Below are 144,179 nucleotides of genomic sequence, written 5' to 3' on the forward strand. Positions count from 1 at the left end.
TGTAGGAATATCAGGTTCCAGGATTGCGTTGGGGCAAACCAGGAATCAGGTCAAGCTAGTGTACAAGTTCAAAGAAATGAGTTGTCAGTGAAGACAGACAGCTTAAGCTTTTGTTTAAACTCTTCTGGAATGATCAGTGGGCAGAACACACAGATGTGATACAACTGGTAAATATTAACTCTCATTTAGTGTCCTTATTTTACCTTGGTGATCCAAGACAATTAGTTAGCTTGCCAAAAAAAAAAAAACAAACCAATTCCACACACACATGAAAAAGGCGAAAAAGTAAATGTTCTTTTTATTTAATGATTTATATTTCAAAACAGTTGGACATTTGTACACCAGCTAATTTTTTTTAGGGACGATTCTTTTACTTTCTGAAAGGCACTTACTCTTTGCAAACAAACAAAGGCCATGAAAAATACTCAAAATCAAAAGAAACAAATGTGAAGCCATGTCGATTGGTCTTTTCTTGAGATGAGACTGACAGAACTAATAAGCTCAGTTCATTTCAACAGGTAATAACCATGAAGTTAAAATCTGGTTTTAATGTTAATATTATCTTGTTACTGATCTTCATAGTGAATTTGTCACAAAAATCTCTCTTCCCTTGAAAACTCAAATCTTTATATTTACCTGCTACTCCCTCTCTTCTGCCTGCACTACAGCAATCGCCAGATGTATTGTTTGCTTTCTGTTCCATTTCTAAAGGGAAAGTGGTGTCTCTCTGATACTTATTTGCATACATTTTTTGAAGAATTGTTACTATTTTGTGACAATAGATATGCATATTTTATACCACAACATTCACAAGTGAAATAAAAAGACCCCTATTTACCTCCTGTAGTCGAAGCATTGCCAAGAGCATTGTTTTTATTTATTATTATTTTTTATTTAAGAGCAGCTTTTATGCTGTGTTCCAAAATAAGCTTTCCAACATGTGCATTAACTGCTGGTAGGGGATCATCCAACAAATAAATATCTCTTCTGGCATAAACAACAAGCACAAAGATGATTCCTTGTTGCTGATCACTAGACCTCTTTCATCTTTGCAGGGGGAAGAGCGAAGGACACAAATTAGAGGATGGATACCTAGACAAAACACTGTTACAGTGTTACAATAATTACAGCTGATCCATGATTATAAGGCTGTGCTCATAATCAGATGAGGCTTTGCTTACCTGATATAGTTTTAGCATTCCATGGAGCATAACCATTAAATCCCACACAAATTTTGTGAAGCTTTATTCTGTGCCTTTGTTTCTTTGTTTTTTGCTGTTAGTGTTGCAGTTACTGATTTTCATGTTTCACATCTTCATAAAAGAGCATTGGCACCTGTCTCCTGATCTTTGCTGATTTTGCTAATAATATAGGAAATTATTCCCTCACAGAGCTAGGCATAACCTCATAGACATAATCCCAAAACTTAGGGAAATTGGCAGCAAATTTAGATTTCAATTTTATGTCATTTGCTACTTCAGCTGTTCCATCTCCAGTCCAAGAGTCACTAAAATTACAATTTTTAACAGAAAAAGACATATCAGTGCAGGGAATTCTGAAAAAAATGGATTATGGCTGTTTAAAGCTGCTAAAGGGAAGGAAAAAAGAAAAGATAGCATTCAATCTTGTGGGCATTAGTAACTTGCATTCAAAATTACTTCATAGCATTCTACAAAATGGCTATTGCTCAGGCAAAGTGCTGCATATTCACTAAAATTCTGCAAATTGTTCTTTATCTGATGAATCACATGAGATTTCTCTTGGTTTTCAGATTGGTTTAGCTAATCAGTACTTTTCAGAGATGATCAGCAGGTAGTAAAAGGGGCAGATGGAAAATGGGGAGAAAGGTCCTTTATGATTTCAGCTGCCCCCCAGGTTTAACAATTTTTTTGGGCTACAGCATTTGATCCTAAATCTTTCTGAAGGCTGCAATCCCATCTTTCCTAAACCTGAAATAAAAGTTGCAGTAATGAACTGTTTAGCCAGAATGTACACTTGGAGAAATTAATATATGAGCTTCAGGGTGAGTTGAGAGGAATATAAATATAGAAAACTTCTGTTTAAATGTATCCTTCTGACAGCTACTTCTCCAGCCAAAGAAAAGACCTTTCTCAGCACAGGTCAGGTCAGGGAATAACTGATCTATTATGAACTGTTATATAGAGGTCTCCTCTTGTGCAGTTTGGAAGTGGGTCATTCTCATTCCAAGTTTTTTGCCAGAGAAGGATGAAATCTTAAGGGGAACAAAGTAGCTGTGTACCAAGCTGCTCTGATTGTATCACTTTTGTGACTGATCACATTAGCATTTGCTCTGATTATTAGCAGCAACTATATAATTTGAAATGCATGCCTCTGGAGTAGTTTAATCAGTCATAGCATAATTTTTCATTTGCATTTTGAATCCCTTAATGCAGATCATGGATCAGTCATTTAAAAAAATATGCCTCATTTCAAAACATTTCAGAATGTTTGCTCTTAAATGCCTGATCAGAGAAAAAACAGGCAAAATTCTGCACTTAATTCACCATTTGGAAACTGACTGTAACATTGAGTAACAGATGCTGAGCAGCTATAATATAATAGAGCTTCATTCACTTCAGTCCACCCCAGCTGAGACACTGGCCCTTGTTAATGGACTATAAATGACTCTCAGGCAGTGACCACACTGAAATGGCAGAAGGGAACACAATCATTCTCCTGAGCCTGTTAATGAGAATTTCTTTATGAAGATGCTCAGTGGACCTCTCTCTATTTCATTGTTTCACCAGCTTGGTTGCTAAATCTGACAGGATGTGATGTAATTTTATTAGCAGTAGAAGAAAACTGTTAAAAGATGGTAAAACAGAGAACTATTTATAAGTAGTAGTACTTCCATGAGGAGTACATATTGCACAGTTTATTTGAGGTTATGAGAGGCAAATCCAGCAGGAGAAGGAAAATATATCCCAAAGATGATTGTGCTTAGGAGAGCACATGGATACAACCAAGGGCATGTTGGATCCTCAGGCCTCCACCTATGACAGGATTCTGACAGACTACAAACTCACATCTGAAACAGACTTGACTGCAACTAAACATGGGCTGCTCTGCAGAATTTTTAAGAAACACAAGTGGGTGAAAGAAATCCTGAGACACAAAGTAGGCTATGTTTGAAGACTTTTCTTCTTAGGGTTAATTTTATTAATAAATTTGCTACAATAAGATTGTTCCTACAACATAGTTTTGGTTCTCTTCACTTAAAAAAATTATAAGCAATTTCAAATCTAGTCTTTCTCTTTTATTTTTTCTCCCTTTTTCTTAAATGGCAGTATAATTGGATGCATTTTAGTATGAATTGTAGTATTTCAGTTGTAGCTCCATGAGGAAGAATTTCCATACCTAACTCTAGGTTGTATATAGACCACATAATTGTATCTGAAAGTATTTCTTATTTTTCCCCATCTGAATAAAATTTAGTGCATTTTTAATTGTAGTATGTATGCTCTGGACCCTACAGCTCCATGACTACGGTTCAGTCCTTCATCTTGCTTTTATGTGTTCTTTGTAAAATTGCAGCTCTTTCCTACTGTGAGACCTGTGGTATTCTTGTTAGTTCTAAAATTACAAGATTGTTTGAGAAGAGATAAATTGTTACACTTTCTAGCTTCCATTTTGGACAAGCAGCACTCTTTGAAATTTTGAAGACTTACAAACCAACAAGTTACTGACTTGACATAAGCTTTTACTTAGTATATACAATGGACAGGATTTTTTTTCCTGTATTAAACCAGTTTGCCCTAATAGTGGGGTTACAGATTTATCTGGTGGATTATTTGCCTTTTTCATCCCATTTTCACAGACACTGTTGCCTTTAATAGTTATCTTCAGCCAACATGGGCATGGTAGCCAGTTCTATATGTCCCATAAGACTGTTTCTCCTTATCTATCTTTCTATCAGCATTTCAAGATTGATGCTTATTAGGGAAATTGGAATGAGTTTAAAAAACTGCATGAAAAGTTACTTGGAGAGTAAGGGAATAATTTATGAGAAAAGATTGAGTTAAATATGTGTGACTTAAAGAAACATCTGACTTTTTCATAAAGGTCTACATATCTTTAATAGCAAAGAGATTGTGAGTAGAATTATTAAGGGACTATCAGTCACTTGAATAAGGAAAAGGAGCAGGTTTGGGGTTTTTGTAAGTATCTGAAAATCAGAGAGAAAACAATGTTACAAATAAAGTCTTTAGAGGCTTTAAAGGTCAGCACATGTGACCTTTAGCATGCTCCAAGATCAGTTACAAAATTCAAAGTCTCTGAAGAACCATGTGATTTTGAGACTACTTATTTTTTAATTGTCTGTCACGGTTGTTAAGACAGAGTCTGGATTTTAAAATGGTTGGAATTATGAATATAATGAGTTTAGGTGCTTGGAACATTTGAACTGGATGTGAATCAGGTACCAGATATCAGGGAAAAGCATGCACTGAGAAAGCATTAGCAAAACTGAGATCAGTGTTTTGGCTTGGTTTTCTTTTTAGGTATTGTTTGGTTTCATTTTGTTACAAAACTGTAACAGATTTTTAAAAGCCCCCAGTGATTTAGGAAAACTAAATTTGGAGGAATAGGACTATGAAAAGAAATCTGAATCTCCAGATCTGTTACAGAGGCCTTCTGTTCCACTGGGATAGAGCAAAAAAATACTACTCTCTTGAGATTGTTTCTGATGTTTTGTTCTCTTTGTCTTTTATTAGGAGAGAGATCTCAGAAGAGGAATATATAAAGATCCTTCTTTATAAAATGTTTCATGAACTACATTAATTCATCTTGTTTCTGTGAACTGGTATTGGAAAAACCCCCACAATTACAGTTGTGTTCGCTATTTGAATCACAGTTTTTTGTGCCTTAGGTGGTTGTTTCAAAAGCTGTTTCCCAATAGTACATTGTAATCAATTTAATGCATGTTAAAATCTCATTCTTTATTTGGGTACACTTAGGAGTTAATGAAATTGCCGCTCATTGAAATTCAGTTGTGAATTTAGCCATCTTCATCTGCAATCAAGCTCTAAAAGCCTTTTTGAAATATTTCCTTATACTAAAATATCTGAGAAAAAATTAACATAAAAAGATAATTGGTCATGAGTGTTACAAAGTGGAAATGTTACAAAGACCTCGTGCCACACTTTGAAAAGTGATATTTGTGATACCTCATTTTACACATATTTTTTGAAGCATATATGCTCCAAATTTAACCACTGAATATTTGTTTGCTACTGTGACTTCTATTACATTTTATTTTTTCTTTCAGGTCACTTTTGCTCACTAAGAAATAGTCAAGTTTCCCTTTTTATAATCATTGCAGTATGCAAGTGAAGGAATGTGGGGAAAAAAGCTTTAGGAATTAGAAGGTCTGGTTTAATGAAAGAGCTGCATGTTAATAACAACTTGATGAGGAATATAAATGTATTTAATATATTTATGAAATATATTACACATTCCTAAGATATATAGATATATAAAAACCTACAGAAGCAGAACTACTGAAATATGAAGGGATTCTTTGCACAAAAAGCTCTGCTGTACGTTCTAGGATTTCCATGGGATTTTATGCTACATCTTATGAGTTGTTAGAGACAGCAGCAATCCAGGCACTAGAAGGTGCCTGCAGGACTCTCAGGTCCATGGATGGCAGGTGCTGTGTGCCCTGCCTGCTGCAGAGCCAGGGCCAATGGCCATGGCCAGGCTGTGCCCTTGGGCTCCATGGCCAGGCTGTGCCGTTGGCTTCCATGGCCAGTGACATCACGGAGGCCAAGCCATGGAAGCGTCCCCGGGAGCTCCAGGACAGCGGCCGGCAGGGCTGACTCTCAGTGCGGCTCGAGGCAGCGGTGAGTGCGGCAGCGGGAGGAGGCTCTGCTGGACAAGGCCTGGGCTGGCAGCAGCGGCTGCCATGGGGGGCTTTGGGGCTGGGCTGAGGGCGCAGGGGCCACCTTGGGCAGAGCGGGTGCCAGCTGCAGTGGGGCCGCAGGGATGTGGCCTGAGCTTTCCCTTGAGCTCCCTCTGCCATCCATTGCCGGGGCCCTGCATGTCCTGCCCCGCTAGCCCAGGAGCCATCTCCCTGGCAGCCCTGCTGAGCCCCTTCTATCCCCCTCCCTGCAGACCATGGCTGGGATCTTCACCGAAATCGTGGCACTGCTGATCGTGTTCCAGTTCCTGGTGCAGATGAATGACCAGAGCGTGCAGGTGACCGAGGAGCTCCTGCAGCAGCACGAGGAGCAGCATGGCCAGGAGATGGCCCTGGTGCTGGAGATGCTGCAGCGCGAGGAGCAGCGCAGCCGGGAGATGGCCCTGGTGCTGGAGATGCTGCAGCGCGAGGAGCAGCGCAGCCAGGAGATGGCCCTGGTGCTGGAGATGCTGCAGCGCGAGGAGCAGCGCAGCCGGGAGATGGCCCTGGTGCTGGAGATGCTGCAGCGCGAGGAGCAGCGCAGCCGGGAGATGGCCCTGGTGCTGGAGATGCTGCAGCGCGAGGAGCAGCGCAGCCGGGAGATGGCCCTGGTGCTGGAGATGCTGCAGCGCGAGAAGCAGCGCAGCCAGGAGATGGCCCTGGTGCTGGAGATGCTGCAGCGCGAGGAGCAGCGCAGCCGGGAGATGGCCCTGGTGCTGGAGATGCTGCAGCGCGAGGAGCAGCGCAGCCGGGAGATGGCCCTGGTGCTGGAGATGCTGCAGCGCGAGGAGCAGCGCAGCCAGGAGATGGCCCTGGTGCTGGAGATGCTGCAGCGCGAGGAGCAGCGCAGCCAGGAGATGGCCCTGCTGCTGGAGATGCTGCAGCGCGAGGAGCAGCGCAGCCAGGAGATGGCCCTGGTGCTGGAGATGCTGCAGCGCGAGGAGCAGCGCAGCCGGGAGATGGCCCTGGTGCTGGAGATGCTGCAGCGCGAGGAGCAGCGCAGCCGGGAGATGGCCCTGCTGCTGGAGATGCTGCAGCGCAGCCAGGAGGAGCCTGAAAGCGCCCAGGAGAGCCTGTGGCTCTCGGCCTGCCAGCACTGGTGGTTCTAGGCCTCTGCAGAGATGCTCCTTGTGCTCTTTGCCTTCTACTGGCTGCCCAGGCACGGCGGCCCTGGCTACGACGATGGCTCAGCCGGCGGAGAAACTCCAGCAGGGCCCGGAAGGAGGAGGAGGAGGAGGAGGAGGAGGAGGAGGAGGAGGAGGAGGAAGAAGAGGATGCAGTCTACAGTGACAGGCTGGGTGACGTCAGGCCTCCGGATCCGTGTCTCGTTCTGAAGGACGCGCAGAATTCAGAGGACAAGGGGATAGAAGGGACGGACAATGCATCTGCCAAGCCCTTCCCCCAGGAAACTTTGGGACAGAACTGCATCCAGGGAATACACTAGTATTCATTCCCAGGCTGTATGTTTTTACCTTCTCAAAACCAGACTGTATTTTAAATGTTTAGGAAGTTTTCATTTTATGTATAGAGAATAGGAATATTTATAGGAAGATAAGTAAAATTAGACAGGAATATAAGTAAAATTGTTCGTAAATAGGAAGTAGTTCTATTAAAGTAGCAAATGTAATGCTGAGTAACTGTGCACAGGGCTGCAGCCAGGGGAATAGAGTAGTATTCATTGTTAGACTAGATATTTTACCTTTCCAAATGCAGATTGTATTTAGATGTTTAAGAAGTTTTCCTTTTAAGTAGTGAATATAAGAATATTGTAAAGAATATCTTCATGAAATAAGAATATTAGTAAAATTGTTCATAAATAGCATGTAGAACTTAGAGCTACGAAAGTAGAATATGTAATGCTAAATGTGCTATGATATCCACTAAAGGTCTTGTTCTTTGTAATCTCCATAGTACTTTACTCAATTAAATTGTTTTTACGCAATTGAACCTTTGTTTTGCTTCAATGTTTGCCAGCTGTACTTTTTAAAGATGCTAGAATCTGTAAGTAAATAAATTTCCCTTGTTTCAAAAGTAACATACTTAATGGACTTTTGTCCAACACCCAAACGGTGTAAGACATTTTTATAGGAAACAAAGGAAGAAATAAAATGCATTTCTTGCACTGTCAACTGGTTTATTGGAAGGCATCTTTAGAAGTAGCATGGGGAGCACATTTTCCCAGAGCCGCATGCTATGCAGTGAATGTTGATGCTCTTGAGGGCCCCGTGCTGCGCCCTCCCACCTTTCCCTGGTGGCGGCAGAGCTGTGGCAGCACGGGGCACGCGCTTCTCTGGCTTCCGCCTGGCAGGGGCTCGCTCTGGGCGTGCTTTATGGATGGCAGCAGCGGCCAGCCGAGCAGCGGCACTGCCGGGGGAATTTCACAAGGCCTGTGGGCAGGACGGGGCCCGAGCTGTCGGGGCACTTGGGGTGCCTGCTGAGAGCGGTTCTTCCCCCCGCAGCCCAAGGGCCCAGGAACGGCCGCAGCGGCAGCGATGGAGCCCGCGCGGGGCTGCAGAGGGCAGCGGGCGGCAGCACCGAGCCCGCACCGACAGCGCCATGGCTCTGCGGGAGCCTCACACTGAGGGGCCGCAGCTCCCAGGCAGCGCCACCGATTCCCACCGGCTGCCAGGGCTGCTCCGCAAGTCCTGCAGCAGCTCCGGCAGCTGCCCGCTTTTGTGTTCGGGCAAAGGTTGGGCCCAGCGGGGGGGGGTTTGTCCGCCATGGTCCCTCTGCCTCCCCACACGCGGGCGCCATCTTGGGAGGGCTTCGCCGCCGCTTTTGTTCCTCTGGGCCCTGGGCAGCCCGGCAGCTTTCAGCAACTGTTGAAACAGATGAGGCTGAAGAGAATACTCCCTGCATTTGCAATAAGACAGTCAGGCTTTTCATCTGTTTCTATGTGGAAACTACTTTTAAAATATTCTAATATAAATTCTAAACGTTTTGTTAAAAAACCCCAACCAACAAAGAAGAGTTTGGTAGCAAACAGAGATATTAATCTATGTCTAAATTTTAATAAACTAGCTAGATGTTCATTATTAGACATTTTTATTTAGGAACTGTGTCTTGGTTCTGAGTGGCAGCTGCAGAGCAGGCAGTGCTGGGTGAGGGTTGTCAGGGCTGTGCCTCTTGCATTGCTGTGGAATGTGCATGGCACAGCCTTGCACCTGCTCTGGACTGGGTGCATGAGAACAAAGCCGCTGCTGCCGTTCATATTCGCATGCCAGAATTGAACATGCTGGTCTTTCTTCAGTGCAGTTGACAGAAATGTGCTCCTCCCTTCCTAAACAGCTTCTAAATGGGCACAAAAAGCTCAGCATTTCTATCTCTCCTCTTTTGCATTTCCATAATACAGGGGAAAATTCCTTAAGTGGAAAGGAACCTGCTTGACATGTTTTCACTCTATCAATATTAATGCTTTCCAGAGGTGACTAGATAAATCAACAGCGATTGTTTGTCTCTCTGGCAAAAGAGGCCATGAAAGCAAATGACTGCAAGAGAAAAGTGGAGTAAAATGTCAAGATTTATGCAGAGGTGTGGGGAAATCAAGGTTTTTTTTTAATCTCTTAATTTGTAGTCCATTTTGAAATGCATTTAGGATTGTGTTTTCTTCTTCCTATCCTGAATAAATAATCCCCAAATAAATGATTGAATTAGAGACCGAAGTCATGTTGGTAACATTTCTTGCTGTCTCGGATGGTACCAGAGAAACTGCTAATTAAATGGAAGACTCTTCACTGAGGCCAGTTCTGAAGTGTGCTTCTGCTTCATCACGAAGCTGCAATATCTGTCCAGTTTAAGAAAATTATGCACATCACAGTGACTCAGTAAATCTCATACTTGTAAATCACAAAACATTCTCAGCTATTTATTATAGACTTTAAAATGTCTAAGAATCCTGTCTTTCTTTTATATGTATTTTTATTTACAGCAGTTTTTGGCAAGACTCCCAGAATTTTTGGAACTGGTTAGTTTTTTAGTTTTTATAATATGTACTGAAAATAAGTTTGTACACATGAAAGTTTTACAAAGAGGCAATAGGCAAAAACAAATGTACCTTTATCTGCCATGTTTTGTATTTTCTCTATCATAATTTTCTACAAGAGGGCCAACAGGGGAAAAATGTAGAACTGTGGATGCTCTTGTGCTTAGCTAATGCAGTAATTTCTATGAAAAATATGATTGGTTTAACTTGATTTATGTACATTAGAGGAATCAGCACAAAGCAGCAATGTTGTTGCCATGTACACATTATATATTTGTGCTGTGGAGATTTCAGAATTTCAGACAATGAGGTCAGTGGCTACCTGACCTGAATTTCCACAACTATATTAGAGAGGAAATTGGTTCTAGTATATAATTTCCTGGAACATCCTCAGGGAGTACACAGTTATGATTACTTAGTGGCTTTAAATCAATGCAGTAGCTGGAACAATATTTATAATATTTGGCAGCTTAAAAATATTTGTGAAGATGAAATGATGGATAGCATTTCGACTAATGACTCCCTTCATTTGTATCGTGGTCAAACTGGCACTGGAGGGTTGGGTGACTGTGTAACACAGCCCTGCCAAAGGGCAGAGTGCAGCTACAACAGCAAAGAATGAGAAGGATTATTTTGCTAATTCAGACATAGGTAATTGCTTCAATTAACTTTAATTTTTAAGGGTTTCACCTCTGAACAATTGAATAACGTTGATAAAATTTGTTTGAGTAACTGAAAGCAGAGTAGGTCGTGGTTCATGTAGAGAATCATTATCCTGCAGATTTGAAAGGGATCAGGTAGGAAAACATTCTTGAATTGATTGACCTACAGTGTGCAGTTAATATCCTCTCAAACTGTTGGACACACAGAAGAGTAACTAAATTCAGACCAGGCAGCCTATTTAGTTGCTAAGGAGAAAAAGCAAAACTCCTGTTCATTCTCAAACTTTACTGTGCTTATGTCTATGGAATAATTCTGGGCTCCATCCCACAGTCTGTGTGGACTTTCTGTAAGGTCAAACCCTAAAATTACTTCAGAACATTTGCATGCATTTTTAGGTGTCAGTCAGCAAATTTCATTTGAACAATGGGAATGAAAATGCTCCCTTGGGTAAGAAAGACATAAAAATGTGATCCTGCAGCTCCTTCAAACTATTGCTTCACTAAAATATTGACTACAAATATGATTGAGTTTGACTTGGAAGAGTATTTATTTCAATAAGCTCTGGCAGTAACTCCACTATTTTCCACATTTCTCTTCTTTGGTGGCAAACTTTTTTCCACTTTATGAGGTTAAAAAAACGGAGGGTTAGGCTTACAAAACCTTACCAAATATATCTAAGCCTCAAATGTAGCCTTTTCAGCTCTTTCATTCAGTTGCATTATACTAAGGGAGCATATTTTTATCTCTTACTAGCAGTTCTCTAAAAAGGCTGATTTGGCAGTATGCAGATTAAAGAGAAAAAAATAAATATATTCCAGGTAGTGTGGTATTGTGTGCAGCAAAACTAAGTGTGAATGAAATTCCTTTTCAATTCCTTCAGCTGTATCCTCAGCAGCACAGCTCTACTGATGGCATTGCTTTAATTTCCCGTGGATATTTTCTGTCCTTTAGAAGTTCCTCTGAATCCTTATTTTTTTGTGGTATGGATAAATCTGGTGTGAAAATCTGGTTAGGCAAGGCAGGTGAGAACTCTCTCTGCCCCATGCTATTCTAGCTCAAATTTCAATTTTTAACAGTAATTTGAATTCCTCTTCCTGTGTACCTCCCCCTGTCCCTTTCTTGGAGTTCACTCATACTTTTGAATAAAAGATTAAGCCTTTAAGTTCAGCTGCTCCAGTGAGGTCTGTTAGCACTTACTCCTAAAACACATTTTACAGTTGCCATAAAGAATCCTCCACAGAGCTTCAGCAATGTCTGAAAGGTCTCTCACTCTGTTAGTCAGTAAAGTGCTGCCAGCAGCTCCTGGTGTGTGCTCCATGTGCTGTTCTTACATAACCAACCGGAGCTTTTTAATCAATCAGGATCTGAAAAAAACCAAATTCTTTTGTGCAAGGGAGGAATGATTGAGGATACAAATAATAACAAAGACTACATTTCAAAAACAGATTTTAAAAATTCCACTTCAACCTTACACTTAGAAAAGTTGGACATTAAAATAAATGCACTTTAAAATGCAGTTCAGTTATATTATTACATCCTTTCAATAGCCTTACATAAACCTCCTTCCTAATTATGTTATTTTAAAGATTTTTGAGGTGTTTGTGATGCAGGCCAAGATGGTAGGAAGCATCTGGGTTGGAGGAAATATTATTGAGGAAAATAATTTAATGAACAGAGAAGTTATGAAGTCTGCCTGTGCACAGACCATGCATCCATATAACCCTCACCTCAGAATTCACAAAATGCATGTTTTATCATAACATGCATTTCAAAATTCTGACAGTAAATTCTTCATCTTGCACCAAGCCTGTATAGTTCTTATTGGATATTTCATATTAACTGATGTATAGAAACAGACCTTGAGTCAATTCAAAGCATATTTTCACAGCATCTTTAAGAAATATTGTTTTGTTGGATTTAGAGCCAGATTATGTAATTGTTAAGAGAGGCTCTTAAGTTTTCATACAGTATAGAGAAAGAATTCAAAAGAAAATGGGAAAACTTTTTTCTCTTTGATTTATAGACATAGCAGTTGAGACTGGAGAGAAATAGTTCCTAAAGAACATCACTGCATCAAACAATCTGTGAGTATGAAATAGAAGCAGTATGAGAAAGGGAAAGTCTGATGACAGACTGAGAATCTTGTTTTATAAAATAGCTGCAGAGGGCTTGAGAGCTTTAAAGAGTGCCAGTGAGGAGGCAGAAGTGTGTGCACATCTTAGGAGAAAATTACTGAGCTTTAATCTCGAACATATTAACCTCAAGTCTTCACTGTGAGGTAGCTTGGTCTTGGTTTTTGGAAATACTGAGCTCTCTCTTCTGTTTGTGTAAACAGAAGAAATAATGCAGAGCTGGGGGGAGAGGAAAATGTCTATGAGTTTTACAGGCATAAAATATAGATATCTGTGAATTGCAATCCTTTTTAAAGAAATAGGTCTTGAGAAGATCATTACTGCAAAATCCTTAGTGTGGTCTCCCAAGGAGCTCGGGAAGAGCATGGCTATGCTGTCAGTCTCTGAAGCACATGAAATGAATGCCACTCCTTACATGCTTACCTGGGACCTAAACCAGTGCCCAGCTGTTCTACCAATGAAAATTCTGTGGGCTCCAGCTGTTGTGTCAGTCCAGCTTCAGAGAGAGGAAGCAGGGGACCCTGCAGGACACAGATTTATGAACTGGGGAGCACAGGTGCCCTACACCATCTGCTAGAGTGATCCCTGTCTCTACCCCATTGCACTGACACCCATCTCCTTCAGCCAGGCTTGTGCTGCACCCAGACCAAAGCAGGACCACCTGAGCTCTGTGAAATGGGGCTGTAGCCAAACAACCTTCACACAGGATTTCACAGGCAGGGAACATTGAATGCAAACACTAAGAGGGTATTATATGACATTTATATAACATTTGCAAGATGATAACTGCAGTTATAGGCTACCCACATTTTAAGGAGGATGAGACTTTATTTAAAAACTGAGAAAGAGAAGCTCGAAGTTAAGCCATGACTCAATCATGGAGCACTGGTTGTGGTCACTGAGGAATGATATTTATTATAGGAGGCAACTCTTCAGTCTGTTGGATACAACAGAAGGCAGTCTCTGGAAGCCAAGAGTACAAGTAAAATTTGCAAGGTGCAAATTTTAACCAGGTAATCAACTACTGAACAGCACACCCATAGAGGTGGCAGGTGCTCTCTTGCAGTCACTCATAACCAAGGCTGAATGCCTTTGAGATACAGTGGAAGTCAAAAACCAGGGACTTGATGCAGAAGTTGCTGGTGAGAGTTAGAGGAGGTCAGACCCTGTGGCAATTGTCCCTTTTAATCTTATATTCCCCAAGCTGAAGGCATATCTTAATACTTACTGCTACACTGCTTCTCCAGGTGTCATGAAATGTTCAGCTAGTCTAGAAAAACGTTCTGAAAGGTTGTTGCTCAAATGTGATCTATTTGTATTTAAGCAAAATACAATTTGGGGGATCCAGTACTATCTCGACATCATAATCAGGATGTGACCCTGTAGTATTGCTTAGTACAGACAGTAAAACACAGCCCTGGGCATTAAGAGTTGCTCAGGAGAAACTGAAAGGAATTTAGGATTAATTATAATAATTGAGAGTTCTTGATATAGCTCCAGAATTAATTAAGAAAGTATTGTTAATGACAACAGATACCAGTCATCTCTGAAGGAAGTAGAAAATGGTAGTCTGCAGAATAAACACGATGCCATTTGTAGATTCTTTTTAATCAAAATACTCAAACTGAGAAAATTACTCAATAAACATGATGAGCAAATATTTAACCTTTAGGTTTAGTTTGTGTTCATATTCCAAACAAATACAGTTAGAGATGCTTAAACATTTGTAAGTGTTGAACATATGTTTACAGAGTAATTATATTTAACATTGGGAAATTCACAAAACACTTTCCACATGTGTTATGTGCCCTTTTATATTAATGTTTTCTAAATGTCATGTTGAATAGTACATTAAATTCCAGCTTCTTTCTAAGGTACCTGAGGTGGTAGCTTTAGAAGATATTTTTCTCAGCTGTAATAACTTCTTGCATTTAAATATACTGGTGGTATTTCCATATATCCTATTACCGTGCATTTTCCAGTAAACCAAAAGATGAAGGTTTTAATAAACCCCATGATTAAGCAAGGTTTTAACTGCAGCAATCCTTTTGCATTTCAAATAGTCAGTTTGCTGCTACTGTGATTTCCCCTCTGTACAGGATTACCTTTGTTCAGCAGGAATCATGCAAGGCAGTGATTAACAAGAGATTGGCCAACCTAGTTCACTGCATTATGCAATTTTGATATTGCACCTCATTTACTAACGGGGGAAAAAAATTAAAAAAGAAAGTTTCTAAACCCCACATTTTTGTCTGAACTCTCCATAGGGCCTCAGTGCTTGGAGCCCTTTCACCTGGGCTGTTTTAGCTCACTGTCCCAGTGAGCTGTGGGCTGGCTGGTGCCTGCAGGGCTGCTGAATTCCACTATGGCAGTGGAATTCCCGGGTGTGAGCGAGGCCTCAGCAGGCAGCCAGGCTGGGAACGGGGAGCACCAGATGGGCTTTACATCTCGCTGCCCTGGGGACCCGCAGGGAGATGTGGGGTCCTGCAGCTCCTACCTCCCATTCGGGGCACTCAGGAACACGTGGAAGGACTCCTGCGCTACCTGCGCCTCCTCAGCAGGAGGAACAGCTGCTTCCCATGGAGGGCAGAGCCAGGGGTGTCCTCCTCTGGAGACATTTCAAACCCACCGGGGGCGTTCCTGTGCCACCTGCGCCAGGTGACCCTGCCTTGGCAGGGGCTGGGACTGGGTGATCTCCAGAGCTCCTTCCAGCCCGAACGATTCTGGGGCTCTGAACCAGGATGCTGAGCCCTTCGACCCGGAGCGCGGATGCAGGAGAGCACAGTTGTGTAAAAACCAACAAAAAAGGGGATTTCAGCTCGTAGCAGTCCCACTTAACAGAGGATTTGTCACACGCTCCCTCTCCAATGTCGGAGCCCCTAGCACTCCTCAGAGCGCTCAGCCCACACCCATTGTCAGTGCCAGCCTGACACCTGCCGGCGGCCCAGCGGCCTCGGCGGGACTGAAGGGCACCTGCTCGGCTCGCTGTTTGCAAGGAGATCGGACCCGAGAGGCCCCGGGAGCGGCAGTAGGAGCAGCGGGAGCGCCTCGGGAGCGGCGGGCCCGATTCAGGACTGATGGGGGCGACTCGGGGCCGGGGTCGGGGCCGGGACCGGGCCGGGAGCAGCGCGGCCGCCGCCACCAGGGGGCGCAGCGGGCGGGGCGCGCGAGGCCGGTCCCTGCCGGCGCCCGTAGGGGGCGGGGCCGCGGCGCGTGAGGGGCCGGGCTGCCATGGCGGCGGGGCCGGCGTGAGGGGCGCGGGCGGGACGAGGGTGGCGAGCAGCCATGGCGGCGGGCAGCGCTATCCAGATCCCGACCCGGCTGCCGCTGCTGCTCACGCACGAGAGCGTGCTCCTGCCCGGCTCCACCATGCGCACCAGCGTGGACTCGCCGCGCAACATGCAGCTGGTGCGCAGCCGGCTGCTGAAGGGCACCTCGCTGCGGAGCACCATCATCGGCGTCATCCCCAACACCAGCGACCCCACGTCCGACTGCGACGACCTGCCCAACCTGCACAGGTGCGGCTCGGCCCGGCTCTCCTGCCGCCCTCGCGGCCTGCGGGCCCCCCGGAGCCCGGCCGGGCCTCCCCGGCTGGGGCTCGCCGTGGGCTCCCCCCGCGGGGCCGCCCCGCTCCGCCGGCCCCGGGAAACGCCTCTGCCCTCCCCGAAACCCGGTCTCACAACCGACCCAGCGGGCCAGGGGCCGGGGACGGGCTGGCCGGAGGGGAAGTTTAAAAAGAGGCTGAGGTGGCCGAGCTAAATAAGACGAAAGAACGCAGCTCTAGGGCTGTCGCAGCTGTTAACCATAGGATTTTTCACCTAATAGGTAACACGGATATTGGCTTAGTTCACATAAAATAAAAACAACTGTATTTCTGTCTGGTGAAACTAACATGATATAACCCTTGCTTTCCGAACTTTATTTCCGAACTTTATCGTATCAGTGGACTTAGTCAGATGTTGCAAGAAAATAACTTCTGTTGTAAATCTGCTTCACTAGGTCCGGTGATCTAAAATATTGATTCAGTTCAAGGCTGGGAAGAACTGTCATTTACAGACACTCCCATTTCCCAGTGCATATTGCTTCAGCAGAAGTGTCAGTGTGCCTGTCCACAGCCAGATCCATTATGAAAAAATGACATATGTTTCTAAATTGCATAACTGATATTACAGTACTTTTCTTAGTTTTTCAGTTAACTCATTTGTGTTCAGGTTTTAGGGGTTTGGTTTTGTAATCTGTGTTACAAAGGGAATTGAATAATTTGATTACATTTCACAATAGGAACTATGACCCATCAGGGTCTTGCAACTTACAGCTGGTAGGGAGCACACAAAATGTTCTGTGGAAAGTGGCAGATAATACAAGATTTGATCTGGTTTTAGGATTGGCACTGCTGCCCTGGCAGTTCAGGTGGTTGGTAGCAACTGGCCCAAGCCCCATTACACGTTGCTGGTGACAGGCCTGTGCCGGTTCCAGATCCTGCAGCTGCTGAAGGAGAAGCCTTATCCCATTGCTGAGGTGCAGCAGTTAGATCGACTGGAGCAGTTCACTAATGGCCATAAATCTGAGGAGGAGCTTGGAGAGCTGTCAGAACAATTCTACAAGTATGCAGTACAGGTAATTTGTTTTATTCTTGTGTGTCACATAACCTGTGGGTATACTTAGGCTCTTTACTTGTTTTCTATCTGCCCTTCTGTTTCTCCAGTTCCTATATTTTTCAGCAACTAGTAGAGTTTCAGTATTTGTGCTACAAAATAAATGTTACTGTTACAGTTTAAGGTTTCTATGCCAAGTTCCAGGGTGTCTACTCAGCTCATTGCAGCTGAATCTTGTGCAACTGCTTGTGCTGGTGCTATAAGTTGGTGTTTCATATATAGCAATACTATAGATACATTCTAGTAAAAGATTTGATCAATTTTTACAGAGATATAAGAACTTATATCCAATAGGATATATTGAAAAACAGTAGATAAGGATGTATTGAAAAACAGTCATGGGGAAGTTTTTAATCTGGGTATGTGGGGGAAAGAGGAGATGAAAATATTGAAAAAATGCTGCAAACAATAATGATACTTTTGAACTTCTGAAACAAGCAGAAAGCTCAAAGTCTTGGTGCTCTGTGCTGACTTAGTGCCTCATCTGTGAACTTATTTCAGTAGCATTTTGGCAAACTACCTGGACATGCTTCAAACTGAAAGACACAATCATGTTCAGATCAGAGAGGCACTGAGCTCATCCCCAAAGGGGCCCAGCAGCTGTCAGTGTTGTTCCTTGTGTGTTGTAGCTGGTTGAGATGCTGGATATGTCCGTGCCTGCGGTGGCAAAGCTCCGGCGCCTCCTGGACAATCTGCCCAGGGAAGCTCTGCCAGATATCCTGACCTCTATCATCCGAACTACCAACCAAGAGAAGCTGCAGGTATCGTCTTCTTCAGCTCTTTCACTGCTGGTTAGGTGTGCTGCCTTTCAGAGTCACTCACTTTGGGTCATTTTGGAGTTGCTTACACTTGTGACTGTACAGTGATAACATTATGCCAGCAGGGATTTGTGTTACAGCTGAGCATGAATGCTTGCAAAATGGTTTGATGGTCTGGTTTAAAGTGTTTATATGCATGTGGCAGAACTCACCCAAGGTAAATAGATCTAGTTGGGAAATCTTGGAAATGGTTCACTTTATTAAACTCAAATAAGTAGAGCATGGGCTTCTCATAGTAAATATGAAAAATCTTTCTTCAGGTTGTGTTGAAACTTTGCATATTTATCCCAGCTGACTGATCATTATACGTGTCTTAATACTAATAACTTCAGAATTAAAATACTTTTAGTATTAGATTTAAGTATTTTTAAAAACATCTTGAAGTCTGGGTTTCTTTAAACTTAGACAGTGGTTAAATTTCTATCAAATGTCAAAGTAAATCTGTGCAAAAATGATCTTTATGGCTTGGTGCTTATTCATCTGATTTCTGTATTTGCTTGCTGTGTTTTGGAAGTTGTTCCTTTTCTTCTCTAACTGCTTATGCTGCACCTGGAATTGAGTGTGTGTTAGGTTCTTTCAAAGCACCACAAGTAGAAATTAATGCAGTATAATGTGAAGGGAAGGTGTGTACTGTAGCTGAATATCCTGCTGGAGGAAGGTACGTTAGGTATTGGTGTGTCACTTTTTCATTTTTAGGAGTTCTAAAGAAAAGAGCAGCTGGTGGAAGCTGTGGAAATACAGAGGAGTAGAATTCTACCCATTTCCACACATTAACTTCATTTAATATGAAAATGAAATTGTGTACAAAATATTAAAAAGACAAAATAAATCTCTGAACGAAAACCTTAAGGCACAAGGTGATTTTTTTTCCCCTGGGTTACCCAAGGAGATGATGCTGTAACTTTTTTAACAGGGCCATCTCTTTGCTGAGGCCCAGTAATTGAAAAATAGAACAGTGATAGATGCTTGCTACAGAAAATGCAACTGAAATATTAAGATGTTTTCAAACGAGACAGAGTAAAAGAATTTTCTCTAGTTTGAAGTGGTTTGTAGTTCAGGCATCCATACCCTTAAGGCCTAGATTTTGTGTACTGCATTCTCCTTGCTTTTTTTGCTACCTGTTTTCCTAAATCCACCTATTCTGTACCTCTGGTCAAAAGACAGTAGCAGTACCTCCATGTTCCCTTCCCCAGAGAGAGGATTCATCACTGTGAACTTGGCTGCTTACAACTCCCTGCTCTCAGATTTTAGATGCTGTTAGGCTGGAAGAACGGTTCAAGATGACCATACCATTGCTTGTTAGACAGATTGAAGGCCTGAAGCTGCTTCAGAAAACAAGAAAGTCCAAACAGGATGATGATAAAAGGGTATGCAGCTTTAAATGTGGAATACTTAAACATTCTAAATAAGATGCACTTTTTAAACAGGCTGATGAATGCATGATTTTAATCTGTGTGTTTTTAATATGTAGCCATAGCTGGCAACTTTGGCTGTGTAGATACACAAAATACAAAATATTTGTTTAAAACTGCCTAGGCTTTATTTTAATGTTTTTTAAATTTAATTTTTATTTCATTCTGAGCACTTTGTGACATTAAATGAATGTGCAGATTCCTGAGTTCATGGTATGCACCCAGTGAGTTCTGGCCTGTGCAGTGAAAGGTGTATTGTTTACTGATGGCATTGCAGATGAGTGCCAGCTTTTGAACTACAGATAAAGAATGGGTGTTGTAAAATGGAGCTTGTTCACTTTTGCTGCATCTAACTGCACTTAAATAGTTTAGTAACTGGAAAGTCATTGAGAAATGAAAAAGATAAGAGAGATTTACCCATTTTTCTGCTTAATATGATGGGCTGCAGTGCTTGAAATATCACAAATAGCTCCTTTCAGTTTTGTTCCTGTTTTGTGTTGTTTTAGAGTTTAGGCTATACAATAAACTTACTTAAAAAATATATAAAGAACTGTAACTTTTTAAAGTAGCACCAATAACACTTATTGAAGTTAATTTCTGGAGTTGAAACTTTCTCGAGTTCTGAATTCTTCTGTGCACCTTACCTGTTTTTGCCATGATTTTCATTCAAAGGCAAAGTCCACAGCTTATTTAAAACCCAAGACCTGGTGCAATTCTGTGGCTCTGTTTCCATTGCACAGGTTGTAGCTATTCGTCCTAATAGAAGAATCAGCCACGGAAGCATTACAGAAGATGAGGAGGAAGAAGAAGATCATGATGATGTTGTCATGCTAGAAAAAAAGATTAGAACATCCAGTATGTCTGAACAAGCTCTTAAAGTTTGTCTTAAAGAAATAAAAAGGTAGGAGGCTTTTAAATGGTGGTTTCTTTTAAAATTTAAACAAATCTTGCAGACCTTCTCCTGTTTAATATGTGTTGGTTGTTTTTTTGAAATGATTTTAAACCTCAGGCAGCGATTGCTGCCTTGCGGTGCAGTAGAGGCTTCCTTTGCATTTAATTTCTTGTTGGCCTTTTGAATTCTGAACTTACATTTCCAGATTAAAGAAGATGCCTCAGTCAATGCCAGAATATGCTTTGACAAGAAATTACTTGGAGCTGATGGTAGAATTGCCGTGGAACAAGAGTACAAAAGGTGAAACCCTCCTCTTAGTGGTGATTCTTGTGCACAAATGTTTTAGGACAAGTAACTATCATGTAAACTGTGAATTGGTTCAGTCTTGTAAAAACATTGTGGGTAAGTTACTGTAAGCCAGGTAAACCATTACACTTCAGTTTTAAGAAGTCTAACTGAATAGCCTGTGTAGCTCAGTTGGATATCTAAGAATGTAGATTTAAGAAGTGTTAAGAATAGTTTCATTAAAAAATGAAGGTGTTTCTAATTACAATTTGTGCCAGTATGTATCAAATAAATGAGCATCTAATTTTTTTTTATATGTCAGACAAAAAACCCCTTTGGGAATTTCTGTAACATTGGTCTTTCTGAAGAAGATTCTGGTTTATCTTAAGCAAGTGTGGTAAGAAACAAAAGGATAAAAAAGCACAACTGTAGTTAATTTTAATAATTACATCTTGGGGTGCAGTAGAAAAACTGAGTCTATATCTGCTTTGTACTGTAGTTTTTGGAGTTGTGGGTAGAGGGTGATACTGTTAATACAGATACAGTGTGCAAAAATGGAGAGTGAGGGAAGAGTAGGAAACCAACTCTCCTGACCAGCACAAGTAGGTTAAATGGGCAAAATTACTTTGCACAAGGTGGACTTAGCCCACTTGCATGTCCGTCTCTACCCTTCTGGTGGCACTTGTAGTGATGAATTGTTGCTGGTTTGAAATAGAGCCCTGGCTGTTTACAAATTTTTAAATATTGTCTTTAATCATGAAATTGTAGAAAGATCTGCCTACATTTACTTTGCAGTATTATTCAAAGAATCCCCAAATGAGTAAAATGTTTGTTGACAGCCATGTCCTAGCAGAATGTTTTTTTGGTGGAAATTGCTCTTTGATCTTTTAAAATTAAGCTGTGTCATGTGAAGTGTGGTGTTTTTACTTTAAGCAAAGTTTGTGAGTGTGACCCATGTGATTGCTGCTTTGAACTCTGTAGCAAGAGTGAATAAAAACACACATGAATACAGAAATAGAAAATCATGATAATGACATCCAAGGCTGAAATAATTATCAGCACTGTGTCATTTTCAGTATATAATCCATCTAGCCAAGAAGGAGATCAAAGAGAACTTTAATACCTTGTTTTAGAGAAGCACTGTCTGTGCTATGTGTGAATGGGGACTGCCCTGCTGAAGGGATCTGTTGCTGCTGTAGGATCAGTTGTTTGCATTTGCAGGGCAGATGTTGTGATTGATCCCTGTCTGTGTCCATCCCAGATCGCCTGGAGATCCGCGCAGCTCGCATCGTTCTGGACAATGACCATTATGCCATGGAGAAGTTGAAGAAGAGAGTGTTGGAGTACTTGGCTGTGCGACAGCTTAAAAACAACCTCAAGGGCCCCATTCTTTGTTTTGTGGGGCCCCCAGGAGTTGGTAAAACCAGTGTTGGAAGATCAATTGCAAAGACTTTGGGTCGAGAATTCCACAGAATTGCTTTAGGAGGAGTCTGTGATCAGTCTGATATTCGAGGCCACAGGTAATTACTTCTTCTTTTCCTAATTGCAGTTTTTTCTTTGCAGAATGTATTGATTGCTTTCACTGTTCAGCCAATACAGAGAAATGGTAAGTTTTTATTGATATTCCTTGGTATTCAGTGGTCTTCCTTGGGAGAGAATTTTAATGGGAATGGATGTTTAGTGCTGTGGTACAGCCTTTAATTCTTTCCTCCTGCTGCTGCCTTCTATTTTCATAGGGAATGGATTTCATCTTCAGTTTTTTTAGCACTTTGAAGTAAAATTCTGTAGAAAGTTTACATTAAACTCTTGATTTTTCTGCTTTTTAAGAGAGATGTAAAGATTTAATTATCCAGTGTAACCTGTGGTAGCAATACATTCTTTCATAACCATGTTTGCTGCTAAAATACAAGAGGAAACTTGGAGTGATACATGAAGGTTGCTAGAGGATAGCAATGGACTTGTTTGAGCACTGTTTCCCTGTTTCAAAAGGGTATTTATGCAAGAACACCTAAGCTGGCAGGTTTCAAAGGAGATTTTTTGGGATGACATTCCTTAGGACTGTTTCTGATGTTGGGCTCTTTATGTATCTACTATTCAGTATTTTAAATCTGTATTAGTCCATTCTCAATCCTTGCACCTGGAAGCATAATGAATGGGCAATAGTGATAGATAACTGCCAAGCATCAGTGCAGCATTTTTGTTTCCATTACACTTACTTTGCTTATTGCATGCAGTGTAGAAAATCTGGAATAATGAATTTTAGTCAGGTTTTCTTTTTTAACTCATGCTATTGAATAAAATTTCTCCTTACAGCAGCAGGTGAATACTGTGAATTAAAACCTGTCAGTTTTTTTTTTTATGCCATCTAACAGTTAATTTTGCCCAGTGGCTATGCAGCTACTCTCAGTAGGGTACACCTAAAATAGAATGTCCTAAAAACAACTTAAAATGTGACTCAACAACATGTGCTATTCGAAGTGAAGCCACTAGAGGCTGTGAAATACTCAGCATTATGGAAAGTAACTTTTCCAGAGCAGAGCAGGACTCAATCCTCTGTAACAGGGAAACCACATCTTGAGCTTGACATTATAAACAAAAGTCAAATTTCCCATCTTGTGCTTAGACCTCATAAAGAGTAAAGACAGGGAGAGTCATATGAGAGAGCCTCTAAAAAGCTTTTTAATTCAGATGTTTGTGGCTGTCACACATTTTTGAGCGCATTATTAAGTTATTAATTCAGAGGCTAATTTCATATTTAAAAGTGTATGAAATTAGCCAATGGGAAATATTTGCTAAGAGATTTTATTTTTCACCAGCAAAGGAAAATGTAATCTAGAATTAGCAAGAATATTGTGTGGTTACTGTCAACAAGCAAGTGTATAGTTTAAAAATGAACTTCAGAGCAGTTGGTACCAGGAGTCCTTTGTAGCCAACTGCTTTTTCCAGTTTTTTGTAGCTAAAATCAAATCCACCTGTTGCATACTGGATTTTAAATTCTGCTTTGGTTAGTTTTCCTCTTTCTCAGAATAAGATTTAATCTGATTAGAACTACAGCTTTTCTGTAGAGCTCTGTAGTGTCCTTTTGTGTGAATAAATCCTTCAAGTTACTCCCAGTCAGGTGAATGCACGTTGGCAGTCTGGTGGCAGTCAGAGGGAGGTGGTCTGGAAGTGCAGGAGACACAGACTGTTGCTTTCTGAGTTTCACTGTCAAGCAGGCTGATTTTCTAATATTACACCTTGGAACACTTGAGATTGTTTTTCTCCTAAAAGCTCTTTATTAGGCTTTGGGGCTTAAGTTAAGGATTCCATTAACATTGCAGGGGAACAGTACTGTATGTGCCTACTGATGTACTGAACGTGTAGAAAAATGTACCAAATGTACTAGAACATTCAAAAGGAACTGTTTCAGCTTGACTTGCAAGCAAACAGTGCCTGAAATAGCTTTCACTTGGCCACTTTGGTGAAAGGTGCAGACTGAGAGATTGAGCAGACCAGGCTCTGGGAGAGCAGCAGGCTGGGCTGTGCTGTCTCAGTAACTGTGCTGTCCCACCTGATGTGTAAATGTGGCAGTTGGAGCTGCCCAGGTTTGGCCATTTCACTGGGCATCCTGTGGGATCCAGCTTGGGAATCCTCCACTGATTTAGTAAAGAGTGGCAGGCATTGCTCTGCATTCCCAAAATGAAATCATCCTCTTGGTACCAAAGCAGAACTCCTTGATCAGACATCTTTCAGCTGTTGTCTGCATTTTCCTCTCATCTATACCATGTGTTAAAGTGTGTTGGGTTACATCTGTCATTTACTTGTATTTAAAAAGAAAGATAAAAAGAAAAAAACTCCACAAACCACTCTGAAGAATGACTTAGAACTTTTTTCCAAGCTGCTTTTCAAATCTCCTCGGTATTGATATTTTGTATCACAGGAAATCACACTCTGTTGTGTGTTTTTCTATTTCTGAAAAGGAAAGATGTAATTGTGCCATTTATTTATAGTGGTGCTGGTGAGGTAAGTGTGAAGCTCTGCTTTCTCACCTTCATGTGAAGCACCCCTCCTGTATTACCCCTGCTTTGCAGTTTCAGAAGCTTGGACAGTTCACTTCTGCCTTAGGCCTTTGCCTTGTTCAGGTGCAGCTGTTGGAGCAGAGGTGGATTCCTCACCAGGACAGCTGTGCTGGCAGAACTTCCTGCACAGGCCTTGTTGCACCAGGGAGAAACAAACTTCAAACAGCTTCACCCAGGAGAGGAAGGAGCTCTGTTAGACAAGTACAAAGCAGAGATTTGTAAAGCCCTTGAGTGGATGCAATCTCTGGCCTTGCACAAAAAAAAAACCCCAAAAAACCAAAAAGGCTGTGACCTTGTGCAAGGACTTTCAGAAACAGTGGTGTTACCTTTGTTATCCTTTTCTAGCCCTGCAGTTAAAATATTTTAAAGTATTTGTCTTGAGATCACTGTGAAGAAAGTGAGTCCAGTTTATTTCTTTCAATAAATCTACCACTGCTTTAAGGGTTCTGTTCCGTAGGCTTTCCCAGTTTACTTTTGAAGAACCAAGAAGGCTGGATTTCCCAGCTGTTTTTCCTGCATTTTCTAGGATACACAGTGCCTGATGACATACTATACCACTCTAGTGTTTTGTTTAAAGGTACTTTTTCACTCTATATAAAAAGATTACTAAGTTGCAGACTTCTGCCTGGAGCTCTCAAGGGGGGGTTGTTTTTTTTAAGTGAGGTAAGTAGGAACCCTGCTCTGTGCTTCCTGTTTTGAGTGGGGAAAGCTGACTGTCCTCTGGGTTTAATGCAGGGAAAGAAACTGCATCAAAAAATGAGCAAAGCAATGTGGGATATTGTTTAACCTCCTTTCAACCCTAGCAAAAAAAATGAAATCAACATCACATTCAGTGAAAGTGTTCCTAAACATTAGCATTTAGTTTCACACCTTACAAGGCAAAGGTTAACAGCCAGACAGGTAGATGGCCATATCTGCTTGTAATTTTAATATATTCTGGCTGGTTTTATATGTAGGGCCTGCTTTACCAAGGATTCTTTTGTTGAGGTGTGCTCCCCTAATAACTTTGGAGATCTCAAGCATTTGATTATTACTATAATAAAATATGTATTGGTCCATGTCTAGTAAATGAAGAGGTACTACAGATTTAGACTATTGCATCTGTTTGCCTTCATTTGGTTTATAAACCAGCCTCTTTCTTAAAACTCAGTGGAACATGGATAGCTCAAATCTTCATGGGATTCAAAAGGACCAAGTAAAACTGTGTATCTAAAATCACAAACATGCATTAAAAAAGTGTAGTGTTTTAAAGCATGCACTTGAGAATAATGTAGCAAGCAAGAGCAAAGAATGTTTGATGTTTACCTAATTGTGTTACCTTAATCAAAATAATGAAACAGTTGGGCTGCATTGTCTCTGAAGCATATAAAATTATTCTCAAGTGCAGGGAGTACTTTGTGGTAACAACAACCCAGAGGAGAACAAAACTACCACCACCAAACAAAAGCCAAAACCACAAAAAGAAAAGAACCCAAACCCGTAACTGAAAAAAACCCAAATCCCCCAAAACCAAAGGAATGCCCAAACTGCTACACTGACACATTTATTTACACTGGTAAGTGATTCACTTGTGTGAACTGCAGCTCTGACTGAGTCTCCTCATTTTCTGAATGCACTCTATGGGCTGCTTTCCCTGTCCTGGCAGGGCTGTGGGTGGGCAGATGGAGGAGGAGGAGGAGGCAGAGCTGCCCGTGCAGAGTGCTGATCTGTAATGAACGTTCCACAGCTCAGGCTCCTGGGAGCAATCCACTCCCTTCTGCACACTGACACTGCACCAAAGCACTGAAGGGAGCAACTGTTGCCTGCCAGCTGCTTCAGTCTTTAGCAGCTGCTTCAGGAAGGTCCTAACAGGCAAACTGAATTTCTCCTGCATTGCTGGCTGTTTAGAAGATCTTAAAACCTTTTCTTTTTTGTCAGATCTAGAATTAAGTTAAAATTAAATTTTATTTACTGCAATTTGTTTCCTCAGTGGTTGAATGTTACATGGAACCGACACCATTGCTGTGTGGTTTGGGTTCTGTTTTGTTGGTTTTTGGGGGCTTTTTATATATTTAAAGTCATCTCTAGTATTTTTTGAAATTAGTCCCATGGTATTTTTGGTTTCATGTTTGTAAATGTCATCCTGTTTATTTTGGACAGTAGTGAACCAGATCCTGTGGCAAAGCAGGCCTGTTCTGCTTGTCTGCTTTGTGGGTCATGAGCTAGATATGTAATTCAGCACTTAGTGTATCTCTTTCTTCTTAGAATTTCATGCTCTTAATTATAGTGCTTTGAGTAGTTATGGCACAAGCAGGAATGAGTGTGATAAATGCAGCAAACAGGGGTTGTATACATCTGTAAAATGTAGTTCTGCTCTGTGTGTGTTATGGAAAAAAGGTTTTACTGATTTGCTAAATAAATTCAAATTCGTCATTTTTTGTTTCATTGCAGTGTTCAGCTTTTCACTTTATATTGAAATGACAGTAAATACTGTTCTTTTTGGTGGGTGTTTATTAAACCATGCTGTCAAGGGGACATTGACAGTTCAGCATAATTGGAATTTTGCTCTCTTTTGTAACCTGCTGTGTGAACTCTGTTGTGATGACAAAATCCCAGCACTGTAATTATGAAAATGTTTTTATTAATGAGGTTTCCAAATCTGCTTCTGCTTGTTCTTACAGTACAAGGATGCTGGTACTGGAAGATGTAAAGATGTCCACAAGCTATAAAGTTTGGATACACTTTAATGTAAATTATTATCTTTGCAGACCAGCTAGTTCACCATGGAACTCAAATTTTCATCTGCTGTTACAATTGCTTGTATTAGCTCGGTTGTATATTCCATATTTTTATCAAGTATTCCACAAATTTTTGCAAAAAAAGCAAGAATTATTGAAGTGCTCTTTGTTCTCCTATTTTGCCTGGAGTTTTATTAGTGATATCTTTGGTGTTGCTGCTCCTGTTGCCTGTGTCACCCCCGTTTCCCCATCCCCTTTCCTTCCCAGGCGCACCTACGTGGGCAGCATGCCTGGCAGGATCATCAATGGGCTGAAGACTGTCGGGGTGAACAATCCTGTTTTCCTCTTGGATGAGGTGGATAAACTGGCAAAGAGCTTGCAGGGGGATCCTGCAGCAGCCTTGCTTGAGGTAAGAGGTGTCAAACTGCAAGCATTGTTTCATTTGAGTTTTAAAAGAATTAAACTGGACTCAGAAGATTCACTGTACAAAAGAAGGTCTGAGAGTGCCAGCTCTGTTCTGATATTCCAATATCAGCTGCTGAGTTCTGACATGGGGGGTTCCTGTCAGTTCCTTGGGCACAGTGCAGATGCTGTTACACAGTGGCTAAGTAACAGAAATCTCAGTGAGCTGTACTTGAACCCAAGGAAAGATTTTGGGGTGTTTTCTGTATTTAAATAGTGTTCAAGTCCTGAACATCACTTATTTGGGGACTTCAAGACATTGGTTTTTAATGATCAATGTTGTTAGCTAAGAACTGTAGAGGATCTAGACAGTAACCAGACCTCCTCAAGTTTTCCCTTTCTTTCTTGGAACAACTTAAATGTATTTTTGAAGCTCTTGATGGTACCAGCTTATATTGGAGCTAAGCAGTTTACCCAGTGCATAATACGGACTAGATGCATGTTCTCTTAGGAGCATTTCTTTAATTTGTGTTGCAGTTAACTTTCTGAACTTGGATTTTTCATGTAAGTCACAGATTCCCACTCCTTGACTGATTATGGTGATGAGTGTTTGGCTGATTATGGTGTGATGAGTGTTAGCTTTCCATGAGAGTCAGGTTTTCCATGAGTGCATTTTTCTGAACTTCTGGCACTCAGATATGAATTGCTCTAATTTTGAAGCAGATATTACAGTTATTTTATCATGAAGGTTTTAGAGTTGTCAAAGTTGATTTGCTTAAAGACACAACATTCTGGAGATTCAGTTGATGACTTTGGTGAATGAGATACTGTTGGAATATTTTGTAAATCTCATCAAGTGTTGAGGTATTATTAATTAGGTTAGTTGGGCTTTCAGGAGGCCAAAACTGGAGTGATCACAAGGAAGATAAATTGAGACCTGTGCCTTGCAAGCTTCATGCATCATTGCAGACAGCAGTAAGGAGTTGTCAGAACCTTCATCCCAATTTCCATTTCTGGAGTGTGACGTGATATCCCATTACAATTCCCTTTTCCACTGATTTGTGCATATTCAGTGCTTTTGTTCTAGCAGTTTGCTAGAATAAAACATTCTCTTTGCTTTGGAGAGAGGCAGGAGCATGTCCTCAGGTGTGGGGGAGAGACAAAGCATTGCCCTTCCCTGGGCAGAAGAAGGCTGTGTCCATGTTCCTGTGCCAGCACGGATGGCACAGGAGAGAATGAGGGAGGTGCTGGCACAGCGGGGCTGGCCCAGGCTGAATTGTTGGGAGTGCCAGGGCAGATGCAGCACTAATGCACAGTGCTGGTTTTAGGATTGTGCATGCTTAGAGATTCCTTGTACTGCTGTAGTTTTACACCCTGCCTTCTCTTTTGTGTTCTCTCTGCCCTAGGGGCTGCCATGTTCCCACTGTTGCAGCTGCACTGCTTCTGGCATGGTGCTGTACCTGTTTCAGTCAAAGGGAGAGGCATTAGTAAAGAATACCCACATTATCTGAGCTAGCCTGGCTGGCTGTCACAGAAGTGACTTAGGGCATAATCCTAGAAGCATCTCAGTTGTCACACCTGAGGTATGGTAGCTTTAGCAGGTGGGGGTGAAAGTGGTTCTGATTGTATTTGCCTACCGAGTCATTCTAATGACTCTCTTGACTGACAGTGCTTAATGCAGTGATTTAAATATGAAAAATGCTACTTAAATTAAGGTGTCATGAGCTCATCTGGATGCTGTATGACATTCTGCAAATGAAGTGTCAATTGACTTCCTACAAACGTCATTATTTTCTTCCTGCTAGATAGTGGAAAATTACTGTTTTGACAAGGCCAACGAGTTCTTTGAAAATCAGTGTATGAACAGGCTGTGGTTTGAGAGCTCTGTTTTGATCTTTGCATGTTAACATGAACTAGTAGTAATTTAAATGTGCTAGCAAATAGCATGGCTTCACTTCTTTAGCTTTGAAAAATGACAGTTATGGTCCTTTACCTGTGCATTTACCAAGAGTGTAGTACACTTTTTTAGGGTGCATGAAGGGCCTCAAAGTGCAAAGAAAACAAGCAGAGAAGTGTAAGAAATACATTATTCCTTGTGCTATTCCTCTGAGGGATTTTATTTACAGTTTGCTGAAAGTGTAATGCTCTCTGTTTCTAAGTTTGCTGATACCTCTCCTGTCATTTGTCTTTTAGGTACTTGAACTAAGCTGTCCTAATTCTAGTCAATGAATGGATAAAAATACCTGAAAATCAATTTTTTCTATTTAGCTGGCTGTTGTTTGCTATGCAGACACAATGATTTGGAATTCCTTGGAAAGAGTGTTCCAATCGTGAATCTAGATCTGTAGATTAATATTGGTAATTTTATTCAACCTTTACTGGGTTTTATAATTTTTTTTCATTCCCTGCCCTTCAGTGGAGAACAATTGTGGTTTTCTATTGTGTCATTTGTGAAGGCAAACAAATTTAATTAATACCTGTTTATTGGTTGTGTTGGAATTCTGGTACTTTGTTGCTGCTTTGAGATGTTCCTGTTTTCCATCTCTTAAAACCACATTCTCAGGGATATTCAGCTCTGCTCCTGTCATGAATTTTTCCAGCTAAGCCTCATAAGATTCACTTCCCACTGCCTGCCTGGGCTGCAGGGTTTATGTAAGCCCTGCTAATTGCCCATTAGTTGCATCTGGAGAAGTAATTGCTCTATTAACCATGGCTGGGCTGCTCCCCTGTGAGATCTTTCTATCTCTCTGCTGCTGGCTAAACATCCCGAAGCAGGTGCTTTACCTCTTCTAATGGACAGATGTCTCATGGCTGGACATTATAGCCTCATTTTCATCTGCTTCTCGTGGTTTCTGTGGTTGGAAGGTCCATCTGGAGGGAGCAGAGGTGGGGGTTATGCTGGAGAGCAAACAGTAGGCAGTGGTCACCTAACTGCTGCATCTGCTGTTCACACTGCTGCTTGTGTGCTAAGTGCCACCATTAAGTATGAAAGGCACATCCTTTATTCCTTAGTGTGTAGGTGTGTTAAATTCTTGCTGTCCACAACAGGGCATATTCAGGAAGAAAACTGCCATCCCTGTGAGCTTGGGAGCAAAGCTTGGTGCTTTCTAATTGCTGGATATGTGTTTAGTTCTAATGCTTCTGCAGAGCTGTTGCTTCAGCAAGACAGAATGTCTTCCTATTTCCAGTTACTGTTCATTAACAAAGGAATATTTTAGTCTAAATTTAGATGACCTCTGTTAAAACCAGAAGAAAACAGAAATGGATCCAAGTGCCTGATAGTGACTATTTGTATGCAGGGAAATTAGACCAGGAGCATAGCCAGGCAATTAAACGCTCATGGAATTTATTCTGGATTTTGTGGTAATAAAAAGCTGTTACAGAGAAGCCTTTGTATGCATGTGAGCTATCTGTCATAAATTAGCCAAGATATTTTGTGCACTGAATGTTCTTTTTGTACTTCATATTTCTGTATTAGTTGAGTATCTTGGAAGACTTTTGAGCTTGAACTTCAGCACAGATACCTAACTGAAGAACAGTTCTATTTGCTTTGGAAAGTCTGTTTGAAATACAGAGGCAGGACATTGCTTTGTATCTTATTCTAAAAAATAGTTACCGTGACAAGGAATTATCAGTCCAGAGGATCTCCAGCCCTTGTAAAAAAATCTCAGATAATTCACATTTTTAGATATAATCCAAGTTGGTTTGGATTACAGTTTTCTTTATCTTTATTGGATAGTATTTTTACGTGTGAGTTCAGCATCAATATTTTGTATTTCTTCATAAATAACATTGTACTCACCAGCTTGGCACTTAGTAGGGTTCATAAGGATTTCTAGTTGCAGACTAGAAGGAGAGAGAAGCATGCATGTAAATAAATGTGTCAAAATGCCAATTTGGTCTTTTAGAATACATTGTTTTTCAGCAGCTTTGGAATTGCAAACACTTCAGCTGATAGACTAGAATTCTGTGGAGATATTAGTATTAAAAAAAAGAAGTTGAATTAGGATTAGCTATTTAAAACAGTTTAGAAAAATTTGCTAGAGTAGACTTTGAGTGGGAAGCTAATATTTGGTATAGACCTGCTTGTTTTGAAGCCAGTTTGTAGCTGCTGTGCTGCATCCCCTGCCTGTTGTTGTGTCTCCCTGTGGTTTAGGGCTGGGCTGGGGGGCTGGCTGAGGTAAGGCACAGCTCTGAATTATGTATCAGTGGACTTGGCTTGTCAGGATTTTTCAAGGCCTTTTGCCTTTGTTTGTAAAGAAGGGAGTAAATGACAGCAGCTTCTTGCTGAAGAGGGTAAGAAAAGCTTTTGAATAGCTTAGAGCCAGTGCACAATGGCATTCACTGAGTTCCAGCTCTAGGTTCAGAATTGGAGCATATGCTTCAGTATGTTTTAAGATTTCACTATTAAGGGGAATGTGTAACTGCTTTTAAATCTTTGCAGCTCTTCCAAATAAAATCCAAACGTATTCTGATTTTTAGGAAAGTCAGCTGTGATTCTGGCATTCTGTAATAGAATAATTTTTTAAGTTGGTTCTCATAATTAATTTTTTGAAAAGATTTTTCACTTTTCAAAGCCTGAGGAGAATTGAAGAGTAATGAAAATTCAGAATTGTTTCTTTATAACCAACAAAGAAGTCCCCAAATTCAGTTGTTGTTTTTTAATTATCAACACTGTTCTTGGCTATAATTCAGGTTGTGTGCATTCATTTGGGTGTAGGCAGACAAGTTATTTTGACAGTGGAGTGCTGTTTCTCAGGAGATGCATGGGCCCCATTATTTGTGACATGAGAATTATTTGTGTGGGTGTAGCATTATCATTCATCCTGTGGCAAGGAAGAGTGTGGCTGCACTTCAAGGGGATGTGAAGCAAAGGTGCTTCTCAGGTGATACAGGAGCCAGGGGTACATTGCTGTGTACAATGACCTTGCCATTTTTGGCACTGTTAAAAAATCTACAAGACAGCATCTCAGTACCCTCATGTTCCATGTATGTATTGAATATTTAGCACCTAATCTTAAATCTAGGCAAGTGTTGTATTAGCACACGTAAGTTGTACTAAAAACAATAGGAAGACAACACAGCTATTGAAGCCCTAGGTCTACTTGCTCAATAGATTTTTGAGGTTGGTCAGACTGTGTTTTTGTTCTGCAGTGCTTGTTCAGTTTTGTCTGCATTGTTTTGGAGCAAAAAGAAAAACAATTGTGTTGGGAAGGCCAGGGCTTGCCAAGGGTCAGAGCTTGCCTGGGATGTCGTGGGCAATAAGAACTTGTACTCCTCCTTTAGTAATAAACCTGGACAAAGCAGAAAGAGCGGGGCAGCTGATTTTGTGACAGCAGCTAAGGCTGGGATTGTGTTTTCCCCTTGGTCTCACAAAAGAGATCTCACAGGCTGGTGTAGGAGTAAGAAGTAAGCTTCTAGTAAGAAGAGCTGCCAGCAGCAGGTGAGGGTTGGAGTCAGGGATCACTTGGGAGAATTCTCCTTGTTCCATGGGACCACGTGGACTGCTTTTCCAAGGTTGCTGGGAGTCCTTGAAGGACCACTCTGCCATGTGTGAAAGGTCATGGAGATGCAGCTTAGGGAAGGTGCTTGATGGCTGGAGAAATGCTGCAGCTCCTCTAGAAAGGGGCAGCAACAAGTCAGGGGAAGTGGCTTTTTGAACTGTACATGTGATGTGACATGTAGTCACAGAGTAATCCAGGCAAGGCCAGGATTTATTGATAGCCATAATGTATTTCATTACTGTAAAGTCAGATGGGACAGATCCAAATGGAATATAATAAAAATGTGCATATTTTATTTACTTCTGAATGAACAATTGTGTGACTTTTTTGTGTTCACTCTTGTTAAGGTCCTGGATCCAGAACAAAATCACAGTTTCACTGATCACTACCTAAATGTAGCCTTTGACCTGTCCCAAGTGCTTTTCATAGCTACAGCCAACACTACAGCCACAATCCCACCTGCCCTGCTGGACAGAATGGAGGTTATCCAGGTGCCAGGTAACACTGCAGTGCCTTCATGACATGGCTGCTGCAGGTCTTTAAACAAGGTTGGGGTGTTCCTGCTGAAATGAAAGGCAGCTCCTTAAGGAAAGCCTGCCAGGAGTCTGGAGTGCATGGCTGGGGTCATCAGAAGGGACAAGGCAGGATGCCTCTCCTGTGGCCTCTGTCACAAGGATAGTATTTACCATTGTATTAGCACTCAAGAAAATGGTTTAAAAGTATTTAGCACTCAGGAAAATGCAGTTCCAGGTCTATGGTGATACATGGATACATTCTGTAATGATATTTTCCTTCACTGATTCGTTTATATTCTAATGGTCACTTGGCTGATGCATCTTTTTAAGATTCCAATGGAGAAAGGGGTCTTTGAAACACTAAAATTCTCTTCTTGTTTGTGTGAAGTTTTGAATAGCCACAAAGGATCATACCAACAGCCTTGTAGATTATAGCTGGGGGAGGCCTTTTCCTAAATTCAATCAGGTAGAATTGTAAAAGATAAGAAATTTGATTATGTTGTAGTATGTAAGCAAAAAGATCATTAATAAATACATAAATGCCTTTTTTTTTTTCTTTTGAAGGATACACACAAGAAGAAAAAATTGAAATTGCACATAGACACTTGATTCCTAAACAGCTTGAACTACATGGTCTGACTCCACAGCAAATACAGATTCCCCAAGTAACCACTCTGGGCATAATTACCAGGTAAATCGGTTCATTGCTTTCAGTGTAAATACCTTCTTTTATAAATCAGTTTATGAAGTGGTAATACAAATATATCTTAATATGTATTGTCCTTAATAGCTTCAGCAGTTCAACAGTTGGTAGCTTATGGAATTGCTCTTTCCCTAGCTCTTACCTTCTCTAGAGAACATCCTTTCTGTAGAGAATCCCTTGCTCCTGCTCCCCAGGTGAGGCTCACAGTCAGTTGTGCTGACACAATTGCCAAGGCCCTGAATAAACAGGAGTACCTGAGGCTGGTGCGGCTGCACTGTGTGAAGCCATGGCCCTGGCAGCAGACAACATGTAGTTTAAAGAACCAAGTTATATTTCTATAATTTTCGTACAAAAAATGGAAACTAGGCTTCCTTTTTTTCCCTTGTGACTTGATGGGTACATTTGTTTAGATCTTGAATTAGGCTTAAAAAATTAAAGTACAGGATTTTTAAATAGCTTCTATTCATTAGAACTGGGGTTTTTGTTAGACATGACAGCAAATGTATTGATCAAAACATCTTTGGAACTTGAAACCAGCTCATTTCCAATGAAAAAGTGTACTGATTCAATGAATTGAAGTATTTTATGACCAGTATTTTGGCTGTTTTGTGTAGTGTTACTGCCTGGTGCTTCTTTTTAGTTCATAGACTAAAACAAAATATTCTTTTATGGCCAGTTCCTCAACTTCCACTGAGTTATATATTTTAAGTTTTAAAATAATTTTTCCTTTTAATTTTAATGCATCCAGGAAGAGCTCAGTGGTATTGGACATTGCTTAGCATTTTATGAAGGTTTGACACCAGCTGTTAGTCATGTCTTCCCACTCAGTAATTAGTCTGCAGTTTTATCAGCAACCACAATTATTTTGATAAAAACAAATTCTTTTTTTCCTAAGTACCAGAGCAGCCCAAGGTTTTGGTCCCTTTGCCATGCCATTTCTGTGGTGTGTGGTCAGTGAGAAGTGTGTTTCCACTGCAGAGAGCTCTGTCCTGCAGAGCCCAGCCCAGCTCTTGTCTCCCCAGGTACACGAGGGAGGCGGGAGTGCGAGCCCTGGATCGGAAGCTGGGAGCCATTTGCAGAGCAGTGGCTGTGAAGGTGGCAGAAGGGCAGCACAAAGAAGCAAAGCCAGATCGTGCTGAGCTGGGGGAAGGAGAAGGTGTGTATCTTTGGCATGTTTTGTTAAAAAGGGAGCTTCTAATGTAGTCACTAGGAAGCTAGTGTAGCAACTTTTCCTCCTGTTTTATTCTGCTTTAAGGACTCTTGTTTTCAAAAGCCTGGCAGATAGTGTGACAATGTTATTATGTGCAGCTTTAGTGCTGAATTATGACTTAGGACATAATTTGAGTCGTTTCAGCCTGCTGAGTTGGTAATTGACAAGTTCAGTGCATCCGTTTTATGTCCTAGAGATGCAGTTATGATTTGTGTATGTCTTCCTAGGTTTTTTAATGCAAATCTTTCACTTCTTCTCTAAGCATGGCTGTAGTTCCTACTAGCTCAGAACTCAATCTGGTTATTTTGTTGTACACTAAAAAAATTGTCTGCTTGAAGGGCTCTGAAATTAGAATTCTTTTTATGTGTCTTTTAAGACCATGCTTGTTCAAAGTCTCTCGAAGCTTTGGTAACTTCTCAGCCTCAGTTAGTCTGCTCTTGTCTCCCATATGTACAGACAGTGTTTTATCATTTCCAGTCATCAAACACACTGAAAGAAAACTAAACACAAAACTCTCAAACAGCAAAAATACCCAGGTAACTGCTTCACCAGTAAAGGCAGGTCTCTTTCTAGTCTGGAAATAGGAGGGGGAAGGATGAAGTGAGTTGAGTGTTCTGGGATAACTGTAATGTCTGTGAAAACTGTAATATAAGAACATTGAATTTGGCAGTGTTTGCTCAAGCAGGTTCAGCTTGGTTTTCTCTGAACGTTTGGCTTAAAGGCAGTGAGCTCTCACAGCAGCAGTGACTGAATCCATGAGCAATCCTGCAGTTTAAATCATCTCATCTCCATTAAAAGGCAGAGCTTTTAAGACATTTACCAATGCTTTCCTTTTCTATTGTGTGTGTGTCCTGTACCTTCTGTGCTCTGATGGACTTTGAAGTCAAACACTGACTTGTTGATGCTTCTGTGGTTGTGAGTGCTGAGCCTTTGGCTGTGCTGGCCCAGCTCAGCAGCACCAGGCAGTACCAGGTGTCCTGGCTACTGCACCTTCTGCATGGTAACTTTGACAAGTCATATTTGCAAAGGAGGTAGCTGTGTCTAAAATGTGGTTCAGAGGTCTAATGCAGCTGCTGAATAAAAAGAGATGTTCTGCTCTTCAAGCATTCTGCTAAAATAGACAAGAGGTAGGTTCAGAGCACAACTCCTGGTACTGTAAGAAGAAACACTTTATTATTAAGGCAGGTAACAAAAAGGAACTGTACTAGACATCTCAATCCAGTGAGAGAGTTATTTACCATGTTAAAATTAGCACTGTGCTTGCAACTGAGGTATTTACACTGTTAAAATTACACACTGTTAAAATTAGTTCTGGACTTGCAACTTACCAAAGCTAAGTGAAAATAGCAGCCCCAGTGCTTCAGAAGGGAGCAAAATGCTGGCATTTTTGGTTGACCCAGTTTGGAGTTAAGAAAAAAATGAGCTGTGAAGAGTTGCCTTGTATTTCTGAAGTGAAAACTGTCCATAAGAAAAAGGTGTATTAATAAAAGGCAGTCTGAGGGACAGGTGTCTCTGCAGTGAAACTCTGTGCAGAACAGTGCAATGTGGAAAGTGGGTTTTATTTTGTACTGACACTGTGCTTACACCCTGGTGTGTTTTTACAGTGTGTCATTTCCTGGGAGTGTGTGAGAGTAGGAGCCTTTTAAAAAATACTTTTATTTTCATTCTGTAGGTTGGAAACAACTAAGTCTTCAAAACAAAGCTTGTAAATATCTCCAAATACTTGCAAGTTGATGCAAATAATGGGACTTGTAGTCTAAATTGATTTCTTTGGCCTTTTTTCCTCCTGTTGATTAGTGGACATTTGTGCAGTTGTGCATCATGATGATGAATTTTTATTTCATATAATGAATGACTCTGGAAGATTAGTTAATCAAGTTCTCATCCCTTAATAGTTTCATTTAGAATAATTTCTGGAATTTTTTTTCTTTATCTCTATAAAAATTCCTGGCAGTCATTTTTGCTTCCTGCATTTGTGTGTTGCTGATGAGAGACTGACACTCTGCAGTTAGTGTGCCTTGAGCTGTGACTAGGAGAGGGCACATGCAGGCTTCCCTTGCTTGCTAAAACAGAATTTCTACCTGATCCAGAGCATAGCAAATCCTGCCACGGTGCTGTTAATTCAACTGAGTGCCTCTGCCTGGGGTTGTAGTAAGAGTTAAGGACACCAGGTGGTAGAATCACAGCCTTCCACCATTCCATCGATTCAGTCAGGTTATTACCTCCAGGGAGAGCAGCTGTTTCCAAGGCTTTGCTCAAGTTGAGGCTTTTGCCCCTGTGTGGCAGTGGCTCTGGGAAGGGAGGGCACTGCCCTGCACAGCTGGAGACTGAGCCTGGGTTCAGCACTTCCAGAAATGCAGCCCTGAAATGCACGGGCAGCTTGGAGTGCCTCCCTGCTCCTGGAACTCCTGAGCTTTCTGGAGAGCTTGGTGAGTGCAGGAATGTTGCTTTGTGTCAGTTGTGGAGTGTGCACAGGGAGCTTTTTCAGCGTTTTCAGAGCTCTCTGGGGAGTCAGCCCTGTGCACAGCCATGCTGGCTGATCTTTCACTGAAACACTAGCTCAGATTTAGGAGACACTCCTCGAGTCTTTTGACTCTACAAGAAATTCTAGAAGTCACAAAAATATGTGAAACTCTCCTTCCTATTTTAGTGCAACTGCCTTGAGAATACAATGCAGCAACTGTGCACTAAGGCATCATGTCATGATACAGCAGTTGAAACCCAGGGTAAAAAACAATTTGTCTAATTCAGACCCAAAGGGAGATTTAGGACAGGTAATATTTCAGAAGCAAAAGTGATGAAATGAGGATTGTGTTTATGTTGAAACTAAGGCTTTAAACATACTTCAATATTTCCATAACCCAGCAATACAGAGCAGTTTGTTACACTCCTTGTGGATGAAACATTTGGTTTTAAATTAAATGCAAATTTGACCAAAGTGGTCAGTGTGAACTGACACATGAAATCTGCTGAGCATCAGTGACTGCAGGTACCCAGGTCTGAGCTCTGCTGACCTTAGAGAGCTTCCAGCTCTGCAATGTGGACCTTTTTCTGAAATTTCTGAAAATTGCTTGGAATGACTTCTCTGCAGGAGGTCAAAAAGACATAAGTGTTCTGAGAAGTTTGGCTTGAATACAAATTAATTTTTAAAGTGTCATTTTTCCATGTTAAGTTATCTAAATATTCCTGCATGAGCACCTCACCTTCAAGTGTTTCCAGTACACATTGTTATTGTAGGTCACTAATGATGGAATGTAATTCTTTTGTGGAAAGAGAACTTTTCTGGTGCTGTGGGGAGAAATGCACATAGCATTAAATTTGAGCATGTAAGTAACTTCAAACAGGATTAGGGCCCCAGGAAATTGTTCCCTTCCTAAAGAAACACTTCCTAAAAGTTTGGTGCATAAGATTTAAGTTTGGCAGTGGAATGTTGCTTTTAGGGAGCAGTTTGATGTTATGGCTGCCTTTGAATGTGAACTGTTGTCAGCAGAAGCAATCCCATCCTTCTTTACCTAAATGCACTTCTGGGGGTTTTTACTTTGAAGGGACCAAAAGAGTTCTGAGTCTGTCTGTTGTGTGCTGAAGCATCTGCTGCTAAGTCAGATGAGAAAGAAAGAAAGAAAGAAAGTAGAATCCTAACATTTTAAAGTAGTTTTTAACATAACACTGATTCGCTGAATTGCTACAGAGATATAAAAAAGAGCATCAGCATGATGGACAAGGTTTCAAGTCTGGTGGCAATTAAAAGATAATAAAATTTTATCTTGGTCAGGAAGTGTGGCTAGAAATCTTTGGGTTTAGACTTGTGTTGCTAGTGTTTAATTTAAATCTGTTCTGTGAGGAGATGAGAATTTGCTACATGTTGAGGAAGTTTTAGACTTTTGTATTCTCTCATTTTCATTAGAAGGCAGCAGTCTAATCTTGGTGCCATGAAATGTCTATTAACATTAAATCTTTAATTACATTTAATAGTTCATTGTCAGTATGTTTTCTCAGGAGTCCATTATCTTACAAATCCATTATTTACATGTGAGATGTAGTTTTATTTTGGGAACTTGCAAAGACAGATTTCTGAAGAACATTGTGATCTTTGAGTAGCTGCAGATTCTGCTTGGAAAATTTTACAAACAGTCTTTTTTTGGTTGGTTGTTTTTTGAACTTATTTTTGGTTACTTGGGGAGGGTTATGTGTTGTTTATTTTTAGTATTACAATTTTTAAATGTTAAAACAACTCAATACCATGCTGCTTTTGTGTAAGCAGACATGTAATAGCAGAGCAGCAGGTGGTTCCTCTCGTGCAGTTTGGAGCTCTGCTGAGGGCACTTTTTGACCTTTTAGTTTATTTTGCCAACTTGTCTCAAAGTGTAAGATGATTAAGCTGCTGTCCTAATGAGAAGTTCTGTTTCTGGAAACCTGAATTTTAGTGTCTTGTTTTAGATAACTATGCCATTTAGCTTGTACTGTGGTTTATGGCTGTTAGTCTGGGGAAGGTAAGGAACACAATTTGTCATTGTTAGTGGAAATCTTAATTACTTTTGTCTGCATAGATTCCTCATAGTCAGCACCTGTTTAAAGATGATAAATAGAGATGGCTTTTTCCTTCAAAGAAAAAGTTAGAGTTTGTAATTACATTTTGGACATCACTGCTTTTACAGAAAATTAGATAGTGACAGAATTTAGTTTAACATTTTTGGAAAAGGTCTGGAGTTTGTTATTGTTACAGATCATAAAACGGGATCTACTCATTAGATCAGATATAGAAGAGAGTTTCTGATTCTTTTAATGGGGCAGGTGGCCTCAAATTCCCTGATTTGTTTATGAGGAGTTTGTCTCTTCTGCTGTATACAGAGCTAGATGAAATAAATACATTTGTGTTTGTTAGGCAGTAAAATCATGGTACAGAACATAAGCAGCTGGTTTAAAACTCAGTTTTGCTTTGAAATATGGATTGCATCTCAGATTATCAAATAGCACTGAAATTGCAGTCTGAATTGCAAGAATAGCATGCAGGGTCAAGCTTCCTAGACTTGCCAGTATTTATGTCTTTGAGTTTGTTATGTACAAAAATAGCAGTTTAACAAAAGCAGAGAGACATGCTGGAACAACAGGAGGCATCTGACTAAGGCAGTGTTTGCAGCAGAGGAATGGGATTTAGCCATGGAGCAGTGGGTTGGACAATGAAAGATTAGTGGCTGTTGGTAAGAACTCTTAGATTGGAGTCCTGAATGAAAGCTGAGGTGCTGCTGTTGTGTTAATGGTGATGTGGAATGTTTTCCTTGATGCTCTCTTAAGGCATTAGTGAGAATTGCACAGTCAAAAAATTATCTGTAAAATGGTCTTTATGTATCAGCACTAGTAACAGGAAAGTTTGTATCTTGTGAAAGGAGACATCCTCCTTCATCCCTTCTGAGAATTGCTTCTGCACCACTGACCACCTCTTCATGTTATAGTGAATAGATTAGATCAGTGATTTGTGGTTTTCTGTGCTTGTTTGTACTCTTGGATCTTCAGTTACTGTGCATGCAGTGATGTGCAGGGGAAGAACCAGAAAGCTCCTTTTCAAACTAAAATTAGAAAGAAGTCAAAGAAAGTAAACAACCCATATTTGGATCCAGAATCTGTGCAGGAGTCCTGAAGCTCAGTGTACACTGCTGTGTCATACAGACTTCAGATGTGTGTTGGGCTGGGGTTGGGAACAAAAGTCCTCACTCTGTGTGTGCAGGACAGCCCCAGGGCAGGGAGCACTGCCTGAGAGGGCCACAGAGCCTCAGGAACAGCTGGATTGTCCAAGCATTCTTCATTTCTCTGAGAGATCCTTCACTAAAACACTGCTTAGGGCTCTTGAGAAATGCTGATAGGCCTCTTGCACCTGGATCAGATCTGTGGGGAAATGATTCCCTGCCTGCATTGTCCCTCTGCTCCCAGTTCCTGGGTACCTGTGCAGTGTCAGGGCCTGCCAGTTCTGGAGCTCAGCCATGCAAACAGCTCCTCTGCAGGCTGGGGTGAACTTGGCATTGCCATGGTTCCCATCACAGTTCACTGGCACCACATTTCTCTTCACAGAGAAAAGCAAGGCACAGTTCTTCCCAAGAATATTTCTGGGTTTCACATTCTCTGAACCTCAGACAAAGAAAACACAATTCTTATCTCATTTGCTGTGCCTGTGTCGTGCAAAAGTAGAATGCAGTGTGGATTGTTTACCCACAGTGATGGTGTCTTGTTTCCTTGGCCTGTCAGGGCCAGCTGTGTGTGTGTGTGTGTGTGTCAGGACTGTGGGCTGACAGTCATGAGTCTCTGTGCAGTGTGTGCAGAGTTGAGTGCTTGGCAGATTCACTTTAGATGTAATATAGTGTAATATAGTATAGAATAATATACTATAATAAAGTCATTAATTAGCCTTCTGATACCAATGGAGTTCTCCTCATCATTTCTCCCTTCGTTGGGGCATTCCCTGTGAATACCATAGTTCACTTCTGTATAAAAAGAGAAAACAGAAATTTGAAGGCAGTTCTGCTAAGGAAGCCACTGTACAGGTAAGAAATCCACTCCTGCTGTGAGTGAAGGAAGGGAAGAGCCCCTTTCTGAACCCATAACTGTTGCTTTAATTGTTGGTCCCTCCTGGGTGACACCTGAGTATATTGCATTCAAAAGTGTCAGGCTGCTGGGGGTTTATAGCCCTTCCTCAAGAGTATATCCTGCCTGTAGGTGGTTCTGAAAATGTCTGGTAATTGGACCTTGGAGGAATTTTTTGCTGCTGCTGGTTATTGAGCATGGCACCATAGCAATATCTCCTTCAACAAAGAGAAGAGCAGAGCCCTCTGTGTGTGTAGTATTTCAAGACAAAGGCCACAGGCTGTTACACCAAAATTGAGATTCTTCCACTGCACAAGGCCTGTATGTGTTCTGTTCTGAGCTGGCTGTTGAACAGACAGGAGATGTCAGTTTTGTGAGTTAAGCAGCCTGAGTAGGTGGAAGGTGTCCCTGTGTGTGGTGGGGACTTGGGCTGGTGATCTTTAGGGTCCCTTCCAACCCAAACCCTTCTATGCCTGACTAAAGCCCTAAAACTCATAGGAGACAAAAACCAACATGAGCAATGTCCCAGCAGAGCCTGTGCTGCAGGGGCTGCCCTGCAGGTGCTCTGTGCTGGGGCACACTTGTAAACACTCAGAAAGGAACAGGAGTTCCTGCAGTGTCAGAGCTGCCCCCAGAATTGTTCAGCTGCACATTCTCTGTTACACCAGCCTGCACATGGCTCCTCCTGCAGGAATTAACCCTTTCCTGTCAGGGTGGGCAGGCCCTGCACAGGCTCCCAGAGAAGCTGTGGCTGCCCCATCCTTTGGAAGTGTCCAAGGCCAGCTTGGACAGGGCTCTGAGCCACCTGGGATGGTGGAAGGTGTCCCTGCAAGACCCCAAAGCAAGATCAGCTTTAAGGTCCTTTACAGCCCAAACTATTCTGATTCTGTGAAATACTGGTTTTCTGCACAAATCTGGTGAAAAATGTAAAGTCTTAAATGAGCCTAATGTGTTTTGCTATTTGAATTAGTTTAAAATGCACTTAAGCTGATGAGTTGCATCTCTGTCAGTGCTCTAGATTAAATTTTATCTTTGATGAACACTTAGAACATATTTAAGCTTAATAATTACATTTCATGCCATATTATCTTTAATTTGACAAGATTTTTGTGAGAGATGGTTTGAGCACATTTTCCTGAACTTACTGAGCATTTCATTGCATGTTTTATTTTTCTGTCACAATTTTTTAAAAATTCCTCTGTCTAGGAAAGACCATTACAAATGCTAAATTAGATTTTCTTCCCTTAGATTGCAAAGAACACGTCACAGAAGATGCCAAACCTGAATCCATCAGTGACACAGCTGACCTGGCTCTGCCACCTGAAATGCCAATTTTAATTGATTTCCACGCTCTGAAAGATATCCTGGGGCCCCCCCATGTATGACATGGAGGTAACATCCTCATTTGTTTCTGTTTGATGCTGTTTCTGGCTGATATGATTATTGCTATTAACTGAGTCTATACAATGCTAATAACTTCAAAATATGTTAATAACAGCACTGTTTATGTTCCACAATGTGTGTTTTCACCTAAAGCTTTTCTTTTCTTTTAATTGAGGGTACATAAATGACATAGTGCCCTGACTTTTCTGTTAGCAAAGATTCCTGCAGCAGTGCTGAAGAATGTGGTGGTGTTTTTTCAGTTTGAAACAATTTTGCTTTTGTTTGGGGGATGTTTGGTGGTCTTGGGAAAGAAGCCAAAAGTAGAGCCCAGGAATGCTGTCTCTGCAGCAGCTGTGCTAAGGACTGCTCCTCATCCCTCCTTAAAGCCAGGCAGCATTTTGGGGTATTCAAACCACTTCAGCTTGCACCAGAAGTTCTCAGACATTCTTTAGGTTAATGTGACTCTTAGCTATTCAAATGTTCTATGATCAGTCAGGCACCTCCAGCTCTGCTCCTCAATAGGCATATTTCAGATTTTTTGCTTTCCCCCATCTGTATTTTGCTCCTTTCTGTAGAAATGCCATCAGTTAAAGTAGTTTGTTAGTTTGGGATTCTCATTTCACCGGTGATAGTGACACTGACAGTTGTTCTCTGGTTCTGAGAACTTTCCTCTTACAATTATTTTCTCCTAAATCAGAGGACCAAACTTCCAGTGGGACTTAAAGAGCAAAAAGGAGGCAAGATGATTGGGATAGCAGGAGAAAATGAATGATTGTTAAGGAATGAATCAGTTTTTAGACCTGAATTGAGCCTTTTGGATATGAGGATTTTGTCATGGAAGAGATTCTTAAAGGAAGAGGCAGAAATGAGGAAACAGCTGGCAGGAGGCAGTGCCATTGCTGTGCCAGAGATTGCTGGGAGCTGGGCCAGTGGCAGGCAGGGAGGATCAGTGACCAGGGGGCCTGGTGGCTCTGGGCTGAGGGCATCCACAAGGGTTCTTTGGTGATCTGGTTTTTAACTTCCAGAAATTAGGAGAATTTACTCTTTAGGCAAATGACTGAACTTGTCAGCAGCTTTTGTTCTTTCCACATCTCAGAAGCCTCTGTACCCAGCAGGAAGATGACACAAATGTAAGAATTCAGTGCTAATATGGGACTTTTCTTAGGTGTCCCACATGGTGTCAGTTTTGTTTCTGGAGTTGATTATTCATTTAAATTTGGTAGTGTGGCTGTGTTGGAAAAGAATTTCTGCTATTTTGTCTTTTTTTCTGTAGGATTAAGTCATTAAAGTGTGGTTCTTAATTTCAAGTGTACAAACACAGGAGTGCTAGCTGGGGCTTATCTTTGGTGGGTTTTTGTTTATTTGTTGTGGGGTCCACTACAGATGCTATAAATTTGCAGATAAGCATTTCATGGATCTGCTGGCCTCTCAACTGAAATAAGAATGATTGAAGCTTGTGACTACTGTTTCAAAAGGTTTTTTTAACATTTCCATATTTAGAAGGCAAATTTAGTGCATAAATAGAAGTAGAGATGAATCCACACAGATCAGTTCCCCAGGCAGCCCAGGATTTCTTTTCATGTGCTATTTGCTGTGTTGATTGAGTGAATATTTTTCAGTACACACTTTGGGTTTTTCCATGTAAATTGCTCAGATAACAACATAACTCCTATTTTAAGGAATTTTCCTAACTCATGTGTTATTCCTTAGAATTTTCTCAAGTGCCCCCAAGGTTCTTTGGAGGAGCAGAGTTTCTGCTCTGAGCTTGGCTGCTGTGGGTTCTGCTCTGTAGGGTCAGCCTGGGTCTCCTCTCTGGGTCTGGCCCGAGAGCTTCACCCTGGGCCTGCATTTTGCCATTTATCAGCAGCTGAAACAAAGACACAAAGAGGCAGCCACGGTGTCAGTGCTTGCATGAGGCTGAGCAAATGGAACTGGAAACATGACATGACTTCATTGATCTGTTGTCCTTCAGGGAATTCCTGAGCCAGGGATTCATCTTTCACCTTTCCAGGGCATTGCCTGGCTATTGTCTGCACAGCTCTCCCAGCAGGAGGGTGGGACAGAATATTCAGCTCCTACTTGCTGGATTAATTCATTTATCACAAATAAATAATCTTACGTGTCTCCCTCCAGAACAAATGTTGGAATTAATCACATAGTGAGGCTTTGAAAGAATAATCTAATCAGTTTAAAGTGCAGATGATTTAATGAAATGTTTCAGCACGGCACACTTTTGGGAGAAAGGGTTTCTAAAATATCCAGTGGGTTTATGACAAACTATTTCTATTTTTGGCTTGGATTTTAGTTGATGTATTGTGGGATTTTTTAGCTTTTTTTTTTCAACCCTTAATTCTGCTTGAGTACCAAAGGTTGTTGGCACCACAGGAAGGCCCATCAGGATTGGTTTCTATCCTCATAACTTGAGTGGAGCTGAAGGGACAGAAGCTGCAGGTCGGGGGAATGGCCTGTTCTAGGAAATGAAAGTGCAGATGCCATAAAAGAATGGCTCTGTTTCCTGTGACATGCACCATTTAATCAGGGAAAAACATCAGGGCGTCTTTCAGAAGCAAAACCCGTCCAAAGTACAGGTTTAGATTGGCATATTTGTCTAAGAACTGTCAGTCTTGTGGTGATATTTCTGGGAAATCCTCCTCCCTCAGAGGGAAGCCACTGTTAAATGTGCTTTGCCAGCACTGATCTGCCAGGGAATGAATCAGAAGAGAAGAAAAAAAGTTGGTACAGTCAGGCTGGGAGAACCTGTGGAAGGAAAACAAATGTGCTCAAGGCCAGCAAGTAACTGGTTCTCATCTCCCATTGGGAATCAGGCACTTGCCAGCTTCTGGTCCATTGCACTGACTTGGTGTAGTTCCAAAACTGCAGCTGATAACCTGAAATACTCTAAAATAAATGACTGTGCTGAATGTTAAGACTTAAATTTTGCAGTATCCAGGCAGCTAAAATGCATCTGACAGTATGTTCATGTACTCAGGGTACAGCTAAATCACAGCTGGTTTGGTCTCATCTACAAAAATTCTCAGATCTCCAGACTCCATTGCTCAGTGGCATCTTCATCACCTGACAGACATCACCAGCCATCAGCTGATTCAAATGGTCATTTTTAATTGAGGCTGTTTAGAAAATGTAAGAAAGGATTTATTCTAATTTAAATTCATCTGACTAGTGGTGAGAAGAAATTATTCAGGGGTGCCAGGAGCGATTCAGTCTTGTGGGGCTCCCTGTAACACTTTGTGGGTCTCTCTTGTGCTCTCCAGGCTGCTTTCCTCTGAGTGTTGGGGGTTCTGTGGCTCTGGCTGTGTGGGGGTTTCCAAGGGGCTTTTCTGCAGCCACGGGTGCCTGTCAGCAAGCTCAGAAAGGCTCAGCCTGCAGCGGGGGTGGTCCAGTCTCTCTCCAGGACAGCAGGAGAGGTTGCTTGGCAAGGAACAATGGTCCAAAGGTGATCAACACCTACTACACAGGCAATTTCTCTTATCAGATCTCAACTGACTTGTGAAAGTAGTAGAGGGACCTGCCTAGTCTGAGGATAGAGGAGGGAGCCTGTGCTGAGTCTGTTAGAACCATTTGGGGTTTGATTTGTTGTCCCATTTGCTGTGCTGTGCCCCAGAGCTCTCAAACGGCCTCTAAACTGTTTCCAGTTGATCCAGAGTACAGTCTAAAAGAACTGAAACAAAAGCCCCGGATCAATAAACCTTGTTGATGGCTGCTTTGGGCTGAGAGGGCGTGGACAGTGAATTGTGTTCATCTCACCTTTGATGGTTTGCCACAATAGCAGTCTCCAGTGCACAGGGGAATGTTCCAGCTTTGTTGGACTTCAGTGTGACCAGGATGAGCTGACTTTGTTAACCTGAGCTACTAAGCAGTGACTAAAATAATCAGAGTAAATCACTGTAACTAATAACACACAGGGAATGGATATAGAAACTGATGTTAGCAGGGATGAAAATGCTTGGTGAGGTATTTTGATACCATAAAAGTGAAACACACAGTTCTAATGCTAGAAAAAGAAAGAGCCTTCTTAGCCAAATGATGCTAATGAAAGCAAAGGGCAGAGTGCTGCTGCCAGTGCCCAGGTAAGGCAGAGCCCCAGCAGAGGCAGGGGGAGGAGGGGCTGTGTGGGCTCCTTGCCCTTGGCTGCCACTGGAGCTGCTGATTGCTTGCTGGCTGCTGTAACTCCTCAAGGGGCTCTGTCAGGTGTCCCCCACCTGGCCTGGGAACACAGGCTGGTCATGCCTCTGCTGTTCCAAAGGTTTGTAAAAGTCTGCAGAGAACAACATCAGGGGCTTGGCTGGCCACAGCTCAGGCAGTGCCACCACCTTTAAAAAGGCTTGTGGGGAACACTGGGGAGCAAAAGTGGCTTTGTCACAGGAGTAACAGGGCAAACACACACCAGCAGATGGGTTAAGTCACATAAACATTCAGTCAGGATTGACTGAATAGTTTGAGTCCTTTGAGGAGAAAGATTCTTAAGGTGTTTTTGGGAGCAGGGAAGGTTTCAAGAATGACACACCTACATGTTTGCCATGGCCTTAAGCTAAGCTGCCACATACAGCTCCTGTTGTGTAATTAGTGTTATCCAGAACTACTGCTGCATTAAATAATAAATTAAAATATAACAGATCAGACACTTGGCTTGACTTTAGTGTTTTGATGGGTACAGTTGTTTCAAAGCCAGCTATTGAATTGTTTTTCCAATTTTTTTTAATGGCTGTTTCCTAAACTGCTTCCTGTGTTTCCCTTCAGGTGTCCGAGCGCCTGAACCAGCCCGGGGTGGCCATAGGGCTGGCCTGGACGCCCCTGGGAGGGGAGATCATGTTTGTGGAAGCCAGCAGGATGGAAGGGGAGGGCCAGCTGACGCTGACCGGGCAGCTGGGGGACGTCATGAAGGAGTCGGCTCACCTGGCCATCAGCTGGCTGCGCAGCAACGCCAAGAGATACCAGCTGACCAACGGTGAGGGCAGGGACCTGCTGGTGCCCCCTGCCGCGTCACCTGGGCTGTGCACACGTACAGAGAAAGGGTTTCGGCCAGCAGTGCTACCCTGGGGATGAGAGCAGCCCCAGAGTGCATTTGTGTTGTTCTTTCCCAGCTGCTGCCAAGCCAAGGTGGCTGTGGCCTGGCAGAACATGAGTTGTGTCTCCCTGCCCCAGCCTGGAAGGTTGTGGGCAGCCTCAGTGCCAAGGTGCTTTCCTTGGTTGTGGCAGACACTGCCTCTGACTCATTTTTACACTCAAGCTTTCCAGCAGTATTGTCATGATGGAGACAGATATGGAAGTCTGTAGCTTTTCTCTGACACGGTTCTGTTAAAAGGTATTTTAGTCTAAGTTTTAGTATTTTGAGAGTGTTGGGTTTGTATGGCAGCTGTGGAACTGCAGTGCAATAGGACAAGAACATTTTAACTATTTTTTTGTCTGAACCTCCCAGGACTTGTAGAAATGTGCTTTCTAGATTGATCATCTGCTGATCAGGCAAATAATTCACCAGTATCTTCTACTATTTGTGTAAGTTTAGATAGGTTAAAAACCAAAATGTAATTAATGTATGAAATGCTGCAGGGATTACCTGTGTCCTCTCTGGTTTACACTCCATGTACTCCATTCCAGGTGAAAGGACATAAATAAGAGTTCCACTTGATTATAATTGTGAGTTTCTGTGAAGTGTTCTCTGAACATTGACGTTGATGGTTTGGGACATAAAAATTCTATGTGGAAATTCCTTGGTTTCCACATTAATCCCTACTCTTCGTTTCCCAATGCATGCAAATGCCAAGCTTATTGGTTATCATGTTACAGTTTTTTCTGGGAATCTGGGTGTAGGAAAGCTCATTGGGATTTCTTTGTTGTTTTTTCCTAGGGCCTCTGCAATATTGTGTTGTTTTTTTCAGCCTACTGTTAGTAAATAGTGCCAAGGCTTTTAGTTCTTGGTGGGCTTTTAGAATAAAGACCAGGAACAAAATGGGTTTAGATTTTTAACATGCAAACCATTCTTTTTTTCCTTAAGCTTCTGGAAGTTTTGATCTCCTTGACAACACTGACATCCATCTGCACTTCCCAGCTGGAGCTGTCACAAAAGATGGACCATCTGCTGGTGTTACCATAGTAACCTGCCTTGCTTCACTCTTCAGTGGGCGGCTGGTGTGCTCAGATGTAGCCATGACAGGAGAAATTACACTAAGAGGCCTTGTTCTTCCAGTAAGCATCATTGGAGAGTTGTATTAATGCTCCCTATTTTGGATATAAAATCTGTTTATAGCCACTCAGAAAAGCGTGGATCCACAGCCTTGCTGGATCATTCCTTAGCAGCAATGTGGTCTCTGCTGGTGCAGTTGGAGGAGGCCAGGCTGCTGCAGGACTGCCCCACTCCTCTGCTTTGCCTCTCAAGCTAAAGCCAGCCTTGATGTGGCTTTTTGGGAAAATACATTCAATGTCTACTTAGAAAGGAAACCTCAAAGTCTTAAAATGCAAGGTGGCTCTGAGTCTGCACTGCAGTTTCTAAATGTGCTTCCTCAGACTGTTGGTTCTGGTGTCTTTGAAAAGTTGTGACTTAAAGCTCTCACAGTAACTGCATACAGGTTACTCCTGAATCCATGGAGCTACTTTTAGGTTTCTCTTAAACGTTGATCCTTGGCTGTAGCTCAGCCAGATGGGGTTTCCATAAAGCTTTGTCTAAGCATGAAGGCAGAGAAGGCGTTCAGACAAACAGTTTAGTTCAAAGTGTCAGTGGGGCCTGGCACGGGGGCTGAAGCCAATATGGGAGTTATCATCTCGTGCCAAATGATGGACAGGAGGAGGATGAAGCTGGAAATCAGGGACAGGATTTTTGTTTCCTGCAGAGGAGACAGAACCAGAGGTGCCATGGCAGGCAGTGGCCTGGGAGGCTGTGGGGGCAGAGTGACAGGACAGGCCCTTGGCCAGGGGTCTGGAGCACCCTGCAGGGACTGGTGGGAGCCGGCTTAGCCCTGCAGTCTGCCTGTCCTGATTGTGCCAGCTGCTAAAGCTGTGTGCAGAGATAAGGGACCTGTAGATATTAACCCACACTTTCCTCCTTCCCCAAGGTAGTCTGGAATCTTGCTGTTCCAGTGCCTGAGTTGCCAGGGCTGTGCCAGGGGCTGCCCTTGCTGCTGAGTGTGCAGCTCTGCCCGGAGCCGTGGGTCACATGAGGATCACGGGTCACCTCTGCCCGTGTCACAGCAGCCAGGCTTTGCCCTTTGTACGGCAGTACAGGCCCTTCCTCTCTCTAAAGCACTGTAAAATTACAAGTTTCTGCTCTAAGATGGTCTGTAGGAATAGAGAGGAGTTTGGGGGAAGAAGCTACAGCTGTAAAAAATCTAATTAAACCCCTGTTTATATCTCATTAGCAACTCAGCCAGGAGGCTCAGTGCCTCTCCACTCCTGAACACGGGTTTGCTTTGCTGAGCATATTTTGTCGTATAGCTCAAGTTATTTTTCATGGGACATTGCTGCCTTAGGACTCTTTTCCCCCTAAATCTAACACTGCCTTTATTTGAAAAATCTTCTGTTCTAATGCAGGTGCAGGATTTCAGTGATATAAAAAAAACAGAGTGAAGGCCATTTTTGTTATAGAAATTCCTGAAAAGCAATGACTTTCCCACTATCGATTCTTTTGTAACTACACTCCTAAATGTATTTTTCTCTGGTTATTAGCTGTTACAGAAAGAATACTGTAGCATATTAACATATTTCCCTCATTAAGCACATGATGAGCTACAACTCTGACTGCATTTTTAATTGCTTTCCTAAATGACTGAGGGAGGCAGAACCTTTCCTCAAAATTTAACTCCTGATGTGATGTTACGATGATCATTTTATTATTAGTTCGTTGTTTTTATACATGTGTCTCTTCTCCTCCTCAGGTTGGGGGAATTAAAGACAAAGTGCTGGCAGCACACCGAGCTGGCCTGAAGAGGATCATCCTTCCCCAGAGGAACGAGAAGGACCTGGAGGAGATCGCGGCGCCCGTGCGGCAGGAGCTGAGCTTCGTGCTGGCCGCCTGCCTGGATGAGGTGCTCAACGCTGCCTTCGACGGCGGCTTCGCGGCCAAGGCCAGCCTGGAGCACCTCAACAGCAAACTGTAGGCAGGCAGCCTGCGCTTGCTTCTCTCTGCAGTCCCATAGTTCTTGATCTCTTTCAGCTACATTTAGGTATCAGGTACCACTATGAGCTAAATGGGTTTGAATGGGGGTGTCAGTGCCATCGAAAGGAAGATGCTGCTGCAGTTACCAACCTGGAACTGCACTTCAGGGGCATTTGCTGCTTTGTATCAGCAAAGCATCTTGAATCTCATTTCCTGATGGATTTGAGCATGAGAAAGAATTCCTTAGCCTGTCTGGCACCTAGGTGTGTACATAGCAGCAGCTGGTCACATCCTTAAAAATGGAATAATGTGCAGTAGGAGGGGGGGTCATAGGTGGGGTTGTTACAAAAAGCAACCGATTTAGTGCAGGTTTACTTATTTACAAAATATCTGTAATAATAATGAATAATAATGTGCTAAGGAGCAGCAGTATCTGGGGAAAATAAGGTTTTTGAAATCTAAAAAAATAAGCTTAAGGCATCCGAAGAGAAGCACTGTGGCCTAATAAATGAAGTTAGGAAGTTCTTTTAGCACTTGGTTCTAGTTTGTTCTATTTTTCAAATGCAGGAAGCAATGCCAGAACTGAAGTGTAGGAACTGTTGTGTAGGAAGGGAGAGAACACATCAGTTCCCATCTGCACAGCTGTCCCTGCAGCAGCAGCAGCAGGGGGGGTGGAGTGTGCATGAGGCCTTAATGAAAAAACCCAGGAATGTTCTGGAGGGGCAGAGTTCATGTCCTTCGTTCCTACCCACTACAAACCCCCTTGGTTCTGGGATGCCGATGCTTGGAGGTTCACCTATGGAAATTAAATCCATTTGAACAATGCCAAGAAAATTCTGAATCTTTGTTCAGTGTGAATAATGTAAGGTCCAAGAAGTCTGGCAGCCTCCCTGTCCTTTGATAGCTTTGTCTCTTATCTCCCCTTGAACCTCAGAGAGGACTGTGCTTCAGTGAGTGTGTGATCCGGGCCCTTGGCATTCTTTATTCCAGGGGCAGCCCCACAAGCAAATCCTGGGTGCTGTTACATCCTTCTCTTGCTCACTGGTTCTGAAACAACCCCCAAAGTGCTTATGAAACACAAGCTGTACCAGTCACAACAGCCTATTCTAGAAGCTGCCTAAAAATCAAAAGTAAAGAGTTTGCTTTGCTTTCATTTTTGTAGATAACAAAGCTGATTTACCTGGAATAGAACAGCACTGATTGAAATCAATTCAGTGGGAATTTCAACACCTATTTTACAAAAGATTTTACAACTTTGACAAAAGACTTAATCTAATAAAATGATAAAAATAAAACCTGCTTCTGTGTCAGTATTTTAAGAGCTGCACTCTTAGTCACTCACAAGGATGTTCTGAGACTACAGATGACAGCCCCAGTCTCAGAACATGTTCTGCCTCATGAGAAATGTGCAGGGAAGAAGTGCAAGGAAACTTTCCCAGGTAAAAACCCCAGCCTGGTAACTCTGTGCTGCTGCTCTGCTTTTGATAAAGCAGTAAGGAAAAATCCTTTACCAAACAGATGGAGAAACAATCCTGCACTGCTCTGCACTGTGAGAGCAATGACATGCTTGGAATTCCAGCACAGTCTGTTTACACATGGACCAAACAAATCTGCATTTTTTAAGATGAGAATAAGGACTACTAAAAAAAAGTTTCCAGCATGGTCAACAGTGAGCTGCTCCCCAGAAAGTTCAAGGATGACTTTCTGTCATCACTCCAGCTCCTAAGTCTTGTTCCCATGGACTCCACCTGAAGGTGAGGGGTTTAATGGCACTCTGAGGATGATGCCAGGCATTCAGTGCCAGCTCTTCCTGTCCCTGCTGCCAGAGCTGAGGAGGTTCTGTTACTGAGCTGAGATTTTTCTGAACCAACATAAGCGTGACCCATTACAGGAGACACTAGAGCCACACTTCGGTGCCCTTTGTTTGGCTTCCACTGAGCACAGTAATCCTGTGCAGCAGTGAGCCAGAGCAGTGCAGAATGAAGGGATGGCAAGAGCCTGGGGAGTATCTGCTTAGGAACAGTTAGACAGAGCAGAGATTCACCTTGTGTCCCTCGGAAAAATACCCCAAAACAGCTGAAGCTTATCAAAAATGAAACAGTGGCAGCTCCTTTCCTCTATCCACACTGTAAACTGCTACAGATAGTAACTATCCCACTGGAACAATTCCTGCTTTAATCACAGCAGCTGGGAAAAGATTCTGGGTAAAACAACAGGACAGGCAGCAATACAAAACCATTCACCTGCTTTAATTTTAAACCACTACTGCAAACAAGAACTAGCAGGAACTGTCACAACAGAATCAAAATATTTACATCCACATTTGTCAAACATTTTAAGGCCTTTTTTCTTCCAAAAGGGCAATGAAAAAACCATGGAGGTAGTGCTAGCAGACAAATGCAAGATCTACTGCATTTCATCTTTTAGAGACAAATTTGAATACTCCTCCCAATACAGCAAAGTAAACCAGCACTTTCTAAAATAAACAGCTAATGTTAAGACAATGCCAGGCTTTAATACACCATTTATTTTAGATAAGGTAGTAAACTGTACAGACTTCTAGTATGGTTTCTTTTTTCATATATAACAGTGTAGTTGACTTACCAGATCCTCACACTCTTTAGGCTTTTAATACTGTTGAGGATCTGGGCCCAAGGGTAATTTCATAATTCCATCCGATGATGGAAATTAAAGGTTTTATACAATTATTTAACACCAAATGGAGCAATACTAATTTACATTACAGTAAGTCAGCATACAGTAGTTGTGCTATAGCTCTTGTCCTCTGTGAAACATGAACAAACCTGTCTGAGCACAGCCTGACCTTCAGCCCACTGTGGCTCAATCAAACCAGTGCAGCTCAGCACAAGGGCTCAGGGGTGACAGTGCTCCTGGGGACACAGCCCCAGCTGAACCCTCCAAGCACAGCAGTGACCAGCCCTGCACAGCCCTGGCCTCTCAGGGGCCACACACATTCCCCACCACGTCCCCTCAGCACAGCCAGGGCTGGGATGGGCTCAGCTCAGCCAGGCAGGCACCAGGGAGGCAAGGAGATAGATGGGGGCTCCTCTAAAAGGAGTATTTAGCCAACTTTCTGTTAAAGACAAACTGAAGGTAAATATAGACAAGCTCAATTAGGCAAGAATAATTACTGAATTTAGGAAACTGCTAACAGTTGGCTGTATATTCAAAAAGAAAAAAATGCTAGATTGCAGGAGTTTTGGAAGCATTTATCTACTGTCACAAGGTACCAGTACATCTTTTAAATTACATCTGTGCACAGTTCAAACAGTCTTAAGTATCAAATTTTCAGAGTGAAACTTTACTACATGAAGCCAACTATTTCTGCAGTATTTTATTAATCCAACCCAATGGATTTTATGTTCCTTACCTGTAGAACTACTTACCTCATCATGCATCAAAAACAGTAAGAACAAGAGTTGTCCTAACAGATCAACTTCTGATAAGAAAGTTAAGACAGTGCACAGTAAATAAACTGTATTTTAATGTGTTACAAAAGTAGTCAACAGCCAGACCAGCTCCCCGACACGGCCGCCACCACTCGCTTTGACAAAGGTTTTCTTCCTGCTGAGGTGGAACAGCTTTCCCTGCTCTTGTCTGGGTCTGTTTTGTAACACAAATCCCATTTACATTCGTGGTTCAGGTTTGCACATACAGGCAGTCTGCATAAAGCCCAGTATCCTTCCAAAGCCTTTAGGGCTGGACAGTCACACCTGGAAGAGATTTATCTGCATTGTCATGTGGATCATGTCACCAAAATGAGATACAAAAGTCAGTTCCAGACAGTTGCTTTAGTAACAACCAAAAGACATGAAGACAAGAAACTGAGCAAGAGCATCAATGTGTCAAACTTTGAGCTAAAGCAAAAAGCAAAAGTTGGCTGTGTTTTTTTTCATTTGCCAGGTAATCTTTTAATGACGAATATAAAAAGACTGAAAACATCTCATTCTGACTGCCTTTTGTTTTTTAGACAAATGGTCTGCTTTTATAATTACAATATTGTGTAATACAATACTTCCTTTGTACTGCAAACCGACAAATACAAGGATGCAATCAATTTTCTAAGCATCTCTAAATTTGAAATGTGAATTGCTATTTTTTTTTCCAAATTTGGAAACTTCTTAATAATTGTTTCATTTTTGTTAGAAGATAACTCAAAGTACAACAACATCTAGACCTGTTTTTAAAGGAGCTGTCTTTCCTGACACATCTTTGAACATAAGCACTCCTTTCGAGTTCAGTACATTCACAAATAGCTCAATTAAGAACAGTATCACCAATGAATTGACTACTGGAAAGAGACATAATTTACCAAACATACAGAAATATAAGTTTTACCATAGCAATTATGCATATCAAAAGATGACACCTGTAATTAATCTTAAAAAGATACAAAAAAGAGAAAAACCTGAATTACAGAAAAGAAAGTCATATTTATTTAATGAAAAACTAGAAGTTAATAAAAATTAGCAAATACACAAAAAATATACACAAACAGCAGCAATACTATGTAGTGACTTACAAAGGGGGGGTGGGGAGGAGAAGGGGAAGCAGCGGCCAGAGACCAGACCGCTCAACATGGCTTGTCAGTCAAAGGGGGAGGAAAAAAACACAAACAAAAACACGAAACAGTATCCTTTTCAACAGTACAATCAATCTACAAACAAGTTTTAGAATTATTTTACAACATTTCCTGTAGAATCAATTCTTAATACAAAAGATGCCCATTTTGGGTGTATATATATTTTCAGTGGTTTACTGTTGACTTATTTTAAATATATTAGTTACTACATGCAACTGCTTCCTGTAATTTAACAGCCTTTCCTTTTATTTACCTTCATTTATGTCTACCCTCCATCTACCAAATAATTTGTCTGACAGTCAAAGATGGTTACCCTATTTCTGCTAAATTAAATGCAACGGTTTTAAACACTGGCCTGAAGAGGTTTGATTGCCATTTCAACACATGGATATAGTTACGTTGATGCCTAAATTGCCATTTTCTGCAAAGAGCTGTGCAATGCTGGTGTCAAAGACTAGACAGTCACTATTCATAATGGCTGTTGCAATTCCCTCATGAATGGATCGAGGAGTTGCTTCCCAAGTCAATCGCCGCCTATGCCCGTTTAGCTCGAGTCGATAAGCAAAGTTTTCTGCTTGCTTGCGCGTTCCTATCAGCTGTACAATTGCAAAGAACTGCTGGTGACCATCATACTTTTCCTGTTTCTCCAACACTAGCATGAAATGAAAGCCAAAACAAGACTGCATCATAACCCAGTCAACAGCACCAGGAAGATTAATGTCCGTGGCCAGGAACACTATATCTTCTCCCTGCAGCGTCGTAATTGACTTATGCTGATGCATCAGGTGCGGCATTACAGCATCCAGAGAGCCTTGCCATTTACACGAAGCACCGGGACAGGGACAGGAGTAAGGCCTAAACTCACACAGCTCCTCATGGTCTGCTTTTTCTGTGTGTGGCAAAGTTATCTCGCAGCCGGAAGAGGCATATTTACACGGGAATAGTACGGAATTGGCAACTTTCTCCATGGCCAGGTTACGGATGGAGCCCAGCGGGCCTCGGCAGGTGGGGCAGCACGTGAGCTTGGGGCGACAGTTGCTACAGACCAGGTGGCCACTCTGACACTGCAGGATGGGTGGCAGCACATAGTCAAAGCACACGGGACACTCAAAGAGACTGGCCAAGTCATTGTTGGAGGCTGTGGTGCCCGTCAGCGCGGGCACCCTCTGCGATGGCGTGCACTTGGAGGTACCTGTGGGTAGTGCTGTAGCGGTCTGACGGCTCATTTCTGCAACACAACACAGAACACACAGTTCAGATCTCACCACACTTCACTGCCATGCATACAGCATTTCTGAACTCACAAAGCTTCAAGAGACAATAAGATACCAATGAAAGCAAAACCACCCACAAACCACCCCCCAAGTACTACAAACTGCGCATCGGTATGTGTAGAGCCGTTGTGCACATACGGCACAGACACTTGCATGACATCTAATCAACGAGTGAAGAAGTTCTGCTCATTGTTCTAAAGTGGCGTTTACCTACTGGAAGCTGCAAGGGAGGGGAGTAAAAACATGCTAAAAATAAGATGTTTGTTATTGTTGGTTTGTTTTTTTAATATTGCATTTATGAAATGCTTCACCCAGATCACTTGTACGGATCAACTCTGTGTACGGAACAATTCTAAGCTGTTGTGTATGAGAAATGAGGCATTTTTAATGGAAAAAAACTATCTTCTGGATGTGACCTTCTCAGTAACCATGCTTACAGTGTAATTTATTTTTAAAAAGTTGAAAAACGCAGCTCAGACAATTACTACCCTACTTTTTTCCCAGGATAGGACAGTGACTCTTCATTTTCATTACTTTGCTACTGAGGCCCACAGCTTGTAAAGCACAGTCACTGCTTCAGCTTCCTTTACTAAACCATTTGGGAGAATACCAGAAAAAAAAAAAAAACCCAAAGCAATTACTTTATCTAATTTCCCGAATAAGACTAAAAATTCAAACTTGTTAAATTTGAGAATTCATTGTACCATGTAAATACTCAGACATTTTCAGTCCCTCTTGATGAAGTTCTATGTTCAGTGGAGCTCCTACTGAACTTCTGCCCTCTCCAGTGTCCCCAGACAAAGGTGACAGCTGTCTGACCAAACAGCTTGCTCAGGCATTCCACAGATGTGGAACAAGTACCAACCATATTTCTTAACATGTTATGTTTTCCTGCACTTCTAACTCTCCTCCTTCTTGTGGAAAAGAAATTACTAGCACTATCTGAAAAAATAAACACAGTTTTGAAAAAATAAACCATACCTTTGTAGGTAAAGGGCAGTTAAATAAAATGCTATCCAAAATTGGCTTCTGTTGCACAGTACAATTCTCAGCCACCCTAAGTGCCTCTCTGCGAGTACAACCAGCTCTGGATCCGTCACGTACGTATAAAGCTCTCAAAATAAACCTCATCTTTAATCTCCTTGCTATTTGACATGGGAATATTAGGCAATAGGCAAGCTTCCCATATTTAGCATCATTTCACCCACAAACTTATTCATACTTGGACCAGACAGCTCAGAGCAGCATACTGTGCATGCTTTTGCAAGACATGCACTGTTCAGGGCACAAAGCAGAGGAACTAAGAGATCCCTCCTTGCAAAATGACTTAGTCCTTGACATTTAAAAAGTAACGAGAGACAGACAAGTCCAAATTCCTCTACAGAAGTACCTCTCCCCAGAGCTAGAAAAGTGTGAGTGTCCAAGATATGATTCTCAGACACTGATTTTATGAGTCTCACAAGTTCCACTGCCAGCATCTTCCTAACCCACCAAACTCTTCCTTCATCTCAGTCTTGGTGGTCTAGCAATACTTGGGAAAAACAGCCATGCAGCAGTTTTCAGTGCTGGGCCATAACCGATCCTGCAGAGATATGAGAAGAATGTTTGTGTCTTTTGGCTCTATCTTCCCACTATGAGGCATTCCAGCTTAGATGAGAAGTTTAGGATGTCTGTGACAAATCAAGCATGTGTCCTGGGGCAGTGATGCTGCACCAGCCAGGGCACTGGAGCAGCAAGGCCTCTGCCAGCTGCCATGCACTGTGTCCCAGCAGCTGCAGGTGGGGGGCACCCTGCAGTTCTCTGCTCCAGAACAAACCATCGGACACGGGACAACAAACCAATGCTGATCACACTGATCGCTCGGGAGCAGCTTAGAAATAACAAGCATATTCATATGTAAAATTCTGGAAGAAGTTTCCCTTCAAATATTGCAAACACACACATTTCAGAAAAAGCTGTGTGTGCTTCCTCTGGCCTGACCCTGTACATCCTGATCCAGGGATCCTCCACAACCTGCAGATAACGCTGGTGAAAACCACTGCGTCAGACCAGTTCCCTGGGCAGCCTGACAAGCTGGGTGAGCTCTGCTGTCTTTAATTACACCTCGCTGAGCCCGTGCAACAGTTAAATGAAGCAACCTACCAACTTTGTGAAAGACCTTGTGCACAGATGCACTTCCCACCTGAGCTTTCTAAGGTACAGAAGCACGGGAGAACAGAACTGTGTTAGCAGTGCCCCTGTGTGAGCAGCCTTCCCGCACACCTTCCACAACACTCACAGGAGCGGCACTGGAAACGAGGAGGAATCTCTGAACCAGACCACTGGGATTAGCATGCAGGAAAGACACTGCATAAGGCTATAAACTGTAATTTACCAAGCCTAAACCTGCCCAAAGCCTACATTTTCATCACTCTTGTTAACACAAAGATGAATAATACATCTTTTATGGCTATCTCAAAAGTTACAAGTTAATCACAAGCAAAAGTTTTAACAGTGGAATACATTTAACCCACCAAACTATGAAAACAATACAATTACAAACCCAGGAAAAACAACTACAGAACTGGAGATAAAGTTTAAATATATTTTTGGTTACAAATCCCTTACTCCAGGTAAAAACACTTATATGCAATATTTCCTATTTCATTATCTTTATTTGCACACATTAGGAACAAGTTTCTAAGCAACAAGGACAAACTAAGGTACACTAAGGTGTCGTTTTCAAGAGTATTAGGTCCTTTAACTCCAATTATCAAAAAGACTGTACATATTCAAAAAGATTTACCCAACAGTAAGAGTGAAAAGGGGAAAACGCATCTGAAGATTTCCTAGCTCTAAATCAAGAAAAGCTGCTCCTGGTAACATCTAGAACGCACCGACCTGTTGCTAAAAGCATTCTCGACACTGTTATGGGAAAGGTGGCATGCACAGGTTACCGAGACCTCCCGCGGGACTCAACTCAACAGCTCCTACAAGCCCAGCTCTAAATACCGCGCATAAGGCAATGCAAACGGCGCTACCTTTCCCCTTGCAGGTTTTACTCCCCGGCAAGCACGCAGACCAGACGCCCTTCCAGGAGTACGGCCCGCTGGAGGCGGATCTGCCCGTCATGGGGCGCGGAGGAGCTCATGGCGCGTCCGCGCAGCACAGGCGGGCTCGGGCCGCGGGCCGGGCGGGGACGGCGCCGAAAGCCCCCGCGACACCCGGGGGGCCCCGCGCGGCGCCCGGATGTCACCGCCCCGGGCGGGGCCCGCCGCCCCCATGTGCGGCCGCGCTCCGGCCCCGCGCCCCAAAATGGTTCCCCGAGCTTCCCCCGGCACTGCCGGCGCGGGACGGCCCCGCCCCGCCCCGCCTTCCCGCCGCTGCCTCCGGGGAGGACGCGGCTCGGCCCCGCCCGCGGAACCGGGAGCCGGCCCCGCCCTTCCCGCGGAACCGGGAGCCGGCCCCGCCCCGCCATGGGACCGAGATCCGGCCCCGCCCGCCCGGCCCGGCCGCTCCCCCGCATGCCCGCGGCCCGGCCGAGCCTCACACGTGCGCGCGGAGACAGCCCTCGCCTCCCCCGAAATAACTGCCTGAAAAAGCGATAGCCTCCATTCAAAACTCTTCTAGGACATGAAAATCACTTCCTCCTATTTCAAGGATATTCCTCAGATGAGCATTTTTCACTATGGATCTGTAAAGCCCTATTCAACAGGAATTTTCTCCATTTGTATAAATATTATTCGATTAGGCAAAAGCATAATCTCAAGGAAAAGAGATGACCAACAGAACTAAAACAATGTGGCATATATGATTATCTACTTGGACTATTAAAAAATTAGAACAGGTAAAAGGATAAAGCAGTTGGAAGCCAAGCCAACACGCTTGCATGAGGCACACGCTTTGCTCAGAAAAGCTTAGACATTATGGAACGCTGATGTAATGATGGTAAAGTCATGGAACTAACAAGTTTCAGTGGAGGCAACGGAACAAACACACGGAGATAAACTGTTGAGGTCACATAAAAAGTAAGGCTACAAAATCTGAGTAAAGATAATTATCTTTAAAACGCTTTCCTACTATTTGAAATCCAAGTCCTTTTCAAGAAGATTTTTATCAGCACTGCAAATAATGCCCACTTGCTACAAAGAAAACCTGCACAACACTTGATACAAGGCTTCCTTCAGTCTCACCCGCAACCGTGCAATACACAGCATCCCACCAGGTAAGAGTCAAGAAAATTTACACGCAGAACAGAAAAGCTGAAGAAAAACTGCACAGAAACAGCTTTTGAGGAACTAAGAGCATGTGGCGAGGAGCCACCCCTCGTGCTGCTGCCCCGTGCTTGGCTGGCTGCACTGTGCCTCGGGACAGAGCCTTTGGGACCCGGACACAGAACCAAAATGCTGGGGGAATGGAAGGCACAACCAAACCACTGGTTAGAATGCTCTGCTGAGGCACAGGTGCACAGAAAGTAGTCTGAAGAAGTTGAAAAAGATCGTGTGCCTCATGTGCCAGGGAGTTATCAATGATAAACAGGACTAGACTGATTCTCTTCCACTTTCTCACCTTACCAAGGTGTTAGCACGATACACATTCTAGAAATCACATCTGTGCTTCACTGGAATGCAGGGCACCTTTGACAAATTCAACTTAGCATCATCCACTTCTCTCATATCAAACAGCACATCTTCTCTCATATCCTCACCCATATCAAATAGATTATACTTGAGTTTAGCATTTTAGCTAGCTTTTGAAAGGGTAACTGGATATTAGTTTGGGAGAAAAAAACCACATAAAAGTTCTGTATAGTCATTGTAATGGCTGGAAGGGGAAAAGTCTCATATAAGAGTAATAAAAGGACAGAAAAAAATTTATCACAATTGTCTGTATGTGATGCAACAAAATTTTTTCTACAACATTTCAAAACTAACTGAGTTCAGGAACTTCCACTCAAAATCCACTCTTAATGCATTACAGCCACCAACAAAGTAATAGAAAACCTTTCATCTTTTTCAACAGTACATTCATATTTGAGAATAAGACTTTTTTACACACAATACTGCTAGAGAGCACTGGAAACGAGAATAGGATGAAGTTGTGAAAAACATGTCTTTTTCAAGACATAACACAAGCCAAAGAATGTCAAAACCCAAAAGCTAAATGAAAGGTTGAAAATACTCATTAAACATAAAACATATCAGAGAAAACATTGCCAATATTTTTGAAGAAACTACTATTTTTAATTTTATTTAATTTCAAAGACATTTTAGGGCCCAAAGCTTTGCCTTTTGCAGTGTATCAGTTTCTCTTTCCCAGCTCTTGGGAGATGTTGGATCCCAAGGGCCTGGCATGGTTAGGATCAAATGCAGGCCTGGACACACATGTGCACCCCTGCTCAGACACAGCCTCTGGACCTGCTGGCCTACTTCAGAATTTTTAGAAGACAGCTCATGACATAAATTATTAATCAACTATATAATACAATTTAGTCTCTATACACTCTGGTTTTGACTAATGAATTAGGATTTTTTTTCAACCCTTACAGACACTCTTTTCTTTGGTGCCCTTAACTATGCTATTTGTTTTTTCAGACACCTCAGGGCTTCTCTTTTCCTGCATAACAAGCAAAAGCTAGATCAATCCAATGTAACAGACTACTATAAAATGAGACCAAGACATTCCCTACCAACCCCATTTTCCAACCACCAGGAAGGGAAATCCCAACAGATTTATATAACCATGGAATTGTCTTTGTGGCCAGCACTGCAGTGAGTCCCCAGTCCCTGACACCCCACGTTTCTGACGTGTCCCACCCGTTCCTCGTGATCCCCAACAGAGCCATGGCAGTGCCTGTCCTGACCCTCTCTGAGTTCAGCACACCCCACGTGGCAGATGCAAACACAAACACAGCCATGGAAACACCAACAGCATCATTACACCCCCAAATCAGAGTGACCTACTTCTAACTCAGTGCAGACACCTGACTTTGGTAGCACTGATTGACTTCTGCCTCATTGCTGTTGCTCTCTATTTCTCCTGTGGAGTTATGCTGGAATATTCAACATCAGCCCAGGAGAGGTTTTTCCCTAGCTGTTAAACATTTTCTTTCCAACAACTTTAAAAGCAAAAATTAGGAAGGAACAGTATCCTGTAGAAGACATACAATGACCACATCAAAATCACTTTAGTAACCAACTACTATGACCAAAGTGTTCCATTTTAAATGCAACAAAGAACTTCATCAATTCCAACAAGTGAATAACCTGTTCTCCATTCAAAGAGAGCTTCAACATCCACCTTTGCACAGAACACTGGAGCCCAAGCTGCTATGGTACTCCAACCTTGTGAAGGAAGACAAGCTGAGGAACAATGTTCTGTGAAAAAACCTGATAAACCCCCAAGTTTCATTCTGAAACTATGTACAGCTGAACAAAAATACAAAAAATACAGGGAAAAACCACTCTTTAAATACAAAACAAAACCAAACACTTGTATTAAAAAGATCATGGACCACTTCCACATTGGATTTATCAAGCCATGTACCTCTGCTCTCCCTGTTTCTTCCCCTTCCAGCCCTAAACCTCTTACCCCAAAACTTGGTATTTTAAAGAGAGCAAATTCTGCTCATGTGCTGGAAGTTGACTCCCTGAGCACGTTAAAATGCCTGAGTTCCCTTGTCCACAATGCCCAGGCCAGGCTGCATGGAGCATTTCCCAAACCCTGTGTCCCTGCTCTGAAACCCAGAGCACGTGTTAGCTTTTCAGAGAGCAGCAAAGCCCAAATGGCCCCCAGTCCCTAGGGGGTACACAGATTTGACTGTATTTTTCTTTTTTAAAAACAAGCTTGTCTTGCTGTGACACTGCCAAATCCCACCAGCAGAGAGGTATGAAGCTGGTGAGAGAGAAACACTGCTCCAGGCTGTGCCCTGCACTGCACCTGGTGGTGCTGTCTGACAAGAGCCTTCTTTTCCCTCCTTCCCCAGCTCTGTATCCCCAGTGCCAGGATCAGCAGGCAGCCAGTGGCCAAGCTCTCCCTGCCACAGGACACCCAGAGCTGCCCCCACAGGGACCCCACAGCATCATAACCACGGGATGGACCCAACCTGGCACCTGTGCCCCAGGAGCCCTCTGAGAAACCCAAAGGAGCGTGTCTGCCTTCAGCCTGCTTTCTCAAAATAAGGATGGCAGAAACCAGAGAATCTAAGAAACTAAAGAAAATTTCATATGAAAAATACAGATAACTCTATGCAAACTAAGTAACAGGGAAAAGATTTTTCTTTTATTTTCAGTAATATCTAGTTTCTGTTCATTGTGCACAGAACCTTCACTGTGCACAGAACACACTGAACTGAGTTGTATCAGAATCACCCTTCAACCTTTCAGTCCAGTAATATCTATAAACACAGGGAGACAGCTACCTTTTTAAAAGTTCTGGACATACAATGCTGCAATAGAAAGTAAGGCAGGCACACAGAAGGATCAGCTACAGAGTGAACTAGTAAGAGCAACAGAAAAGAGGAAAGCCAGGTATTTTTCATGCTCTAACACATACTGCCATTCAGAAGTCTCTAGACAGGAAGCACTCAATTGTTCTACAAGGCATCATAGATGGGCTCTGTATACAACTACACTCGATTGGATTTTTTTTTTAAAGGAAAGAAATAAAATAACCAACCCCCGTGTATAAACATTAACAGCAAATCCTACCATGTGTGTCAATTTGGGGGCTGTGTTTCTTTCCTCAGTCTGATTTTGCAAACCCTTCAGTGCATGCTGTAATTGCCATGCAATGTTGCATCACCATTCCTGTGTCTGTGGCAGACACAGGGAGGAGGGTGTGGCATGGAAGCTCTTACCTGAATTCAGTAAGGCTCAGCTAAAAGAAGTACCTGGACTTTGATGTGTCTTCACTTACCAAGTCTTTCTGTGTTAACTATTCCAATTCAAATTCAAGACCTATTTTATGCTCAATATTTTTCCTGCATAACTTAACAGTAGTATGGAGCAGACCATCAAAATAACTAGACCTAATCAAAGAGACCTACAAATAAAGACTGCCCTACAGGAGACTGACCCATGACACAGAAAGCCCCTCTGTAGGTCAGGACAGGATGACATACATTGACTACTTTTAAAAAGATGCCTCCATCTTGTCAATTCCTTAGGTTTGTACATATTTCCACTTTAAATAATCATTTCTTCTTGGGATCCTTCACTTGCTCTGTATTTCTGTATGCAGCCCTGATGACAGTGGAGTCTGTGTAAGGTATGGCAATCTAAACTCAGGAGGGCAAATATGTAGGGGAGGGCTTGGAGAATCAAGATACTTATTGCAGAGTCAGAGTACAGACCAGTGTGCCACAAGGTATGTCAGGTATGGATCCTACACAAATACATCCAGCATCACAGAACACACTCTAGTGGCACTGGAAGTCTAACTTTTAATACCTCAGAAATTACTAATTTTTGAACCTCTGGTACTAAACTACAGAATCCCTAGTCTGAGTGACAGTTTTTACAAATCTGTTTTTTTTTAATAATCTTCAAAAGCAAGAACTATTAGAAGAATGTCTGATAAAGATAATGCATTCATTTTATCAGAGACACACACCACAAGGAGAATAAAACACACAACATTTAAAAGTAAAGGATCAAGGCTGTATTTTTAAAATGGACATTTCCAAATTTTGGAACTAAAATTTTCCTACTATGCATACTAATTCAAAAGGAAAGCTGTGGCAATGTAAGGTGGGCCACAGGTTTTTGTACTTTGTTGATATACCACAGGTAGAAAACAGAAAGAACTGAGCTTAGACTATGTAAGACTTTAGTAAAAGAAGTACAAAACTACAGTGGGACTTTTGCATTTCTGGTGGTTCCACACTTTTCAGTACTTCATTTCTTTAAACTCCCATTTTCTGCATGCCTTGTGTTTCTGGAACTTATTCTTTGAAGCCCATGTGCCTCCATTAGAACCAATTCTGTTTTATTGCAGTGACTTAGCTTTTCCCCACTCATCAATTCTAAATCAACTATTTCTTGTAATATTGTTGCATGAAAATTCAATTGCCGCAATAATTAGTATTTTTAAAATCATTATTAAAACGTTAATCAAATTCTCAAACTCGGCTACTGACAACTCTGCAGCCAAGCCTGGTTACACAGCTGCAGAGAGCAACAGTTCTACAGCTTCTGATCAAACCCTCAGGTTTAAAATGCAGCTTTAACTCCCAAATAAGAGCAGGCCCAGGAAATGTCCAACCTGAGCACAGAGCAGAGTGGGTGGAGCTGCTGCCGCCACAGCCCACCATGCTGCAGGAAAAGCCTGAGCATTCCTTGAAACCTTAAAAAAAAGCCAACCAAACCCACGATCAGTGGTGCAGAGCACAACTCTGTGGCAAGGGAGACATGGGGCTAGTTCCTGTTTTGTCACGAGTTTCTGAGTCACCACAGGCAAGTACTTCCCTGACTTTTACAGGTTTGAAACTACCACAAGTAGCTGTCAGTCTGACAATTAATGCAAAAAGGAATGACTTGATAAGGATACCAAGTTAACCTTGTTAGACCCTATTCAAATTTACCTCAGTTTAGTAATAACTGAATATCATTACACACTAAAAGACACTGTTAAATCATTTAACATCTCAGTTTTTGTAGTCCACCATTATCAGACTTCAATCACTGTTTACTTTCAAACTCCTGCTCACATATGGATAACTACTCATTCCAGTATTTTGTACATCAAAGACACAAATTATGGAAACATTGGCAACACCCTTCTCACCACCTCTACTGTATCTAATCTGAAGGCCCTCCTGATTTTATGAAAAGTTAAGTAACCTTTCTTTAGAGGGATCCTAGAATTATCAAAAAAAATTCCCTCAGCATCTTTTGTGAAGCTCCAAGTACCCAGATTGTCAAGCAAGTTATTTAAATTCAGAAGAAAAAAAAGCTCTTGGGCAAGAGAATTACATGTTCTTTTATTGCCATTAAATTCTGATCAGGTGCATCTCAAATGTCAAGTAAAATGTACACACTGTCTCACTTATTTGTATTGCTTGGGAATTGCTTCATGGCATACAAAATTAAAATTCTGTCATAATCACTCTGAAGTCAGGCCTGAGTCTGCACCAGAAGTTAAAACACAAGATAATATAAATGGTTTGGAAATGACAGGAGTAGACATATTTTTCTGCTACTTCATGTTCTCTTTATCTGCACTTTCTAAATTCAAGACCTATCACTGTCTTTCTCTGCAAAAAATTGTCCTCTCTTCTGTTATGTATTCAAAATCAAAACTTGAGTCTGTTGCAGTGCTGAATCTCTAACATCAACTCTTAGCCATGAATCACTGTCTAAAGCAGAATAGAAAATTCTGTCTAAAACCAGAATAGGCTGGAAGATCAAGCATTCAAAAAAATGAGAAATAAAAAAAATAAAGTTTCATAGGCAACCTTACATCTACTTCCCCATATGTACATTATAAAACAGCTTTCAATGAAATCCTCTTTTTCCCTACACTCAACTCCATAAGTAGATGAGCACTTTTACATGCATGGGAGAATTACGACTGTACAAGGAACAACAACTTTTGTTTAAGCAGATACATTAGTTTTAAACAAAACTGTTTAGGTCAGCAGCTGGTTTTAATATGAGCAAAAGTGCTCTTAAAATTACTGTTTTATAGGTGCTGTTTTGGAAGAATGTCCATGTTAGCTTCTACTATGGAATGCATATGTTTTATCTGTAAAATTTCCTTTCTAAATAATTAGACTTGACCCAGCACAAAGCCACACTAAAATTTCATAGTACACCATCAACATCTGCCAGCCAAATGATTCCCTAGTCACACCTGTGCAACCAGTCTCCAAATTACATCCTTAGGGCACTTGTGCAATCACACAGATATCGACCATGGAGAGATGAACCCTACACAAATTAACTCCCAACTGTGCTGATGCCTTCATGCACAGAAAGGGGGAAAATTCCTGTGAATGAAAGCAGTTTTATGACTCTAAAGACTTTTATATAAATACATGTGCATATATATTTCAAAATAAACAGTCATTCAGAAACCAAAATGTTAGCTGAGGAGAGCATTTTTACAACTGTTACAAGAAGACAATTGCACATGCACCTAGTGAGACAGAAAGGATCAAGACTTAAGGCTCAAATAAAAGCCAAAGTGATCAGCTTTAAACATGAGAAGTTTTTCTTTTACACCTTAAACCAGGGTCATACAGGTATCACACAAAAATGCAAATGATTTTCAAAACAACATTAGGTAATTTAAGAAGATTAAAATATAAAAACTGTAGCAGACCCCTGTTGGTAAAAAAAAAAGACAGAAGGTGATGAGGTTTCAAAAAAAATAAAACAAGAGTCCATTTTTACAGAAAAGAGTTACAGTCACTACCTTTCAAAGTAGCAACATGCCATATTTTAAAGGTTCTTAAATATTTTAATAGCACATCTAAGAAAACTGCTCAGTTGCAATATTTCTTAAGAGCTTTCACACAGCACTACAAGAAAATGGTTTATCTATAGCATGAATAATGTCCCACCAGACACAGGCTCCATGACACCAGGCACACACACAGGGGACGCTGGAGTGTAATTCCACCATTTCCACAACAAACAAAAGCAGGCTGCCACCAAACAGAGTGGTTGTGCTCCCTGGTTTTCTTTCTCTTTAAGGGAATGTATTCAACAAGAGCAGTCTTGCACAAGCACCTGAGCAGCTCCCCTGGCAGCCCAGGAAGCACCAAACCATGTGGCAATGGAGGGCCCAGCCATCCTTTCTCAGCTCAGGGACCCGAGTGCAGCCAGAGTGACAGAGGGTGGCACCTCCTGCAGCAGGGACAAACTCACTGTCCCACGGTGCCAGCTGCCCCGGGAAGGGCGTGGGGAACAGTCACCCTCTCCTCACAGGTTCACTTCTCAACTGAACTTGGGACTGAAACTGCTCCATTTCACATCCCATGGGAGCAGCAACACTGCAAGCTAACGCTGGCAGCCCAGCAGGAACTGCACCCTGGATGTGCCACAGCCTGTGCAGGGCTCCACCTGCTATGATTTCTCCTTCCTAACACTCACGTGTTAACAGCAACTAACCACATTTTTTAGGAATACCACTGACTTTTGAAAAAATCATAGAAAGAAACTTTTAAACCCCACTTCAGACTAATACCTACATCACACTTCAGCATAAAACACTTGTACCAAGGTTTACAAAACAGATGCCTTGTATTGCAGTTGTCATCCCCTTGTAAAATATGTAAGACATATAACTTTCCCTCATGAAAGATCTGTAACACAGAGCAAACAAACAACAAAGGTAAGCCTTTTAACACATGCATATTTCTAAGCTAGACACCAATTCTAGAAATTTTTATGGAATTTATTTTCAAGCTTTCCTTCTTGCAGTTTAACACCAAATCGCTTTAAAATACTCCTACTGCAGTTAAAACCTTCACACAATCCATACATTAGCAAAATGTTAAGAATAATTTTCCTTCAACATACTTCATCTGAACCTCTATTTGAAAGTAACTCTTACAAGCAGTGGCATTCTAATGCTCCTCCTTGACAGCATTAAAAAAAATCTTGAAAAGTGACTGTTGTCTTTCTTCAAAGACTAAATTACTTTTTGCTCTGTTCAATACTATGTGCAAGAGTTTTAGAAAAGAACCTTAGAATATTTAAAGACTTCATGTCACTGTGCTGCTTTTGCTTTGGTTAGAGTTCATTTTCTTTGCAGTGGCTGGGACAGGGCTGTTTTGGGTTTGTGCTGGAAGCAGTGCTGATAAATACAGATGGTTTTGCTATTGCTGAGCAGCTCCTGCACACAGTCAAGGCCTTTCCTGCTTCTCACATTAGCCCAGCAGTGGGGAGGCTGAGCACAACACCTTGGGAGGGGACACAGGCAGGACAGGTGACCCCAGCTGAGCAGAGGGATGCTCCAGACCATCTGGCATCATGCTCAGCAGATAAAGCTGGGGGGAAGAAGAGGAAGGGAGGATGTCTGGAGTGATGGCATTTGTCTCCTCAGGTAACCACCAAGCACGATGGAGCCCTGCTCTGCTGGGGATGGCTCAACACCTGCCTTGCTCATGGGAAGTGGTGAAAGAATTCCTTGATTTGCTTTGTTTGTGTGAGCAGCTCTTCCCTCACCTGTTACACTGTCTTTACTCAATCCAAGAGGTTTTTTGCTTTTACTCTTGCAATTCTCTCCTTGATCCCGCAGGTGGGGAAGTGAAGAGAGAGGCTGTGTGGTACTGAGCTGCCAGCTGAGGTTAAACCACCCCAGCCACACAAACCACACTTCAAAGAACTTCTCTTTCACTTTTAAGGAGTGGATGAGTAATTTTTTAAGCAGCCAAGTTATCACTACACTCTCCTTGTTTTTCTTCACGTCCAGCAAGGTCATCAATTGCTTTGAGAAGAGATAAAAATGTGTTTCTGGATAAGGCAGACCAAAAAAGGGAAAAGGTCATCAACTGTCTATAGAGCAATTTACTGCTCTTCTTATATCAATTGCCCAGGTAATTTTATAATTAATTTTCCAGGTGCAAGAGGACAAATATAGATTTTATCATTTAAGTAACATTTTACTTCCTCTCTGAAAACACAGACAACCTCATTTTTCATATTCAGCTTCTATAAAGAAAAACAAGTTAAAATCAGAAGTGGACCATTTGGTTAGCTGTAATTATCTAGCACTTTATCTGATTAAAGTATTGTGGAATTAGTAACCAGATCTCTCCTTATTCCTATGATAACACAAAGAATCATCATTTTGTACAGTCACTCAAACAGGCATATATGTATAACAGTTGTCCTGGCCATTACAGAAACGTAGTATGCAGTTTGGGTCAGAATTAGAATCTCTCTCTCTCTCTCTAGTGGTACAAAACTTAAAGACTGTTAAATGGGGCATTAATGCTGGCTTTTGTGTTCCTTAACTCCACTGTAAAGTTAACAGCTGAATGTACCCTGGCATATCAAACAACCCCAGGTCACTGACTTAGGAAGATTTTTGCTTACATGCATTTAAGTGCCAACAGCAAAATGTCAGGTAAACCTGAAGTAACAGCTCAGTACTTATGCATATCTCCCAATTTCTAGCCCACAATGTGATACTGTACACAGAAAACACACATCAAAATTACATTTTTACCATGCCATTGAACATTTAGGAAAGGAACAGTACATACACTTTCAAAAAGAGTAACCTGCTTACAACAAATTTTTCTTACTAATGAAACATTCTTATTAATGAAAGCATTTTATTAAGGCAACAATTTGTCTCTGGTGTGTATTTTGTCCAAGTAAAAAAAAAAAAACAACACAAAAAAACCCAAAATCCTCTTACTATTTTTTTTAATTACAACTAGTTTTCCCTTTTTAAAATGCTGATTTCCATTCAAAAACCAAAGTAACAGAAAAGCAAAAAAAAAAAATCTGCATCTACAACGTTCATGACATTTAAGACTGTAAACTCTGGAGCTGAGATCCTGAGCTTCAGGCACCACGTGATGGCTGAGATGAACTCGAGCCTGCCAACATCCTCACTCCAGTGCGGCTGCTTTCTGCAGCAGGTAGCACCGACAGCACTGAGCAGGAATTCAGGTAACCACAGGCAGCAGCTGCAAACACAGAGCACACTCTGGCCTTCTGCAGACTGGCTACATGCACCACAACTGCAGAACTGAGTTCTTTATGTGTCAAGAATTTCAAATATCATTCATTCACCTTGACTATTCTGCTTCAGTTTAGCTCCTGAAAATAAGCATTAAAGAAAAAAAGGCACTAATAATCCATTTGGCAAAACTCAGTCCACCTTTCAAAGCTGTCAGTTCCAAGACTAACAGCACTGCTACAGAAGAAAAATAAATCAAAGTGATTCTAACTTAAAATTAAGAACATCCTATTTCTGATGGCAGTTGCATGCACAGTCCTCCGGAATGTTTCATCTGAAGACCATAGTTCATAAAACTGTCCTACTTGATTTCTCTGAATTTTCTGACCAAAGAGCTGCTTCTCCCATGAATATGGGCACATGCTCCCCTTTTCCACATTAGAGGCACGTGTCTGACATTTCAGCAGGATTTCTTTCTCAATTCACACAAAGCAAAGAGCAGCAACTCTACTCAAACCTAAGTATGAAAAGTACTCTTGCTATTTAAAGTATTCACTTTCCTTAGTTCACACCTACTTAGCTGGAGCCGCTGAATTTCTGAGCTAACTCCTCTACTACAGTCTAATTGGACTATGGCATTAAAACCTTATCAATAGAAATGGCACAGTAACAGTTCAGCCACTTCATCTGGACATGCACTTTCAGGTCAAAACCACCCATCATTTCATCAGGTTCAGAATTCTTAGGTGACAACAGATTTCTAAAATTGTATCACTGATGGGTAGGTCTTATTCTTGTGCTTTCCTCTATGATTTTTCACTGCTGTGAAAAGGGCAAAGGCTTTTTAAGAACATTAGTTTCCATTGAAAAGAACTTAATTTTTAGCATTTGGTTTTTACTTCAGATATACTCCTCAAAGTAATTTTGTGCAACGAATCCAGAGATCCAAGCTTTACCCTAAAAACCTCTGTATCAGTGTACCTGCACTCCAATAACTGAAATCTTGCAGACCAGCTTGATTAAATCAGGGTTGAGAAGAGTCCCTTCCATTTTCCCTCCCCCTCTGGAATGCACCGTGCTAGTCTCAGTTTAGAAGGGAGATAAACAGACAACTGAAACTATGTCCCGAGCGTGGAATATCCCATGTCCTTCATGACCTAGTCCAATTAGCTATGAGCTTCCTAACAGACACCCATGTGCCACCTTAAATAAATTAAATCATTTTATCTACTTATTTAGACTATGAGTAGGCTGCTCAGAGACAAGGCAATATTCACCCAGACTGGCTGAAAAGGAGGGCGCAAGCAGAATATTGGAGAAATGTTGTATTCATGTAAGCATAAAATAAAAGTGCCACCAGCTCAACACTGGAAAAGAAACTTGGTTCTTCTCCTGAAGAAATACTTGAGATGCTTTGCCTTTCACTACAAACGCTGTTTTCTCCCGTCCTTTTATAACCGTGGAGAAGGGGAAGGCACGAAGGTCCTCGGCCTTTTCATCTTTGAGGGGAATCCGTAGGATGGGCAAAAAACCTCCCTCCCTCGTTGCTCTCACCGATTAGGTAAGAGCGAGCAGCCCTGTCGGTAATGCCAGCGAGGGGCACCCAGCGGCACATTTACCCCGGCAGGCAGCCCGTTCCTGCGGCGGCCGGGCCCGCCGGGAGCTCGCAGGGGCCAGGCCGCCTCCCCGGGCCGCGCCGAGCCCGCGGCGCTCCCCGAGCACAAAGCGCGGCGGGGCCGAGGCCGAGCCCACAAAGGGGCAGCCCCAGCCCGGGCGGCGCAGGCCCGGCCCGGGCCGCCGCCTCCGCCTGCACACAATGGCCCGGCGGAAGGGCTCGGGGCCGCCGCTCCCGCAGGCCCCGCCGCGCTCCGCTCCCCTGAGCCGCGGCCGCCACTCAGCACCGCCCGCCCGGGCCGCGCTTAGGCCGCGCAGGGGCCTTGTCCCGAGGCAGCCCCGCGGCCGCGCCGGGGCCTCCCGCGGGCGGCGGCGGGGCCCGGGCTGGGGCTGAGGGCCGCGCGGGGCCGGCCGCTCCCGCTGCCCCTCGCTCTCCCCACGCCGCTCACCTGTGGGCGCCGGGCAGGGCGGGACCCGCTGAGGCGGCCTTGGCTCCCCCGATGGCGGCTCCGTGCGGGCCGACTAGCGCTGCACCGCTCCGGCCGAGACGCTCCGTGCGCGGCCCGAGCCCACCGCGCGCTCCCTGCCTCCCTCGCTCGCTCGCTCGCTCGCTCCCTGCGCCGCGGGCACGCGCCAGCTGCGCCCGAGCGATCCTGCCGCCGCCTCCGCGCGCGCGCGCTCCACGGGCGCGCTCCCGCCGGCGCCCCCCCTCCCGCGCACGCGCACCCGCGGGCCGCGCTCTGCCCCGCGCCCGGCCGGGAACAAAGGCCGCGCTGCCCTCCGCGCCCCCGGCGCCGCCGCCTACCCCGGCCCGGCGCCGCCGCCTCTCACCTGCGCCGCCCCGGGGCCGCTCGGGCCCCCCTCAGCCCCCACGGGCCCCGGGAGCTGCCGCGGCCTCGCGGTCGTGGCGGCCCCGCCGTGCCCGGGCAGCGAGGGTCGGGCACCGCGGGACCACGCGGGGACTGTCACAAGGGCTCGGGATTGTGTTGTAGAAAATGAAAGAGCCCGCAAAGGGGCCTCTCGCAGAAAGGCCGGGAACGTCCGGCACGGGGGCATTCTGGTGCTTTTAATGGACTGCTAAAAACAAACCCCTCCTCCAGTCTCTGTTCAAAGACTTTGTATAATTCAGGTTAGGTCCCCATCCAGCAATGCCCTAAATACAAATGTAACTTTCAACACGTAAGCTGGATGAAATAAATGTAATTACCATTGTGCTTGCATACACTTTGTTGGATTAGGACCATGCTCATTTACTGAAGCTACTCAGAGGTTTGCCAGAGGAGAGACACTGTTTATTTTCTTTTCAGTAAAATATTTAAAAATATGTATTTGCTGTCTTGTTTCCATTTTCTGAATGACTGAAGCATTTTCTTGGCCAGTTTAATTGATTATCCAGATGGTTCTCACTATCATCCTCATTCCTTTTGATGACCAGTAAAGCACTTCTTTTTGTATAACATTCCCATGTTGAATCTGCCAAGTCTGCTCCTATTCAGAGAATTTTGTGATTAATTTTAAGGCAGAATCTCAGAGATCACTGTAGTGATGCAGTGCAATATGTACCAAATGCACTCTTTAAGAATCCTCCCAAGTATAGATAATATCAATTATTTATTGTCAAAGGATGGCCAACTACAAGAGTTTAACTTCTTTGCACATAATTTCTCCCTGCACACCTTGTAGCTATGCAGTGGTTATTAAGCCTTTTGCTTTAAGTATTCATGAGGAGTGATACACATGGCAATGACTGCCAACTCATAGTTGGGCTGACTTATTGAATACTTAAAGAGATATGATTAAGTAAAATAAAATTATTTTTGTCCTGGATAGAAAGGATACAATCCTGAAGCAACATATTTTCAATACTGATACCCCCACCTTCAATTTTAGTACAGAGTAGTGCTAATCATTTGATGTATTTTTAAACATAGGGAGGTCTATTCACCAGTGGAAGCTTCTAAAAAAGGTACCATCCTATAGAGAGCAAGGGAAAAAGCAGCTATAATAGTAGCAGTTGGTATTTTTAGAGATGAGAACCACAATGCTTATCAGTTCCGGTAATCTGTGTGGTTTGTACAAAGTATCTGTGTGGTTAACACTTTGATCCTGGAAACACACACTTTTGCTAAAAAAAGACAAGTCCTGTATCAGATCGATGCATTGCTGGTTGGTCACTATGAAACAACAGCGTACAAACACTTGCTTTTCCCTGAGTGAAGCTAGTTGCTTGAGCAGTGAAGGTAATTAAACCCTGTTTCTAATGGGATTTTCTTCTCTGACTTTGCCACAGGAGCCTCCCAATTCATTCCCCTGTTCCTGCTCCCCCTGCAGTGCCACCAGCTTGCCCACCTGCCCTAAGCCGGGTGGCACCAGGGCTCACAGTGCCTGTGGCTGCAGGCGCTCCAGAGGGACAGCCAAGGCAGCTGCTGTGCTCCCAGCACTGCTCCCTCACCCAGCCCACTCTGCCAGCCCTTCCAGCACACCAGACTCAGCAGCAGCACCACCACTTAGCTCAGCTTTCCCTCCACGTTTTGCAAGGAAGCTACAGGAACTTCAGAGTGTTTGAGACTCGTTCCTCCCTGGAACTGGGCCGTCACTGCCCACAGGGTCAGAGTGAGTAGTGAGGGAAGGCTGGAACAGACCCCATGGCAAGGTGGCACAGCCTTCATCACTGCGGGAAACGAGGGCTAAAAGGGCTCAAAGATGCATCATCCACTCCATGCTGCTGCTGCAAGGTAGGATCAGCCATGCCTTTGTTGTTCCTACCAAGTGTTTGTTTCAGCAGCTCATAAAAGTCCTCCCACAGCAGAAATGTTTAAACCTCTTCTGATGTTTGCCTGTCCTTACCATTACATTGGTTCCCCCTGTGATAAATAATCTGAATCTCCCATTATAATTTCAGCTCATTCTTGAAACATTTCTGTGAACACTGAAGCTTTTTTTTTCACTTTCCTGTTTTATAATACTTTCCTCTTCAGTACATTACATCAATTCCTTTCTATCTGTAGATGACCACTGCAAGGCCTCTGATCATTCTTGGTTTTGCTCTCTGCATACTCTGTAGCTGCTGCTTTCATTATTTTTGACCATAGTTCTGGCAACTGGGCACAGCACTCCATCTGAGGCCCTTCTAAATGCTGAGTAATAAAGGCTGACTCTATGGGGAAGCCATTAAATTAGCAGTATCTGTTAATATAATAATTTCAAACTGCAATCAGTAGTTTTAACATCAATTTTTACTACTTTATTGACATTACTTTTGTGTGCATTGTTTACTAGAAATGTGCCTACTGTCAGTGTGTAAAACCACTGTCCTTGAAGTTCTAGGGGTATGCTGTCCCATAGTTGAATGACCTTACTGTGTTTTCTTATTTGACAATAATGTCTGTAATCTTCATTTCATTTTAGGTAATAAAATACTATTTCTCTCCTTTAAACTTTAGACAGTGTCCTCATTCTTAAAAGCCTTATTATTTCACATCCATTGAGTAAAAGGGATAAACTTGTTCACACTACTTACATGAGTTACAATAGCATTTTACTAAGTTTATACATTATTAGTGGATACATGATTTTTATGTGAAAAGTCATTGCTGATTATTTTATGTTTCTTTAAAACCCATTTTTGCTTCATGAATGAAGAAAGTAAGATCAACACATAGCAGCTTTCTCTTGAGATGAAACATGATTATCAGAGGATAAATTGGCTACTCAAATGTTTGTCTGGATTCGATTTCTTAGGCAGAAAGACTGTTTCTGATCAGTCAGAGTAACACTCAGTCCTGGGAGCTAAATGCCTATACCCTAAACAAAGCACCCAAACATAAACTCAATCCTAAGCTTGTCTGTAACAGCACTGAAGCAAGGAAAAATACACATGCTTAAGTGATTTTCTACTTACAGCTTTTCAAAGTCTCTAAAAGTAATGAATTCATTTTTACCCAGTGTCCTATCCTAAATACTTTTTTATTATGTATCAAAATAAGAACACTGAAGCCATTAAGAAAACTGAGTACAGAGTGTCCAACAAAACACACTTATTTTTGAGGCTTGCCTAATTGAAGTACCCAAAGGTAACAGTACACTAATTAAAAATTAGTGATTACACATATTACAAAAGGACATCTAAGATCTCTACTGATCTCTTCATTCTGCAGTGGGATGAGTTTGGGAGTGTGAATTTATATTCTTCACTGCCCTGCCTGCTAAACATCAGTATTTCCAAACACTTTATTTAGGGACCTTCTGGCAGCAAGAAAGTGAAAGAACGGCATGATTACTTAAAGCAGCTAATTAAAAAAGAAACTTATTTTTACAGAAAAACATCAATAGCTGTTTCATATGTGTGCTTGAACTGCACATTTTGCATAGCAATAAAATTCTGAGCTAAGAAGAACTCCACAAAAATGCAATTTTGGATACATTGAATACTGTCTGGTATAAACCTACTTTGTAAGAAGGTAGTGAACATCTCTGAAACCCTGTGATATCCCACTCTTGACCTGCACAGCCTTGGGCATGCACAGGATTATTGTCTCCATTAATTTTATTGATAAATACTCATGTGACAGAAGTCTTGGGGATTCTTTCCTGCAAGGCTGCCTCTAACATCTGCAATATAAAAGCAATTACTTCAAATTTGGATTCCCCTAAAATAAAGGAACAAACAAAACTTTGAGAAGACCTAAAGTTTCAGAAGGTAAATAGAATCCCACTCTTAGTATCTTAAATAATAAATGTTTCATTTGGAAGCTCGTGTTATGTTAGACTGTTGGATTTGATGGTCCTGATGTACCAGCTGAGCTCATCGAGCTCCACAGAAATATCTGTGATCAGCTCATTTCTAGACAATTATTACCTTCCAGCTTTAGGAGGGAAGCAAGTGACTGAGTGCCAGTATGGGTGACATAATTAATCTAAATCCTGTTTTAAAACAAGCTCTGCTTTTCAAGGCAGCAGGAGTACACTCTTAGCCACACAAAGAGCCAGCCCTCCTGAGGATCAGTATGAATCCAAGGAGAGGCTGAGGACCATCAAGTTATTTTGCAATAATCTATAACTAGTCATTAGAAAAAATAAAATTCCAATCAGCCCTGACCTATTTTAGATTCCAGATAACTAAATTTAAAAGCCTTTAAAACCAATTAAAATCTCCTGAATCATCCAGGTCTTACTATGTAAACACGCAGGCTTCATTTAAATTTTTCTGGGTGAAAAATGAGATGTGTAATTATATAGCACTAAATAGCATTGGAGAAATTCTGTGATCACTATGATACTATGTAGAAGTCATGACTACATAACTAGAATTCATTAAGCCAACTATAGGATAAAAAAATTATTTTAAAATAGTGGAAAACAAATATCATAACTTTTCCACTTTTGAAATTTCCATGTCTGTAAGACTGAACAAGGGTTTTTTGAGGATTTTCTTTTGGTAAGCTTCTTAGGTGGTTATGGCTGGATGGAAGAAATTAGTCTTGCACCATGACATGAAGAACAACAATACTGGCTAGTCATATGTAATTAGAAACAATAGAAAGTCATAAGTCATCCATTAAACAGGTTGTTTTTTGGTGGATATTTTTTGTTGTTTTGTTTTAAATCTGGGCCTATTACCAGATGTGAATTACTTTGACAGATGATCTCTGCATGCACATAATCAGGTGCCAGCTAAAGCTAAACATTGTATTAAAAAAGTCCTCTACCAGACTCAACACATCTTTAGTTTAATACAGAAACAAACAGCAAAGAGAGTATGGAAACACCTGTAGCTGGCACAAATAAGTTAATTTGCTGATGTATAGTTCCATACCAAGCACATTAAAGGTAGTTTTTCTCTAAATTCATAAAGGTTGTTTCATTATACTGTTGCTCATTGCTCAGGCAAAGAGCCAACATTTTGAGCCTTCCTAAAATGAGAGACCTGTATAGGATTGGGTACGTCTTTGTCATAAGCCTATTTATGAAATATGCAATGAACATATTAGAGAGAAAAAGAAAGTGGCATCACTTTCCTTGCTTGCAAATCCCATTTTTGCTTTTGTGAAATGCCTCTGACAGAGGCCAATGCCTTCTCTTCAAGTTTTCTGATGAGAAAACAGGCACTAATCCCCATTTCTGTACTTGCAACCAGTCTCCCAAGGCACATGATTAACACCTTGCTCAGATCCTGCCACGTCTACCAGCTCCTACTGGTTCCAGCTCCCTCAGTACACATAAATGTTTCATTGTTCTCCTTTACTCATTGACTGCACTCAGGCCCGTGACTGAGCACAGGCACAAACATTTGCCAGAAAAGGAGCATTTTCAGAACACCTCCAAAGAAAATGGTCATGCTTCCACTCTTTTTCCCTCTTTTCTTCCTCTATCCATACAAACAGGGACAAAAAGTCTCCTGGTTTTCATTTTCTGCATGAATCAGTAAGAATGGGAGCACTACCATGGGAAGCCTGGACAAAGGAGAAAGGTTTGCTTTCAGCTTTCATTGATGGGTGACTGGAGAGTTCTGAATTTTCCTCTTGTTAGTAATTTTTCAGCAGAGTTCTCATGGTCACCAAGGTGCAAATGCAGCAAGATCATACAGTACAGTAAGGGTCAACTTTATTCCCATTCCTATTTCTGTTTAAAATAGGTTTTAAAAACATTATCAATGTCAATGAAGACTTATCACCAGAAATATACCAGCAAATCATATATTGTACAAATATAACACCTTACATTAGGTATTTTGGGAACAGTGCAAAGTAAGGATATTTATTGCCAGCTATCCTTTGTCATTCAACGTTCCTGTTAATTTTACTGGAAGGTAGTCCAAGCAGACACCACAGAGTGTAATGAGGATTATAAAATCAGAGTGGGTGATGCACTGAGGAAGCTGTCAGCCTCAAAGAAATCTGATTACATGCATTATCCCTGACACTTCTGATTTACCAGAGAAGGGGGAAAATTACAAGAGATAACATTCTGTTTTTCACACCTGAGTACAGAGGAAGCTCGAGGCATTATAATGTTCTTTGATATAAATGCCTAATTCATACTGCACACATCTTTTTTCCTGCCGACTGTCATATCATTTACCATTGTGGCACCTCTGTTTCCAGCCTCCCCATGGATTGCTGGTGCTGCACATGAAAGATTTTGAGGCACAGGCTTCTTTTTATTCAACAGGGCTGTTTGAACAGTGTTGTAAGAAAAAGGGAAAAAATAATTAAAACAGTCTGGTTTGCAACAGAACGATTAAAAATGTCATATGACAAGAAAAGGTTCACCATCCTAATTAGAATGGTGACACTGATCATCAAAAATGTCACCATAGTCTTCCCCACTGAAAATGTTAGGTTTTTAATTCCTGTTACTACTTCTTGGTTTGGGTTTTGGGGCTGGGTTTTTTGCTCTCAGTTGTATGGAGAGGACAGCTCCCCGGCTAAGGTGAAAGGCTTTGTAAAATTATTAGACTTGATTCATTAAAAATTAGGCTTTTACACCAAAGTAAGCCTAAAATTGAATGTAAAATCTCTTTGGTAGTTATAAATAAATCCATACTTCTTTTGATTATTTTGTACATTTGCTTAAAATGAAAAGCTCTTGGGAAGATCACACATTTGCAGAGCTGCCTGAGAGAAAATTTATAGCTTGTCAGCTGCAGAAAGATATCATCTTCCAAAGTATTTTTGGGTGACATGGTAACAACATTCAATAAGATATTAAACAGAAATCCTTTGCAAGCTGTGCCTGTGTTCACTGTGATACTGCTAAAAAGTTTCTTTCTCTCTAAATGGAAGAAAGCAAGTACATCATTTGAACATCTGCACAGTGAAACACACATCCTTTTTCATAATTATGGAGCAAACTCTGTGCTGGCTGGCCCAGTGGGGATAAGGAGAAGCACTGCACAGTGCATTTGTTACCACAGGGATCCTGCAGACAGGATTGCATTCCAGCAGGCCCACCCCAGGGAGGCACTTGGAGACATGATAAAATACTACAGCCCTGTCTGCCTGCTCAGCCTGATATACAGCACCTGGGAAACCTGCAGTAACACCATCTCCTTGTTTTGAATAATATGCCACTGGAGCTGTATCATATGAAGCTGAGATCTGCACAGTCTCAAACTATTTCTTAATTTATTATTGTAACGCATGCTTCCTTAAAAATTCTGAAAAGAGTGCTAATGCAAAAATCTCTGATTTGCTTAGAAGAGCTTAAGCTCCAGGACATGGAGATTTCTTGCTGCAGAGCTGTTCTTGCTGTTAGCCATCCTACACATTCAGAAAGTTTGGATGTGTGGTAGGGAACTCTACTGCCATAAAATAAATGGCAATAAAATCAATTCTCTCTGTATGTATTCTAAGCTACACTATTCAGGGACAAATCTCAAAGTGACTCCAATAGTTTCAGCAAACATGGCCCCCTTCAGTCATCACATCACAGACAATAATTTTCACAATCAATAAATTTCATCCATGGGCTTCCAATAAATGGTCCTTAGAAGAATATTACAATGGGAAGGTCTGGAATGTGACCTATCCTGGTAACTAACCACAGCAGAATCTTCTCCAGCTGCACATCAAAGCAGCTGTAAAACTGCTTTTAGCAAGGAATTAGAGTTCATTCAGAAAATCCAACTATTTTACTCAACCAAATTTCTCATCATTGTTGACTGTAGAGTTCCTACAGGGCTGCATTCAAAGTCTTGGGATTTTGTTGTGGAGGTTTTTTTGAGGCAGACATAAATTTCAACATATTCCTGGAAAACAGGAATGAACTTCTTGATTCCAACTCCTTAATCTGCCACTTCTCCTCCTTTCTGATTTAATTTTGACTATTTAGTATCTTTTACAATGGCTGCTCTCTCTGAAATTTTTTTATTCCACTATCCAGGTTCAAGTTTTTGGGCAAATTGGGCATTGTGTTTTTCACAGTTTCAAATCTTCCTTTTTCATTTTAGTTGTGAAGTCCATTAAGAAACTACTTTAAACCATGTCCACTTCAACTTTTTCCTCCTTTTTTAACTGGTGTTTACCATAAGCTCAGTTTTATTGTCACCTTCCTGATTGCTGTCTACCAATTAGACACTGAAAAGCAAAAGGGTATCTGGAGTTTCCATCAAGGAGAAGGTACCCCCTGGGAATGAAAAACAACCCCTGGCTGCTGCATCTGCTGAATTCTAATGGAAATGAATTTAATCTAGTTAGAGGATAGACACTGGGGTTTATTAGTGCCAGAGGCCTTCTGAACTGTGTACATGCTTACATAAATCCTCACAAACTATTTTAAATTTCATTTATCTCTGTAGCTTTCTAGTTCTGTAACTTTATTATAACATGGTGCTTAATGAAACCATAACAAAACCCTTCTTACTATGCAAAATCTTTTCCAACATAGTTTTATACAATATAAACTAAAACCAACACAAATAGGGACAGGGTGGTAGACAGGTGCCTGGTTATGTCAGTACCACTAAATACATGGTCCCAGCAGCCTAAGCTTGTGTGTCAAGCCCATAACCATATTTAAAATACCACCCCAAAAGCCACTTACCCCAAAGAGGATGGTGGCAGGACTGATCCTAGGAAGGAGATAAATCTCTGCGCATTATCAATACAAATTAAGCACAGAGGTTATCAATTGCATCTCTTGTGCTGATGGAGGAAAAAGCAACCAATTCTTGGTCTGAGACCCTTTTCTAAGTCATTCCCACTTTTTCATGTTTTTGCCTTGAGTTTTGAACTCCCATTGCAGTGACATCAAGATGTAAAGATGTGATCTGTCTTAACACAGTTAAAACACTAAACAACTAATTTCAGCCAGTAGGCAAAGAAATGCTGTTTCTCTGCCTTTTAAATAAGTTCCTGTGTGATGGGGTTTTTTTGGTTCAGCAGCAGAGACTAGCTTAGACCAAGTGCTGTAATACACATTATTACTCATACAGACAAGTTACAAGGCTAATCTAAAAAAAAATATCATTTGCTGTTTTGGAGATCTGACAGATGTTATTTCCTACATCAAAAGGATTATGTTATCTACAACATAAACTCTGAGTAATGTATGCATTACACTGTTTTAGCAGTCTGAAAACCAAGTTTCACCTAGACAAACATAATCTGTGAATGCTCTGATACATCTCCTTTTGCACATATTTAATAAAACATTACCAATCTTCCATATTCTAGGACAGCCCAAATTCAGACAATTAACAAGAAAAGCAAAATAGGACATGAAATCCTATGTCTCTATTTCCATCAGCAGGTTCTGTGTTGGCCTGGGGGATGTTGGATAGCCACTGCACTTCCCAATTGCAATTTTTGTCTTCATGTGTGCATAAAAAAAAGACTGGTATGTTTGATGTTCACTCCTTGCAGTTCCTACAAAAGGACTATGAAAAATCCAAGTCCTCATGACCATAATTCACGGAGTAACCCTTTTGAACAACCAGGACATTAGAATGCTGATGGACACTTACCCTTCTGATGTCACAGAAGTTACTTACAAGCAAACCTCCTGACTAAGATGTACATGCTAAGCCCACACCACCTTTAGCTTTTGTGATGAAAGACTCAATTTTATTCTTTCAACTATCCAGACTGCAACTGGACACTTCTTCCAATTACAAGACACGAAAATGTATTAGGTAAAAATATGCAATTGGATTTTCAGATGTCTTTAGTCATTGATCTCTTTACAGAGCCTTAACAGTATCAATTCCAGTTTTGCACCAGCCTAAATTATATAGATTTTTAATTTTTTAAAATTTATTTTGTTTAATTTTTTTTCCTTTTTTTTTTTTTTACATGCACCATATGCCTGTGAATCCTAATCACAAGTCAGGGCTTCAGTGTGCCAGTTGTTCAATGAATATAAAGTTAGGAGGACACTCCTGTCCCACACATACTTTTGTATAAAATGGGAGAGTGAAAAGAGAATACAGACAAAAGAAAGTGGCAAGACCACAAAAGCAAGCAATATAGGAAGTAGCACAGTATGTGACATCCTGATATTTATCTTTTGTTTGTAGGTATGACAAAAAAATACGAGGGACAAAATGTTTGCTGGCATTTGAATGAAAACAACAGATTTGCAGGTTTGCAAAAACTCTCATTCAAAGCATGAGGAGAGGCATAAGAAAAACATGAACATTTGAATTAAGTAACTAAAAAGGCATTGATCATACTGTGTTGAGGTTATTGGAAAAAGGATTTAACCATTCAGGACCACTGAGAGTTGATAGACATTGACAGAGGGGCTGTGAGTGGATCTGAGAAGGAGCATGGTTTATTGTGCAGAACAGAACAGATGATCTCAGAAAGGGATCATGTTCTCCGAGTCACTATCTAGGGAGAAAATCCCAATTTTAGCAAGACAGGCATCAGCAGAGGGAAGTATCAGAATGTTTATATATATGAACATTTACTCTGTGCATACATGTTCATTTGCTACCAAGCACAGATATAGAATCTTAGAAATACAGCTTTTTTTTTTCCCTTTTTCTTCCTTGGTGTATTTGTTGAGAAGTCAGTACTAATTACAGTACTAAGAATCAATCCTCAGTGTGGTTTTGGAAACCATTTCACATTTGACAGCTACAAGTTCAAACAGAAAAATCCCTTGGCATCACCACTGGCTTACACACAGATGCACTTACAAACTTTCCATTTTTTATGAGGTGCCCACATCAGCCATATAACATCTCTTACAGAGAAACCCTCTGGATCTTCTTCACTGTTTTTAACTAAGATAAATCTTCTGTTTCCTCTAGGTTCTACCATTTCCTCTTCATTACTTTCTATCCAGAGGCACAGAAGAATATCTGCTGCCTTTGTTGTATTCCTCTGCTAAAAAGAAGCAATTTTCATGCTTGGTGTCTGAAAGACCTTCCTTAAGAAAGGCCTGTTTTATCAGGAAGATCTCTGTCAGGTTTGGGAAAAGATTAGGATATTTCTTAGGATATTTCTGGTGTCTCTGGCCTCATGGAGAAACTGTGAGGCCTTGCCCATTCCCTGAGTGTCTTCGGTCAAGTTCCATCTTCCAAAGAAGCAGAATTTCATATGCCTCATGCTTCTCTATAAATGCATGGAGAATGTATATAACTTATAAAAGCTTATAAAAGTATACTTATAAAAGTATAAAACTTATAACAGGCCCCAAATCCCCATGCTATCAGAATTATGTGAATGGCAGGAAAGATTTGTACTCTGTTTGTGCTGTGGGAGCTGCAGGCCCTTTACTGTCTACACACCAGATAAGCAGAAAGATTTGGGGACTGAGCATGAGGAGCTGAGCTATAGCTAGCTGGATCTCCCAGGCTAATTCATACAATGCATTTAAATTTAATAGTTTTGTCCCTCTCATGGTAGTGCATTGGTAGAGAAAAAAACGCATGGATATTCTGTATCCTATTTATAATTTCATGGAGGGAGTGGAAACTGCTGCCATAATTATTTTGCACATATCTGCAAGCATTCTGAGCTATAATTCATGAAAAATCTCCCATAGGTTTCAATAGTTGCTAGAGGAGGGCTGAAAGTGTGAAGCTATTTTACAATTTTCCTCAGTAGTTTTGGGCACTGACCCTGTTTGTCCTCCATCAACACAGGTGCAATTTGCCAGGCCTCAGATCTTCAAGGAACTCCCCTGGTACTTGTTGACAGTCCTCAGAAAAAAATGAATTGTATTATATTCTTCAGTAACATGGGCAAGGTGACTGCTTCAAACCTTTTCCATTTGCAGGAGAATTTCTAACAAAGCCTGTGTTAGTGTCTCCCTAGCTTGAGTGATTTGAGCCTAACAGGCAGACTAATTGCTCAAGCCTTCAAATTTCTCAGCTGGAAAGAGATTGCTACCTGAAATTTAATTGATTAACTGTGCACATACTCTTAATTCTCTACAGGAATGAAGTAAAGGATAAGAAAGGGAATAATATAATTTAAAGCCATGCATTTAAGTGGCTATGAATTAACTTGCTCAGTTACTGCATAATCCATCATATTTTTCTTCTCTTTCCCTCAGCATTTTACTGAAGAGCCTGACTAAATAAAAGGGAAACAAAGAGAACTTGTGAAGAAATAGAGAGGACCATTAACACATATATCTGGATATCACAGCAGGAACTGAAATTCATCATCAATATCCAGGTATTCACTTTGCCTGACTAACCTTAATATGACAAGTTCCAGTTTGGAGAATTGTGTATGAGAATCTACACAATCAGAAGGGATTTTCTAAACTGAAGCAAGACATGGTACAGAACAGAATAGAGAGAGTGCCTGGTCTGAGGCCTCTGTTCAAGGTAATGCAAATCTGCATTAGGCTCATCTCTTGAGGAACAGAGAACAGTGAAAGCACCTGCACCTCTTGCCTACGGGATAACTTAAACAGGAAAGTAATACCCTTAAAAACACAACTGAAGAACTTGCAAATGATTAAATAATAAGCTTTTGGACTTCGTATGACCAGAATGTGGTCTCCTTTCCACTGACCACAATCTAATTTCATCCACAGTAAGATCTGAAATAATGTCATTATTAGAGACATAAAATATACTGCACATCTGCAAATTAATCGTGGGGGATGGAGGGAATGTTTTTATATAGCTCACACAGGAAGATGAGATTATGGTAAATGTAATAACTTCCCACTCTAGTGAATAGATTCTCCATTTTAACAGATCCAGGGCTTTCTGATTCCATTGTGGAACAATGGAACAGCTCACAATACAAATTAGTAACTTCTTGGGTAGCAGCTCAGTGATGTTTCAAAGAACATGTCTGTCATACCAGCAAATGCATCCCACCCACGATGACCATAACACGAATCTTTAAATATAAGTCAGTTTTCCTGTACAAGAACAAAAGGCATCCTCTCTCAAGCCTCCAAGGGAACATGGGGGCAGCATCTATCCTGACAAAGACTTTGTGAGCATTATATTCCTTGCTGTCCTCTTTATTTACCTGTCTGTATTGATTTGCTATAATCAACATCCTTCTCTCTCTCTCTCTCTCTCAGTAGTCGAGTGATAAGTGAACATCTTATGTCCTGTAATTAATATACTGCTCCATAGTAGAAATTTATAAGATTGCCAATGCTTGTATTACAATCCAGAGTACAAAAGTACAAAAAATGCCTACAAATGAACTTGCTCTGCCCATCTCTCATCAAAATCTCTGAATCACTTCTCATAGTTCTGATTTTCCCCCAAAATACAACTTGTACATCTCCTGTATTTTTCCAGCATCCTTCTCTAATGGGGCAGGGGGTGTCAAGGTTTCAAACTGTAAGCCAGGATAGATTCAAGTCTGCCATGCAGGAACACCTAATCTTACAGCATTGTACAAAGCAGAAATATTCAGCTGTGTTATGATACAGATAACCTTTCCCATTGCTTCCCACAGAAAGTACAAGGGCTTGATTAACCCAAATGTAACAATATCAAAAACATATTTCTACATTTTACATGTCAGAATGAAGAATATTGAAATAATAACAATTAAAATGTTCAAGATAAAAGGTAATTTAATTTTAAAATGTATTTCATGTACTTTGACATGATCTGGGAAATTAACCATAATAAAAGAACTAAACAGGTTTATTTACACAGTGATATGCTGCCAAAAAGTGTTGGATATGAAGGCCAGAAGTCAAGTTCCAAACTTCTGAGTCAAATCCACAATGGAAAACAATATCACCACTTCACATTTTCTGGAAACATTGCCTGTCATTTTTGCAACCCATTTGTCAGCACTCCATCAAGCTCCTGCCATAATGAACTGCTAGCTACCTCAGATTATTCACTATTATTTGTGTAAGATCTTGCACTATTTGGCTAGGTATTTTTGAAGGCCTCATTAGCAAAGATTACATCATTAGTGAAGATTTAGCCCTGGCAAGGCTAAGTCCATTAAGAAAGAAAGGCTGAGCTGTAACACCACATAGTAATTTGCAACTTATATTAGCTAGACTTCTACACTTAATGCAGTAAGATTGGCTATTTCAGTGGTATGACAAGAAAACATGATTACCAACAAACATGCACTCTGTGTGCAGTGAAACCAATCAAGTCCAGCCTCTGGACTGGAGTGGAATTTAAGCACTGGTGCCATCTGATCACTTATGTCACAAATACAATAAGAAAACATCCTACCCTCACCACTTTGCTAGAAACTGGACAGTGGTGAGGAAGCTGAAAAATTGAGCAGCTGGTGAAAGAGGGCAGGATCTCATCAAACCCCTTTAACTGTAAAGACAAGCAAAATAAATATCAGGTCCTAATGTAAGTTATTATGCCATCAAGATATTGTATTGTGAATCAGGATTTAAGAAGAGCAATATTTATCAATCTGGATATTAAATGCTTTCTAGCAAGTATGAAGACAATATAAGCTAAAAGTTAGTGATGAGATCAAACATTTTAACATTAAATGCTTCACAAATAAATGTATTCCATATATTCTGCTCATATCACCAACTGCAGACAGCTGTATAATGTGATACACACAGGATAAAAATGAGAATGATGAGAATGCCTGCTATCTTTAACACACTGTGCTTCTACAGGCCACTGCAGAGGAAGCTTAAGGCCTAGAGTTTACTTAGATGTATTTTTCAGAGATTTTAGGACTTCCAGGTATTACCAGAGCACCTTTAATTTCTCTTGAAAAATATATGCCAACTGGGCTTCAATTTTTCACCATTCTTCCCCTGCCAGCCTTGCACTCCCCTCAGAGAACCTGAATTTAGCCTGCTGCAGCCATTGAACTGATTTTGACCCATGCCAGGGCCAGAAAAGCTGAATACACAGCCTAGTTTAATTTCTTTATACCCAGCTTGTGCAAAGGTCAGGATGCAGAGTGTGGCTGGGTCAAAGCCCACTGACACAGACAGAAATGTGGCAGGTGCACGGGGATGGAAGTGTGCACAGGAAGTTGCAATTCCCGTTTATGTATCAGGGAAAGGTCACACACAGCTGAAGTCCCTCCCATTGGTGTGGTTGACCCTAAGGAGTGAGCTGGTTTAAAGATGGTTTCTTCCTCCACTTTGCTTTCAAGAACAACACGGTGCTGAACAGAGACACCCTGGGCATTGGGATCTCTTGTGTGTCAGCACGGCCACACCCCCAAGCTGCCTCCTGCTTTAAGCTAAATTGTCCCAAAGCTCTGTCCATCCCACTTACCATCTTGTCTGAGTAGATCCTACTCTGTACATTTTACCTTCAGAACTTTAAAATTGTTTATTTCAGCCACATTCCTTCTCCTCAGCATTTGTTGCAGGGAATATCAGTACAGTTTGCTTCAAAGAAGGGGTATTTATATAATACCTAATAAATGGCATGTAACAGTAGGGTTCTTTCCAATACATTCTTTCTCAGGAACTGATAGATCTCCCTTTATTTCTCATTTTGCAGAACTGCAGAATATGTCTTCCCCTCTCAGTATTCACATTTATTAATATTTCCTTTTGAACTCGCATACTCAGGAGAGAGTTTCCCAAAGGAAGGCCTTCCAAACAGTGCTCCACATCAACTTATGACCCTGAAGCAAAGTAGTTGACAGGCCAATATCTTCCAAGGGTGACATATCTATTCCCCTGATATATGAGCACCTTGAACTCAATGTCATGTAGTCCAAATTGCAGAGGTAACTAGATCATGATGCAATTCTGCTGATTTACTGGGATTGCATAGAGGGGTATTTGGTTTATGGAACTCAGTGATGTGTTCATCTCTATTTTGAAATTGTACAGAAGAAAGACAAACCCCCAAGACTGCTTGATTAGTTTCCTTTTTCCCCCACTGCCAGTACTCAGAGATGTTAGTTTTAAAACCAAAAACCTGCAGCATGCCATGTAGATGCTACCCCTTCAAAGGGATATGTTTCTTGTACTCTCATTTTTAAAACTACTGCCATCTTCTAAATACCTGCTTTACTCAGAAATTATTACCCTTTCCTCCTCCTTCTGTTTCTACTCCATACTGACTTCCTAAGTTACATAGATAAGGACAGAGAATAATTAAAGTCTAGGTGTTAGAATCTAGCCTTTAATATATACAGCACTTATGGATAACACCAATATTCAGTCATATCTTCTCCTGAGGAGCTCAGTAGCACACTGGCAGTCCCACCAAGGTCACTGAACATGTAGGAAAACAGTATTTGTCCCATAGCAGAAATGTCCCCACTATGCATAATCAATCATTCTTACAAGAGCCACTCAGTTTTCTTCATATAAACTTTAGTAGGATTTGCAGGTTGTCCAGAAGTCTTACAGATACTGTACAAAACTTTGCCTCCTGCTAAGTGGTAGAAAAAGTGAAGAAAATTCTTATACCAGAGAAGAATTAAAAGGAATGCTTTGTAGCAAGGAAGTAGGAGCCATTAATCTTTCATTTCAGAAAGCAAAAGCTATAATGGTTTAGTCTCTTGAAGAATTTTTTCCCCTCAAGCATGAGTTGAAAATATAATGCAGTCAGTGGGGAAGGACCATCAGTGTCCCAGCTTTGCTTCTCACAGCGGTAGAGGAAATAACTGATTTTGACTGGTGAGTGGATAAAACTAGGAGCACAGGGATCAGAATGTTGAATTTCATTTCCTTTGTATTCACTTTCATTTTTTGAATTAAGTCTCTGCTGCAGCAACAATTTAAAATATTGCTGAGATTAAACTAAGCAAAATAAGTGTGTATGTGCATATTTATATTTCTGAGCAATTTTTATGGGGTAATATAAAACAGCTGAAAGTAGGAATTTCTGTGTGAGGCACACATTCCTATCATTGGTGGTTAAAATTCAGATCTCATTGGAGCTTTCCTCTGCTCCAGTGTTTTGAATTCAAAACACTGTCACTCATGACCCCACTGTTCCTCAGCATGGACCAAAAGTCACACACAAACAGGGTTTTAACATGCTCTGCTGGCCAGGTCAAACCTTTGCAAAGGCATTATGGTATTAGCCTGTTGATTGTTCCTGTATTATTTGCCCAATTTCTGTTAATGCTGCATGAGTACAGAGAAGGGAGAGGACAAGAAAGTGTGACCAGAGCTGGTGCATCTGGCGCTCCCCATTTTCACAGCAACTCTAAAAATATTTAAGCTTTTATATGAAAGACATTCTGCTTTGTTCTTGTGACAAAAACAGCACGAAATGCTTTGCTCAGTCATAGAAAGGAAACAACTTGGGTCCAATCCCCTTTTCAAAGCAGGTGCAATTAGATCTGATGGAACTGGGTTTTATCCCATCCAGCTCTCCAAGGACAAAGATCCCATGACTTCTCTGGTCACCTGTTCCAGTGTTTGAGTACCCTCACAATGAAAACATTTCCTGTGTGACTGAAATTTACTGTGATCCAGTTTACATGCTTTGTCTCTCATCCTACAGCTCTGCACCCCTGGGAAGACTCACCCTCTGCACTTTTCTATTAAACAGATGAAGAGAACAATAAGGTTTCCTCACTCTCTCCTTCAGGCTCAAATAACCAAATTTTCTCAGCCTCTCTTTGTGTACCATGTACTTCAATCCCCTGGTTATCTTAGTGGTCTTTTGCTGAATTCACTCCAGTATGAAAATATCTTTCTGGTGCTAGAGAGCCATTCAGAAGTGCTCACATACCAGACAGTTGCATCTCAGTTAAACTATTGTGAAGGTTTGAAACTCTTACAAAAGTAGCCATAAAATATTTTACAAGTGGATCATAAACTGTCATGGTTTTGCATTTCATCTGCTCCATATTGCACAAAGCTTTTACACACCACAATATACATGATTTAATATACAGCAATACCAGAAGCTGTCAAACTTCTGTTTTCTAAAGTTTTTCTGCTGGAATTAGGAACTGGAAACTAGGACACTTCCTGCATAAGCTTTACCTTCACTCACAGCACAAAGAAATATTAACAAGGACATTGGGACTTTGAAAAGTGTCACAGCTTCACTGTCCTAGATTTGAAAAGGAAATAGCAATGAAGTGTCTGCTACATCGAGACTGGCTCCTGGGAGCCAGGGGGAAAGCAGATGAAAAGCAACTTTTTTTTTTTTTTTAATGACAGCACAGGTTTCTAAATTTAAACCTCCAAACAGAGAGATCTTGCAAAGATCTTAAAGTGATACCTTAACCCACTTTTAGAAACAATGATTCTTTCAAAGTGCTATTCTTTTATAGAAAAATAACAGCATAGGGATTACGTCACCTCAAAAATACATGAGGGGATAGAGGATAATTGAGGATTCTGTGCTTGAAAAAGAAAGCTGGTGCAAAGATCAGCCTTCTCTGGGTTAATATTGACAGAAAACAAATGAACCAAACTTTCTCCTGCTCCCAGCAAACCTGGAAAAGCACAGTTCCAAAGAGGCACGTGCCAACAAAGGGGAGAGCCAGTGGCTGGAGCAAGCACTGCTCCATCCCAGGAAAACAGTGCACAGATCCCTGTGTAATCCTGCACCTGCATCTGTCTGAGACAAGCAGAATGCCTGACATTTTCTGCAGCTGATTTCCTACAGCACTCAGAGTATCTCCATAGCTCCAGCAGCCAGCCAGGTCAAACACAATAAATAAATCAGGAGCCTGCTAAAATGTGCACTCAGCCAGAAATAGAGCTTTCAAACAGCTTTGTGGCTTTCTTCGTTTTGTTTTTTGTTTGTTTTTTTTTTTTTTTAAACCAGTGGACACCTGGGGGCAAAATGAGGACTGAAGACCTCTCCTAAATCCCTCATCAAATTGATGACGAGATTACTGAGATATATTAGCCTGCATTGTACAAAAGCCACAAAGACTTTGACCTCATTTAAGCTACTGAAAAAACAGAGACACAAAAATGGCAGTGAAAAAACATATTTAAAATTAGACACTGAGCTATTCAGACATGGTGTGCTAAATACTGTTTTGTTCACTGTCAGGGAGGAGTGCTGTAATCAGGAAGTTCCATAGGACCTGAAAATGACAGTGCCTTGTGGAGTGAGAAGGAAGTGAGAACTAATCCAGTGAGCTCCTCAGTATGTCTGCAGGCAACAAAATGCTTTGTTTGATTTTTGCAAGGTTCTGCACAGAGTTTAAGCTAACACATAAGAGTCCCAGCCCCTGGCAGAGCACCAAGGCTACAAGTTCACAGTGACAAAACTCACAGAACTCCTGCAAAGTCCTTGTATGAAAAGGTACAGCTTGGTGGGAGCAACTGACCTTTGCTGAAAGTCAAAGCAGTATAAACAGAAGTGCTGTCTTTCCATAACAAGTACTTGCATGACTCGGGCAATCCCCTGAACTGAGGAATTCAAGTACCTTTACAAAATACAGGGAAGCAAGACTATAGCTGGAAATGACTTGTCTTGCAAAGAATCTCTGACCGTTTGTTCTTTTTCCATTTGTACTTAAGGAAACATCAGAAAGGTTCTAATTTCCACCATTTTGTGCAGTGGTTCAAGAACAACCAGCACTCCTGATTTCCTTTGTCACCAATAATGTTGTAGAGTTTTCTGCCATGGTATTGCCAGGCAGCTGTCACATTCAAATCTCACTATTATAGCAGTTGGTGTTGTTTCCTTTAGCTTAGATTTAGTGCTTGTTTGCATTCTTATTTTCTGCCCTTAACTTTTGGGGAATAAAATGTTAGCGACACATGTAATACTTCAGACTTTTGCAATGGATGCTGATAAATATGATTGGTGGAGCTTCTATACCATATAATTGGAAAATCAGTGAAAAAATGGTTATACTATTTTGGAAACTTAGCCCATTATACCTCTGAATAACCTGAAAAAGGCTTAGAAATAAAAATACTGAAATGAATTCATAGGAGGAAATGGGCAGGGAAGAATCTGTTCCTTTTCAATACAACATTTAGGAAGAGACAAAATAAATACAGCACAATCTCAGTCATTTAGATGCCAAGAAAAAGGACCAACTATGTTTAAAATAAGTGATTTATTATGGTTTGTATAGTCCATGTATGCACCCACATCCCCCCCCAAGGATCTGGATACCAAAGTTTCATGGACCTTCACCTACTGCAAACTGGGAAGGAGGCCAAGAACAACCTTTCCACTTGCTTTGATGGCTGTGTTTTCTATCAAGCCATGGAAAATTGCAGAGGGACAGTCAAAAAGTGAGTGTATTTCTATGCTTCAAAAGTCTGGACTGATCATTTTTGTAAACAGAATCTCAAGGAAAACCCCTCATAAGATCCATGGCAAGGGATATTCAGAGTTGATGCACATGGAATAAATATTGTGTCCATGTTCTGCACGTCCCTATTGCCATACCATAAAATTTTAAAAGATATTTTAAAAACCCCCAATATGGGGCCCTTTGCATTAATATTTACTGTTTGATTTCTGAGCATTTTTATATTTTCCCTTTCTTGCCAGTTAGCAAGTATTCTACAATTCCCCCTAATGTTGGAATTTTGAAGTGAAAGTCAGAGAGGACATCTGAGCCAATATGTCAGAGGCTGGCCTGATCCACCAGCTGGCTCTGAAGGATCCCTCTGGCCCTCTGAGACAGGGTCTTAGGACCACACATACAGCATTTACTGTTTAGAAAGAATGCGAAACATGTACTGCTTCAAGTTATTTTAAAAAATTATTTTGATCTAACAGAGAACATCTCTGCGAATATCTGTGCCCTATGAATGGGAAGCCAGAGTAGAAGTGAAATATCTTGAATCCTCACGATGATAACAGATATTTATGTTTTGACACCTGATTAATGCCAAAAATGCAGTTCCAAAACCCAGGGGCAGTAGGTGAGAGCATGCAGGATTGGTGCCCCAAGCCAAAGCAGCTGCACAGTAGGAACTGCACACCTTACAAGGATGTAACAGTGCTTAATCAAACCTGAGGTAACACCTTCCACAAGTGGAAAATTTACTGGGTTAATCTTTATAACCTGTAAGATATTGGCATGTGGTACTTTTACAAATTGAAATGCAATTATTTGATTTCCTTAACACCAAGTACTGCAAAACTGCAAGGAATCCAGGACAGAAAATTTCTGCTGAAAGCCAGAGAAGGTGAATGCAGGCTGGAGCGCATCTGCTCAGTTCGAGCTCTCCCCACCCAGCTCCTTGCTCCCCCAAAGGCTTTTACTGCATCTGGGAACAGCCTCCCAGGTTGTTATAAATTGCAAAATAAATGTGACTTGACCATGAAACTTAAATTCAATCAAGAAGGCCCATCACTTTGAAGTTACAGCTATATCTCAGGAATTAAATCTGTGCACTAACTAATCAACAATATTGATGTCTTTCATGGTTACTGGTGCTCAGAGCCAAAACCATAAATATTATGGTTATCAAGGGACGTTTTTCTCCATGGATTCATGACAGTGTTGATGTGGTATTTGGTACCTCAAAAGGAGATGCTTGGTACTGCCTTGGCTTGGTCATAAAGGCCCAAGTTCATTTACTCTTGAAGAAAATAAATCAGACATTTGTGAAAGGGTAGCAAAGCAGCTTAACATTTATTTCTGTTATGATATCAAATGGCAAAACCCAAAAATCAATTCAGAGTGAAAACTTCCACTAGTCTGAATTAGAAATTATTTTACTGCCATATCTGTGCAAAGTGATTCCTAAAAAGGTTTTGTACAAGGTTTTGCAAATCCTTATTACACTGCAGCAACATTTTGCATGTGAACTTGAATTTAATTTTCAATTTTTTCTTATGATTCTTAGTATTAAAGGGCACTTACTGGGTCTCCATTAGTTGGATTGATGGTAATTTTTATCTCATAAGAGTAATGCAAATGAAGTATTCAAACCTCCAGACACCTATTGCAGTGCATTGGAGAGAGGCCAGCTTTCACTCACAATGTCCTTTGACTAAATTGAATCCATATGTTTACATGGAATAAAATATTACAAATGTCTCCCAGGGGCAGCCAATCATTATTGAGTGCTTTAATAACCTAAACCAAAAATTCTTTAAGGTGACAACTAACCTTTAGCCAGAAAGATACTTTTGTTTATTTTACTTTTTTTTTTAATAATGCAGGGTGTATTATCCTAATTTAATTCCAACTTGTCATCAACAGAATACTTATCTGGGATAATTTTGAAAAAGCTGTACAACAAACCATTTGTGAAAGGAGTAATAACTTAGTTCTGAACATATGGTTCCAATTTTGTTTTTCCTTCCCCCCCCCCCCCCCCAATAAATGTAACTTATTTGTTGTAGTTTTATTTTTGCAACACATAAATCTGATATCTTTGAGAGAGAGATCTGGACATAAAAGAAAAGCTACATTTACATTTTAAAGCTGCTTCAGTTGCGCACCATTTTGTCCCCATAACAATACAGCCCTATTCAACAGGGTACCAGCTCTTGAAGTTTAAATTCACAGAGAGGCTACTATTTAACAGGAAATTCCTGGAAAGGCATTTCATCTTTACATTTCTTGGGAAAATTACCTGACGCTGTCTAAACAGAGTTTACTTGTGTCTGCAGCCTGTACACATCCAAATCTAAATTCTAGATTTCATTGAAATCACTGTGAAGTTGACATGTGAGAACTCAACAGCAGGTCAAGAAACTATATTAATTTTCAATAAATTCAAGCGCACAGCAAGGTAGTGTGAGATTCCCACCTGGGTTTCAACCTTCTTGATTTACTTTATTAGGAACTTGTAATATGCAGAAAGTAAACTTATTGTCCATTTCAGTACTAGACAGTATTTTGGTGATCAAAAATGTATGTTAAATATTTATTCTTTTTTATTTCAATTTCTTAAATGCACTTACCAACTTGTATCTGCCCTGGTCCAAATACAGGCCTGGTTCCTGTTCTTGAAGGCTAAAAATGCCCGTTCCTCTCCTAGGCAGAAGTGCCACTGGGTGTTTAGTAGAGAAAAACTACTTCATTACTAAGATTCCAGGCACAAATTTCTTTCTTCGTCAAAACTTCTCTCTGACAAAACTCGTCTCCCTTCTCTGTCTCAGTTGTTGCAACCATTTTGCATGCAATGAATCTCCTGCCTCATGATTTACCAGGCATATTTACCAAATAAAAATGGTTAAATGTGGCTTTATCAAAGAATAGAAGCATGTCCCAAGACTTCACAAGAAGTTTGTAACCAGGACACCTGGTTTTGTACAGTTTTGTAACCAGGAAAGCTGTTTATGTTACATATCTGTTAAAATGCAATATACAGATAGAAAAGCTGAAATTCTACATAAGGCACAGATGGTTCTGGAGAATTTTGTCTGTCCATAAATGCTGTGTGGAGTTACTACTGTGTTCAAAGAATGCTCAGCAACATCAGATAGACTGGAGAGTTTTACCATCCTGTTTTAGACTTCCCTAAAACAAGAGATGGAAATATCTGGGACTTGTTAAAGGCTTTCAGTGCATTTGCCATGTGAAGAGACAATGGAATATGCAAAAATGCATCAGCTAAGACTCTTAAGTAAAATCCACAGAGAAATACTTGTGGGACTTACCCACCAGACATGCAAAGACCAAGCCAACACAAACACAGATGGTGAAGCCGTTTTCAGACCCTATCTGGTGTCAAAGGCAGCAGAAGGTATCAAATTAATTTTGCAACCTAAAAGTACGTGAGGAATCCAAATTCCTCGATCTCCTTTGCAGCAGCACTTGAGCACTCTAAAACAGGCACTGATGAAAGAGGGAGAGTTTCTAGTCTTGCTTTTGGGTTTGCTACCAGGGACTTCCCTCAGAACTCCCCAGGGAAAGAGGCTGACAAAGCTGCTGGCCCATACACACACATGGCTGCTCCCTTCCCTTCTCCTTGAATTTCATATCAGTTACTGAAATGAGATCCTGAGCATGTCAGTACAAAAATGTCCAGAGCTGGACTAACACATGGAAGAGATGGCACAGAGAGGATTCTTCCCTGCCCTCCACTGAGGGATGGAGTCACTCAAAATATTCCACCTTTATTCCATTTGCAGAACAAGATTTAGGCCCACCTTTTATTTTGAAGGTAGACTTGTGCCCCTCCCTGCTGACAGAAAAGCAGCAGCTTCCAGGAGGGTATTCTGACACTACAGAGGGAACTGCAGTAACAAATCTATAAAAACTGGATTACAGTTCACTCCCTCCAGGCCCCTCTCCTCCCCTGAGGACCCTAGCCCATTAGTTTAAGGGGTTATGCACTCAGGTTCCCAATGCATTTCCATGGAAGCTTCTAATTCTTTAAGATCTGTTGCAAAACTGTAGTCAGGGACAGATAATACCACTCCTTTTAAGTTGCAGCTATTGCTTGCTTCCAAATTATCAAATCTGGTTTCAGATGCCATACCTTTTAAATAAAGTAACAGGATGTGTCCGATCATTTTTTTTCGCCAATAGCTTCACATTGTAAAGCAATCAAAGAAAGGATGCTTAAAGCACGAGGTGTTTAGATAATTTTCATTCATATTTAGTTCCACAGAATAATTTATAGCATCTTTGAAATGTTTCCATTTGGAACTTAGATAATGGACTGAGAATTGCAGAGAAACAAGGTATTGACTATACTTAAGGTCTGCAAATGGTACAGAATAAAAGTAACAGGGTTGTAGCGCACACATTCCCACACTTCCACACATGGAAAGTTTTTACAGCTACTCACAACTGAACTGAAAATATGTAATAAATAGTAAAAAAGGGCAAAGCAGACAATTTCTGACTTTGCTAGAAATGACACTCATCTATATGACAGACTAAAAGTAGTTAGAATTAAAGTATTCACCTATGATCTGACATCTGTGCTTTTGCTGAGTCACATCATATAACATTTATATCATCTGTTGAGTCTGGATTTGGCTGTATTTATGCAGGTGCTTTAGTAGGAAAAAGAGCTTAATCTTTTTATACCAAAATATCTTATCCTGACCATTAATTCTTGGTACCTTAAATGCTGAGGGAGACAAGAGAAGAGAGCTTATTTTAGCTTTTCAGTCTAGATAAGCACTTGCAGCCTGTAAACAAAACAAGACAGTAAATGACCCAGTAATTTCAAATTAATCTTTAAGGAGCAGACATTAAAGAAAAATCCTGACCACTTCAGAGGTTCTTGATCTGTGCAAGTAGGAAAAAAGGAATTCCCAGCCATCCCTTCACTCTGGGCTCAGGCCACAACAATTAACCAGCAAGGATGACCAAGGGCCAGCCCCTGAATCTGTGGCCTGCTCTGCCTTAGTTTGCTTGGACAGACTAAAAACCAGTCTATTTTCTTTCCTCCTGTAGCCTATATTTTCTTTTACATATTTTAGAACATTTTCAGTCCACTCAGATATCCTCCTTCTGCCATGGAAATTTACTTCACAAAAAAAGCAACAGTTGGTAGCCTCCTACTTAGATTGCACTTGAAAACATGCTTGTAGCTGTGAACTTCTACATTCCTTTTAGCTGGAGCTCTTTTGGGTTATTGTTATGCCTAGTACTTCTTGGAGAGCACATTTTCCAGCTGCCATAAAGGAAAAATATCTGGAGGTTAGACCATCTAGCAGTGTTTTCATTGCCACACAGAAACTAGGGGGAAAAAGCAAAGCATTTGTGTTCAAAAAAAAATGGCAGATTTGGGCACACACTTGCAGACAAATTAAATATGAAAATGCTGATACCACCAGAAAATCAGCTTTACCACTAGGGCTCTTAGGCTTAGATAAAAATTAAAAATATCAGATTGATTTGGCTGTAAAACCCAAAGTTCTGATTTCCTGAATGGTTTGCAATCTTTGCTGGGTCAGATCCTGAAACAACCAACCAGCTGTGATTTTCTTAGGACCTCTGAGCATATTTGCTCTGCTTTCATCTACCACGGCAGTGTCTGAATATTTTCTATGTCAGAATTAGAAAAGTCCAAAGCATATTCCATAAAAATCTTTGCCATGTGTCTGTCTTAAGAAATCAAATGTTTGAGACACCTTTACTTTAAAAATATAATTTTTTCCCCTTAAAATAATTATTTGGTGTGTCTGGGTTTCCTTGGGCTGAAGCTGGTATCCAGATGTAATTCCAACAGTAAGAAGAGTTTTTCCATAAAGATAATTTGCAGAAGTTCCCAAAGATGTTCAGTGTCTGGGTTTAATCAGCCCTGGAAGCATGTTTCTAAGCCAGAACCACTTAAATGAAAAAAACTTTATCCAGGACTTTGTGATCTACATTGTCCCATGGGAGCACAGCTGCTGTCTTAGCATTTCAGAGACTGAAATTCCATCCTCAGTGTAGCTGTGGTTTGATCTATTAACTACTGTGCCTTGTCACCAAATGAATGAAAAAACCTTGGAAGACAAGATGTTATGTAAATTTAATCCATGTAACAGCAAGACTATTTAGCCAAGCATTACCAGTGGAGAAAGCTGTATTTCACTGAGCGTGGCTCCCACAATATATGGAGCTCTGAACTTGGCTCAGACACAATCTGAAAAGCCCCATCGGTTACATAAGACACAATAAAGAACAATTCAAGCACAGGACTGATGACAGAAGACACATCTAGAGAAGATGTTTAGTGTGCACAGTCCTCTTGAGAAGGAAATCATGCTGGTGGGTAACAACCACACAAGAGGCAAACTTCCTGTTGGTAAAGAGCAGAGCTGCCACCAGGGAGGAATCAATGTCACAGCCAGTTTGAACTTCAAATAACAAAGTGTGTTAAAAAGAGGAGGAAACAAGCTCAGATGCAATTAGCCCTACCCAGTGAGTGCTGAACAAAGAGCATTGCTCCAGGGCCCCTCCCAGTCCCTCATCAAAGCACTGGAGGGCATCTGCACAGCTCTCCCAGATGCTCCTTCCTGGCCTGGCAGGGAGGGGCTGCTCAGTGGCAGCACTGATAAGGCTCAGCCACTGTGTTCAGATCACTGGGCAGCTAAGGGAGCACGGTGGGAATGCCCTGGAGGATTTCCCTGAGCCAGTTCCATGTCAGATACTATCAGTGTGCAGAAAGGACCAGCACACCCCTCTTGCAGATGAGCTAGGATAGGGACTGGGCTTTCCTGGGAGACACAGGCACTGGAACTCCTCCTGGTGCCCCAAAAAAAGGAGAAGCAGGTAAGCAGAGTAAAAGCATTATTTTCACAATGTGCATCCTTATTTGTGGTCCTTTATATAAAGCCACAAATACAACAAAACCAGAGACTCAGTCAGTGTGAGAATAGCTCAAGTAAAACATACACTCTACATCCTCTCCTTTCAGAGAGGAAACAAAAAATCCCCCTAAACTTGGGCCAATAAATAACACCCTGTTTCCCTAAACTAAGCACTTGAAATGGATATAAAAAGTTTCTGAGTATCATTGTTTTAGTGAGGAAAGACCTCAGACTTTCCTCAGAACCTCCTCTTCTGCCTGTTACCACTTCTCCCAGCGTTAATTTTGTGTTAGGCTCCCTGAAGGCATGGTCCTGTCCCTATCACACACTGTGTAGCTCCCAGTGGGCTGCTGTGGGTCAATGTTGGCACACTCCTGAAACAGCCCAAAAATCTCATCCCCATAGTGATCACATGAGGATTTCCTATTCATGAACAGACTGTTAATAAATATAAACTTTATCCAACCATCTGGTAAGAATTTGAGAGTCAAATTCAAATGAATATTGGCTTCTACAGAATTTCAGAGACAGAATTATGCAATTTTAAAGTTTCATTCAAATGAGGTAGTGATTACTCAAATGAGGAAATGGTATAAATGCATGTTGGGGGAAAACTAATACCTAACACCAAGATTGTGTGGTAGAAGCAAAAACTCCAGAACTTTCATCTATCCAAATCAAAATGTTTAGCAATAGCATTACAATTATCAACTTGTATTTGCTACTACCACATCATTTAATATGTTGTATTTTGATTTTCAAAACTTGGAGCTAAACTGAAGCTACTTCATCATTAAAACCAAAACTGAATTTGCCCAAGTGAGAGTAAGTTTTAGAATTTAACCCATGAAGAATAACATGTTTGATAGCATAAGGGGAAAAAAATCTCAGTAAGTTTAATACATCTTGCAGAAAGATTCTTTCAAAGGCTTCTTAATTGAACTTGCTTCAGCTTACAAGTTTGTTTTTTTTTAGTAGCATGGAAACACTTGAAAGCCAATAGGAACAACGTGTCTCTGTACATTTTACTTCACAATTAACAACAATACCTATTGAAAAGACAGGTTTTTTCTGCTTTAGAAGTAGGTCCTTTTTAAATAGTACTCCTTCAAAAGCTAAACCAAAACATAACTTGATTTCTTGTTCAACCACTTTCAGAAAGCCTGCAGAGCCAACATAGAAAAGGTTCTAAGTCTGAAGAGAAGGTGGTTTTAATCCTTTTAATGAGGCAGCAGTAATTGCCTTCGGGGCTCCCTTCACATCAGCAATGTGCTGCCACGCTTGCTGCTCTGCTGGGAAGCTGTGGAGCGCATCCGCCCTCTCCCAGGGCCTTCGCTTTGCTTCCTCCGGTGGGCACAGCCCCTGCGATCTGCATGAGAGAGCCGGGCAGGCGGGTCCTGTTCCACACGCAGCAGCTGGAGAGCCTGGCTGTGCTGGGGAGCGTTTGGGAGCCTTCCCTGGGCACTTGGAACTGTGCAAGACAGTGACTGCTGCTGCCACAAAAGCTCAAACCATCACCTGCAAACTCAGCAACAGTTTTACACACCCAAGGCTAAACAATCACTAACTATTCAGAGAACACAAATATATTCAGAGCCTGAAAATCCATGCTAAAAGTCTAAATTCCCTGATGTTTTCTCTGCCCTGGCTCCACAAGCACAGAATTGGAAAGACAGGAGGTCAGTTTTGAGTGAGTCAACACTTGCTGCAGCTTTTTCTCACTCAAAACTAGGCCATCTACTTGCTCTGGATGAGAATTTTTAAAATAAGCCCATTCCTGTGCAACTCACTCTAGACACTTGTGTTGAGTCCTAAACATTTCTAAACAGTAAGAACTGCATCCTAAATCCTGTTTCAAAATAAAGCAGATCAGTTTGACCCCTGTACTGACAATGCTGTGCACAGTGTCAGCTAGATCTGAACCTTCCTAGAACAGAGAGATCTTTGAAATCACTTTTGGCATTTGTCTCAGAGATTAGAATATTTGCATGAACGATTGTTTTGGAGTTGCCTCTGCAATGCATTAACTGGAGAAACTGCTCTTACCATTTCTGACTCTGCAACCCTTCACAGCGACCTTTCCAGCACAGAAATAATACAGAAACTATAAAACCAGACTGAGCTGGCCAAGGGCTGCACAGAAGTGTATTCAGAAACTCACAACTTTTGTTATCTCTGACAACCAAGTACTGTGCAAGTTAGCTGAGCAGACTCAAAACCTGACGTACTTGTGCAGTCCAGCCCTCTCAGGGAGTTTTCTCCTTCCTAGGAATGTGATTTTAAACAAAACTACATAGCCGAGTTATGCTCCCCCATCACCATTTAAAAATAAACTTATAACTGACTTTTGGTAAACTAATTTTCAAAACTTTTCTGTTGATTGATATGTATTAATCTCTCAGATAAGTACTATTCTGAGATTGTAACCATTTACATAATTATTCATAATTAGCAGGGCTATCTGTGTACTACTTGTTATCTAGGACTTTCTGTTGATTACATGTATGCTACAAAGCAGATCTCAAAAATAGAAGCTTCCATTTAATCTCTTCTGCATTACACAGAAATATTTGGCACTTGTTCATAATACATTAGCTTCTAAGTAACATAATAATAGAGCTAGCTGTCTGACTCAGGGCTATTTCTGAAGCTGCTAATTTGATTTTTTTCCAATAAACAGAAAACTTTCCCCATTATGTTGCTTTTCTGCTTGCAATGAATTATCCCAGATTGCTGCATAACTAGATAACTTGATAAGACAAATTTTGTTTGTTTCATAGGACCTTCATTCAAAGCATCCACTACATACCAAGACAACTGTAAAGTGATTTTTTAATAAACATAGTGTATGCTTTTGACTGATTTATACAGCAGCAATACATCTTAGGTAGCAAAGGAGGAGGTGTGTGTGCTCAGGGGGCTGCACTGACACAAATCTACAGACAGGGCACGCTGACAGCTGGGCAGCTGAACACTCAGGGACATGATGTGAGCTCCTTGTAAGGCTGTACCTGTTCTAGATTAATATGACACTCACAGATATATTTACTGAGTCTACAGAAAGGGTTTTACCCCATAGCTAAGGAAAAAAAATCCTGTTTTGCAGTCATTAATAGTGATGTCCATAAAAATGCTAGTATAAATATTGTAATATCAATAACATGTTTCTAGTTTAATTCACAGCTGTAATTCTAGAGCTGCACACACTCTCTTCCCCTCTGGCCTTGCTCCTGAGCTCAATGGAACAGTTTCAAGGAGACATGAGTGGAAATTTTTTTCATTTTGTGCCTAAAAAGCCAGACAAACAGAGCTGAAGGCTCTTAAAGAGAAAAACTGAAAGTTCTCTTGTTCAGTAAGTCTTGTCCATGGAAACTTATTTGATATTTCACAGTTTCAGATATAGGTTTTGGTTTCATGATTAGCTTTCCCAGACTCTTTCAGAACATGAAAATTGAATTGAATATATATTGAATTCATATAACTTTTACTTGTTTTTACTGTAAGAACTGGACTACACAATCATACACAATTTAGTGAATGTGCTGCTATACAACAGTCTAGACCCCACATTTCTCTCAGTTAAAAACTCTGAAATGAATGTGGATTTTTCCAGTGAGAATGCAACTTTACCTCCCATCCCCACCCCTAAACTGTCAAAGATCAAATAACTCCAGAGTGAGTAGCTCATTAAATAACATGGATTGCATAAACAGAATGTTTGATTGGTTCCAGTTTCTCACAGATTTAACTCTAGGGCTGCTTAGTGGAGAGCAGCCAGGTTGTGTGCAGGGACTCATATTTTGCCTTTTAGGTAGCCCCAAATTATAAACGTGCAGTTCCTCATAAAAGATTTAACTGTCATGAATGACCTCTAAACATGCTTCCTGATTTATATACAGCTGATATTACAAATGTATTTCAATAATAAAATCCAAAATAATCTCAGAATTTACTTCAATTTGCCCATGCCACATCTCAGACGTTTTCTTTTGCTACAACTAAACTGACCTTTTCAAAATATGTGTCTGAAAGATTCCTGCTGGAGATTTAGTGTTATTTTTGTCAGCCCCTTAGGGAGTTAAAAGAAGTGGACACAGAAGGATAATTTTCCTGCCATTCACATCCAAACTGACCATGCTTAGTGAATCCAAGAGACATAATTGAAAATATCCTGGTACTGTGATTGATCCAATAATCATCTCCTAGGGTGTCAGAGAATCCACTAGACAAAAACAGCAGCCCCTCTGATAACCACCTCACTGGGGACGATCCAGATATTGGGAAAGGAGATTCATTTGTGTGATGAAACAGCAGAATAATGGTGACAATGGCAGTGGCAGCAGAAGAACAATGGAGAGTTGAGAAACAATTTTTCTGCAGTGAATGCTTTCCAGTAAAAACTGTTTCCCTGCTAATATTGCTGGCAAAGTCCAGTTCCTGAGGACAGTGGGTTAAAAATGCATAAATGTATGACAACTCATATTTGTGCAATAGTTATAAAACTTCCAGTTCTGCTGTCCATACTGCTCCTCTGGTGAATAAGGACTTCAGCAACCAGATTTAGAATTCTCAGAGATTTCATTCAAGAACTTAAACTAGTAATATTTAAATAAGCACCTTTCTTAATTTCATCTTACATATCTGCTTTCATGGAAGGAAAACAAGTAATGACTGCTACAGACATCTTAATAACAGATTTCATGAGATGTCATGTAAGTCATTCTGATTGCTGTTGTCTGAAATAGCAGTACCACATCTTCATCCCCAAAGTTATTTTCAGAAAGACCAGTCATCTGCAATTACAGCTGACAATGATGTGAGATGTAACTTCAGCTCTTTTCAAGTCACCAGTTCATGGCTGATGAGTACCCTGAGAACCTCCACGTTTGTAACAAGCTGAGAACATTTCTCTTGCTGGGCATGAGGATTCAGTGGGGCAGTTCAGTGACAGAAGGGAAAGGATATTGGATTTCCTACTTCCAATTCTCAAAGACTTCATTTACACATTTTTACCTACATTTCCGCTTTTTGTCCTGCAGGACAAAGTAGTAATAGAAATATTTAGGTCAGTTTACACTGCATGGGTCCTGATACTGACATATAAAGTTGCCCAGACAGGCCATGAAGCAGGGAGGACCTAGGTGTGACACACAGCCACCCATCAGCTGCCCTGGAATTCTCACCAGGCTGCCAGGGAGATCCATACATTCCTGTGAGGACAGAACCATGCACACACCAATCAAGCATCTGGAGATGGGCAGTGCATTTTATGAAGAAAGGAGAAGAATAATAGATGGAAGTTTCTTGTTAGAGGAAGAAGAATGCGTGCCCCTAGGCTGCAATAAAGAACAAGACATCCCAATTCCCATTGTCCTTAAGTAACCACTGCAGCCATCCCCACAGACATCGTTGTGGCATTAATGTCATGCTATGCAGGCCTCCCTCTCCCAGCTACACAGACAGAACCTTCTAGTTGCACGTTTGGTCACCTATGATTTCAAATGTAGGTCATGTAAGAAAAATGAAGCTCTCAGAAACCAGCCTATTTGTGCTAAGGCCTCCAAGAAGTGCTTAGTTGGCATAATTCAATTTCTTCAGTGTTGTATCAACAAGAATTCTGCTAATAAAATAAAAAGTAGCCTTCATGGTTGGAAAAAAAAGAACTTATAAGTGATTCATTTTTTTTTAAAAAGTGCCTATATACAAAGAGATCAAGTAAAAAAAATCTCTTGTAGAATGTTTTTTTTTTAAGAGTCAGGGTACCATTATTTCAGTAATTGTGTAGAAATGTGGAAGAAGTTTTTTGTTGTAGAAAATGTCTTATGAAAAAGGTCCTTTCAGGCTGGGAAGGGAGTGCTGGATTCTAAGCCCTGTTATGCAAGCCTGCTGCTCCAGAAGCCAAAACCCTGCCCCATCAATTGCATAACCAGCTCCAAGGGAGATCTTTACCGAGGAGCCTCGATGGAAAGTCAGCAAGTTACCAGCCTTCCCCAGGCAATAAACAAGGCATTTACTGTCTCTTGGCATTTACTGGAGCCAATTGTGCACAATTTGATTTTTTTCCCCCTTCTCATTTCACAGCATAAACAAAGAAAAACCTGACACTGGGCAGACTGTCTCCTGTTGACACCATTCTGGGCTGGAATCATATTGCCCCTTTGAAATGCTGAACAAGCCTGTAGGCTGCTAGTACAATTCTGAAAGGAAGTGGGAGAGGCAAAAAGCAAAACAAGATGCTCTGCAATGGAATGTACTAAAGAAAACCAAATATTTCAACCAATATTTAAATTCCTCAAATGTGGGACAAAACCTACTGATCTCACTCTTAACAACTGAAGCCACTAGAAAAAAAAAAATAGGGCTGATCTATACAGACATGAAAAAGTGTCGTGCTCCCCTAGAGATCAAGAGACACCTCACACATTTATTTACCATGTTTCTGCTGTACTCTCTCTAGATCGTAGCTCAGTCCTCTTACAGGGCATGCCAAACTTTTGCCAGGTTTACACAGAATAATAGAGCTGAAAAAACAGCACAACTTCCATTTCCCATGTAAACCTGCTTTGTCTTGAGTATTAATATTTTTCTTCCTCATTTGTCAGTGCTGCACTCCCAGAGCCTTCTGCACATGTATTGTTCTCAGCTTTACTGGTCTGTGCACTGATTTAACATGCAGGATGCTGCACTGTTGCTTTTCCTTATAGTAAAAGGCAAAAGGAGAAGGAAAGATCCAAAGTCTAAGTCTTGAGAGCCCATTGGGCAAGTCAGGTCAGGGGATTACATTTTCCATAGCCAAAACCATGCAAAGGACACATATAAATATTGTAGTTTCTGAGCACTTCCCCCTCTTCCTTATTTCTTTTCGTTTGTCCTTTCAGCATCATTCAGCTTGGAAAGGATTGGAGGTTTCACTCAGACCTCAGGCTGAGGCTATTCTTAAGAAATACAGTTTTGTCGATATTTTTCCTTCATATCATTCAGCAGAGCTGAAACAACTCAAAAAAGACCTGAGCTACAATTCCTTTATAAAAAGCTTAAAGCAAAATATCACACCCATATCTGAAGAAAGCAGCTGCAGTAATCCAAAAGAAAAATTTACTCAGCATTCTCATACAATTATGTCACATTTGTCATGACAAAATCAGCCACCATCCAAAAGACCCTACCCAGGTACTTCTAAGTTTCTGTAAGCAACCGTAAAAAGCAAAGCAATGTTGCAGTTTGTTATATAGAACTCAGTAATCAAAGACTTGTGCACTAACAGGAAAAACAACAAAAAAAGTCCTTTCTGTTTTTGGTTTCTAGGATTCCTTTGATGTATAACATTCAAACTGATGAAGTTCACAATCAGCACAAATCTCCTTTTCTCCCTTCAATCAGATTGCGCAACAAAAGTGATTGAGCAACCCATCATAGAGATCTTTAAGATTCCTTCAGTTATCCTGGTCATACTTCAGTGTGGTTTTTATTATAAACAACTGGATAACCAAATACAAAGATAAAAATGATGAGATTAATGATGAATTAAAAGAAGCAATATTACATGTTATACACAAGGCACAAGCCAACTGTAGGAACTGTCATTTCTGACTATCTACGATGCAAACCAGCTCTGGGTAAGTCACTTTTTCCCCTTCACAATTAGTTTTCCTATTAAATTAATAATCATTAGTCAGAGCATTGTGATCTTACCTTGGGCACACAGAGAATTCCCTTTACGTTGCAATTTTATTAAGTTGACTGCTCTCATTTCTTCCCAGTTGCTTAAAATCCAGCTGCTTTGTTTTGAGATGCTGAAATTCCCCCTGAAAAACCATTTTGACCATACATGTTCCCATAGTGTTCTAAAAGTCTCTTTAAACACTGACAAAATTAGGTAATGCATGATGGAGCTTAGAAAAGTAAGGCCTTTTCAGCCATCACCTTGGCCTAGAAAACCACATTGTTTTCTAATTAGTGCCTGTTTGAACCTGTGCCAAACAACACACCCTTTGCTAAGCACCCGTTAAAACAGTAAATTACTCAGGTTGTGCAATCCCTTTTAACTCTGTCAAGCCAAATAAATATGGCCTGGACATTATGGAGACACTTCGGGAAGCCAAACTGAAATGTGCTCATAATATATAACCTGAGCTGTTTTCAATTAATAATAAAAACTTCTGGCAGAAGGGTAGTGCTCCAAAAGCACTTGTTTTCCTTTGACATCAATGGGAAGGAGCCAGTTAGGCACTTCTGGAAATTCCATTAGGTACATATCTGAATATTCAGTTACCAGAAATATATTTATAGCCAGAATTTTCAATGAGCTAGAGTGGTCTGGATAAATTGCATATTTACAATCCATTGTGGTAGCTAATGCTGTGGATTGTACTTTTAAGAAGAGACACACATCTCCTGAAGCAAAGGATACCCAGTTGTATTCTCTGCATGACTTTAAAGAAGTCAATAGAGATTGTCCTGGTGTAACATATAAATTACTCATGTTTTTGATAAAAAGGATTGCATTCCCAGGAAACAAAAATACATTAGGGCAGGTGTATACAGATATAGTCAGGCTACATCAGACATAAGGAACCTGTGGGTCTTATTTTTAATCTGCAATATGACTTTCAACCTGATTATCTCCTCAAGCTCTACTACATAGGCTGAGTTTATTTTCCATCCAAGCACTTTCCGTGAAACAAAAGAAGTTACAGCTGCATCTACTTACAGACAGGATTTTCTTAATGGTTGCAGTCCAGGTCAACTCCCCGAGGTTTAGTTATTTATTATTAAATAGAGATTAATAAATTATTGCAGATACAGGGTTTTTTAAGCTTAAGTATGTTTTTAATGAACTCTGGCAGTGATTAAGGAGCAATTTGAATTAGGTAGATTAATCATAGTTATAAACTCCTAGGAGCAGATAGCAGGTAGATTTGTGAGAGAACATTGTGTGCTTGTCACCAACTACTACTTACTTTGTTGCAAGTACTGCCAGTCTTCACACCCTGACAGTGTCAGATTTCCATTCAGTTAGAAAGATTAGATCATGACAGATAAGTTTGTGTAATTCATAGGGGACAATACCAGTGGTTAAGGCAACTCTATTTTACCCTGTGTGTAGAAGAGCATTTCATTTATTATATATCCAAATATATAGGACATATCTATATGTGAGATATATGTATATAGTGTATTCTGTTTAGAATAGGGACAATACTATTAAATACTAATAAAAGGACTAAAAGCAGGCTGACAATAGATTTTAAACATAACTCCCAACACCTGCAGGTTGCCAGGTGATCCATGCTGGACCCTGCTGTTTATACTCATGTAGGCAATCTAAAGAGTTGTGCAAAATCTTTACTGCCAATAACTTCATAGGATGGCAAGTTCCAATGATGATGTTAAATACGTAGTTTGGTGGTCACATTGAATATTCCTAGCACTGACTGCATTACAACATATGTAGGAAGGAAGAAGGAAGGACACAAAAATTTATGGTTAAGACAAATCCATCCTAAAAAGCAGCAAGTGACAGGAAGACCTGAGGGTCATTGCAACTAGCACTGCTCAGCTCTTTGTGCAGCCTTGTAATACAAAGGGTCTGCAACACCCACATGAATAATTGGATTATTGCAGCAGGTCTTTACAATGGATTTTTGCATATTTCTACACAAGAATATCAACTAGAAACAACACTCGACATCTGCAAATGTTTGGAAAGACAGCTTCTCTTCAACTGTAAAAATATTTTGGAAAGCTTATGGCACAACAGTGACACAGCAGGAAGAAGGTTAACAAACCTCAGTTTTGTCAAAGAAAATTTTGATAGGTGACAATTTCTAAGCATAGGTATTTACAGATTAGAAAAAGTGCTTTTCAGTTCTGCTGAAAACCAGAAATGGATGCAAGAAAAAGTCAGTATTTTCTACCAGTGGGGTTCCACTGGTTTTGATAAACATTTTTATCAGCTTGGGTGGCAGAAGGATCCCTCACCTAGCCACTTACTCATCATTAGATGGGTCATCATGGCATCCTCTCTCCTAATTCTTTATCTGCAGCATTTAATCTCCCAGGATGCAAAAAGCTGAACCCTAGGACAACCATCCAGGTTATTAGGTGAACTACAATTGCCTGTCATCCACATGTCAGGCTATGCAATCTACTGCTTAGCTGTAAACTCTATTGAAATGCAATATAATTCTATTTATTAACAACACGACAGCATGAGAATAATTATGAACATGGTAGAATACTCGTGGCTTCTGCAGGAGCAGGCACAGGGATTTCTTGAATAGTAAACATTAAGTATTTAAAAATGTACTTCTGATTTACAATTAAGTACATGTAATGAAGAAGCCAGAGTTAAAAATAAGTCAGAAATTTGCTTGGGATTCAATATTAACAATTACTCTTCAAAGCTGCAAAATTCAAGTCTGTTTATGCATTCAGTGGGATTATTTATATTCTTAACATGATCTCCATAGAAAAGCTGGTGTGATCAAGATTATTCTGTTAAATTTAATGCTTTGCATAATGAATGCATGGCACACCATTTCCTATAAATCTCAAATGTGGAGAACTATAGATAAAATAGGTTAAGATATGTTGACATCACCTGCACAATGAGGATATTTCCAAGATATATTCACCTTAAATTCTCTTTGTTTTGACCAACAGTAGCACATTCAAGCACAATTTTTAAATAAAGCAACTCATTATATTATTAAACTGCCAGACCAGACTTCCAGCAGATGGAGTTAATTAACAAATGTAGTGCACTTCAACAGGCAAAGAAGATCTAAAAAAGTCAGAGTTAAGAGCAAAATGGTAACACACAGAACATTGATCAATTCCATACCATTTGCTAATTGTGTTAGTGTTAAGAGACCTTGTCTTCCCCAGATTTACCTTGATGACTAAACAAGCATATAATCTGTGAAATTTGTACTCACTCTGCTAAGAAACCCCAATGGCTTTCTGCTGGAAACCTTTTCATGGGCTATTTCCTGTTGACTTGTTCTGCTTAGGTATCTAGCTAGTTTTCCTTGGCAGGGTTTTCTGTTGCCAAAAGACTGGAATGTTAGGCTCTTACACTGACATGCAGATTTTCTATGTGTGTGATCTCCCCGTTTTACACATCCTGGCTGTTCTGAAAAGGCCAGATGAAATTGAAATGCTACAGAGGAAGATGATTTCCTTCCCACAAAATATATGAGAGATGTTTTGTGTCTGCAATTCTGTGTACCAACTAATGTACACACAGAAAAATAACATGCAAAGATGATCCTACCAAAACTTGCTGTGGTTTAATTTTTCCTGCAGGGAAACATGTCACACCTCTCAACACAAGTTTTGCTGCACTAACTTTAACTTCCTTTCCATAAGAGCCTGGACTAGGTAATGTCCTGAGGTCCTTTCTGACTCAAATTGATCTGGGGTTAAGTTGCCTTAGTAAGCAAATTTAGGCCCTACCTTGCAGTAGTTGTTAACCAAATGTAACAGCAGGGACAACAAAAGAAATTTAAGATCTTTTACTAAACATGCTTAGAATTCACAAAAGCATTCACTGCAGAGCATGTAAGGAACATGAGTACTGATAAAGCCAAAGAAAATTAAAAGGCCCCCACTAATATTCATATTCATGGAAACAAGAATTTTCATATCCAAATTCTCATATCTACAAATGAGGAATACATTTTCTTCTACACCTCTTATCAAAAGAGTCTTCTGGAAAATTATCTTGGGGTCTGCCACACAAGCTTGGAGCCTTATTTTTGCTTCAATAACAGTAGATTTTCACAGTTACTGTGTTTATGTGGAGTATTGAATCCTAATTTGCATATATACAGCTATAAAATCTGCCAATACAGTAGGATCTCTAAGGCCACGCTGCAATTTGTTTACATAGATACATCACTATTCAAGGACTCTGCATAAGCATTTGAAGAGATGTAAGTTACTGCAGATGGGGACAAAAAATATCCAAGTAATTTGTGTTTATGCTTAGAACTTTACAAGCACTGAAAAACCATGGATCTTCAGATTGCTGCCTTGATTCTACAAATGAAATTCTATTCTATTTTCTTATTGAAAACCTTATGTTTGCCATTGAGCAGGCAAACAATGGGCCAAACAGAACTAATGTACACAATCACAGCAAACATCATCAGCCTCTTCAATAATACATTTAGTGGAAATATTCAGCCATGGAGACAATTTTCTCCAAACTCTAAAAAAACCAAACAAGCACGTAATCCTGTTAAGGTCAGCTGAATAACATCTGTGGAACTGGAAAGATGGTCTATGATATTCAAGTATAATTTTAGAGTATTTAATAGACATTGTTAATGAAATTCATGAGGCTATAAGCTTCCTAAATAGCAATTTCACTCTTACATGGATTATTTCCAAAGATGGTCCCTGTGCCAAGATTTTTCTTTAATTCCTGAGCTGTTTTTTGAGGGAAAACAGTTCCAGTAAATAGATCACAATGGGAACTGTGCATCCTGGCTCAGATAATGAAATCTGATCCTGCCTCCCCAGGTAATGTGCAGTTTCCCCCAGTGAACACTTCAGTTACCCCATGGACAAACCAGCTGGGAAGGTTCTGGGGCACTACAATGGATGAGTTCTTCCACACCATATGCTCCCTGTGAGACCATATGCCCCTTATGGCAGTCCCAGATTAACCCAGTTTGTGTGAACTCAAACCCCACACATGGCACTTTTGTAGGCAACAGGAATAACTAAGAGTCTCTTCTCTCTCAAAGAAACCCCCCACCATGATAACAGAAAGCACCCCCCCAAAAAATCCCAAACCTACATTCTCCAAAATACACCTTCCACCAAAAAATAAGATGTGCCCACCCAAAAAGCAAGCTCAAACAATTTTTTTTAAGTATAGCATACTTTCATTGCAAAGAGAAAGGAAGAGATTTGCATTTTTTTGGTCCAGCTGAAGCAAAGTCAAGAGTGGATTTGCTAGAAGGATTTGCTTTATTAAACTAGTTAACACACAAACCCCCACTTTAGGGCATTTACAAATTAAACCTACACTGTAGACCACTTATGATACCTCTAGAATTCAGAGAAACATGCCTGCCTGCAAGTCTTTTCATTTTCAGATCCACAAGCAATTTTGTTCCATGAATGAAATAAGTGGCATGTTCAATATTCCATTTGTGAGTGCATTGGCTCTTGCAACTTAATTAAATGCCTCACTACCTTCACACATCCAAGCATTTCTGCATGGCTGCCTCATATTTAACAATTCACAAGAAACAGAAAATATCACCAAACACTTGTGTAATAAGATATGGCATTGTACTATAAATTATTCTCGTGTTATAGAATCTGTGCTAATAAATACAGAGGCAGCTGGTAGAGAGGCCTTTATGGTTAAATGGACCATCATCTCCTTATCACTGGTTAAGCAGAGGGGAATTCCTGAGGAGACAAACACTTGTAAGAAGCTTACCTCCCCCTGCCAGGCCCGGCAGATTAACAGCACTGTCAGGCACCATGGCTGCTCCCCTGCTGGTGATTGAGGAGACAGGGGGCTCCATGATCTTTGCATGCATGAAGCCATTTATTGATCCACACAGCTCAGTTTTTATACCTTTTCAGGTGTAGCTAAAAATAGCACAGCCATAACATTTATGTAACTAAGTTACATTGCTTAATCCAAGCCTCCCACAGACCCGTGCAGGCGTGTAGGGTCCTGCATGGTTCCTGCACGCTAAGCACATCATACCAAGCACACCATTGGCTCCTGCACTCCTTCAGGGCTCTGCTTCCCTTTGCCAAGGCTTATGGCTACTGTGGCTAACACATCCATTCCTGTCACAAGCTGAGCAATGCTCTCAGTCCTGCTCTCAAGCTGTATTTCCACATTCCCTCACTTTTATGCAAGCTTTCTGTTGTTGCTGGTTTTGTATTTTAAACCCACAACAGCTTATTCTAATGGAAGGGGTTCCCATCCATGGCAGAGGGCTGGAAGTGGATGATCTTTGTGGCCCTTCCAACCCTAACCATTCTATATATTAAAAAAAACCCCGAACAAAACAAAACCAGAAACTCAAAAAAATCCACCAAAAAACCTGCTTGTGTACCAATGCTTCAAGTAAGCAATGTAAACATTATGCCAACTGTTGTATTGGACAGCAGATGCACAAGTTATGATGGAGGATGAACTATGAGCCTGGAAACCACCAGCAAAAAAAACCTCATGAGAGAGGGGGAGATGGAGCTTTTTGACAAGGTCCATTGCAGGCCAAGAGGATTCTGACTTCACATTAATGTGAGATCAAAGCATCAACACATTTAATGTGCCAAAGACATTCAGAATGGCTCTAGAGTACTTCAGATGAAAATGCACTTTCTGCTTTGGAAAAGTAACATCCTGTGCCAGGTTTTGGACAAAAGCAGACACTTTGATGCACACTGAAGTTCCTATGAAAGCATTTCAAGGTTGGTCTCTGCACCAAGATCCTGAGCTCACTGCCTTTAATGCCAGCAAGTGACAACTACTGGTCCTGATGCTCAGTACCTCAGGACTCACAACTTTCTTAGGTGCTCCTTTGTTTAAACACCAAACACAGGATGGACCCTCTAAACACAATCTCTGCCTGCACCAACAATTGTAATGAAACCAGTGCAGCCTTCCCACATACTCCAAAATTCCAACTGCTCATTCCCTTGCAGCTGTTTCATGTTTATACCTCTAGCTTTGAGCCTCTCTCCTGAGACCCTTTCCAGCTTCATGGAAGCAATGATCAGAACTGGAGCTGCACCCAGCTTAGCAAGTCCACAGTTTCACTGGTGTTTTCCCCCCTCTATGGATCTTGCAATAAACTGTAGCCACTTTTGGGGCAGTTTACGTGGAAATGCTGCACAGCCACGTGGCTGCAGTTGTGCATTTCCTGTGGCATATGACACACTGCTCCAGATGGTGCTAATGGCATGGGATCTAAAATACATTTACCTCCCACTGCAAATCTACATCTGATTTCCTTTCTGGGGATATCACATTTTAGTGATATTCTATGAAGACAAAATATGAGCTTTTCAAAAATGTAAGTGCTTAAGTGCTGAAGTAACACTTCACCTGAAGCACTGTGGTCCTTCAGAAGTTTTATGTACCTATGTATTTCTGAAAATGCCACAGAGTTCCTTTTTGTATCCTTAGGCCCCTAAGTGCCATGAGCTCTGAGTACCTTCTGGAATTAAACCTGCCCTGTTAAAACAAGAAAAACCCCCAAAGCATGACTCTCTTTTACTGTGGATTTGCAGATCATGTGGTGTAGAAGAACCTTAAATCAGATGGCTCTGTCAGGTGTTTCCATAATATAAGTTACCCATCATTCCAGTATCTATTCTGTTCACCTGGGAGCTAAATTACCTCGTCTGTAGAGACTTGCTTTGGGAGTCCAGGGGCAGTGGGCCATCACAGATCTCTTCAATATGGTGTTTGCTGAGAGCCTTCAGGGAGCAACCTGGTTAAAAAGGAACACAGAGAAGGCTGCAGCCACCACAGTGTGTGCCCTATACATACGCACATATACATACATATACCTTATTTCTACCAAGATACACTTAACAGAAAATGTGCACCTGTTTCCAAGACTGTTCAGTAGCCCAGAATGTGAAATCACTCAGTAGAACACAGAACTCTCAGAAAGGCTCTTAATTCAGATCAAAAGTTAGAAAGTGTAAAATTTAATGCCTGTTGAACTGGTACTTTACAGTGGGATATGACTCAATACCCAGCCCTTTCACAGCTGCAGTCTGTGCAGTGGGACAGTAACACTGCCTGTGGTACTTTAATAAGTTGTTACAACTCACAGTCTTCTCTGAATATAAACACAGCTTTCAAACAGACTGTCAGATTTTTACTCGTGGTATAGAACTTGTTCCCTACACCCACCCAGTGGTTTCAGAGGCTCTGAATGTTTCTGATCATATTCCCCACCCTTCTGCACATTGATATCTGATCAGCCCTCCTGCATTCACTAACCATGAGATAGCCTGAAACAAGATTCTAATGGACAGATTTTGTGCTTGTTTCACCCAGCAAGAAACTGGAAACCAATGTTCATAACTTCAATTTTTCATACTTAGAAAAAGGCCCCACTTTCATAGCAGGGTGTAGGACTATTGACTTTATTGTGTCACAAGAGCACACAGCCTCTGTTTGTTTGATACCAAACAAAGCTCCTCCTTGCCCACTGGCCTGCCTGCTTTAATTTAGCTGAGCTCCTCTTGCCTGTGTTTCTGTATGTTTACAGCATTGGGAGATATCATGCTAATGAAACTTTTTCAATGTACACTGACCCCTTATTTTATGGGAGAAAGAGAATATCTGCATGCAGCACTAGTATTTAATCCATAACCACCACAGCTGAACAGCAGTCCTAAGAAGAAGGTGTCACATATACCTTAGTTGGGGGAAAAAAGAAGCAGACTATTTCTGTCTCTGCCCCTGCAGCACTGACTAAACACTGATCAGATACTTCAATTTAAGGCAGAGTCCCATTAAATCCTTTTCACAATGCATCACTCACCATTGGTGCATTATGAGACAAATAAAAGACAAGCAAGAGCCCACCAGTGAGGAAAGAAAGAAAGGGTTATAATAATTTTACAGAAACATTACAAACTTACTTAAGCTGCTTTATTATTTGTATATAATTAAATATTATATTAAAAGAAATCATAGCATCCCTTCCCAAATAGCTCCTCAAGCAGCAATTACATTCACCTCCTACCAGAAACATTTGAATAATGTCCCTGAAAGGCCCTGAGACTAAATCCACCAGATGGGATAGATGAGATATCCTGGGCTTTTGCATGAATTATTTCAATCCATCATCATTTGGAAGACTCATAGCTGCTGTAATATTGGAAAGCTTAATTTGATTTCCATTTACAAAGTAGGGCTTTGGTGGATGCTGTAAAACAAAGGATAACAATCTAGCTACTATATCTTTATCTTCTCTGCATTTTTGTTGACAGCAGAGAACAGAGGGCTCAGACTCATGACCGACCAGAGTTTAAACCACTGTGCCAGCTGTGAGAGCAGAGAAACCAGCACCCAGCACCCAGCAAGGGCAGCTGCAGTCAACCTCCTGCAACCACCCCAACACCATTTTAGGCCACTACAACATCTACTGCTTATGAATCAGAGCCCTAAATAATTTTTATTCAAAATCAACGCATTGAAGGGTTTTATACAAAAAAATAATCATGTGCACACACTGAGTTGATAGAGACTCTGCAAATTAATTTCATGATCACCCTGATCACCATGATCCTTGTCTTAAACTGTTTAATTTCTAGTGTTATCTTCTTATTCATTTACTCAAAAGTCTGTTTCTGGCTCAAGTCTGGAAGGGAAACAAGTTTGGACACTAGGAGGCTGTGTGTTGATGGAATTTGTTTCACAATAAGTTATATTCAGCCCAGGAAACTTCTCTTTAGATTAGGTACGAGCAGCTGATAGGCACACAGGCTAAGAGAATAAAAATTTGGTTAAAAGTTAAAATACGGCAAGTTCTGTTTTCCTAATGTAGAGAATCCTTGGATAGCTACAGCTATGACAGAAAACATTAATTTATTCCCAATGAATGCCAAATATTACTATTTTAATGCCCCTTCACTTCAGAATGTCAAGAATGCCCTTATCCATATTCTTGGTGTTCTGCCAGTAGATCTGGCAAAAGACTCTGATGTGCCTCTTTAATTCAGGGCCCTCTGCTGTGAAGACCTCCCACACAAAGTATTTATAAACCACAGTGTACCTCCTCCTTCTCCTCACAGAAAATAATCCCAGACATTCACGCTCTGCCTTTTAGATATTCCCAATTTCCGTGTCTGCAAAACCCCTCGTTGAGCTGGGAGTGTTTGAGTTTGGGTTGCAGGGATGCTCCTCAGAAAAAGGAGGAGGAATCTCCCTGCCAGTGCCTCCAGTCTGGCCCAGGGCTGTGTGCTCCAGGTCACTGCCCCAGCAAAGGGCGGCTCCGGCCTCTGGCTCCTGCTCTGCCCCTCAGCAATGCCCGGCAGCAAGCTCTGCCCTCTCTGATGCTGTCTCTGATTTTTAATGCAATACTTCTGAATCTTTTCTTTCTTCTTCTTTTTTTTTAATTTTTTTAATTTTGTTTTTTTAATTTTTATGTAAGAATATAATTTCTCATGCACCGATATCTGAAACTCCCGGCAATCAGAATTGTTCAAACAGCAGACTTCTGGCCGCACTTCTGATTTCAAGGAACTCGTATCAAAGGTAAATATATTACCACCAATTTCATGTGCCTGTCACACATAAGCCACCAGCAAACCAGAGCACGGTCCCTGAGCCGAGAGGCAGACGGAGCCTACCCGCAGCAGCAGCGAGGACACCGAGAAAGCACCGGGACGCCTCAGTCCGGAACCAGCGCTGCCCTCAGGCGGGGCCCGGCTCTGCCCGGGCGGGGCGGGCGAGGCGCGGGCCGGCGGCGCCACCTCCTGTCCCCTCCTGTCCCCTCCTGTCCCCTCCTGTCCCCTCCCGTCCCCGCCTGACACCCGGCCGGACGCCGCACAACCCCAACAGCTGGAGCGCCCGCCTTCGATTCACCTTCTTACTGAGAAGGGCGTGTGTTTCTGTATAAAACACGTGCAAACCAGCCTTTTATTTTGGATGAGTAGACTCTTAATATTTTGCTCAGTAAAGATTTATCTTAAAATTATCAATACTAAGACTCAATGCTTTGAATATCACATGCTCAATTAGCAACCAGGGAGAAAAATTATACTTGACTTTGGATTTGAATCACAGTGAAAAATGATAATAAAATAAAACTCAATTAATATATTTCAGAATTCTGATGTCTTTGGACTGTTGTTTCTGTTTAATTAAAAATATGTAATATTTTATTTCTCTTATGTACACTTAAAATATCATTCCTGAAACAGTTAAAAATACTCAAGTGGAGACTGAAAAGGGGATCCAGTGCATTCAAACCCAGTTTCTTCTTAAAAAAATGCTTCCTTTGAATTAGCCATTTAAAATTATATAATGCAATCTGACAGAACTTGGTGAGCCACGAGGCAGACAGGAAAAACTTGGGATTGTCATATGCACCTCAGCAGAGTTTGAACAGTGCAATGGAACCACACTCTAAACATAAATGCATACAATACATAGGTAAAAAATGTACAAATCTAAAATCCATCTGTTTTTTAAAAGTTATCATCTACACCATCTACTTGAGCACTGCAGTATTTCCACTGTGTGCACAGTTACATACCAACATATACAAAACTGGTAGATTTATGTACAAAATTGAGCACAAACAGTAGCAGTCAGGAAGGCTAGGAAGGCTAGTCTGAACACCATGAGTTACACTGTTGAAAGGCACTTGGGTTTCCATTCTGTGATAAAATAAACTGAACACAACAGAGAAACACCTGCTTATATAACCAGACTCCTCCAAATACCAGACAGATTAGGTCTCAGAATCTGCAAAGTCATTATTATTTTAAACTGTATTTGTGAAAATAACAGGTCTTATAAATGAATTATAGCAGAGCTACTCCTTTCCAATAAAACAGAGCCATCCAGAACATAATCCAGCCCCAGATTTAAAAATAGCACTTAATGCAGCTACACAGAATTCTAGCAGGAAAGGCATTCATATCAAACATAGCCTGCAAGCTTGCAAAACAGAAGGAAACACTGCCAGCATTAGAAAGACGTTGTGAGTCACTGTTTGTCATGGAACTTTCACAGGCACTCTCTCTCTGGTTCAGAAATGCTCTTCCAAAACACGAGCTACCCCAAAAAGGCACTGAGACAGGAAGGAAAACAGCAGCACTAGCACCGACTACTGGGACTCATCTGAACTTTGCTTGTTGACAACTGCAATGAAATTGTTTACATTACATGCTCTTAAGATGTAAGAGAAAACACTCCTTTTGACAGTAAACTATTGTATTTGTCACAGAAATCCTGCACTTGGCCCCACACCAGGAATCAGTCCCAGGACTTTACCCCTTTAAAGGGAGGGAGGGGAAATGCCAGGTCACTCACACGTAAGGGAAAGTCCCTGGTATTTTCCACTCCAAACGCTGCTTCTCGCTGAGTTTTTGCAGCAACCAAGGTTGAATAGCACGAGGCATGCTTCAGAAACAGACTTTGGAGAAAGAAACAGAGAAAGGAGAAAGAGAACCAATCTCTTGCTCTTGTGACAGGACTTGAGGCTTGAAGCTGAGTTGGGGGATTTAGGTTAGGTCAGGAAAGAGCTCTTCACCCAGAGGGTGCTTGGGCACTGAACAGCCTCCCCAGGGAAGTGGGCACAGCCCCAAGCCTGACAGAACTCGAGAAGTATTTGGACAATGCTCTCAGGCATGGGGTGGGAATGTTGAAGTGAGGGGGGCCAGGAGTTGAACTGGATGATCCTTGTGGGTCCCTTCTAAACTCCATGAAGCAATTCTCTATGAAATAAAGATTACAATATATTTATATCCCCACAATAGCACCTATAAAGTGGAAACAACATATGCAATCAGGGATATACCTAATGAAAAGAAGACAAGTTCTTCAAGGAGCATGTTCACACATGTACACAGGCCCCCCAGGCACTGTGAGGGAGCTGGTGATTATTCTCTTACTATTTATTAAAATTATACCAACTATAGTCAGTGAAACAGGCTTTAAGAACTTGCCTAAGTTTTTATGGGGTTAGAACTCAAAGATTACATAACACTTCACAGGTAAGAACTAGTTCTTGGCAAACATGTAATGGTCAGAAGGACTCTGCCCACCTGAATAGCAAATCTCCCACTCACTTATACAGAATAAAGAATAATTTAGATTTGTCTATTCGGATGCAGAAACATTAAAGGCCTCTCTTCATCACCACCTGTATTTTTGAGAAGCTGTAACTACCGCTCCTAAAACTTTTTTGTTCTTGCTGCAATTCTCTTTCAGGTTGCTTGTGTTCAGGGAAGAGCAAGACTGCCTTCTGTTTGACTTCACAAAATGTGAAAGGGCCATGCAAAAAAGTCTTTCAAACAGTCTTTCAAAACCCCCAATTCCTCAAGTATATTTCAGTTCTTTTGCATATAAACAAAGAGTGATTTCAGACCCCATGGAACTGGAGAGAAAGCCACTAATTCTTTAGGGTAAGGCTCAGTACATCAGAAGTTGAATGTAGGCTCTGGAGCCCAAGTTGTCTTTACAGCCTAATTAGATTTTACTCCCATGAATACTTGGCACCAGAGACTGGTTAAAAGGAAGGAGTAACAGACTTAAGTGTGTACAGAGATACAGACAATCTTAACTTTGCTCTGCTCTAGAAAGTGGTCCTATTGGTCAGCTTTTATAAATTATCTTCCTTTTTGCCCCTTACTTTTTGGGATAGATCCCAGAACAGATCTAAAGGGGTGGAGCTGACTACAGCTGTAGCTCTGCACAAAAAAGCCATTTCTATACAGACAGTGTCTCATTCTGTTAACATCACCCCTTCACACTTAGAACAGACAAAGAATCAGTGCAATTGTTAAAGATATTAAAACTATCCTGAAAGAATACTGATAGTCAAAAACAAGTGTAGATTTCAGAACACCTTCTCCTGATGAGAGCTGTGAATTTTCGCTTTCTCTTTTAACTACCACGCGTAGCACTCGCAGCCCGAAGGAGCAAATGGATTTTCTTGGATTTTCACGCCCTTCCCGGGGCTCCTCACGGACCCACAGCCGCCACCTGCTGGCAGCTGCTCCCATGCGCGGGTCTCCAAACGACCGGAATTCTGCCTTCCAGGAAAAGGGTTCTGTAAAAAACACTAACACCCTGCTCAAAAGGGAGTACTGCCACTGCTTTAACAAGCAATTCCAGTGAAGCAGAAGACTTTTTTTTTCCACAGAAAATATTACTAAAAATCTGTAGTAGCAGCAGTTTTTAATTTACCAAAACCTGGAATCTTTTAGCTACAGAACATACACAAAAATATCTTTGTTTATACAAATAAAATTAGGTTTTTAATATTCACAAAGTAACATAAAAGAGCGATATTTTTCTTCACATTGCTAATCATTAGTCAGAGCAGTTGTGATATAAAAGTTGTGGAAGCATTCAGTCAAGCACCATGGCAGACAGAGCATTAAGATCTCTCATGAATGGATGATTAGATAGTATTTGATCAATCTTCTGCCTTTGATCATAGTCAGGAAAAATTTTGATCAGGGCTTCTCTTAGCTGGGCTGTTTCTGAGGGAGATCTCTGTGGTGGAATTGCTGGACCAGGCTCTGTGTTTTCTTCCCATGGAAGCAATGGGGATGAACGATCATCATACACTCTGGCCCCAGGCTGTTGACTGCTACTGCTCACTTTGGGGAGGAAAGAGGGTGTCTCAGAAGAATATTGTCCACTGCTCTGTAAAGCCTTGTGTGTTGACCAGGAATCGCTGTGGAACAAAATAAAAATTTTAATTAATTAATTAAGCTAAAGGACATTCTAGCTGCAGTTCTCTCTGTACATGAGAGAGAAAAGACAAATGTGTATAACTTAAACATCCCTGCTGCTCAGCCAGTTACTGACTGGAATCAAATGACAAGCATTCTTTCAAAGTGAAACAAAACAGGGGGTATAACAGTTCTCAATATGAATCTGGCACAGCTAACATTAATATCACCCAGGAATAGCCTCAGTATGCTGTGAGTCCTTTACTTGTCAGATTACAGAAAATTTTATGAAGGTATAGATAAAAAGATACATTGAATACATGTACACTGACATGGAGCATGTGAAAATGCTGACAGACCAGTTCCAAGAGTGCTTCATGAGACTATTCCTCATGTACTTTTGCTCTGGACTGAGCTGTGCTCATATTTGGACCAGGCCTTGTTTCCCTTGTATGGTATCCTTAATAGGGCAAAGAAGTTGTTTTAGCAGTCTCAGGATTTGAATACTCTTAATTATTGCAATTTCATTTCAGACTTTAAAAAGTTTTGCTACTCTATGCACTGCTAGCACTACAAAATATAAAGGTCAGTCTACTTCAGATGCCAGCAGATACCAGAGAAATGTGAAGTGGAACTCATCTTACAGTCTAGTTTCCTGCCACCAAGGGAAACAGCACCTAAATTACAGAGCTCTATTTTAAAAGCATTTGGGTTATGCCACCTCCAGTTACTCAGTGTGGAAAGGTTTTCTAATTGCTGAAGATTCTGCCAGTTTCTGATCTTGTTCCTGGTGCCATTTATGCTTTCTGCATCATTTAAATCATGTAGAAAAGTCACAGGGAAGGAACAAAATTAACTCTTTTTTACTGGTAGCTTTTCTCTGTTCTTCCTGGTTGTCCCCCTTCCCCAGCCCAACCCCAAAACGAACACCCAAACATAGTTACAGTTCCAAATTTACAGATATGAAACCGAGCTCTTCTGTGGTCTTCTCAAAAGACTCCATTTCTACAATCAACACACTCACCTACCTCAGAACACTCTGTTTTCATTTTATTTCTCTCAGACACAGGCAGGTAAAACACAGTGTTCCAAGTAACATCTCAAAGGTTTTGTGCAAGAGCCTGAATACTCAGCATTTCCTTCTGGAGTTCTAGCACTGCACTTGCTTTTTTAATGTGAATACACTTATTTTCAAATCAGCTTGTAATCTATGGTATAACAATGTTCTACTTTCCTCAAATGTTTACAATAGATGAGATTCTTGCTTATTCTTTGTATTAATCCTTAAGAATAGCTTGCCTTTTCTACTGACAATTTTTAAGTTACCTCACTTGTTTTTAAAAGCCCTCTCACTACTTCCTCAGAATTCTTAGCATTTCTAATTCCTAAACTGGTGAAAGAAGAGAATATTATTTTCTTTTGAAAAAGAGCAAACTAATCCTCAAATCTTGGCAGTTCATGCAAAGCAAATTCATATTTTGAATACGTGCACATTTAAAAAGTACATTAATCTTAAACGAACAATTTCTGTTCATTAACATTTATAACTATTACTCAAATACAAACAGATTTAATAACAATGCCTCAAAAATTGTTTTGACAGCAGTAAAGTACCCTCAGCCATGAGGTGAAGTGTCTCCCTGTGACAGAAAACCTGAGTGTTTGTAGCACCTATTGTCCCACTATGAAGAAGTGACCAACCAAGGTGTCCTAGATAACATCAGAGTAATTAACACCACACACCCACATCTCTGGCACCTCTGGGTGCTGTTAACACACCCGTGCATTAAAGCCACCAGAGTCAAGTTTCAGAAGAAGCTTTTGTCATACTTATCTCAGTTCTCAGAGAAATCTCAGTAAGAGGCAAATGTCACCAGCAGTTTCTGAATGAACTGAAGTAACAGGAAAAATGTGTTTTGTTTTTTTTTTTTTTTTGTTAAACTGCTATGTGCTACAGTGTTCCTGCTTAATTTACTGTGCTTTACAGGTGTGTGAGTGAAGCAGGAGAACAGTTTATTTCAAAAGTGAAATAACTGTGTCAAATAAAAGTGAAAACAGTGTTTGTACCTAGAACAGCCTTCACTTCGAAGGAAGTCATCTAATCTGGGTCCATTTCTTCCCAAAGGATCATCAGGAACCATAAATATGTCACCAGCAAAAGTGTACTGGAGCAACCTGCAAGAGAGTTCTTTTAAATAACAAGGTATTTCACCCTTGTTGTCCTTCACCTTTGTAGCACAGGATGAATTTCCTTAGAGTAGACACCACATCAGGAGTCCCTGAAGACTAATTAGGTAAACCCAGCTAAGACACAATCAGCATTCCCTGTCAAAATAATTCCATGAGAGGTGTGAACTCTCCCTATTACACTGCAGAACACAGTTTCCCCCCCCCCCCCTTTTTTTTACAGCAACTGTTTTATGACTGAAGATTTGCAACAAGACTATGGTGGAATTTGCTAGGTGATCAGAGGTTTTTTGATTGTTCTAACTCCTTTTCCTTGCAAGGATCTTCAGTCACGTAGCTGAAATGCCTGTGTTAGCAGAAAGCCACACAACTAGCAAATATAGCATTAAATGCTTACAGTTAAGACACAAAACTTTTTTTCTGGAATCACTTTGGGACAGGTAGAAATCTGTATTAAAAAAACCCCAAACAAACCCAGTTCGAGTGAAATTTGTCTGCAAGGAGAAGATTTGGTACAGTGGAATTTCCCCAGAAGTAAAACTAATAGCAGATGTTAACATAAGCTCTTAAAAAACCACAGACTCAAGATGCCCACACCAAGCACTCTTGCTAAAGTTCTGTGGAAGAACAGAACCTGACTCAGGTAGAATTCACTCAAGAAATGATGTAAAAACCTACATGATTAGCCAGCATCAACTCCATGGTCTCACAGCTACATTGTGAGAATGCAGGGCAAGTTTTTAGTTCCTTATTTCATTAGAGCTATACTGACCCCAGCCACTGTAACAGATGTACCCTCAGAAAATGTCAGGGACACTGAGGGATTAGTGGGGAATTTTACTAACAGAAGATCACACCTCAGCAGTAAAATAACCTGATTAAATTGAAACTGGAAAAAAAATCCCAAACACCCAAACGCAACAAACAAGAAGAAACAAGCAGAAACAAGTCCACAAGATGAAGTAGGGAATATTTGATAACTAAGTGAACTCATCTGAACCCAAAGAAAAACACTTGCAGGGAAATGGCTGCATGGATATGCTACAAGTGTTCATTCTGTTTAGCTGTGACAATCTGTCCCACTTGAGTAAAGAGTGATTGATTCTGAATAATTAAAAGTGACACTATATCCTCATCAGCTATGATGTCTCCTTGAAAAAAATGAGCTTTCAGACAAGAGAGGCTGTGAAAGTGGACTGCTCAAACAAGATCCAACACTGACCTTCAGAAGTGACACACGTGCTGTTACACCAAACTCCTGCTTATGAGAACAATTAACACTCATACATGACAGAATATATGAATAACAAGGATATTAGACTACTCAACACATGACTGTAAGGCCATGAATCACCACAGTGAGTCACAGAGTACTTTATTTGGATCTACCAGAATTGCATGACAGATTAATTAAAGATAACAAAATCCCACATGTAGGTAGAATGCATACAACTGCAAGGACAGACATCCTTTTAAGACTTCACAGAAATTCAGTAATTACCTTTTTTGAATAATTTCTCTCCAGGCAAATGATTCTGTCACAAATTCTCTGAAGTTATCATTAGTCACAATAACACCTCCAGTTTTAGCAGCAAGGTGTAACAAAAATCTGTAAAATTAATTTCAATGATTACTAAGATAGTTTTTGCTGAGAACAATCCAAAGACTTAAAAAACGAAACATTTCATCATCCCAAAGTAATCTATTTGCATGAAAACAAGCACCCTGATTACCAGGAAATGACTCTGTTTTTACCCACATTAAACTCACAACGTTTTGGGTAGCATGCACTTATTTAGTGCAGCAGAGTCTTCATGGGATGTTTTCTTCCCCATTCAAAATCCAAACAAACAAACCCACACAAGCAAAAGCCCTCAAACCCCATGACCTAAATATTTGCACAGGTAAATGGCATGCTTTATGCAGTACAGTATTTATTACACAATCCAACACAAACTCATTGACATACACTTTTTTGCTTAGCATTAATGTCTGTGTTCTGCAAGTCAGTGTTCTGCATGTTAGTGGTTTGCTCTGTCAACACTTTTTAAAAACTCTTTTGTTAAACAATGACAACGCAACTACTGATTTATTAAGAAAAAAATGTTTGCTATCTTTTATAATGTCTCTGAAAATACATTTTTTGCCATTTGAATCAATTTTATCCACAAGATAATGGATGGTGTCCTTTTAAAGAAAAGTGCATGCTTTTAACAAAAGTGCAAATATTTTATTATACCACTTATTTCCACAGTAATCTCAACTACACTGCCAGAGCATTTCTTATGAAAGGCTGGGTATAAATAAACCATTAATGAAGTACTAGGAAACTCCCACAGACTCCTAAAGCTTACTGTGTCTTGTTCACTGACAGATGATCCCCACATTTTAAAGCTGATCTTTGCTGGTCAAATTAACTTGGAGGTTCACTGGCTTATGCATTGTTACAAATACAGTGCTCCAAAGACACAGCAAGGTCTGTGTGCCAACATGGCATTAAGAAAAAAACGGAGCTAAATACTCTCTGATCAGCAGCTGATTTATGCCCCAAGAATAAAAGGCAGTTCAGGGATAGAATGATGACCAGGAAAGCATAAAAACATTACTGGAGGATTAATTTCTTCAGACAGCTTTTTTTTTTTTAATTGCCATGAAAATTTGTAGTTCTCCACGACGTTCTGAATACATGATATTGTTTCCTACAACAGTGAAATAATGTAACAGATGTAAAACTCAGTCTTAAGTTGGATGCATAGCTCTGTCTAGAAAGGTCGCAGAACAAGCTAACAGAACTGCTCATGAAATATTGAGCTTTTACAACCATTAGTCAGATGTTCAAAAAGACTTTAAAACTACATATATTCTGTACCTGTCATCATGAGCAGCAATTCTTGCTCCTAAAACCATCCTTGCAGGGGTTAAAGACAATATTCCAACATCCTCGAGCTGCGTTAAGAAATTCTGCTCTGTTAAAACAGGATTTGACAATTAGTCTGAGATAAAATTACCAGAGAGAAGATAGGCTATTTTTGTACCAATTAAGCTAGAGAAATGTTATTGATAGGTGAAGAATTGCTCATATAAAAAATGGAGAAGAGGAGGTCAACACTAGAAATTAAAGAGCAAACAAAAACCAACCCAAAAAGGCCTCCACTGATGGCACCCCTGCTAGCCTAAAGAGCATTACAGGGTCTCTCACACTGAGTATGGAAACCCAATTACTCATGCTGAGCAGCCAGACTGCTCCTGCTCAACATTTGATGAAACATTCCTTCTGCATTTATTCTTCACAGAAGTCCCAAAGAAAAAGTCTGCTTTAATTAAGCAAACATTAGGAAATGTGCCTCACCTGTAATGGAAGGGTCACGTCTTGTTCTCCACTGTGGAACAAACACAGTAATATTTCTGTGGCCACGTTTCCAAAAGTAATCAACAGCTATTGCAATTCCTCGACAGGAGAAGAATTTCCTCAGACCATGACTGAGGGTGAAACAAAAAAAGGGAGATTAAATTCACTAGGGTTTTACTACCAGGAAAACAAAGAAAATGGAGCAAAACCTTGCTAAGTGAAACTGAAAGTCCCACATAGAGCCTCAGGAAAAGAAAAGGCAGATGTGTGTTAAAGATAAGCAATCTTCTAAATGGAAAGAGCTCTTCAGCAGAAGAAGAGAACAGATACATCACTTTGCAACTTCACAGCTCAGTCTCCTTTCAGTTTCCTGGGCACAACAACAATGGAGTAATCAGAAGCAGGTTTAGCTTTAAAAAAGAGGCCCATAGTGATGGTTTCTGAACTCTACTGAGTATAGATTAAAACTGTAATAATACAATATTGTAGTAGTTCCAAATACAGTCCTACTACAAAATAGAACACCTTCGGTTCAACTGATTACCAAGGATTACATCTGAACAGCTCTCTGATAACCACTAGGGCCTACTCTCTCTTCATTTCAACAGTCTGAACAATTGTTCTGAAGCAAAATAATGAAATTTCTTTGGAGAAATATTTTCAAAACATTGTATTTTGGCATTAATCTTTTTTTCTCAATTTAAAAATATAAGATATACATTATCCATTTTTACAACTCCCTTAAGTGACTTTCCAAAAAAACAGCAACTGCCTAAAATGAGGGGACACAAAGATTGGAATTGATGACCTTGTGAGGCCCTTCCCAGCTGGAATTAACCCAGTGACCCTATTTGCCTGTTTAACACATGGCACAATTAACTGTCTAATCAGGCTCCAGCATTTCCATAGAGGCTACACTTAGACAAAACAAAGATATGATTGCCTAGAAAAGACACACTGATTGAGCACTGATGGCATGAACAGCCAAAGCATTTCTTGCAAAATAGCGTATAATCTATGTTTTGAATTAGATGTCAAATCACTACGAAGTACTTTTAACAATAAGTGAGCAAGGGGTATTCCTTTCTTAAACCAGTCTCCCAAATAATAATTTTAATAGTCTCCCAATAGGCAAGTGCTTATTATTAACCCTAATAGTAAGCCCTGTCAGTTTTGAACAGAATCCTATCTTTAAACCCTAATTTAACCTACCAAGAAATCTTCCCAACATAATGGTCATTAAAGGATTTCCATGGAAATATTTTACAGTGAAACTCAGCCTTTAGTAGCATTCATTTATCCTTTTCCAGTTTTGTAAATTCTGTAAAAAATATGCTTATCAAAATGTAAATCTATAAAGGTTCTCTGAATTTGGAGACAAATTCTATATGTAGAAAGGCAGAAAATGAATAAGCCATATCTGAAATACAAAAGGCAAAAAAATCTAACTCCTCTAATTTCCAGAGGAAAAAAAAATACTATGCCACACTTGCCCTTAATAAAATTAAGCATTCTTTGTGTCAAGAACAGTCAAAAACACAAGGCAATTTTCATAGAAGAGTTACTTTTTGTATACCTTCTGGGACATAAGCTTTAAATGCAGTTATCATACCAATAATTTAAGTTAGGCATCCTATTCAATAAATTGCAAAACTCTGTTAAGTATTTTCAATGAATTAATGGTTCTCAACTAGACTTCAAGAAATGCAGAGGTCTCAATATTCATGTCAAAATTTATGCTTTCTCTGCTTGTTCATCCTCCTGTTTAAGAGCTCCAACCTGGCTGAACTACAGTGTACTGGCTTTTAAGTGTTTAGAAGCTTAGAGAACGAGCTCCCAATTTGTCCTGAATGACCACAAAATTCTGCTCTGCTACAACTTAAAATAGCATGCAAATAGAAGCAACTTCATCAAACAACATGTAGAATTAATGTAAGCTATAATATGAAAAATATGTCACTGCTAAACTAAATTAAATTAGAAGTGTTTTAACTGAGTTAGATAAACATCTGAAGGGACAGCAAATCACCACAGCAAGATGGTCTTTTCAAGATATCCATCTCAAAGACTGCATCTGTTCTCCAAATGCCATTGCAAATACTGCCTTTGCCTGTCCCAGTTCTTTAAAATCCTGTCAAGACCCTACAAAGGTATTTTCTAAATTAAACAAAAGATGATCACAAGCAGCAAAGAGCCGGTTGCCTTCTGGGTCATGTAACACTTTCCCTTTGGTTTGCGACTAAAGTAAACACTGTCACAAATGAGTGGTTTGGATACTTAAAGAAACACTGTCAAAGGTATTGCCAAAGCCAAGGTTTGATATGAATTTGTGAAAATATGGCTTCACACAGTTTGGAGGCAACATTCACTCTTGTGAACTTGTGAAGAGTAAGTTCATTATTTACTGCAGAGATTAAGGCATACACAGATCAAATTAGAATCAGTTTGCACGGATTTACACAGAAGCCAGGAATGCAGAAGGAGGTGAGGGTGCAAAGCATATATGGATGCCAAGATAAGGGGGCAAAAGGGTTTAGCAGCACTTAATCATGGAGCACTTTGACATTGACAAAGCAATTCCATAGGGCTGGCTGTAGCTGTAACAATGACTTAATGGTAGATTTGAGGCAGTACCATTCATACCATGATCAGTACACACACACACGGGTACACAATGTGAACACCTAATTCCCTGTGCTAAAGGAACTCGTCAACAAATTCCACTCAGCGTCAGTGAAATGCTCCCAGCAAGTCCCTTTGCATTTCCCAACATGCAAGGGTCACACCTCAGGGAGTGTGGGAGCTTTGACACCAGGAACAGTCCTCTGAGTATGACAAAGGTGAGGATTTGGGAGCTCTGAGCAGTGTCCCACTCCAGGGAGGTGCTGGCACAGCTGCTGAGCCCCAGGAGAGCTCACAGGGCCTCACTCAGCACTGCTGGCTACAGGGCCACAGGATGACTGACTTTGGCCAGCAGGAAGGGTCCCCCTGGCCACAACCCAACCCAGTAACTCCTGGGCTTTCTTCCCCAAAGAGTAGGAACAATGGTGCCCCTCCTTGGGCTATGATTCAGGTAAAAAGTTTACCAAGGCTTCAAAGGACAATTCCTTACCCTTTGTTTCCCACCTTGTTTGGGCACCTGATGTTTCTGATTGGATGCACCACCACAAATACATAGTATTTACAAACTATTCTAGGAAGATATAATTCCATTCAATTATTCTTTCATTCTGAGCTTTTTCCACATTTTAATAGAATGTAAATGATCCAACAACTGGATATTGCAGTCTGCCCTCAAAAGGCCTGTTTTCAGCATACAAAACAGGTAATTAAAAAAAATACTTGTTAGCAGCTAGGGTAAACTCTGGGCATTCTCTTACTCCACAGACACCCTGAGAATGTGATAACAACAGATCAAGGTGCTGCATGTGTCAAAAGAAAATATTCTACAGGTTTTGCAGCTTTCTAGACTTCTGAGGCAAGCACTGATTCAGGAACACATACAGCATTAGTCTAAGCATGTGGGTGATGCATTAATACCCACATCCCCATCAAAAAAGGGGGCCAAAAGAACCCTGAACCAGCACAGGCATGGAAGTAGTTCTCAAGGTACGGAGAAGTAAAACTGAGAACAATTCAAAGCAATTTTGCAAACAACTCTTCACTTTATGAAATGCAAGAAACGAGTGAGGCTTTAGCCAGAGGGAAGCTGCAGAATACCTCCACGATCAAACCAACAGGCCCCCAAGCATTGATTATTTAGTAGGACATTTGAATATCTCAATGGTTCTGCTGTTTTGAGGCAGCTCTGTCCTTTATGTCTCATAACCAGTTTTCATTTGGTTGGGTAGAAGGCTCCAGGTGTTATATATAACCTTTTTGGGGACTCTATGTCAATAGCACCCAGCTACTATGCCCTACTCCAGTGTGGGGTGTGTGCAGCCAATCCACTGGGGCGCATTAAGGAAATATTGGCACCCCAGTAATGCACATTCATCGTTGGTAAATATGCATACATACATTTGCAAAGCATAACAGGATCCAAGCACTAATATGCATTGCTGTTGGATGAGAAATATGTCACGATTAGATGAAAACCTCCACTTTGGACTACAAGATGTTAAGAGCACAAAAAATTCCCCCAAACCACTTAAGTCAACAATAATTTAACCTCGTTGTTAGGCACTGGCAAAGAAAATTAAACTTCATGCATAACACTGATTGCAACAGAGCAAAGCTTGCCCTGAGATTACTTCTGACTGAAGTGTTACATTGAGCTGAACACTGGTGATTCAAATCAGGTTACTTTGAAAAGGCACAACTGTGTACACGCACACAAAAACCTAGCTAGCAAAACCTTAACACATGCCACTGCAACCTTTTAGCCCCCATTTCATCTGAAAGTTCAGTGAACTGTTAATAAAAGGATAGCTGAAAAGAACAATACTTACGAAATTGCAACATTGCTTCCATCAATAATTATATGTTTTAAATATGGTTTTCCAGGTTCATTTATCAACTCCAGTTTGTATGGCTTCTTCAGAGAGTCCAAAAATCTTTGAACTCCAGTAACTGAATGATCTGGATGTGGTCCCATTGTGTCTCTGTCTGGATTTGAAGGGTGTTTTTGTGAAGACAGTAACCGGTCTGGGACAGGATTGTCACAATGTGAGGTTTGGGAAAGGCGCTGGTGGAGAGGCCTTGCTTGGGAAGAGCTGCAGTGTCCCAGCTGCTCCTCAGAACCAGGCTGGCTGTTCTGTACAGTTGAGGGCCCTGCAGATTTTTGCTGAAACGCACTTTTACTCTTATTTGAGATATGCTGCACATCCGAGCTCCCTCTGGCTACAAAGCCAACATCTTTTAGAGCTCCAGCATGCACCGTGCTGGAAGTCACCCCATCATCAGTTTCTATACTGCTTAACCTTGAGTTGTGATTCTTACCAGGGCCACAAACATCTCTCTGTTTATAGCACAGAACTGAATTTTTGCTGGGAGGGAAAGAAGATTTGCATACCAATCTATGCATTTTATCTTCTGCACCAACTTGTGTGTCTGGAGCACCTCTTACTTGGTGATATTCATTTTTTGTCTCCTTAGAAGTATGACTGGATTTAAGTGGACTTTTATTCCCAGAAATGCCTTTGTCTTCTAGCTTTTGTGAATTATTTACATTATTTCCTAAAGGAAGATTGAGAGTTCTAGGCTTTTGAGACGACTGTTCATGTTCTTTTTTAAACTTCAAATTTTCCTTTTCAATTTCTTCTAGCAATAGTAATGGCTCCGCAGATTGTCCTAGGATACCGATAACCTTTTCTACAATATTTTGGGAATATCCCATTGTTCTGAAAAAGTTCACAAGAATCTTATATTCCATTTCCTCAGATAGAGCATCACCTTCTTTAAGGCAGTAAGTAGGACCATCTGATTCAATGCAGCTATCCAAAACCAGATCAATAACTGCATCAGGGTCTGAAGGATTCTTGTGTAAAGCAGATTTCACTTGTGGATCATTTTCCAAAGAGAAATGCTTTTTAGGGAGCCTTACCTCCTCATCAGAGGATCTTCTTTTACATGACTGCCTCTCTTTAAAGGCCACTGCCTCTAACAGAGGGTCCTTTATGGGAACAAATCTTGTTTCAGAAGCATCAGAAAACACAGTGTCCATTTGCTTTGTAAGCTCAGTTACAGGTGTGTCAGCATTGTTTCTTGCTTCCTCCCCACCTGCCCTTTCTTCTGTGTTTGCAGAAATGACTTCGGAGGTGCTGTTCTGTCCAAGTTGCTGTGAGTTTTCAGAGCCTGTGAGATCTATGATATCAGTCTTCCCTTCAGAAACAGCAGTTTGGGTGAGAGCTAGGAGCTCTCTTTTTAGTGCACTAGGCAAAATCAGTAAATCCATTGTATACTTATCTGCATGTGCTTCCACAAATTGTCTGAACTGCTTTTTAATCTCTGATTCATTGTCATTTAATAAACTTTCATTATTCTCAAAAAGCTTCACAAACTGCTGCACATGACTTTGAGCCATAACAACAGCTTCTGCACCCCCCTTAATACTGAGCAATCCCATTTCCAGCACTGTTACATCAGCACAGGTATCCTGAACAAGGCTGTTGAGAAACAGGCTCTGTGCACCAACGAAGATGCAGTGCATGTCCTTTGGGTAGTACTCCTTTATTTCCAGCTCAGGTTCACACAGTCCCTTGATGTACTCCTAAGAGGAGAAAGAGAGTAGAGTGAATAGTTGTGAAATCCCAATATATCCAGTTAGTTTTTACTAGGTCAGTAATGGACAGAAACATTAGAAAATAAAGCAAACTTAGCATAAGTCATGTCAGAAAGTAAACACTACCAGTAAACAGGACAATAGAAATAAAACACCAATATCTAAAATGATTTTTAAATAGATGTCACAGAAAGCTTTTATATTCTCTTGTTTATACCTGATAGTAACAGGTAACTTAATTTGTAGATCAAACAGTTTAAAAGACTGTCAGAAGAGATTTACTTTCCTATACCTATTCTTTGGTCAAAGAGAACTCTTCGGAATAAATGCCTTTCACTAGAGTTCTACCTAGTCCATAAACCTGAACTTCTAAAAAGTTTTAAAGTACATTTCTAAGGCTTATCATGCAAGCAGCCACCAGGCTCCAGATACTTCTGTGTTCCTGAAGTTCCAGATTTTCAAACACACACACAAAAAAAACCCCAAAACCCCCACCAACCCAATACTATTTCTGCTACCTGTAAGCTACTACAGGTAAATTGGTAAATTCACTATACTACCTTGTTTTAAATGTGTCAAGAGTTCAAAACTCTGTGAATCCAGTATACTATTTATTCTTTCAGATAGCATTATTTTTCCCAAACTGCCTCCTTCTGTGCTTAAAATTCTTTAATGTAGTGAAACCAGCTTCTAAGCTGCAGTCATTGTATTTGCAGAATCCCAAGTATATCACGTATATTTACTCTCAAACATTAATTTTTTTAAATGGAGCTGAGAACCAACACAAGGTAATGAATAATGTAACCCATTTCCTATCTCCTCGAGTTACATCATCACGGGTACCAAGGCAGGCTGCCTCAGGAACGTATCAGCACAAAGTGCTTCCGCAGCAAAACCCACAGGGTTACTCTCCACGCCCTACATGACTGCTTATGCAGAGCAACAAGATAACATAATTGGTGAAAAGGCTACTCTAAATCTAGGAACTTTTGTTTTTAACTAAGTAGCAATGGAGAACGTATACATTATCCGCGACTGATAAATTATAACACAAATTGCTACCACCAAACATTTCAGTGGAAGACAAGCAATTGCACTTTCTATACAAGAATCGCTCCAGACGGTGTCTGAAAACTGTTCTACCTATAAGAGAAATCAAGTTCTCATACTTTAAAGTATTAAGAGTAGAAAACATTTTTTTTTATCTTGTTAGGAAAAGCAGCAATTAGAAAGCGGAAATCTTGTGCTATTTATTTCTTGTGATTTAATTTCCTGGAAAAAAGGGAAGTTGCGCTGCAGATGCCTGGAGAAGAGCAGCTACCTCTAACAGTTTCTGGATTCTCTGAGCCCAGGCAAATTGATTTAGTGTAAATTTCAGAGTCAAAAATTCAACCCCCTATATAGTCATAGTATTTTCCTTACAGTTCATTGTAAGGAAGTGCATTACACGTAGAGGAACACGTGCATGACACAGGTAAGGAATCAAGTTTTTGTCTGAAATCAGTCACAAAACACGTGCTCCGAATATATCCGTCCAACGCCCATACATCGAGAGTTTGGGCTGGAAAGGGACCTTCAGCCTAGCTACTGCTCACACCAAACTTCTCATCACATGATTCAACAGCTGTACTTGCCAGGCTTATTATGAGTAATATCAATTTCAGCATCACTGCTGAGAAACTCCCCCCAAAGCTTAGTTGTGCAAGACATTTAACACGCCTGAAGACACTCCACAGCAACTGCTGCCCCCTCTGAGACAAACCTGCACAGACAGTTCTCTTAACTCATCACAGCTGGGCTGAAAAGAGAACTATCTGCTCCAGCCTGGTGAAACTGAAGGTCTGACAACTTTTATACGAAGGAAATAATAGCTGCGTTAAGCTTTATTGAGAGCTTTGCCAACGAGCTACTAAATGCCACAGAATAAGTGAAGTCCGTAAGGCAAAACATGGCAACGCCCAAACAACTCCGGGAGGAAAAAGGAAAGCGAAACATTTTAATCTCGCTTTAAAACAAAGCTCGGCTCATCCCCAGCGGTGCTCCCCCTCAGCTGCGGGCCGGGCTATTTCATAACGCTGTGCCCGTGAACTTCGCTCTTCCCAGCTGAGTTGTTTCGCTTTATTCCCTGCGCTTGTGTCAACACAGCGGGAGACTCCCTGGCACCGGGCACACACCCACCTGCCAAAGCAGTGCTGTTTCTGTTTCCTCCTGGGGCACTCGGCTTTTCCCCACCCTTTCTTCCTCCAACCCGCGGTCCCGGCCGTGCCGGTCCGGCGGGCCCCTCCGCACGCCAGCCCCGCTGCCCCGGGCCCCAGCGCCCCGCTGCCCCCGTACCTTGGCGCTGCTCACGGCCTTCGTGCAGCCCGCCAGCTGCACCCAGATCCTGGCGCTGGCGTTGGGCGGCTGCAGCGCGGGCCGCCAGTCCCCCTGCGCCCCCAGCACGGCCAGCCGCACCTCGAACAAGCCCTCGATGCGGTCCTGGCTGCGCTCCAGGAGGCGGCTCTTCTCGGCGGGGACGGTGAACTCATCCACCCTGGGCTCCGGCGCGGAGCCGTGCGGTGTCCGGCGAGCCGCCATCAGCGCGGGGCGCACAATCCCATCGCTCCGGGAACAGCGACACCGGGAAACGCCGCACCGACCGCCCGCGTCATCGGCCCGCGACGGCGCCGGGCAGCGCCCGCCCGCAGCCGCGCCGCCATGGTTAGCACCGGCGGCCTGGCCCCGCCTAGCCCCGCCCCGGCTCGCCCCGCCCCCCCGCGCTGTAGGCGGGGCCGGGCCGCCCCCTGAGGGCCGCGGGGCGGGGCCACGGTGGGTCAGGATGCCCGCCCCGGCCGGGCAGGGCTGTCCCGGGGCGCACGGCACAGCACCGCGCCCAGGCCGTGCTGAGGCTGGCCGGGCAGGGCCGTCCCGGGGCACACGGCACAGCACCGCGCCTAGGCCGTGCTGTCCCGGGGCACACGGCACAGCACCGCGCCCAGGCCGTGCTGTCCCGGGGCATGGGCACAGCACTGCTCCCAGGCCGTGCTGAGGCTGGCCGGGCAGGGCCGTCCCGGGGCACACGGCACAGCACCGCGCCTAGGCCGTGCTGTCCCGGGGCACACGGCACAGCACCGCGGCCAGGCCTGCCCGGGGAACCTGCACACTGCACAGCCCGTCTGGGCAACTGTTCCAGTGCGCAGCCGCTGCACAGGAAAGAAATTCTTCCTCATATTTAGGTAGAACTTCCTGTGCATCAGTTTCACCACCGAACAGAGCCTGGTCCGTCCTCCTGGCACTCCCTCTATAGATAGACACATTAATGAGGTCCCCTCTCAGTCGTCTCTTCACGAGGCTGAACAGCCCTTCCCCGTAAGAGAGATGCTCCAGTCCCTTGTCCAGCTTTGTCACCCTCCGCAGGACCCGCTCCAGAAGCTGCATTGCTTTCGGCCTCCATTCTCTGCCGCTGAGGAGCCCGGAACTGCACAGAGCCCTCACGGCCTCCTGTCCCCGCCTCCGGGCACTCTCTCCCCGCCTCCCGGTCGTTCCCCGCCCCTCGACTGCTCTCCTCCCTGTCTGTGTGTCCCGGGAGAACGTGAGCGCTCCCCGCAGCCCTTATCGCCCTTATCGCCCTTATCGCCCTTATCGCCCTTATCGCCCTTATCGCCCTTATCGCCCTTATCGCCCTTATCGCCTGGCACAGCCCCACGGAGGGGCCGCTCCCCGCCCCGCGGCCACAGCCAGAGGCTCCCGCTCGCCTGGCGGGGAAACCTTGGTGTAACACACTCTTGGCACTGGCGGCTCTGGTATTGCCTACTTGGATTTCATTTAAAAATAAATGCGAGCTTTATCCCTTCTAATGGCAGGGGACAAATCTTTAGCTCGGAAAATATAGAGAACACATTTTATCTTAGCGCCCCTCACCCCATCCCCAAGGCGTAAAGAGACGTGAAGGATAAGATTCGGTCTTAAAATGTATCTCTGGGACTGCTGTTGACTTTTGAGTGCCTGGAGCTGACAATGCGGACCAGCTGTTGTACAAAGGAGTAAATGTCTCCTTTCATACCATCCCAAACACAGGTTAGTGTCTTCCAAGTTCCCCTTGGAACTATTTGATTCCTGCTTGTTTTGGCCATCTCTTTAGCATCACTGTGAACTTAGACTTTAGCAGCTGTGCATTAAAGAAATATTTTATTCTTGTGCATTTAAATGTACATATATTGCTTTAATCTACTTGTATGTTAAACTAGAAAAGGTTTAATACAGAAATACGAAATATTTTTATAAAGCCACTTGTATCCCTATTAGAATTTTTTAAGCAAATGACAGTTTGCAGTTCTTAGCCCATAGGAAAATCTCACTAAAAGCTTTTGTCCGAGTATTGCTATATACACTTTCCAAACTGAATTTGAAGTCATTCTTTGAGCCAAATAAAATATTTGTCTGTGACAGTGGTAAGCTGAAAAAAAAAAATCTGTGTACACAGGCTGAATTTGCACACACTCATTCTGCACAGAACAGAGTTTTGACAGAGAGTGTCATATTTAAGAAACATCCTTCCCTGAAGCACTTTCCTGAAGACAATATTTTCCCCCCTGTTTTTGTTGTTTAGACATTTGCATTTTGCTTTCCCGTAGAGTTATGCTACAAGGTTTACGCATAAGAATGCAATCTACCATTTATGGAGGCAATTTCTGAGGTGATTGGTGCCATCCACTGTTGAAACGCAGACACTGCAGCCAACGTTTCTTAGCTATTATTACTTACAAACGCTATTTTAACCAAGGAACTTCATAATAAAAATGAAATTGCTAGCATTTTGGGACCCAAAATATCATTCAAAAGCGGAAAGAAAATTTATTTCTACCTCATCAACACAGTTTTTTGGAATCTCTCATATAAAAGAAGGCTTACTGACTTGTGAATGATGTGGATAATGCTTGGTGCTTTGCGTATTTTCTTGCCTGTTTTGCCATGCTGTATGTTATAAAACACAGTTTCACTGCTGAATTTATTGTATGAGTATAATTCTAGATATATTCCTGATAAATCTGTATTCAAATGCATTACAGAGCACTGAGGCTGCTCTCAGGGAGGTCACTGTGAGTGTGAGCAGTTGTGGTTCTGTGGCCCAGCCTGCTGAGATAAGGTACCACCAGACATTGTGACATTCAAGACAAATTAAGCCCTTTTGAGGTGGAAAAAACGATGCTATAGAAAAGGTTTACTAATGATTATATACACAGGTCAACTATTAAAACAAGTTGGAACTTTCTCCCTGCATTGTTGTGATGTGAACTAGAAAAATTATCATATTTTTACCTTTTTTTTGTTTTGGAACTGCAGCCTCTACTTAATCTTCCTCATACTTAGGAGAAATTTCAAGCCTCTTGCCATAAGCACAAATGCAGGTGTACAAACCCTAAATGTGAGCTAGGATGAGAACACTGGAAATTCTCTGACATCTTATAATAGGCTGCTTACAAAGTGGATTTGTTGAGAAAGAATGATTTGGTTTTCCTCCTATGGGAGGAATTTATTTTGCAGTAAAATATCCAAAGTGACAGGCTCTGTTTAGTTGTAGGGGAAGTTTCACTTTCCTGGGTCTTTGGTTGTATCTTGTAAGTTTATTTTAGAGATGGAAAAGTGCAATATTTTGCTGGTAGCAGTTGAAGGAATTTTACACACCCAATGCCTGGTCTTGCTTTTCTGCTTGGCACACCTGCAGGATATATTAGAGATTTTCCTGAATGTGAGTTGATGCCAAGTTTATTATTTGCATTACTGTTGGGGAAATACTGTAATGGTGATGTGTAAATAGGTGTGGGGTTTTTTTGATGTTTCACAATAGCTTGCTTCAGCTGCCTGGTGCAACTGCTTGCTCTTTATTAGAATTTCTGCAACTGAAAATTGGTTGTGTGAGTGATTTTATGAAACTGGGCCTTCCTGAGTAGTTTGGGTTTGGGCTGCATGCTTGAAACAGGAGCTGTACTGGTTGAAACAATGAGGAAAACAAATTTCCAAACTGTTTTTCAGACCCATGCTGGGTAAATGAGCTATGGAGTCTATGAATGCACTTTACAGATGGTGCTCTGATCCTCAGTATTATGGTCTTCAGTGGGGTTATTTGCATGCAGAAATTTAAATATTTGATTGCAGGATGTGGACTTTATATACTAGGGTATAGGAAGTATCCTGCATTAATATGAATAGCAAAAACTTTAATTTGCACAAATAGTAGCATATTCTAAGAGTGATACCTCAAATAAATTCTATGTCTTTCAGAAGGAAATATATAGAAATAATGTGACTAGAGCCCTCAAGTTCTGTGTGTAATATAGTCCTAAAACTTAAGGCAACCCCAAATTCTCATTAGGAAATTGTATATTTTTTAACTAATTTTTTTCATTGTTTTTGTTGTTTACAGAACTACAGAGAAAAAAGCCAAAAATGGTTTGAAATGGAATTATTTAAGATGCTTTATAGAGACAAACTTTTACATCTTGTTCAAGTCCCCAGTTATAGTTATGGTGTGACTGATATTTATGTGTGCTTGAAGCCCTGGTGACTAAGAAGGTGATGAAGAAGGTTTCCCTTTTGGAGATTTTGCTGCAATGCTGCCACCTTAATGAGCCTTTAGATCATCAAGTTTCGTATCAAGAGGCAAACTTTCTGAAAATTATCCAAGGTATATGTTCTGTAATTAGTAGTTTCTGTAACTGAAACTTATTTGATCCCTCAATTTTAGAACTAATTACTTCTCTTAATTCCAATTTCCTTTCAAAACAATCTGTAGTAAATAATTAAGTCTTCATAAAAGGAAAAAAAGACAAAAGTACTGCAATTGCACATGCATCAATTATTGAGAGTGGGTAGTATTTTTTTTTCAAGTACTGGACTCTGCATTTGGGGTTTTTTGAGGCTTTTTGAGTGTGTTGGCTCAAGTTTCTTAATTAGTTACAAAAAGCTGCAGGTGTATTGGCAAAGACTGTTATTTAGCCTGGGAAATGTTCCAGGAGACAGTTTTGTGGGGCTTTTTTCTAATGTAAATATTTAGCTATATTATTACCAGTAATTTTAAAGGTTCCACACTGTGTGACTGCTGTGTCACACAGTAAACATTGCAGCTTCACTTGGATGACTGACAGAACAAATGATAACCCAAGAGTACAATCTTTATTGTGAGAGGGAACTGAACACTACAGAATAACTTGCAGAAATGCCAGCTGGTATCTGAAGGGGTGTCAGCACCATGCAGCTGGCTCTGAGCAATGCAGAAAGTGAGCCATGCTCAAGTGCCACTCTAAGGTAGTCTAAAATAGAGTACTTTGTCAAAGTTTCTGCAAACTACAAAAAATTAAAGCAGCATTCTTGCTAATCTTGCTAAAATCTAGGGATTTCATAAAGCTCTTTCAAATAATTTTTATAGGTTATCAAAAGTGGGACTCGTGAGCATCATTAAGGTTTTATGACTCTTGCAGCCAACTGTATGGGGTTTTTTTAAATTTTCATAAACATTTTGCTACTACTGGAATTTAATTTCCTTCTTTTTTTTTTTTTCTGTAAAGCACTAGGTATGGTTAATTGCTGAGCAATGTGCCTGCATGTGCTGTACCTGTTGGGTGGCTGACTGCTAACAGAATAGGGCCTTACAGCTGAGTTCTGTCTGTTCTGGGAGGTTCAGCTCAGTTTCAGAGTTGTGGGAAGTTGCACCAGTAATTGAAAGGTACAAGGGGTGCAATGAGCTGTGAAGATGTGCTTACAATGGCTTTTTAATGCTTTTAAAAGATGCAGTCTGTAGTAAGCCTTACTGTGGGTGATGTGCTTTTTGTTTTTCTATTTGTGCAAAGCAGGATGAGAATAGGTATAGAGACATCTATGTCTGAGTTATGTCAGTTTGCAGATAACTTGCACAAAATCTACTGTTATAAGGTTAAGACAAGTGAATATTCACCTGAAT

At 41.2% G+C, this 144,179-nt stretch overlaps 3 protein-coding genes across 5 annotated transcripts; 1 reads left to right on the forward strand and 2 right to left on the reverse strand.

Annotated features, from left to right (window-relative positions):
* The first annotated feature begins 15,949 nt into the window (after positions 1-15,949).
* Positions 15,950-53,226, forward strand: LONP2 (lon peptidase 2, peroxisomal). Its single transcript, XM_036390189.1, is given in 16 exon segments — positions 15,950-16,215; positions 17,080-17,314; positions 17,982-18,113; positions 19,415-19,537; positions 20,323-20,483; positions 20,680-20,774; positions 22,021-22,279; positions 27,802-27,943; positions 33,788-33,938; positions 34,520-34,646; positions 35,681-35,814; positions 43,690-43,808; positions 43,810-43,833; positions 48,583-48,790; positions 49,838-50,028; positions 51,711-53,226. Coding segments are annotated over 16 exon segments (2,556 nt in total). The 5' UTR covers positions 15,950-15,982; the 3' UTR covers positions 51,933-53,226.
* Positions 53,227-56,365: 3,139 nt separating this feature from the next.
* On the reverse strand, positions 56,366-74,997 carry SIAH1 (siah E3 ubiquitin protein ligase 1). Of its 3 annotated transcripts, none has more exons than XM_036390368.2 (2): positions 74,876-74,997; positions 56,366-57,762 (listed from the first exon to the last, which is right to left on the reverse strand). In XM_036390368.2, the coding sequence occupies exon 2, from the start codon at positions 57,758-57,760 to the stop codon at positions 56,912-56,914; it is 849 nt and encodes a 282-aa protein (XP_036246261.1). In that variant the 5' UTR covers positions 57,761-57,762; positions 74,876-74,997; the 3' UTR covers positions 56,366-56,911. The 3 variants fall into 3 exon arrangements, with proteins under 3 accessions (XP_036246261.1, XP_036246260.1, XP_036246259.1); XM_036390367.2 differs by lacking the exon at positions 74,876-74,997 and adding an exon at positions 74,494-74,663; XM_036390366.2 differs by lacking the exon at positions 74,876-74,997 and adding an exon at positions 60,829-61,052.
* A 45,911-nt stretch (positions 74,998-120,908) lies between these two features.
* On the reverse strand, positions 120,909-139,134 carry N4BP1 (NEDD4 binding protein 1). The gene is made up of 7 exons (XM_036390375.2): positions 138,578-139,134; positions 134,472-136,231; positions 130,021-130,151; positions 129,541-129,637; positions 128,173-128,280; positions 126,552-126,659; positions 120,909-124,486 (listed from the first exon to the last, which is right to left on the reverse strand). Exons 1-7 carry the CDS (start codon positions 138,818-138,820, stop codon positions 124,156-124,158), a joined length of 2,778 nt encoding a protein of 925 aa, XP_036246268.1. The 5' UTR covers positions 138,821-139,134; the 3' UTR covers positions 120,909-124,155.
* Between the last annotated feature and the right edge of the window lie 5,045 nt (positions 139,135-144,179).

The sequence above is a fragment of the Molothrus ater genome, chromosome 12 (assembly GCF_012460135.2).
Source record: "Molothrus ater isolate BHLD 08-10-18 breed brown headed cowbird chromosome 12, BPBGC_Mater_1.1, whole genome shotgun sequence".
NCBI lineage: Eukaryota > Metazoa > Chordata > Aves > Passeriformes > Icteridae > Molothrus > Molothrus ater.

Bases quoted from the DNA above. Each gene is read 5' to 3' on its own strand.
- SIAH1 (XM_036390366.2), bottom strand. From the start codon at position 60,919: ATGACGGGCAGATCCGCCTCCAGCGGGCCGTACTCCTGGAAGGGCGTC. The intron at 57,763-60,828 runs GTAGCGCCGTTT...GTTGTGTTGCAG, and splicing joins TAAAACCTGCAAGGGGAAAG to AAATGAGCCGTCAGACCGCT.
- N4BP1 (XM_036390375.2), bottom strand. From the start codon at position 138,820: ATGGCGGCTCGCCGGACACCGCACGGCTCCGCGCCGGAGCCCAGGGTG. The intron at 136,232-138,577 runs GTACGGGGGCAG...TTCTCCTCTTAG, and splicing joins AGGCCGTGAGCAGCGCCAAG to GAGTACATCAAGGGACTGTG. The intron at 130,152-134,471 runs GTAAGTATTGTT...TTTCACCCTCAG, and splicing joins GGAAGCAATGTTGCAATTTC to TCATGGTCTGAGGAAATTCT.